The sequence below is a fragment of the Ursus arctos genome, unplaced genomic scaffold (assembly GCF_023065955.2).
Source record: "Ursus arctos isolate Adak ecotype North America unplaced genomic scaffold, UrsArc2.0 scaffold_2, whole genome shotgun sequence".
Taxonomy (NCBI): Eukaryota; Metazoa; Chordata; class Mammalia; order Carnivora; family Ursidae; genus Ursus; species Ursus arctos.
This window is the reverse complement of record NW_026622874.1, coordinates 33890443-34024074: the sequence shown is the minus strand read 5'-3', so window position 1 is coordinate 34024074 and position 133632 is coordinate 33890443. Positions and strand designations below refer to the sequence as shown.

At 47.8% G+C, this 133632-nt stretch overlaps 2 protein-coding genes and 1 long non-coding RNA gene across 3 annotated transcripts in view; 2 read left to right on the top strand and 1 right to left on the bottom strand.

Moving 5' to 3' along the window:
- LOC130544220 (uncharacterized) overlaps positions 1–3994 on the top strand; it is a 9793-nt gene extending 5799 nt beyond the window's left edge. The window contains exons 2-3 of the long non-coding RNA XR_008960337.1: positions 515–668; positions 3114–3994. This is a non-coding gene — a long non-coding RNA (uncharacterized LOC130544220). The remainder of the gene's footprint in view (positions 1–514; positions 669–3113) is intronic.
- An 8783-nt stretch (positions 3995–12777) lies between these two features.
- Positions 12778–57321, top strand: MAPKAPK2 (MAPK activated protein kinase 2). Its single transcript, XM_026480729.4, has 10 exons — positions 12778–13252; positions 51994–52133; positions 52319–52383; positions 52606–52685; positions 53126–53252; positions 53826–53901; positions 54307–54431; positions 54727–54812; positions 54933–55013; positions 55608–57321. The coding sequence occupies exons 1-10, from the start codon at positions 12971–12973 to the stop codon at positions 55749–55751; spliced, it is 1206 nt and encodes a 401-aa protein (XP_026336514.1). The 5' UTR covers positions 12778–12970; the 3' UTR covers positions 55752–57321.
- Positions 57322–86135: 28814 nt separating this feature from the next.
- On the bottom strand, positions 86136–90736 carry IL10 (interleukin 10). The gene is made up of 5 exons (XM_026480730.4): positions 90370–90736; positions 89489–89548; positions 89078–89230; positions 87986–88051; positions 86136–86917 (listed from the first exon to the last, which is right to left on the bottom strand). The coding sequence occupies exons 1-5, from the start codon at positions 90532–90534 to the stop codon at positions 86825–86827; spliced, it is 537 nt and encodes a 178-aa protein (XP_026336515.2). The 5' UTR covers positions 90535–90736; the 3' UTR covers positions 86136–86824.
- Positions 90737–133632: the final 42896 nt, after the last annotated feature.

The window sequence follows — 133632 nt, the reverse complement described above, 5'->3', positions numbered from 1 at the left end:
AGAGAGAGAGTGTGTGTGTTTGCGCGCAACCAGTGGGGGTGGGGGTAGGGGGAAAGACAGAGCGGGGGTGGGGGAGGGGGGAAGAGGGAGAAGCAGACTCCCTGCTGATCATGGAGCCCAACTCAAGGCTCCACCCCAGGACCCTGAGATCCTGACCTGAGCCAAAGTCGGACTAAACCACCTGGGCCCCAGGAGGACATTTTTTTTTTTTCTTAAAGATTTTATTTATTTATTTGAGAGAGAGAAAGCATGAGCTGGGGAAGAGGCAAACTCCTCGATAAGCAGGGAACCGGACGCAGGGCTTGATCCTAGGACCCTGGGATCATGACCTGAGCCAAAGGCAGACGCTAAACCAACTGAGCCACCCAGGTGCCATCCAGGTGGTGATTTTTAAGTAATAATTAATTAATTAATTAGGGGTTCTCTTGTTCTTTTTCCCTTTCCCTGCCTTTTTTGTTGATACAAAAATGACTCTTGAACCACTTGCTTCTCACCTCCTTCCCTTTCTCCTCAGATCCCCAAGGGGAGAGCAGGATCTGAAGAAAGACTATGTCATTGTTGTCATCAAGATAATGGCTGCCTCCTGCACTTCCCTCCACTCCCATCTGAGTCCTGAGAGCCTGTAAAGTGTTCAAACTTTGTCCTTAGAGTACAGCCCTTTACTGGAGGTAAAAAATTAAAACACTGGCCCAACACCTCTATTCCATGGATGGTTTTCCTGACCAATGTCTGAAAGCTGTTCTTCCTACCCCTCCTAATCTTAGATGTTCCCAAGGCATCCTCAGGAAGAGGGCACTCTCTCTTACTGTCTTAGGGTTTCAAGCCTTCAGGGACTGCACATTTTTTTCCTTAGCTGAAATAGTTGTGGTTTTTCCTACAACTTTGCGAGTTCCCTGTAGAGCTGGAAATTCCCTTCTTGATTACAGCTCTTAATGGATGCAGAAAAGCCTGGCCTGGTCCTATCTTTCCTGCTGACCTGCTTGCTTTGTGACTCTGGGAGGTCAACTTAAACTCTCTGGGCCTCAGTTCACAAGGATTTCCTTAACTGGGGCACATTGGAGAATGGAAAGGATTTATTTTTGGAGGACCTTGGGAGAAGAGATTTATAAATGTCTCTATGGTGAGAATAGCCATTTGGGGAGCTACCAACCCACTTAGATTCCTCTTTCTGGAAAAAAAAATGAGTTTAATAATTTCCATTGCTAATTACTATCCCCCACCCTCACCCCCATGCCTGCCTCCACTGCCAGCTGTTGATTGATGAAGCAGATAAGCTGTACTCTCCCTCTCCCACTTAAACACACACTTCTGGCAGGCCCTAGATAAATAGGAGGCAGAGGCAAGTCTGCAGAATTATTATTATCATTATGATGATTATTATGCTTTCAGTATGAGAAACAGGAAGTGAAACTGACTAAAATGTCCAGTGAGAAATGCCTAGCCCCATCTCCTCAGCCAGACCTAAAGGCAGAGAAGAAGCCAGCCAAAGAAAACTGTGGGCCTGCCCCAGCCTCTGTCAGCCTCCTGCATGTGTGTGTGTGTGTGTGTGTGTGTGTGTGTGTGTGTGTGTTACAAGGATTGTCTCTAAATAACTAGTTTTCAGGACTTGTGATCTTTCAACTTTATTCTAATGCCCAAGCTTCCTCCTTCCTGTTGATACCCTCAGGGACCTTTCTTACCACCTCCTTCCTCATTTCCTAGAGAGAGCTTCCCATGGCTGTCAGAACATGTTAAAGGACAACTCCAGCGATTAATTGGTGCCTCCGTATACACCTTGCCTGCTGAGGCCAGGTCGGAGCCCTCCACCTTTCCCTGCAGCCTGTTTCGTCCCCACGGCAGAGACCCTCTCTGAGCCAGAGGACTTTCTTCCCTTTCACCCTTCAGGGGAGCCCAGTTTTCTCTTCTGGCCTGGCCACCTGACACTCCATCTGCTTGGCTGATTATTCACATCCTTTGTCTTTTTCAGTAATCGATTGTGGATAAAGGGGAGTCAGAAAAGAGGGCATCAGGGCTAATGTAATTATCCCACGTTGACATTTCCATTTGCAGCACCATGGCCTCTGGAAACTCTGAAAAATAGTGAAAATGACCTGATTTTCCTGCTACCTTGTTAGCTCAACTTCCCAGGGAGAAAAGAGCAGACTGCTATGTGGGGAGGAAATGAACCAAGCTGGTGTTTCAGAAATACCTTCTCATTTGGACAATGTTCCGAAAAAGGCAGAGGGAACAGATGAGGAAAATGCATCCAGACGAGGTAGCAAAAACAGAGACAGAACAAGCAGGATGCTGGGCTCTTGTGCTAGTCCCGGGGCCCATGTCTTTTTATGGCTTTTGTATCAAGATCTTAAGCCAAATGAATAGATCATTGGAATTTGGGTTTGGGAAAACTATTAACCATCTTAGTCTCATTAAGATTTAATAAGGAGCCAGTGGAGCCCACCCAGGGGTTGGGATGGCAACGAGGTCACAGCAGGATAATTGATAGAAGAAGAAAGCTTGAGGATAGAGCTCTGTACCCCAAGCTGTGACAGTTGTCTGTCTCTGGGTGGTCCCTTTCCAACTGGCCCTGCTCCCTGTTGGAGACTGTGGGACCTAAGAAGACAGTGTTGGGTCCTAGCTTCCTGTGTTCAAATCCCCATTCCAGTCCTTCTTTTAAGTCACTAAAATTCACTGGGCCTCAGTTTCCTTGTCCAGGCCCCTGGAGGGATCTTGTAATACCCACCTTGCTGGCTTGTTCTGGTAATTGATTGAATTAACACACTGAAAGCACTCACAGCCCCACCAAGAACATACTAAGCACTCAATAAATGGGAGCCTTTATCGTGATTTTGTCTTTGTGTGCCATCTGCCACCCTCCATTCCATCCATCCAGCAAGAGTATCAATGTCATATTCTGTGACAGGCATTGGGCAAGTCACTAGGGATGGAAGGTTTTCAGAACCTAAACCTCCGAGGCTTCACTCCCTCCCAGGATTCTGTTATTTCTTAACACCGTGTGGAGCACAGAGAAGGCGGTGTCACGTTGACTCCAACTCTTCCTGGGTCCTTGACCCTGCTCCTTGCCTGTTAGCCTTCATTTACTTCTTCTGTTCCTCTGCTCTTTCTTTTCCCAGCTTTGTAGAAGATAGGTCCCAGACATCTCAGCCAAGGAAGGCCCCCAGAGTCCTGCCAGGCTCTTCTCTGACTCGTCCTGGTGAGGGAGCCCTGGGAGGGGCCGCGCCACAGGAAGTCTGCCGGTCCTTCTGTTCAGCAGTTCTCCCTTCCCAGGCCCTGGGCTCCTCCACACACTCTCTGGGGAAGCTGGAGGAGGGCCACTAGGCTCTGTAATAACCACACTTCTTCATGGTAAACAAGAACCAGATTCCTGGGGAGTGACGTGGGCGGGAGCGCTGTGGCCCAGTAAGGCAGCTGTATCACTTGAAGAAACACCTCTGCATGGCCCCGACCTGTCTGGGGAGGGCCCAGGGGAAGGCGGCTCCCACGCCCCTCTTAGCAGGCCTACTCTGAGTTACAGGGGCCTTCGGACCAAATGGCTCTACACACTCAGGTTCTGGTGTCCTGGCTCACACTCGCATCCAGAGAGCACCTGTGCCTGTCCCTCCTTTGTCAGGCTCTGTCCCCTCCTCTTCCCTACTCCTGTACCCAGCTCCTGCCCTGGGCAGGAATTGTCCTCGTCCCTTACTGATGCCAGGAGAAGCGTCACACTCCCGGGAGAACGGCTTGATCCCAGGAACCCGAGAACGAACGTTGCCGTGGACACCAGGCTGGCCCATATGCTGCCCCGGGCCCTCTGGCTTCAGGTGCACAGCTGGGCCAGTGCTCTCCTCTGACAGTGTGACTTTGGACTTCAGGATCTGCTGCGCCAGGAATGAGGCCAAACACAGTCCCTGCTAGCTCCTAGGTAGAAGGTTGGACTGGCTTCAATAGCTCCAGAAGGCCGCACAAGAAACTGGGACAGACAACTAGGGTAGCTGAGGCCTTAGGACAGGAGGGAGCAGTTTACTATATGTCTTTTTGGGCTTTTGATTTTGTTCCATGTGAATGTATTAAAGGTTCCAAAATTTAAAATAAAAATCTGTTTGTTTGTTCATCTCTTGTATGTCAAGTTATAGAGAAGAGTCCCTTGATCCTCTCCTCATGGCAGAAGGGATGGTAGGGATGGTGAGACAGACAACCACAACAGGGAGACCTGATCTGGATCCGACTTTCAGGCTTAGATAGGGCTGTCAGAGGCAGGTGGCCGCTCAGGTCTGAGATTTTCCAGGTGTCTGAATGACTTGGAATGTTGCACTGGAAGGAGAGGCATTGCCGAGTGCACTGGCCCCAGAGGAAGAAGGATGTCCCTGCTGCCCTCCTGTGATCCCTCCAGGTCTGGAAGGCCACAACTCTCCCATCTAAGGACAGCAGGTGCCCCCCACCACCTGGGGAGGTCAACAGGGCAGGCCATTTATCCTGCTCTGTTACCTTGGTACCTGGGAGATGGGGAGGGGATAGGCCAGAGCCAGCACCCTGGGGACCCAGGGTCTTCTCTGGCAGATGCCAGAAGCCACTTCCATTTTCCAGCTATTGTGTATTAGTCTTAGTACATTTGTTTCTTTAAAAACATTTCTCTCCTTTTTGTTCTCAATCCTTACATTCATATAATATGATGAAATTTGCATAATACTTTCACATACATTAGCAATGGCTCCCTATTGCCTCAAGTCCAAGCCTTAGTGGAATTCCTAGCCTTTGTATCTGCCTCCCACCTCACATCTTGACCGTTTCCTGTACACATGTTATATTCCAGCCCATGCAGCTGCCGCTTTTCTTATATTTTCTTTTTTTAAAGTAGACTCCATACTGGGTTTGAACTCACAACCCTGAGATCAAGACCTGAGCTGAGATCAAGAGGCAGACGCTTAACAGACTAAGCTACTCAGGCACCCCAACCACCTGCTGCTTCTAAATGGGTCATGCGATTTCTTGTTTCTTTCCATTCTGTCATTCAGTGGTCCCTCTTCCTCCTATGTGGTTTTCCTCCTCTGCCCAGAGGTTTCTTGCCCATCTTTAGATACCTAAGTCAAATATCATATCTTCAGTGTGGATTTCTGGATGAATCTGTCCTGTTCATGAGCTCAGGAGCACCATGCTTAACCCCTCTCAAGGGTACACCTGTTAGGATGGCTATTACCGACACCAAAATGAAACCCACGAACCCTTGAAAGTAACGAGCGTCAGTTACATGGAGAGAGGCATTGCTGGTGGGGATGTGGAGGGATGCGGCTGCCATGGAAACAGTGCAAGAGGCAGTTCTTAAAAAAAAGTTCAAACAGAATCATCGTATGATCCAGCAATTCTGCTTCTGGGACTAGACCCCGGAGAATGGAAAGCAGAGGCTCCAACAGATACCAGAACACACAAGTTCACAGCAGCGTTACCCATAATGGCCAATGTGTGGAAGCCAACAAGCGTCCAGCGAGGGAAGAATGGAGACACAGAAGGTGGTAAGTGCATTCAGTGGTATATACATACACCACAGCCTTAAACAAAGAAGGAAATTCTCCCCCAGTCTACCATGTGGATGAACCTCGAAGACGGTATGCTTGGAAATAAGCCAGTCACAAAAGAACAAAGGCTGTATGATTTCACTTGTATGAGTTTCCTAGAATAGTCAAGTTTACAAAGACAAAAAGTAGAATGGTGGTTGCCAGGGGCTCAGAGGAGGGTGGGAGTTGGGAATTATTGTCTAATGGGTGTAGAGTGTCAGTTTGGGAAGACGCAACGTTCGGGAGATGGGTGGTGATGATGGCTGCATAAGGTGCTTAATGCCACTGAACTGCACACTTAAAAATGGTTAAAATTATACATTTTATGTTATAGGAATACATAGCAATTACCATATTTGTATATATATAAAATTTCTCAAGGCACTCAAGGCCTGTCAGGGGTGTCTGGGCATTCCCATGCCCAGCACAGTACTTAGCACTCATTGGTGCCCAGTCCATGTTTATTGATAGGAGAGGGGGACACAAAGTTGATGGTGGGGGGGACACCTGCAGGCAGGTCTCAGGATGGCCCACATGCCAGCTCATCTCTTGCAGCATATCAAGTTTCCCCGGCACCTCTTGCTCCACTGGAGGGGGCCTCTGGCTGTCTATCTGGTGTCTTGGGGAGATCCCTTGGCCAGCATCACTGAGTGAGACTCCAGGAATGACAGGGACCTGCCTGCAGCATGGGCTATATGGGTCACGCAAAAGGAAAAACTTACTCGCAGTGTTAGAATGAGGCACCGGAAGTTTTGAGAGTGTAAAGTTTTTAGGGTCACACACCCACCTGCCTCTATGATGCTATAGTTGTGGTCTTTGGAGGAAGGAGCCAAATTAGGTGATTGCCATAGGTCCTTTTCATCTCTACAGTATTACAGCTTCCACAGCCTGATAAGATATGTGGGGAAAAAAATGAGCTCCTACTTCTGCCATGAAATGAGCAAAACCAAAACAAAACATAGTATCAATACTACACATACTTCATATATTTAGGTCCTTCCTCAAACGCTTATACCTGCTAGAATCCCAAACTCGTTCATGCTTCAGTGATTTTATTCATTGCCTTTACCTCGCTTAGAGGGTGAGTCTCTGGGAATAAGAGTACATTGCAGGTTGCAGAGTGTTTCTTTCTCCTGAGCTGTGAACACAGGCTGGGATGGCTTCCCAAGTGACCTGGCAGGTGTCAGGTAGCTGGACCACTTACAAGAGCGTTTAAGAACACAGACTCGGACATATGAGGGAACAGCATGAGTCTGAGGTCTGGCTCTTCACACGAGAGTGGGTGAACCGAACTCCGGCTGGTTATTTAACCTTCTGAGCATCAGTTGTTTCCAGTGATCAAAATAGCAGAAATTATACTACTTACAGCCTTGTTGAGGGGATTGAAGGAGATAATTGGCAGGAGAATATTTATTGCAGTATCACAACTCACATTTATAGAGGCCAATTCCCATGTGCCAGTAACAGTTCAAAATGCTGTCTATGTGTTTAACTTGGGGAATTATCACCCCCTTCCTTATAGAACGTGAGTGCTGAGGTGTACTTAAAATGGTAAGTGGGAAGTGGTGGAGGTGGGATTTGAACTCTGAATTTGATTCCACTAAGCTCTGCTGCCTGAAAATTATGTTCTCATGTGAAGCTAGGATTGTTATGCCCTTAGGAAATCACTACCCATTCCACATGCACACACATGCTCTCACACTTCTTCTTCACCTTTCCTGTTCTCCCACTTCCATTTACTTATCTTAAGGGAGGGAGGGAAAAAAATCCGAGGGGCACAAGATTACCAGGCAAAGATGAAATGACTTTTGGGTTGACACACTCTGGTTGTGTTCCTGGATGGCAAATCCCCTTTTCCTTTCTCCCTTCCCCAATTTAGTCTCTGGGCTGAATGAGCCTCTGAGTTGCAAGTGACATGCCCAATACAGGTTAGACTGGAGGGGCAAAGTTTTTAATACAGGGACAACAGCCTTGGGCTGTCTTGAATGTGGTAGAATATTTACTTCTTTTCCCTCCATTTCCTATCATACTAAGCTGCAGAATTATAATTAAGTATCTTATAGTTCTAATTAGCCCCATTTGTAGTCCCTTTGGACCATATTGTGTCTGTTGATGAGCAGAGGCTAAGTTTCCATTCCCCTTTGGATACTTCCTTCTTTCTCTCTCCATTCCCATTCTTTCTCTCCACTGTAGCTGCTCCCTGCTGTAGCATTAAACTGTCAAAGGTTGGGGTACAGACAAGGGCACTGGGGGGAAGGGGAGCAGAGCATTTCTTCCCCTCTGGGAAGCCCTCAATAGGGCGTTGTTGGCATCCCTTGCTTTGGGTAGAATTTCTTTCTGTGGATCAGCTCTTAGCACTTTCAGAGATTTCAGAAATTTTGGTGACTTATTATTCTTATGTATATGTCGTCCTCACGTTGAAGACTCTCTCATTTTATCCAAGAATTACTAGCCTATGACATGAAGACTGCTTATCTCTCCCTAGGCCCCAAGTTGTTTTTCTTCCCAAGGGCGAGTTTTCAGTGGACAGATCTTCTCCTGTGAATCATGCTCCCTTCTGCGATATTCTACTTTTTGCGATACTAGCATTAGATACAAAGTCTAGTTTATTTGTGTGCATATGCATATCCAGCTTCCTATGGATGATTCTATCTCATCAAGAGCAGGCTATCTGAACATTTCCAAGAAATCCACCTCCATAGATTCCTATCCTCTGTCATCCATTCATAATGTCACATCATAGTAAAATAGGAGACGTTTACTCCCTGATGGTGTGAAGACAGGGTAGGGGAAGATCGGAGAAGAGAAGTTGCCATGGAGTCATGGTTTATCCCATAATATAACACAGCTATGCAAATTAACACAGACCTATACTAGAAGGTTGAAGGAAATGAGATGTGGGAGATTTAAAGTTTATCTAAATGGAAAGTATAGCCATAGCTCTTTGGGGGCATTCCTGCCCAGAAATGACAGATACTATATTTCTGAAAACAAGAAGAATGTGTGGGTATATATTTGCTTACGGTTTAGACTGGGGGACGTGACCATGGACTTCAGATCAGAAAGACCTGGGTTCTGTCCTTTGCGAACTCTGTGACCCTAGGTAAGTTATTTAATTTCTCTAGGACTCAGTTTCCTGTCTTATAAAACAAATGAGAATAACAGTACATACCTCACAGGGCTGTATAATAGTCGGGATAACTAATAGTTAAGGTTGGTTGTGAATGATAGAAAACCTAGTATATCAGTTGCTATAACAAGGACATTCCTACTCTTTTATATAAAAGTCTGGTCTGGGTAAGTGGTTTAGGGTTGATATGACAGATGCATGCTCACCAGGACATAGGCTGCTTTTATCCTTTTGTTCTGTTATCCTCAACCTATGACCTCTACTTCATGATCCAAGATGGCTCCTCAAGCTCTAGCCATTAAATTTTCATTCCAGGCATCGGGGAAGAGACAAGAGGAGGGGAAGGAAGAGAACCTACCACTTTCCTTTGACCTCTTCCATTTATAAGTCATTGGCTAGAACTTAATCTCGAGAACACAACCAGCTATAATGGAGCCTGGGAAATGTAATTTTTACTCAGGGAAGTCATGTGCTTAGCTAAATATTGGAAGTTCTTTACTACCAAAGAAGGGGAAATGGGTATTGACCCAAATAACTAGCCATCTGCCACAGATCTTTATGAGAGTTAAATGAGATGATGCAGATGGAGGGCTGAGCACAGACTAAGCACCCAATCACCACCACCACCACCACCACCATCATCATCCCCATGAGAATGTAGGGGATGCTTTGAAACCATCACCAGATGTTTCTTTATTTTAACCTCATCTTGTTAATAATGTCACTCTTATCCACCTCCTTTCTAAGACACTATCAGCTTTATCTTTTATGAAGGTCAGACACCTATACCTTATGCAATTAAACTATATGGAAGGAAAGCAAGGGAACAGTGAACACAGGATTCAAGATAATCGTTATCTTTGGCTGGGGAAACAGAAGTAGATTGGGGTGGGGAGAGAGGAACCACCGAGTTCTTCCACTGTCAAAGCCCTGGTGTTTATTTTGGGTAAGGGATTCACAGGTGCCTCTTGCATTATTAAAAATAACTGATCACCAAATAAAAGTAGAGATACCTGGACCAATGATGAGGCTGTGTCCTGAATAGAGGATTAAAATTAATCTGACTCTATGCACGTGAGGTCTTTTAATTGTCTTCATGAGCACAGTATCGTGTGGCTTATGTGTCTGTATGTCGATAATAGACAAAAATGGTACTTTCTATCTGCATAGACTTTTAACTTTCAAAGTGCTTCTACACATCCATAAAAAGTGCTTAAGACGTTTATTACACATCATTGAGAGCGTGGCATTGTACAAATAGGACTATGGACTTCTGTGTCCTAAGGGAAAAGGATTTGTTTTATTCTTACAGTAGCTCTATGAGGTGGGCAGGGCCAATGTGTTATCGTTTTTCACAGATGAGAAAGAAGGAACTGAGAGGGCAAGGGACTCCAGTGAGGTTATGACTAGTTGGTCTGCAAGGGAACTTAAGACTGGATCTCTTGCCCAGTGCATCTCCCTTTTCCCCAGCTCACTCACTCCCAGTTTTTATGCATCCCTTAGGTATGTGTTCTGTGCTAGACGCCTGCACGTTGTGCTGATGTTTGTGTTCATGTAGGTGTGCATTTTCTGGAGACTGTGTGCAGTTTATGTAACTTCTATGCACAAGCACACGAACATGCCCTTGGAGTCCTTGTGTGCCCCGAGGCCTACAAGGCCCATGTAACTCAGAGAGGAATCCCCAGCTGGGGTTTCAGTTGTCTTGTTATGCCTAGGTCACGGGGCTTCAGCATCTCCCCAGAGCCCCAGCTAGTTAGAAAGATAGTTTTGATATCAGGGACAGATCCCCAGGCAGGGGGCATGGAGCAGAAGAACCAGCCAGCCATGCTTCAATAATAATAATAATAATAATAATAATTATTATTATTATTCCTGATAATTTATAGTTTATGAAGAGTTCTCATAAATGCGATCTCATTAAATTCTCACTCAGCCCTGAAAGTCAATGTTATTATTTTTCTCATTTGCTCAGATACAAAGAGAGGATAAATGGCTTGCTCACAGTAACCCAACTTGAGGATGGACTTGAACTCAGGTCATTTGTCTCTAAACTCTGTTCTCCTTCCACTGTGCCTTCCTATCTCTGAAAAGGCAAAAAGAGCTTATCTTCTTTCTAGCCATGTGGAGAGAAGCAGGTGAAAGCTCAATGCCAAGCACTAGGAAGCCCCCAGCGACACTCTCTGTGGTCAGGAAAAGACCTGCTCAGAGCCGGGAGCAGCCCCAGACCAGGGAGCTGCAATCAGCGGAGAAAGAGCCTGAGCTTGGAGCTTTCTACCTCCCCACCCCTGCATCCGTCCTTCTCTCCCTCCCTGGGCATCTCCCGTGTGTGCCCACGCGAGGTGACAGCAATACTACAGAACCAGAGAGGGGAAGGCGGTTCCAATCTCTGTGGCCTGAGGCGGTCCCTGTGTCTTTGAAGAGTCAGGGGGTGGGGGGAGCTCTCTAACCACATCCACCCTCAGCTACTGCAGCCGGAGGTGAATCCCTCCACCTCCACCTCCAGCTCCCGGACCCGTGTCTGCGCGCTTTCGCCATGCTGTTCTGTTGTCCCTGTGTTCTTCCCCACAAGTGAACACCGTTTACCACTGGGAGGCCGAGCATGGCGGCTTGTACGCACTTAAGTTGTACACTAAATGACCTCCGCTTCCAAAGAGCCAAGTTTGTGCGAGGGGAACTGTTTCCTTCCCGGCCCCGTGGAACGAACTCTGCGCCCCCCCCCCCCCCGCCCCCTCCGGGAAGAACTGTTTCGGAAGGGTGACTCCTGCCTTTGGCTCCACCTCTCGTTCCTTCTGGAGTGTTGGGGGGATCCATTAAGGGCCATATGTGGCCATAGCTCAAGCCCCATTTTAAATTTTGCGCTATCAGTAATCAAGCTGAGGTTTTGTCTTCACCTGTCTGGTTCCTTTGTCTTATTTTTCAACTGTTACACTAGTCAGAGCCTGGAAGAGGTCGGCAGGGATGTATTTGATGACCATCCCCCACGCCCATCAGAACGTGTCTGGAGGCCCTGAAGCGGCTTATACTTAGGGCCTCCCCAGTCAGCTCCCCCGACTGGGGCTACTACAGGCCCAGCTGGATCCTTGGCATCTTCCTCAGAGGTATGGGGCTCATGTGGACTAGAACTCGACTTCTTAGAAATACCCACTTCTCCTGATGGTGCAAGTTCAGGGACTAACTCCTCCACGCTGGAGATCAGAACCTAGTTCCCAAACCTTCCTTTTTGTTACACCGTCTTATCTAATTCTCTCCACACCCCTGTGGAAAGGTACTGCTACTCTTCCCACTGAGGGACTGAGAGGAGGAGCCACGACTTGCTCAGGATCGCACAGAAGTCTGAAGGTCAGTCTATCCTTTTCCCACCCAGTTTCCTTTTTTTTTTTAAGCTCATTTCTATGAAAAAAAGTTCAAAGTTATAATTTCTACATTCTTCACAGTTAATACAATGATAAATCTTTAACTGAAAAACAAATTTATGAGAAAAGAAGTGCAAAACTCAGAGGAAAACGGCCTAGAAAATATTTAATATTTGCCTCACACCTATTTCGAGGACGAAGGACCTCTGTAATTCTCTGTAATTCCTGCTCACCCGAGGTCTCCTGCAGCTAATACTTACTAGTCAGCCACCTCTCGCCTTCAAAATACACCCCTTCTCCCAATTGGCTGCTGCGGTCTAAAAGAGACAGACAACTGGAGGAAAGTGGCTCTTCTACGTGAATTATACAGCTACTTTCATACGGCTCCCTCTTGCCTTTGCGTGGCTCCGATCAGTTACGAACCAGGATTTCTCAGCCCCATTCCCTGTCCCTCACCCCCCAGCCCCAGCCGGCAGCCCCGGCCCGCCACACTCTGGGTGCCTCGCGTCCTCCCCTTTAAGGCCAGCCCCTCCCCACGCCCACGCCTCCCCGGCCCCGCCCCGCCTCCCCAAGCCCGGCCCCTCCGACCCTCCCCTTTAAGGACCGGCCCCGGACGCAGACGAGGCTGTGACGCGGCCGCCGGCCCCCGGGCTGGGTACATTGTCGCGCGGCCGCTTCCCCCCCGGGCCGGGCCCCCGCCGTCCCGCGGTCCCCCGAGCGCCAGGCCCCCGGGGGGAGGGTGGGAGGGAGGGAGCAGGGCTGGTGGGCGCCAGCGGCGCACGGCGGGACCCACGGAGCCCTGCGACCCGCCGAGCCTGGAGCCGGGCCGGGGCGGGGAAGCCGGCTCCAGCCCGGAGCAAACTTCGCAGCCGGGCGGGGGGTGGCGGGGACCCCGTCCGGAGCCGGAGGAGGGGGCGGCCGCGGGCCCTCCCGCCTCTGCTTCCGCGTCTCCGGGCACCATGCTGTCTAACTCCCAAGGCCAGACCCCGCCGGTGCTGTTCCCCAACCCGCCGCCGCCGCCGCCGCAGCCCCCCGCCCCGGCCCAGCCTCACCCCCCGGCCCAGCCGCCGCCGCAGCCCCCGCAGCAGTTTCCCCAGTTCCATGTCAAGTCGAGCCTGCAGATCAAGAAGAACGCCATCATCGACGACTACAAGGTCACCACCCAGGTCCTGGGACTGGGCATCAACGGGAAAGTTTTACAGATCTTCAATAAGAGGACCCAGGAGAAATTCGCCCTAAAAGTAAGTTCGGGGGCCGGGGGAGGGGAGGACGGGCATAGGGGGGCCCCCGGGGACGACCCCCGCCCCGCGCTTCAGAGCGGCCGAAGCGCACAGTCGCCGGGCGCTATCGCGCGGACCCTTCCCGGACCCGGTGTCAGTCCGACTGGGCCGTGGAGGAGTGGCCGCGGCGGGGCTGTGGGTCCCGGGCTCCCGAGGGTAGCCAAGTGCGCGGCAGGGGGCGGGCGGGCCACAGGGAAGGTCAGGTCCGCGCGGACCACGCCGCCAGACCGAGTTTCCGGTCACCTCCGGGTGTGAGTGGCGGGACCCGAGAGGACTCGTGAGGACTCTGCCATTTTGGGCTTTGAGCGGGATCCAGCCAAGGCGCAACGGTTGGCTTCGGGACCACTTCTGCTAATTTCACCCCGGCTCAAGGAAGTGATTTTCGGGGGTTGTGGTTCCCCATCCTCTCCTCCCTCCTTTCTTTCTTTCTGCGGGCACAAAAGACCCATTACTCATTGAGCTGGTTGGTCGGTTAGTTTGGAGAAGTCGGATAGCAGAGGTTTATTTAGCCTCGCTCCTTATTTGGGAGCCGGAATGTGTGATTTCACTTCCCTGGGCCTCCCGAGCGCGGCCGTGCCGCCTTGGGGCGCGCCGGCCCGGGAGGTGCCAGGCTGGAGATTCCGCGGGGACACCGCCCCCCGGGCGCGGGGGAGGGACTGTTTTGATCCGAGAGCAGCCCCCCCCCTCCTACCTTCAGTGCCTGTGAGGCTCCAGATGGGAGGCCAGCAGGCTCTGGCGCGATGTCTGCTGTTTCCATAGCTCCATTGATCATTGTGAACCCGGTCTCTAAACCACGGCTTGGCCCGGTGCTGATTCCGCAAATCGGAGATGGCCACTTAAGCTCTGGACGTAGGCGATTGGTGGACAGTAGGAGGGAGCGTTATCCTTGAGCTGGGGAAACCCAACCTCGTTGTGTGTGTGTGTGTGTTTTTTTTTAAGGGGGTGTGGTGGTTGGGGGTGGGGAGGGGATGAGGATTTAAGTGAGAATACCTATTTCAGAAGTTAAACAGAATGGACTTGGAGGTCTGATGAGATGGGTGGGTCCCTAGTGCAGTGTGAGCCAGTGTTCAGGGTCACTAAAAAGGTTTTCCCCTCAGACAGGTTTCAGATCAAACCACATCTCTAAAGGTGACACATCAGGCCTGTTTCCCCTGGGGCATCTTAATGATTGGAGGAGAAGAAAAATACTTCCTGTGTTATATTTTTCTCTTCCCCCTGGCTGCCCCCCCCCCCCCCCCAGCTAGCTGTATTTCAGCTGTTAATACAAAACTCAGATAGGTGTGATGGGTGGAACTGTTGGAATATATAATTAGATGTAACAGAACTCTGGTTGGTACTTTGCAGTTGCAGAGGGCAAGCAGGTCCAATTTCCAGATTTTAAGGCCTCTAAAATTATTTCCTTGCTGCTTGCATCCTCCTTTTGGGGGTGGGGGGTGGGGAGCTTTCAGCTAGCCCCAACACTGTCAGATTCTTTGGTTTTTACTGTAAGCTGTTGCTGTGGGCTTTTTGGTTGCTGTGCCTTAGACCACTTTTTCCATACTCGTAAGTGGGGACAGGGAGGAGGTGTGGTGGTTTAACTGTGGCTCTGACCTTGGGGAGTGGAGTTGAGTGAAGACTATTTGACCACAGTTAACCTGTGCCGGTGAGGAAGTGACAGACGTTCTTTCTGGGAGAGTTTTCTATCCCTCTGAGAGGCCATCTGCCTTCACCCATCAGCAGTTTGGGGACGATAGCTGTTCATTCCCTTAGACAGTTGGACTATTATAATAAAGACTTCAGAACAAAAGCTCTCAACTTCTTTTTATTCTATTTAATGACACAGAAAACCACACGCTAAAGTGTTGTAGGGTGGCAATTCAGATTTCTCCTGTAATTCAGATTTCTGTTATTGTAATGAATAGGAGAGAGATTTGGATGTTTCCCTTCCGTAAATAGTTTCCAAAGGAAAAATCCAGCAGCATTTTAAATAACACTCATAATTCATCCATCTCAGGTTAGAAGTGGGTGAAGATTGAAGTCAGTCTGTTTTGACAGGCAGTCGGCGCCCAGATCTTATAAGTTGACTCAACTGTTAAATTGTAGATTCCCACACATCTTTGTGTAAAAACTTAATAATAGAGGAAGAAAGAAGGTATGAGGCATTCGGAGACCGACAGCAGTGTCAACAGCTCTTCCATATCCAAATATTGGCTAAGACATAATTACAGCTTGTGGGGGGAATCCTGTTTGAGACATACACCAAAGAGATTTCTAGATCTTGAATCTTGATGAACTTAACTTTAGGTGCTGAGTAGTAAAATGATTTTCAAAACCAGGAGTGTTTTGATTATAAAACAAGAGGGATGGATGTTGTGGGCTAGGACGGATTGCCCCACTGGGAAGGTGCCTGTGGAAAAAGGGATCAGACCGTACTCTACATTGTGTGTTAGGCCATTCCTGGGGATTTGGGGCAGGAGCTGTAGGGCTGGAGCAGGGCCTCTGCTGTTTCACAGCTCTGAGAGTGGATGGGAGGTGGTGGCTACCACGTCCTGCTCCTTTTGTGGTCTGGTGACCTCTTAGCCCTCTTAAGTGAAATCAGTGCTTAAAAAAAAAAAAAAAAAAGAAGTCCAAACTCGTGCTGCTGCTTTTCTACCTCCACCTCAGAGAGCCAACATTTTAGTGCTTTTAGTGGGTGCTGTGACCTCACCTCACCATCTATCCTGGCTGCTCTTTCTATGTTCTGAGTCTTACACTTGGTCAGAGTTGGAAGGGACTCCAGAGGTCATCTCATCTAACCCCCTTGTCTTGCAGATGAGAAAGCCAAGACCCAGAGCAAAAACTCACTGGAGGTAATAGAGCCATGCACTTGGCAGAGGCAGGATTAGAACCCAGGACACCTGACTTCCCGTCTCAGGCCTCTTCCCACTTCATAACCGCAATGACGTCAGCAGGCTCAGACCTGGGGTTGGCGGCTGCTCCAGAGCCCTTCAGGCCTGAGGCACTCCTCTCTCACCCCCTTGACTGTTGGCGAGGGGGTGCCGGGTGGGTATTTATTGCCTCCCCAGCAATAACCCCTGAAGTTGAAGGGGCAGCGTCTATACAACTCAGCAGCTTCATGAGTTTTAAATCGGGTAAGAAGCTTTTCTAAAAAAAAAAAAATTATACCATCTCCGCCCCTTTTAGGGAGTGTTTGATAGACATCTTACTTATTTTTTGTATAAGAACGTAGGAATTCTGTTAACTATTTCTTTGGTAAGGACACCTAGTCTCAACCCACTTGGGTAATAATTAGTTGTATTCCCCATGGGGTTCCTCAGCTGCTTCCTGCTTCTCTGTGTCATACGGACTCTTGGGTATTAGCTGAACAAATTTAATTAAAGCTGGCACTGTTGTCCCTCTCCGCTGCATGACTCTGATTAGTTGAAGCGTATTATTGCTTTACAAAATATAGAATGTTGTCATACCTTATCTCTGTTTATCTTTCCATTGCGTGGATTAGAGAAAACAGTGTCCTGTGATGTCTTCTCCTTTCCTTTCTCCAGTGGTTCTCCCTCCCCAGGTCACTTTGTGTCACTGTGGTGTGGCTTCCTTTGGTGTTCTGAAGGGGAGATAATCGGAACCTCCCACGCTTCTTCTGGACGCAGAGGGAGACACAGGAGCTCCCCCAGCCCCACAGGACAGGCAGCGTCCTCTCCGGCACATCTCATGCTGAATACCTCCTGGGGAGCAAGATTGGTAGCATGGCAGCCTGAGGGGCGGTGTCCTGAATGCAGTTTGCTGGATGGAATCACATGGGGGGGAAAGTTTCATTGACTAAATCGGTCTCTTTTCTTGTGAAGAAAAAGAGAGCAGGAGGTGGAGGAGTGGCAGGAGAGGGGGAGAGAGAGAATCTCAAACAGGTTTTGGGCCCAGCATGGAGCCCAAGGCGGGACTTGATCTCAGGACTCAGATCACGACCTGAGCTGAAATCAAGTCAGACACTTAACTAACTGAGTCACCCAGGTGCCCCACATCAGCCTCTTTTATATCCACTGAGGTTATAGGTTGTTAACAGTTCGTTGAGCATACTAATATATGCTTGATTGTATAGAGGATACAGACATATAAAGTGCCTTAAAATTTAGGGGGTCAAGAAACCAACTTGGAGAAGGCATTAACAGATGTCGTCTGCATTGTGCAATATGGCAGCCAGTACCCATTCTTGGCTGTTTAAACTAAAGTTAATTAATCTAACTTAAATTAAAAATCAGCTAGCCACATTTCAAGTATTCAGTAGCTACACATGGCTACTGGCTGCTGAGCTGGATAGTGCGGAAGAATATACTCATGCTGGTAGAAAGTTCTGCACGGTGTTGGTCTAGAGATGAAATCGTGTGTTTGGGGGTAGAAGAGTTTTGGAAGGGAAATCTGTGAGGACCATAGGAGCCAGAGATGGCTCATTGCTGGGCCTCTGAAGTATAAGCAGATCTGTAGGAGGGGCTGGTGACACTGGCCCTGAGAGGAGAACAGGAGATCAGGTGGGCAAGGAGCCAGTACGGTTGGTGGCCCAGAATTGAACCAAACCTAGCTTTATATTAAAAGTAATTTTTACCGTATTTGAGGGGCATGAAGTAAACAGGCTGTTGTAAAGAAGGGTGGCAAATCACCGAGGTTCAGACTGGGGAGGCCTAGTTTTTGGTTTCAGAGACCCCCCTCCCTCTTGTGGGGCCTTGGCCCCTGTTTACTGCAGCCGGACTCTTGGCATCCACTGAAGCAGGATCAGAGTTGGGTCACCGCATGGTCCTTTTTCACTTGTGAATTCTGGGCTTCGATCGAGCTTGAAAATAATCTCTAGCTAAGATCTGGGATCAGTGGCTGATGGAAGGGAGGAGAAAAGGAGCCCCAGGCCTCAGGACCAGATATTGGTGGATACCTGGGAAATGAAGAGGTTCCCTTTCAGCAGGTTGAAGGTATTGGTGCCCATGATTAAGATGTTTTGACTGCTTGGGGCCAGAGGAGTTGACCCATCACCAGTTGATGAGTCTCCTTAAGCAGCAGGTGTCAGGATTCAGGGAGAAGCTTGGAGGAGTCAAGCTGCAGGACTACAGACTTAATCCCTGGCCAGATCCTGGGGTTGGAGGAGGGGCAAAAGCTCCTGTCACCCGTGAATCTCAGGGATGTGAGTGTCAGCCACAGTGGGGAAGGACCGAGCATTGACATCTGCATTGGAGTCCTTTCGTGATTCCCAAGAGGCCCTCCCATGCTCTTATTCAGGACTGTCCCTGGTGGTTTGAGGTCCTGCTTCCTCTCTTCTGATTCAGGCCCTTCCACGGGCCCTGTGGCATCTCCTTTCTTCTCTCTTCCTTGAACTGCACCCTTCCAGTGCTTCAGTGTACCAGGAGGGAGGTGGGCAGGCAGGGCAGGGTTGTTCTTTGTGTTCGAAGGGGCTGCACCTGCTCTGGGTAATGATGTAAGGCCAGGTGGTAAAGAGACCCATACCTCATTGCACCTTAGAGCTGGTGACACTTCCTGATCATCTTTCTTGACTCTTTCCATCTCACTGGAGTGGGAGGCTAGGCCAGTCACGAAAGGGTCAGCGCTATGTCCAAGGTCTTACCATGTGTCTTCGTCAGGGACACAGTTCCCTGGGACCTCCTCTTAGGCTGGGTTCCTTTGGTTTTTTTGGTTGCTAGAGAGATGATGGCCCTTGCAGTGCAAAACTGAGCTCACCTAACTGGTCACTAGGCTTTTTCTACATAGGTCACCTCATAAATGGGGACATCGGTAAAAAGAAGGGGCCATGCCACTGGGCAGCTGTGTAACCCAAATGAGATTTTGTACCTTTTCTCATCATTAGAGGGATACAGATATTTTGCATTTTAAGGTATATATGGATACAAATTTTTATCTTATTATTGGTTAAGTGCTAGAGAAGAAAGCAAAAAAAGGGGTCCAGTCTGTGTGCCCTGCTAACGGGTCATGTGACCTTGAGTAGGTCAGTTAAATTTTCCAGGCTTTGGTGCATATGTCAGAGGTCAGGCTACCAATTGCTCCTGAGCACTGGTATTGGGGGGTGGTGGAAGGCTGGGCCAGGGAAAGAGGCCAAGAGTTGTCAGGATGGCTTGCTGACCTCCATGTCTGACCATCAGCAGCACCTGGGCCAGCATGGATGCCCTTTTGATAGGCTTGATGCTAGGCTCTAGGGGAGCTGCATCCAGTTAATTACTAATCATCACTGACCACTTGCTCCTTCTCTTGTGCGAAGACTTGGAAAGTGTTCCAGCTGGTGCACCAGCAGAGAGGATGGGCTGTGTAACTTGAGGGTGGGGTTGGGGTGGGGATCCATTCTTACCTTGAAGTCAGAAGAATCTTAGTATAGTGGTGTCTCAAGGTGGAGATGAGGAATTCTTCATGTTCTCCATCTGAAACTTTGTTCCCATTTGAGGTGTGGGGCCACATGTGGCTGCTGTGACTGGTTGTTCAGGCCGTGCCCTGCACGGGACACTCAGCTGAGGGATGGAGTGAGGGCTGCAATCTAACCCACTGTCCACTAGGCAGGCTTTGTGTTGGCTTGTGGCTAGGCTTATCCAAATGGGTTTCTAATTCACCCAGAGATGTGGAATGGACTGGGAACTGTTCAGAGGTGAGAGGTGGGGACTGTTCCCAAAGCTGATGAGGAAATTAGGGTTTACATCCGGGTACCACTCACCCGCCCTCCCCAAGGCTTGTAAGATTGGATATCTGAAGTCCAAAGAAGCGAGAGGAGAAAGAAATGCCCGGAACTGTCTGTTCTCTCTCCTTTTCTTCCTGTTCACTTAATGCTAAAGCAGTAGTTTCAGCCCTGAAGCTTTGGACTATGGGGTCCTGTGTGCCAGGCCATCGTCTGTGGTTGGAGGAAGAAGACACACAGTGGAAAGGGGATGAAGTTGTATGCAGCCTCTGGCAGAGCAGGGCTGGGGGTCTTTATTCTCTGATCCAGTAAATATCTCTGTGTGCTAGCCGGCCGGTGGGAGAGGCTGGGACGCGGCCCCAAGGTCAAACCCGGTCTGTAACTCTTGTTCCCCTCCAAGACGGGCCAAGCTCTGTGTTTATTCTGCTAGGAACCTGAGCTGCCCAGAAGGTTCATATGAAAGGGCATCTTACTCTTGAGGGACGTCCCAGGCATCTCCATGGCCAGTGTCCATGGAGCACTCATCTGGAAGGTGAGGAGTGGTGGCTAAAGGCGGAAACTGGCCACCGTTCGAAGCCTTTTCTGTCTCAGAGAAGAGGAGGGAAACACAGGGGGCTTTACTGTTGATGCCTTCTCTCTGCTTTACTTGCATCCACTGAGTCTTCTGAACCGAAAGCAGAGGCGAAGGGGACCTACTGCCAAACCCCTGCCGGCTCCTCCACCTTCACACCCCTCTGGGGCACCTTGCCCCCAGCCCTCGGTGGCAGGTGATGGCGTCCATCACTTCGCTGCCATTGTGATGATCCATAGTGTCACTAGGCTCCCAGCCTACACACGGGACATTTGCAACCTGGCCTCCCGCCCAGGGCCTGGAACTGTTACTCAGCCCCTCTGTCCCAACAGCTAAAAATAAACCTGCCAGTGCTGCAGTCTCCCCTCACAGTCCAGCCCTGCCGTCTGCCCCAGGTCTTGCGGCCACACTGCGGACCTGAGTCTCTCTCTGCGCACTTGGTCTCCCCATGTGCCCCCTTCTCTTTAGCTGGGAGTGAGCCATGGCTGCTGCTGCTCCAGGTGTCATATCTCCCTCCTAGCGCTCAGGAAAGCAAGTTGCCCCCAACCACCGGCCAAGCCCTGGCTATAAGACAAGAGGGCAGCGCATACACAGGCTCCGTGGGGGTGCCTGGCTTCTTCTCCATCAGGGGAAGGGTTAGGGGGAGGGTGCGAAAGTTCATCAGAGTCCATGAGACTTTCCCCTGTGTTTCCTCCTGCTCTGGCTTCCTCCAGGCTGCACTGGCAAGCAGACCTCCCCGCCAGAAGGTGTGTGGGAATGAGTGGGAGAGCCCCGTGTGAGGCTGCCCCAGGCCCTCACCCCGACTGCCCTGTGACTGTGCAGGCTACCTGCCCTAGGACTCCTGCCCTGTTGCCAAGCTAAATTCTCCCCCTCTGCAGTGTGGGGCTTCGGGTTACCATGCTCAGAAGCGTAACCTCATCCTGTTGGCTTCCAAGGCTCACTAGGCCCTGGCTCTCGGGCCTCCTTCCTGAGTCAGGCCAGGGCCCCTCTGGCCTTTCCAGCTTCTCCACCTGCAGTGGGTCACAGAGAACATGGGTCTCTTATGTCACCTGACGGTCGGGGCAGGGTTATTGCTATCTATGTGCACTGAAGTCCATCGAGATGGTCTCTTCCCCTACTGCCTAGGGATCCTGGGCAGGTGAGGGAAAGGGGCTCAGGTAGCTGGGGTACCTGTGTAACTGATAGATACTGGGCAGAGTATTTCTTTTAGCTCGACTTTGGCATTCTCTTCTTTCTGATTTATCTAATCCTTGGACAGGTGTTGGTACTAACCATGCAAACAAAGGTTCTGCGTCTTTTTTCTGAGCTTGGGGTTTGTTTGGGAGAAGAGGTGTGTGAGGGAGAGTAATAGGAGCCGAGGTAGGTCTTGGGGGGCCCTCTGGCTTCACCTAGAGTTGCATACTGGACCATGTCTCTGTGGACTGCTTTCTCCTGTCTGTCCCCCTGGGGCCTCATTTTCTCTGCAGGGAGAGATTTATCTGCCAAGGCCTATTGGCTTCTGGAGGGAGGAGTTGGGTGTAAATTGCTAAGAGTTTATTTTTAACTCTGACAGAAGGAGCTCCTGTCCTTGGAGTAACCGTACCCTCCCTCTTCTCTGTTCCGGGCCTCCTTCTCTGACTTCTGTAATTCTTAGAGGAAGGCTTGTAGATTCTAAAGGCCAGCCTTCAGCGCAGCTGGGGAATTGAAGCCTCTCTAAGTGGAGAACCTGCAGATTGCTTGGCAGGCCTGACTTCTCCAGAGCTCAGAGGACCGTGGGGGGCAGGGAAGTGGAGAGGGAGCCCTGGACATTGGAGGCTGCACGTGTGGAACTTAGAGCATCCTAGGAATGCAGGTGGACTGGTGGGGAGGCCACAGGGGCCTTGGAACTTGGAGCACCCTGTCAACTCTCCTGTGCTGGTGACGGTAGCAGGGGTCATCTTGTGCCCTTCGCCATGCCTGTGTCCTTACAGGCACCCAGATCTCTGAAGGGTAGAAGGAAATGGGGACAGAATGAGTGTGTATAGTAGCCTGCTTTGTAAATGCTTATGTTTATACAAACACTGAAGTTTTGTTATTCCCTCTGACTGTTGGGCTCCCAAGTGTCCCATCCTTTCCACCGGAGCCTGAGGGATTCTCCGGGGCTTCATACCTTCCGTGTCCCCCTCCCTTGGCAGGGTGCTGGTCACCTGGGCTCCTAGCCTGGGGGAGGAGGGGCATGAGTGCCCCTTAGCCTTCTGATTTCATGGACTTGTTTTGGTTACCTTGCCTTAGATTTTTAAAAAGCACATAAACTGGAGTTTGAGGTATAATTAGAGAAAGAAGGAATGGAGAGCAGGGGGGTGGGGTGGGGGCCAGGAGAAACACACGGCTGCCTCTGAGAACCTCAGCTGGGGAAGGAAGGGCTTGGCCCCTCAGGGCCTTGGGGGATTACTTTGCCTAAAGCCCAGCTCTGTTCATGTAGCTTCCCAGGTTAAACCCTTCAGTGGGTTCACTTTGCCTGTAGAATATAGGAGATTTCCAGATCCTTCCCTGATCTGACCCCAGTCTGGTTTTTGTTTTTCTTTTTGTTTTTTTCTGAATACTTGCTATGTTTCAGCTTAAGTGGCTTACATTTGCTGTTTCCTGAATAGGACCCTGTCCTGTCCCCCCCACCCCCCTGCACCTTTGCCCATGCATGGTATGTATGCCATCTGTCCATCTGTATCTTCCTTGCCTCCCTGCCCCACCCCTGCCTGTATCTACCTACCCCACCCTGTACAAATGCTGCCACTTTCCTGAAAGCTTTCAAATAGAAGTGGCTCTCCCCTGCCCTGCCCTGTCAGACTTGCCAAGACACTCTTCCCTTCTATCTGTTTCTGTCTGTTTCTCCATGTTCAAGGGGCCCCTCTAGATAGTGGATTGTAAGTTCCTGAAGACTCACATCTTCATTATTTTTATATTTTCTTATTTCCAGGTGACAGTATGCCCTCATTAAAAAAAAATCATAGAGTATTTTGGCATCATGCATTGTACCTAGCTGCCTAATAAAGGTGTGGTAATTGAACAATAGTGTGCCCTACCTGCCTAAACGTAAGGTCCCGATGGTGATCCTCAGGTGGTGGGGGACAAGGGGGACGGCTCTGGGCATGGAATAACGTTGGGATAGGCTCTCTGAGACTGAGCCAGGGATATAGTAAAGGCCCCCCAAGTGTCTGTCCCTGTTTTTCCTCCTGTCTGCTAAAAAGCCATTCATAGCAGAACAGTCTTTTGGGCATTTCTTCCCTCCACACCTTCAGATGTGCTGACTCAAGCTGGCACCTTCTGTTTCTGCTAACGGATTTCTCGTTCTTGTAAGGGCCCTGACCACAGTTTCCCATTGATGCCTCTTCTCTTTCTCCTCCCTGATCCAGAGCCCCTCCTTTTCCTGTTCCACTACAGAGATGACCCTTCTGCCTTTCAGAGAATTTGAACTGAGGGAGGGACAGATGTGGAACTGGCCAGCTCTCCTCCAGCTCTTGGCATCTTCCAGTTAGCTCCAGACAAAGCAGAGACACACAGATGCAGTCCAAGGTGATCTTACGGTTGGCCTTGCTCCTGTGTGTTGCAAGAAGACCCGTGTTGAGTACCAAGTTGCCAGGTCTGAGGTCAGAGATTTGAATCTCGTGAGGCCACCTAACTCCATGCCACAGATTTGTAGGAGACCCAGATTGGGACTGGTATCCAAGAGACCTGGCTTGTGTGGTCCTCAGCAGGTCTGAGAACCTGTCTGGGCCTCACTCAGTTTCCTCCTTTGTGAATCACAGGGCTCAGGCTTGATCTCAGACTCGATCTCAGAGGACTCCTGCGTTGCATGAAGGGCTTTCTGTATTACTGTTTCTTTAACCCCACTGCTGGGAAAATAGCCCTACACTGGGAAAAAGGTGGGTAGCCCAGGTTCCAGGCAGCAGGGACTGTCCATTCCTTTCTGCCCTTACTTTGTGCACGCTGGTGTTCTGTCACCGTTCCCCGGGCTGTAGCAGTTGTATTCATTCAGCCGTTCAACCAGTGTTTATAAACATGTATTCTCTTCCATGTCTGCCTCCTGTCTTCCCTGCTGACTGGCCATCAGGAGGCCCAGATGGCAGGATTAGCCTCGAATGGGAGACTAGTCAGGGTCATCCCCTTGGGTTTAGACCCCTTTAATACCTCTGCTATATGAGATGAGAGGAATTTGGAACAATGAGGGCTGATTCTTTCTAGCAGCTTAGACTAGACTCCTGCCTTTCTAAGCAGGATTTGCCGTAGGGTGCCTTCTATCCCTCTGAGATGCGAAGCAACTTACTACTCAAGAACATTAATTAGCAGTGCTGAGGTTGACTTTTGTACTCTCCCTAAGGATAGATCAGAACAGCAGATCAAGTTTGATACATACAAGAATCTTCAGTCTTCTGCCTCATTCAGATCACTGTGGAAGGTTTAGCAACACTGTGAAGGTTTCCAAGATTAGTAACAGTCTTTATTGAGCAGATACTTTGTGTCAGGCATTGCGTTAGGTTTTTACTTCTATTCTTGTTAAGTCCTAAAATAATACTGCAAAGTAAAAGTATTTACAGAATACTTATATTTTACAGAAGGGAAGAACATGGTCAGACATGTTCAGAACAATGCATTCATTAGCAATGATTTACTGAGTACCTACTAAGTGCTATAAATTATTTTAGGTCCCAGGGATACATTACATGTATCAAAGAAACAAACAAAAAATTGTGTCTGCATGGAGCTTGCATTCTAGCTAGGGGAGACTGACAAAACGTCATCAATTAAATGGTACAGTTTGTCAGATGGTGATAGATATAGTGGCAAAAGAAAGGAGGGCAGGAGGCTGTGGAATTGCTAGAATGTGTGTGTGGCTCAGGGAAGGCTTTACTGGGAAGGTGGTGTTTGAGTGCACCTTGGAAATGCTGGGAGGGGAGAGGGGCAGCGGGCAGGAGGGGTCAGGAGGAATTGGACGTGCAAAGCCCCTGGGGCTGCTAATGATGGGAGGTTCTTACTCTAAAACCTGGGCTCCTTTAGGCTCATGATACTGCCTCTCCAATAGTTCCTCCATGAATCCATTATAATTTAGTGCTTAGTTGCTCTAGCAATTTATGTTGTATCATCAAATATTTATAGAAGGCTTATTTTGTACAAATTGCTACAATGATAAGGAGTGGGCCCTGCCTTTGGGAACTTACAGTTCAGAAGGGGAGTGAACGTGTTTGTGTGTGTGTGTGTGTGTGTGTGTGTGTGTGTGTGTGTGTGTGTAAAGGGAATGAAAACGACCGCCCCCCACAGTCAGGATTGTGCCCTTTCACACATACTCCCATTTGACAATCTCTGACAGAAGCAGGCCAAGTGGTGTGACGTGGGGGTTTCTGTACAAGAAAGAGGTTCAGGGAGGTGCTGGTGCGTGAGTGGTGGAGTCAAGGCAGTGGGGTGGCCCCAGAGGACATGGAGACATGGGATGGGCTTCTCAGGGTGAAAGGGGTGGGGGGATGGGGTCCTTTTTGCCGGCATCATACATCCTGGAATCATCCTGGTGACACAGCCAGGGGAGGGCACAGAGAAAAGTTTGGCCGGTGGGAGGGATGCTAAGGAACAACGAGAGGAATTACACTGGCTACTCCCAACCTTCTGTTTGGCTGAGGGGGAAAGAAAGGACCTCCTCCCAGGGATCTTTCTGGTAATAGGAAATGCTTGGGCCTGGGTGTTGGCTGACCATCGAATAGAGCCAGGGAGGAAAGGGTCATAAAACGAGGTGGCCAGGCTGACCCTGTGGCAGAGCCTATTTTTATCTTCCTTGGGCCTTCACAGGACTTCTCTCTTGCTCTGAAGAATCTCATCTGTCCTGTGTTCAGCCCCTCAGGTGGTAGCATGGGCAGGCAGCTGGCAGGTGATGGGGTGGCTCTCAGTCCCTAGGCTCTGGCCATCTTTGCTTCCCGCCTCTCAGGGCCTCAGAAGTCGGGGCTCAGGATGGAGCTGACCGTTAGCGCAGATGGGAAAGTGAAGCAAGGCCTGGGTTTTTTTCCTGAGCGTGTGCTGTGATGAAGGAAGTTGCAACACGATCTTCTTTTCTTTCCTTTTCCTTTCCTTTCTTCTTGTTTTTTTTTCTTTTTCTTTTTATAGAAGGGGGAAACCATCTTCCAGTAAACTTCAGAAACAGTATCTTGTGTTTGATGAACGTCATTGCCCCACCCCCCACAGTGCGTTTGCTAGCCGATCTTTCTTTCTCCCCTGTTCCTCCCCGTCAGTGTTCCTCTCCTCTGAGGGACTGGGTCTCTGCATCAGGCTAGCTACCTGGAGGGTTGCCTGGTGGCCTGTGCTTGACAGTGGGAGCTGTTTAAATAGGCCAGGTGGCTCCTGATACCCACCTGGCCGCTCCTGCTGCTGCATTGACCTGTGTTCGTTTGGTATTCCAGAAGGTTGAGGCAATACTTCTTGGCTCAGGTAATACACTTTGTGGTAGATTCAGAGCATGTGTCCAGGCAGATGCTGGGCAAAAGGGCCTGAAACGTGGGAGGCAGGAATCAAGGCTGGAAGGCCACACATGTTAATCTGGAGTTCTCGGTCAGGTTTGAATTTGGCCTTTGTACTGTACCTGGGCAGGAATCCAGTTATGTTTGAAAGTGTGCGGATGATATATTTTCCTGATGAAAAATTTTGAGGTCTGGAAAAGTAGTGGGTTTAGGGTTGTTGTTGTTTTTTTCTTTTTCTCTTTCTTCTTTTCCCTTTCTTTCTTTCTTTCTTTCTTTCTTTCTTTCTTTCTTTCTTTCTTTTCTTAGATTCATTTTCTCTCTCTTGCATTTCTGTACCCTAAAACAGCCCCAAAGTTCCCTATAAACCTTTGAGACTCCAGGTTTAGTTAACCAAGGGATGTTGTAGGTCATCCCTGGGAATGAGGTCTGCTTGCTGAGGAAGGTGGGAAATGCCCCACTGCCTGGGTGGGTGGTGGCTGCTGGTGCTTCCAGTGCTGCTGGTGTTAATTGCTTTCTGGGGCAGAGAAGGGCAAAGTCCTTAGGGGTGAGAGTTTTAGTTGGGCTCTTTGTTCTCTGTACCTGTTGTCTTTGATACAGCTGACCTAGAGCTACTCCTTTCCTGCTGTTTTCTTTGAATTTAATCTCCCTGTCTTCGGGTAGTGTGCTTCAGGCTGGAAATGAGCTCTGAGAGTGGTGGAGGGAGTTCGCTTGTTTACCTGGATCCTACAGTGAATACGTAAGCCCTCTTTCACAGGACACTGCGCTGGCCAATAGCAGAGCCCCTAGCCACATGTGGCTATTTAAATTAAATAAATACAATCAAATAAATAAAATTAAAAATTAGTTCCTCTGTAGCACCAGCCATGTTTCAAGTGCTCAGTAGTCTCATATAGCTAGTGGCCCCTATCTGGGGCAGCACAGATAGAGAACATTCTATCATCACAGAACGTTCTCTTAGACAACGCTGGGAGCTGAGGTAATCATTCTACACCCTGGTAAAGAGTTATCTGAGCTGGAAAGAGATCTGTGGAATTGCACAAGGAGAGGTTTTAAGGCCCGGGTAAGAGGGTAAAGAGAAGGTAATCATTTAAAAAGGGACCTTAAATAGTATTTAGTTCGTCTTGTTTAGGACTTCATCCCAGCAAATGGTCAGCTAGCCCAGTGGCTCCCAAGCTAAGTCAATTGTCAGAATCACCTGGGGTAAAATAGGAAAATACAGATTCCTGGGCCCCACGCTTTGTTTCTTACTGAGTCCGAGACTCTTCAAAGGTGGCATTCAGGAATGTGTGTTCCTACCTGATAATTATCTGGGCTTGGCCACCACTGATCTATTGAACCTATGCTTAAATTCCTCCAGTGATGGGGAGCTTACCTCTTTTCAAGAAAACCTGACCACTAAAAAAAAGAATTGCTGTTGTGAAAGTTCTCTGTTAATTGAGTTCAAAATTTGGCTCCCTGAGCTTGTAATATTCCTTAGTGCCAGTTGCATTTTCTGGAGCCTCACAGAATGCCTCAGTTCCATCTTGTGTACTCAGTCTCCTGCAGATATTTGAACACAGCCTGTGACCCAACGTCATGGCACATTTTCAGAGTACTCGACCTGCCAAGGGCTTGAGGGAGATGCAGAGATGAGACATCATTGCCAGGATCCTTCCAATGATCAGGCCTTGCTGAGAGATTGAGGAAAGGTCCACCTCATAGTGGACCCCGTCAGTGGAGAGTCCTGGGGGTTGTCCAGCTGGTGTGGGCCATGTGTACCCTTCACCTCTCTGCATACCACCCCATAGGAAAGAGTCCCTGTTTTTCTGCATGGCCAGCACTTGCTTTCTGAAGGCAGTGCTGTTTTCCTTCGGAGGCTTTGAGAGACTCAGCCAGCCATGGCGGTTCAGATAGGACCACAAGCATCACTTCTGTTTAGAGACCTTCAGTAGCACTCTCCCCTTGCCTCCAGCGTAACGCTCAAACTCCTAACATGGTATTCAAACAAGCTGGCTTTGACCTTCCTTCCCACCCCCACCCCTCTCATACATACACACTCACCCTTTCAGAGATGACTGCTTCCCACTCTGAGTGCATTCTTATGCTCCCAGATCTTCTGTTGGGCCTCGCATTTGTTCATCCTTTTACATCCTGGTAGAGTTCTATCTCTCTTCCTAAGCTTAGATTTTACCTGCTCCCTAACCCCAATTCCAGGTAGAATAACTCCCCTCCCTATACTAGTGGTAGTTCGTACTAGCGGTAAGTCTGCTATGAATTTGAATCACAGCCACTCTTGTGTCCTTCCCTGCTAGACTCTGAGCTTGTTGAAGACAAGGACTGTGTCTCATTTATTTGGAATCCCCCAGTGCAAAGCACAGTGCCAGGTCCTTAGCTGAGGTGTGTGTGCCCACAGAAGTGGGTTAGTTTTCTTGTCTGTGTGTCTTTTGGATTCTGATGAGTCTGCCACAGGGAGCTGGAGCCCTGTTCCCAGCGCCAGCCTTCTCTCCGTAGTGGCCTGGGGCCCCATCAGCTCCCAGAAGAGTGCTGTTAGGAGCTGATAATTAACAAGCAGGGCATGAAGCCTTGGCTGCCTCAGAGGCAAAACTGGTATTTAAACAATAAAGTTTCTCAAATCAAGAATTAAAATGTCTGTTTAGGAAGCAGCTACATCCAAACAGAAGCCTGCCCAGCTAAGATAAATGGAATAATGAGCGGAGCCAAAGGGCTCGCTCTAACCCTGAGGGGTTCCCGGGGGACGCGGCCTGGCTGGGGGCACTGGAAAGGCAATTTTCTGTTTCTGCTCTCTGCTGTGGGACTGCCTGGGGAGCAATGGGGGGCTTCTTTAGGAATGGCAGTCAATGTTCCCTTTCACTGCCAGTCTGTATAGATTAGACTCATTTTGCCCAGTGGGGCAAGAAGAGAAATTTGGAAAAACAGGGTAGGAATAACCTGGGGGCCTTCTCGAAGGTAATAAAGCACACTTTTGTCTTCAGTGATACATGGAGATGGTTCAGTCCCACCTGGCGGTGTCTCGTCTTGTTTTCTTCTGATGCTACTAGGGTTGAGAGGAGAGAGCTGACATTTGGGCCTCCTCCCTTCTTAGGTCAGAACCGGGGTGTGAGGAATTCCCCAGACTCTTGCTGCTGCCCAAATACTAACCACAATCTCCAGCTCCACTGTTCTAAGAAATATGCGTACCAGGAACAGCCCGTGGCTGCAGAACCAGGGCACCTACCTGCTCCAGCGGCAGAGGCTTCCTGTGTGTGTGTGTGTGTGTGTGTGTGTGTGTGTGTGTGTGTGTATGCATGGGGTCATTGAGAGTCCCCTGCAACCTGTCACCAGGACACCTGCCTCTTGCTCAGCTGCAGAGGTCAGCGGGAGGTGCCTTTTCAGAGTCTGCTTCACTGTGAATGAAGCAGAGAGCCCACCTCAGAAAGCCAGAGGGCCTGCTGAGGGGTCTGTTCCACAAGTTCACCGGGGTATGTGGCCAGAATTAGGGTCGCCTGATGAACATCTTTTTCAGAGAGTGGGTGGGGGGAGACTACTGTCAGATCCAAGAGACAATCCGAGATGTATACATATATATGTATATAGTTTGAATACAAAAATACTGGACTTTCTGAAATGTTAACATGACTTATGTCATGTCTGAGTGTCTGTCACTCATTGTGACCTCTCCATTGGTATCTGGCCCATGATGGGAAGAGGGTTGGGTGAGAACCCTTGCCTGCCATCCCTTTCATTTTCTCTGTTGGGATTAGTGGTGTTGGTGGCTGAGCTTACCCAGACTATGTGTGACACTTAGGGTGGTGACCTCTCACTGACCACAGGTGTGTACGTTGTGTGCAGTGACCCACTTACCCATAGAGCCAAATGCAAAACAGTTGGGGTAGTTTAGGAGGAACCTTGATAAAAGAATGAAACCCACTGGCTCACCTAGGGTTGAACTCTCGTCTTTGGTGACATAAGTATAGACGATTACAGCCAGTGTTGGCTTGGGTGTCTCTTTGATGAAGTTCTAATGGTCCTTGTAGAGACGTCACTAGTTGAACTGAATGGTGAAGATTCCATAAGCGTGTGTGCGCTCATTAATCTGTTCACCCATCTGTTCACTGGAAGTTTATTGAAGGGAAAACACGTAAGCAAAGTTTTTCTTACCTCCTCCAAGTGGTAGGAGAGCTACGTTCAGGGGTCAGGGTGAATGTGGAGGAAAGAGCCACCCATTTCTCCAAGCACTAGACAGTCCTGGAATGTGTTGGTGGAATGCCCATCCTGAGATGCTCTGTGAGGAGATAAATCTGGGAAACACTCTGCATGTACGTTAACATTTTAAAGGCTCTGAGAAGTTCTGTAGTAAAACAATCTATTTGACTTTGTAAAACCCAGTGCTTCTGACATTTCTAGGATCCCTTTCTTACTTATTACTTATTAACATCCTTATAGACTGCTGTTTGAGAAATGGCAGTCCAGTCACTCTGCTCTGGGAGACCTGCCCAATGATTCGAGAAAAATTCACCTGACTCTAGATCAACACCAGTTTGAGAGGTTTTAAAAAGGTGTGTGTGTATGTGTGTGTGTACATATGTGTGGGTGCGTGTGTGATGGGGGGTGTGGCAGAGAAGGGCCCCCGGCAGGTGGCTCCTATTGAAGCTGGCCCTGTCTGCACCCCTGCTGGCTTTGTGCTCCTGGAAGAGGCTTTTGTCCTGGCTTGAACATGCCGTACGGCAGCTACATCTGTCACGCCTGGGAGCGGCGGTTTGCAGCGTGGGGGGTGAACAAGCAGTGAACAGACACCCTGCTTGAGGCCCAGGCTGCTGAGAGTCCCCCCATATCGCAGGGAGGGGCTGGTGATCCCGAGGCAGCTGCTTGCTAATCCCGGAAGTGGAGGGGAGCAAGATTTACTCCCTTATCTCTGCATTCTCCTTGTCCGATGGGGGAGATTGTGTTGAACCTCGAGGTGGTAGCTGGGAAGAAGCAGGTGGGCAGGATATTTTCTCCCCTTCACCAACCACAAGGCATCCGGAGGGTGGACCAGGGTGGAAACGCACTTAGCTCTCCATTACCCAGTGAGGTGGAGATGAAGCCAGTTTGGTTTAAATTGAAGGAAGAATTCAGAATTATGAGGTGGATTTAGTAAAGTTTGCGGTGTTTTCAAATGTGAGCGTCCCGGCTAGAATTGCTTTTAGACCGCTGGTGACAGGAGATGGGTATGAGTGACTGCTTCCCCGATGGCTGGCTCCTTGCGAAAGGTCTGGGAGGCCTTACTGGGTTCTTCACCTGGAACAAACCCAGGTCCAGGGAATTCCCGAGGCTGGTGCAGCCCTCAGTACCCTTCCTGTACAGCTTTGCTAGGAGGAAAAGGATTTCTGAGGAAATTGGCAACTGGGAAAAAAATGGGGGTAGGAATCAGTCACTCTTCCTGGAGTTTATACGTGTCCAATGTGGGTAGACCTCTGTGTAATTAAGGCAGGCTCAGGATTTCCCTATCTGTTTGTACGGATGTATGTATTAATATATATGTATATTTTATGCTGCTTTTCCTCTTTTGACCTGCTCCCAAAGGGGGAGGAGTTCGTCTGTCCTTAGGAACTAGGGTGAGGTGTCCCTTACCTCCTGGCTTCTCTGGCCTTGTCTTGCCATCCCCTCAGTCACAGCCACAGAGGCCCAGAGTCATTTAGATGGGGGAGGAGCAAACCCAATCCCTCTGAATGTTGCCCTGGTTAGTAGAGAAAAGGCAGATGCTGTCCCTCCGTTCCCCCTGCACAGGAAGTCTGGGTGGGCCAGGCTTTGGTTTGGGAAACAGGAGCATTAGCGGCTGCTGCCAACTGGGGTTGTGTGTGCAGACTCCCAGGCTCCAGCGTCTCCGGAGGGAGCAGCAGCTCTGACCCCCATGGACTTGCTCCGGTCCCCGGGGAGGGAGCCCTTGCCAGGAACCTCTGAGCTAACTGGAGGTGGGTGTTGGGTAAGGGTGGCGGAGGACTGGGTAGTAGGAGAGGAGTAGGGGATGACTCCCTCCTTCCCCCATCAGCTGGGGATGCATCACCACTGCTGGGAATGCGTTCGGGCCACTTCTAGACAAATTGGTCATTATGGAAATTCTTTCTTACCCCAGGGCGGGGCTTTACTTGTTCAGAAGAATCTTTAGATGTCCTGGCCACGAGGGACCAAGCCATTGACCTGCTGACCCTTCAGGGCTAAAGGACAGGGCAGTGTCTGAGTCCCCATTCATGTGATTTCTCTCTGTCTCCCTCCTTGTGTCATTCTGTCTTCACCTGGTCATATGTCATGGCGGTCACCTGGTGTGTCGTGGGCATGGAGGTGGGGGAGCGGTGGCACCGTATGCCTCGCCTTCCTCTTTCCCGCAGGTCCTAGCCTTGCTGGGTCCCCACTCCTGTCATGGCCCCACTTGCAGCTGTGGCACATCTGGACCTAGACGGGGTGTCCTGTTGTCCTGCGTAATGAGGATCCCAGACTTCCCCTAGGTGATTGGCCACAGTTATTCCGAGGGAGGAGCGGGATTTCCCCCACCCCCAGGCACTCCAGAGACTTCCTCCAGGCTCCTGGCTCCCATTTCCGAGTCTCCATCTCTAAGCAGTCCGCTCTCCTGTTCCTTCCCTACCCCCACCCCCACCCCAAGGAGAAAGGCGGGAAGGAAGTCCTGCCAGAAGTTGTTTTTTGGTTTGTGAGGTAACGGTCTTTGGATTGAGAAACACACATGTACCCTCCCCTTTAAGATCTGAGGCCAGAAGCACTAGACTCTGGTTTCCAGGGAAACCAGAGGGGGCTGGTTATAAGTACTGAAATCTGGGAGGGGCCCCCAGGTCTCCTGTGCTTTTCCGGGGAATCTGCGTACCTTGTTCAGGGCCCTGGGTTGTAGCCCTCCCTCTGTGCCCAACCAGCAGGGGAACCATGGCAAATATCTCAAACCCTCTGCACCCTAGTTTCCAAGTGCCTAAACTAAGGATCACGCCGGCTCCACCTGGATTATGGATTTAAAGGTGACCTTATACACAGAAGGGCTTTGGAATATATACAAATTAAACAAATTTTAAGGTTGTGTTACTTACCTAGGAAGAGAGAATCGTGTCAAAGAATACAGAGTTACAGAAACCTTAGACCTCAGGGAGGCTAGGTGTATCTTAGATTGTACAGGAGAGGAGACAGAGGAAAAGTGACTTGTCTACAGGTGGGTACTCAGCAGTTAATTGTAGAACTGGGACTAGAACCAGGTCAGTCAGCTTTCTGGCATATCCTTCTATCCCTTGGCAAACTCCAGGATGTGTGTCCTTGGGGTAAAGAGCCACAGAGTAGAGAAAACAAGCCACAGAAAATCAGACAGTCTTGTATGCCATCAGGGGTAAATTATCCATGCCCTTGGGGGTAGGGGGAGGATAGTAGAGTAGATAATCTTAAAATTATTGAAATTGGATTTTTCCAAATACTATTGATTCTGTTTTTTTCCTCTAACAAATGTATCCCCTTAATTCTCTGGGGTTTCTACAATGTTCTGTGTCCCAGAAACCTGCTGTGTGTTGGGGGGTGGGGTGCTCCTGCTCATTGATTCCGTGTTTGCTGTGGCTAACCTACAAAGTGGATAGTCCCCATGCAGCCAGGTAAGAGCTGGTTATACCCAGTCCCTTTCTTTGGGCACATGTTGGTACGATAGCCAGCTCCCCACCTTTCGCCTGTAGGACACTGGCCAGAGCGTGCGGAAGCTACCACAGCATCTGTGTTCTTTGGCTCCCGTCTAGAAACATGGTTTGCGCAGATGCAATGAAGAGTCAGCTGTCAGGGCTGGAAAGCACATTAAGGATCCTCTAAACTGGTCCCCTTAGTGTCCAGGGGCAGGTACCAAGGCCAGCGAGGGGCAAGGACTTGTGTGGGGCCAGAGCATCAGATCGTGACGAAACTGGCCTCATGGGAACAAGGGCTCGCGACAGCAGAGGTATGAGCACCGACCTCACATGTGTTCCATCTTGGCTGTGATTGCCTGTCCCCAGGTCAGCCGGGCCTTTTGCAATTGTGCCCTTGAGAGGCCCCGGTGTTGGCCGAAACAGTTCCTCTTCTTTCCCTTGGCCCCCCCACCCCCAGCCACCTCTTTTCCCCTTGTGATCCCTACTAGCTGTTACTTCCTGTCCTCCTCCCCCACTTTTTGTTACGAAACATTTTGGATACGCAACCGACTTGAAAGAAATGTCCAGTGGACGCCTATCTCCCCAGCCACCTAGGTTCTACCATTTACATTCTATTCTGCTCGCTTTCTCATGCCTTTCCCCATCTTTCCCTCTCTCACCCATTTATCAGCCTTCTTTCGGGAGTGCATTTTATAGAAAGTTGCAGACATCAGTACATGTCACCCCCAACATTTCTACATATATAGGTATTAATTAGAGTTTGGTATTTGTTCATGCATTTCTTTTTTTGGCTGTTGGTGGTAAAATGTATGTAACGGTGAAATGCTCAAAATTTAAATATATCCTTTCACGAGTTTTGATAAATACTTCCATCTGTGAATTCCAAACCTCTGTCAAGATACAGAACAAACATGGGGCTTCTGGGCGGCTCAGTTCATTAAGTGACCAACTCTTGATTTCAGCTCATGTCCTGATCTCAGGGTCCTGAGATTGAGACCCACCCAGCGTGGAGCAAACTTAAGATTCTCTCTCCCTCTGCCCCTCCCCCACCTCTAAAAAAAACCCACAACGATCTAGAACGTACTTTTAAAAATGTTTAGTAAGCTCCCTCACGATCCTTCCTAAACAATCACATTACTTGTGTTTCTTCACCATAGATTAATTTTCCTGTTGTGGAACATCATAGAAATGAAATCATCGGTATGAACTTTTTTATGTAAGGTTCATCCACACGGTTACCTGTATGGGTAGTTTGTTTCTTTGTATACTGAGTAGTACTCCATTGTATGGATATCATATAATTTGCCTATCCATTCTCCTGTTGATGCACATTTGGAGTGTTTCCAGTCTGGGGCTATGATGAATAAAGCTTATGAACATTCTTGCACAAGTCTTTTTGTGGACATAATGTTTTTATTTCTCTTGGGTCAATACCTGGGAGTGGGATTACTGGGTCAAAGGAGACTGTTGTTACTCCTTGTTCTGAGCCCTGCCCTGCCCTCTCATTGTGTTCTGCACTCAAGATTGGGAGTAGTGGAAAGTGCCTTATTGCTCATCTCGTTTATTCTTACTCGGTGTAGGCATCCCCCGAGAGCCCCCCTGACAGCCTCTGCCTGAATGTTTCCAAGGATGGGGAGCTTATTTATTACCTTACAAGCCTCTACTCTTTTTTCTTTTTTCTCTTTTTTAAGATTCTATTTATTTATTTATTTGAGAGAGAGAGATGGAGAGAGACAGAGCACAAGCAGGGCAGAGGGAGAAGCAGACTCCTCACTGAGCAGGGAGCCTGACTTGAGGCTCGATCCCAAGACCCTGGGATCATGACCGGAGCCGAAGGCAGATACTTAACCAACTGAGCCACCCAGGTGCCCCTCAGGCCTCTACTCTTATGAGACAGCTCCTTATTGATTTCTGCCTCTTCTGTGTGACAGCCCTATAGAATTTCAGGACCCCTGTCCCATCTTGTCCCTCAGCCACTCCCTCAGGGTTTCTCTTCTTCAGGCTAATTGTCCAAGTTGATTGAACTGTTCCTCAGGGGACATGATTCTCAGACCTTTTACGTCCTGGTCATCACCCTCTGGAAGTTTAATGCTCTTTTTCAAATGGGTTGACCAGAGGTAAGCACTGGATTCTAGGTGTGGTCTGTGAGGTACAAAGTGTGGTTGGGCCAGGACTCCTGTCTTGATCTAGGTCCAGATCCACCCATGAGCTGAAGGCGATGTTCACTTCTTAGCAGCCACATGACGGCCTTGGAGCCAGATGAGTTACTGTTTGTAAAGAAACATCACAAACCTCAGGTGCTATTGAGAGAGTCCATCTGAAGTCATCTATAGCCTCTGATATTAATAGCATTCATTGTGTACTTTCTACTTGCCACCATCCCATTTACTCTCTGCCACCACCTTCTGAGAAAGGTGCCACTAAGAAGAACTTTGGTTTAAAACAGGATTTTTCAACTTTGGCATTGTTGACATTTTGGACCAGGTAGTTCTTTGTCGTGGGGTATTGTTTCATGCTTCCCAGGAATTAGCAACACCCCCAGCTTCTACCCACTTGCAATCCTGTCCATGACCACCCCCCCCAAAGCTGCAACAATTAAAAATTTCTCTGGGTATTTTCAGGTGTCCCCTGTGGGTGAAAAGCATCTCAGGCTGAGCCCATTCTTAAGGCATGGAATTTAGTCATTGACAAAAGTTTAAATAATAAAGCTCTTCCTGAAGGACCAGCGTTATTCTTGAGTATGCGTACTTCTTATTATGTCTGTGTTAGGGGGACAGTCCTTGCTTTTCGCAGCTCTGCTATGCATGGATTTCACTTAGCACAGTTTAGCTAAAGAACACCAGTCCCCCAGTACAGCGCTTGCCATAGTGTATTAACTCTAAGTAATTGCAAGAGTCCAAGCTTTGCGACGAGCTCCCCAGTCCACAGATCACTGTGTACATAACAGATGTTTTTTAAGAATCACTGACCAATCGCATCCCTTCTTTCAGAGTCTGTCACTGGTGGTCACTCACTGCCCATCTGTTGTTGGGTTCACACACAGAGAGGAAAATGTGCAGTTGGGTTGCCTCCTTGTCCCCTACAGATAAACTCATGTGACATTTTACAAACATGGATAATCAGAAGAGGGAATTGACCAACAAAGATGAAATTTTCACAAAGAATTGAAAAGTGGTAGTGCTGGAAGTGAAATTGGAGCTGAATGTAAATAGAGTTCGAGGATTAATAGCTGATTGTGGGAACGTTGACATTGCCACCGTCAAGACTCTACAGACGAAGCCAGAGGAACTCTGGAAGGCAAACTCATTGACATGAGGGATTGTGACGAAAGGAGGAAGAAGTTCCAGAGGAAGTGACACGGGGGGAAAAACCTCACATCGAAGTCATTCTTGGAGGTATTTTGCAACATTGAAAGCACAAAGTATAAAATGTTAAACCGACCCACACTTCGAGCAGAGTCCGGCTGGTTCCAGGGGCTCCCTAGAAAAGATGCTCCCTCCACAGCGTGTGTCTGACAGCGAGAAGGCAGGCGCTGTCCAACTACTCGTGATAAGTTTTTCACAATGAAATAGCACACTCATTCTCAGCATCTAATATTTTTTATCACTGTGTACTAAACACAAGTCTTACTATTTTTTCCATTTCTCTATTCATTTATAACTGACTGTAAGAGAGTTTTTAAGGTTTTGACAAAAATTCCTAAAGGTCGTGGAACAATCTTAATTTTTTCCATTGATGATTAAGATTGCTTTGCACGGTCATTTGTGTGCCTCTGTATTACTGTGCAAAGCAAGTCTGTCTATATTTAGAGAAATGTGGGTAAATACACACACATACACAACATTTCTTTTGCTTTTTCTCTTTTTTCAAAATATTTTACAAAAATAGGATCTGACTGTATGTATCAATTTATAGTTTGCTTTTTTCCTGGAAGAACAGCTTTTTTGGAGAACTTCTGATCTCAGTATATCTAGACCCACCTCATTCTTTGTGATAATTGTGTATTATTTTATGTATCAATATGGGTGTACCGTAATTTATTTGACCACTTTTCTGTTAGTGGACATTTAGTTTCTCTCTAGCTGTTTTTTTTTCTCCACGTGAAAGAATACTGAAGTAGAGTCTGCAGATACCATCACTAGCCCCATTGAATGGATGAAGATAGTGTGATTAGAAAGGAAAGAACCAGAGCACTTGGCTGGCTCATTTGAAAGAGCGTGCTACTCTATCTCGGGGTTGTGAGTTTGAGCCCCATATTGGGGGTAGAGGTTACTTAAAAATAAAATCCTAAAAGAAACCAGCAAAAAAGAAAGTGTAGTGACTGCCTAAGTTCAGGCAGCTACTAAGCTTAGAGCTGGCATTTGAACTTGGGACTGTCCAGTTCTAGGTCCTTGCTTTTAACCATAGTGCTTTACAGCTTCTCCTCTCTTTTCTTAGAAGTAGCCTTTCCCAACCATAGCAGCAACAGCACGAAGTAGTAGAGTTTACTGAACGAGGCACAGATCTAATTGTAAACGTATTGTTACTCCTCTTACCTAACCAACAACCCTACGAGGCAGATACTGTTATTATATCTGTATTACACTGAAGAAGGTTAGGAGACTCCTGGGGCCATGGCTCTTTAGTGCAGGAACTGGGGACTCCTCGGACAGCCTGGCTTCAGCCTTTTGCTCTCGCTCCTCATGGTACATGGATCTGACTGGAGAAAGGTCTGCTTTATCATGTGTTATGGTAGATGCCTTTTTTGACCATAGGACTTTGTGTTGGCCCATATTTTCACCTGCTGTAATCTTTTAGAAATGTGTTACCTAGCACACTTCCAGCTTTGGGTCACCTGCAAGTCTGATGAGCTTGCCGTCTAGTCTTTGTCTCCAGCCAGCCCGTTGATAGAATACTAGGCAAAGTCACAGAAGGCATTTCTTAATTTGTCACTGGAGGTGTTCTCTGGGTTTAGTCAACAAGCACCCAACTTGAGTACAGCCATAATGCCATGTATGGGGCTGAGGGTTTGAAATCAAAGTTAAACAAGATTTAAGGGAACATGGTGTGTCAACGATACCTCAAAAAAGAAAAGAAAAAAGAAAAGAAAAGAAAAGAAAAGAAAAGAAAAGAAAAAAGGTGACTAAGATATGGTCCCAGCCTCTAGGAGGCTCACGGTCTACACAGCAGGGGGAGGAATGGTCTTGTAAATAACACCATGAGTGTAGAAGTAGGAGTTTAACAAGAGTCTTGTGAGAGCAGAGAGGAAGGAGGGGCTGACTGTGCCTGGAGGTCATCAGGGAGGCTGCACAGAGGGGGGTGACACTGCATTGGTGCTTGAAGGATGTGGATGTGGAGGCATGACTTGTTTGAGGACAGTAAAGGTCAGTGGAGCTCGAGTAGAGAGAATGTGTTGGGAGGGGAGGGCAGAGGGAATGTGGGTAGGAGCCAGGAAAGACCAGGCTAAGGAATTTGGGTTTTGTTCTGTTCACCAGTGAACATGTTTAAGGAAGGCTGTGTCCTGCTCATAGTCGCCTTTCAGGGCTTGGTGCCAGATGTACTGGGACAGACGAAGGCTACCATCTAGAAAGCAGTCAGAAGGCACACAAGACAAAAGGGACCCAAGCAAGTGGCAGCAAGACTGCAAGAGGGAAGATGGATTTTTTGGAGATCTTTCCAGAGACAAAATCAGATTGGTTCTGTGGGTGAGGGTGAGAGGGGGAGGATGACTAGTTCAAGATTTACCTCTGGGGGCCTGGCTAGATGTGATGTCATTGTCATTTACTGAAGCCGAGGAGCAAGTCAGAGGGGGCGTTGAGTTCAGTTTAATGCATGTTTTGCCTGCCTCAGATCCATTAATAACACGTTCTTATTGGTCATCAATAACAGTCACAAATATAGCAGCGTGTTGTCATCTCACCCTTTCTTTCTTTGTCATGATAAAGGTCCGGCGAGGGACTGTCCTTTGACTCTGTAGAGGTCAGGGCCTCTTGCACCTGGCATTCCTTGGTCTATAATTTAGTAATTCTGCTTAAAAGGGTATTGAGCTTAGATGTGCCGTGGCTTCTCAGGGAACCCAGGTTGGGCAGTGATGGTGCAAGTCACAATCTGTTCTAAGCTTTGCCAGAGACGGATGTGAAGTTAAGCAGTCCTTCTTAATAACCATTCTGTTTACATATTGTGTCTTTCTCCTGGATCTGCTTTCTTGACTAGTCTGTCAACTCCTTAAATTCCCAAGTGTTCAGTCTGGTGCCTGGAGCATGGTGGGTGCTGGGGGCTGGATGCTGCCGAAAAGCAGGGCACTGCTGTCTCCACCTTCCCACGCCCTCTGCACGGTTCCCGACAGTGGTTCTGGAATTACGCCCACAGGTCATCTCTGCATCCTGGGATGTGAGTCCTCTACGGTTGGCGTCTTGTAACTCTGTCATCCTTGGGTGCCTATAAGTTGGTCCTGGTCCAGCTTCCTTTTGAGGTTTCCCTTCAGTGTGTGTAGATGTTTAGCTTGTTGCAATTGGAAGAACTTTCTCCTTGATAAAAAGGATGGAACATAATGGAGGTGAACATTCCCTCATTGTCTTGTCATTTCTGTAGCTTAGGGCCTCAGCCCCCATGAGGGGCCCCCGTCCTCCGTGGTTTCTCTTATGGCTTTGCATGGAGGGTGAAGACAGCCTCGAGTAGTTCGTGTGTTTCCGCAAGCCCTGCTCGCTCTGTTTTGTAAGCCCACGCCACTCTCAGCTTCTGTCCTGTCTTCAGTGTCTGAGCTCATCAGGGCTCCCTGCGCTGTGGACCTAACCATCCGTGGCTGCTTCCTCCTGCTTTCTTTTTCAGGGATTATTGTGCTTTACGTGGTCAGAATCTACTTGAGAGAGACCAGACCTCATCTTGTGGGATCTCTGCTCCTGCTGCTCCGTTGTGCCAACAGCTAAATATTGGTTTTCTGCAGGTCTAGGCTTAACAATTGTTTTTGTCCCCTGGTTTTTTTCTTCCCTCCTTTGAACTCTAAAATGACAAGGTTACTTCCTCTCAAGGTTACTTTTGCTAACTACGGGTGTTTTGTTTTTCCTACGTAATTTACTAGACTTTACTTCCTGGTTAGAACGGAGGTCAAGGAGCATTTCCCTTCCTTGCACCTCTGGCTTTGTGACAGATAAACTCTTTAGAAAGGCACGGCAAGAATTTGTCAAGCACCATGCTCTTAGCAGGAAAAAAAAAAGCCTTGCATCTCTGGCTCTGTCAGATGTCCTTGTGTTCACGTTGGGTGACGTGAGCTCTCTCTTGCGTCTGGACCATTTTTGCTAACTGTGGGGAAGGGTGGTTCATATCTTCTACCATCGATCTCTCCTAGGTGACTGCACGAATTACTTAACTTCTGGTTCTTTTACCTTTTCTCTACACTCTGCTGTCCTCCTATCTTGGGCATGGAATTGTAGAGTTGTTGTCAGGGGTGGGGTGCGTGTGTGTGTTGCCCTTATGATTTGCAGGACCCTTCTCTTTTTCCATTTTTTTCTCTCTCTCAACTCTCTCCACCTCCCGTTAGATCTGTTGATGAAGGCATACATGCCATGAATCTCATTCCACTAAATTGGAGTGGTGACAATGACATAGCATTTACCATTTCTAATTAAGAATTTGAATTTGCTTTGTCACTTGTACAGGGTCAAGTCGTTGGAGGCTGCATGGGCCAGAAGCAGTGTTGCTGACCTCCTTCCATCTTAACTTCTTTCTCTCTCTCTTTTTTTTTTTTTTTAAGATTTTTTTTTTTGTATTTATCTGAGAGAGAGAGGGACAGTGACACTGCACGAGAGAGAGAGAGAGAGAGTGAGCACCAGAGAGCGAGCACCAGCGGAGGGAGAGGCAGAGGGAGAGGGAGAAGCAGAGTCCCTACTGAGCAGGGAGCCTGACATGGGGCTTGATCCCAGGACCCAGAGATCATGACCTGAGCCGAAGGCAGATGCTTGACTGACTGAGCCACCAGGCGCCCCTCTTTTTTTTTTTTTTTTTTTTTTTAAGATTTATTCATTTATTTGAGAGAGAGTGTGTGTGTTTGTACACATGCACATGTGAGCCAGGGGAGGGGCAGAGGGAGAAAATCTCAAGCAGACTCTGCCGAGGGCAGAGCCCACCATGTGGGGCTCCATCTCACAACCCTGAGATCACTATCTGAGCTGAAGTCAAGAGTTGGACGCTCAACCAACTGAGCCATCCAGGTGCCCTGATCTTGATTTCTTTTGATAATTTGTCCATCTCGGGTTCTTTAAAGTCATACCTAGGTACTACAAAGAACATGGCATGTTTTCTTCCTGCCACTGAGATTTTGTCTTAAATCCAGCTGGGAGAGGTGAGTGTGTTTCCTCCCTTCCACTGTCTACCTTGTGTCCTCAGCAAAGATGCCGTGTACCCTGGTGTAAGCCGTGGGCTGTAGAGTGGCTCTGCTAGGCAGCCTTCCTTTCAGCCAGTAGGTGTACGTAGGTCTCTTCTCTACTAAGCTCTGTGCGGGGCCAGACAGATGCAGAGATGAACGGGGGCAGATCTGTGAACTGGGCAGGGAGGGGAGCCATGGCACCAATCAGCTAATACAAGCAGAAGAAAAGAACCTGGAACTTAGAGTGACCTGGGTCTGCCTCTTGCGCAGGCAGTGACTGGCCCTGTGCCCTTGGGCGGGTTGCTTCCCGGGCCTCGGCTGCCACACCTGTAAATGGAGTCAGCAACGGCCCCTCTTCCACGGGGCTATGAGGAGGCTTAAGTATAACGTATTTTCTAAAGAGAAAGTGCACCTGACACCTGGTTGGTGTGGTATGCATGAAAATTCCTCTTTCTCTTTCAAAGTCCTCATCATCTGCTGGAAGAAGGAGAAATATCTGTGTCCCCCAGTCTTTCAGTTTCCTACCTAAGACTCCAGAGTACTTGACGTCCCCACTGTGTGCAGCCTTCCTTTCCATAGAAGTCAGAAGTGGTTAGCACTGGTGGTTTGGGGCCCCGGCCTGCTCTTCATCGTATTTCGGTTGTATTCTCCAGGAAGATGTGAGGTCTTTCCATCAGCTGGGTAGCTCTCATACTTAGGGTCACACCAGGTCCTTCTTCCTCCTGTGGCCAGGGTGGGACCCCCTGTCTCTGTTCCCCTCCCTCGCTAGCAGGAAGGTCGGCTTGCTTTGGGACCTGTCTCAGGTCAGAGGCCAAGTAAGAACTGGGGCATCCTGCATCTTAGAATCTAAGCCCCTCGGCTTAATTTTTAAAAAGAAATAGATCCAAATAGTACAGGAAGATATCACATGGAAATGAAAAGGGGGGGGGGACAATAAAAACACAGTTTCTCTCTAGCACCTACTCCCTGGTGGTCAACACTCTTAACATTTTTGGAGGGTAAATACATCTAGAAAAGTTACAAGCATCTACAAGCCCATATACCTTCTCTCTACCTTCAGAAACAAAACCACCCAAATGGTATTGTATTTTCTATTCTGGTCAGTACTTTTTTTATTTTTCAAAATTTAAAAAACACACCAAAGAAGAAGACATTACCTATATTACCACCATTTACAGTTAACCATTAATTAACCTTTCGGTGTGTTTGCTTCTTGCCTTTATGAATATAGTTTAAAAGTTACTTAAGTAATGCCAGTGAAGGTCCGCCCAACAAACTAGGGTGGTAATGACAAAGCCAGAGTGTCATCCTGTCCTTGGTCTGCTCTCCCATGTGTGAGCGCCCTCTTCTCACCGCAGCGTGGATGCGGGGCTGCCTCTGTCCTGCACGGCCTGCACACCAAATCCCATGCCATTTCTCTGACCAGCCGTAAAGTGGTGGACATAGGTTGTTACCAGCTTGGGGCCATTAAGATGCTTCAGGAACGTATCTGTAGGGTGATTTCCTAGCTGGCAATGCCTTCGTCCAAGGTTTGAACATTTACAATTTTGAAACATAGGCCAAATTCCTCAGACAATGCACTAGTTCAGATCCCTCCCGAGCGTATGAGAGAGTGCCCTTTCCTCTCAAGTCCTGGCAGAAACCCAAGAGTTTTATTTTGTTTTGGTTTTGGTCAAACATTAAAACATTTTTGCCATTCTGGTGAAATTACTATCGTTGTTTTTATAAGCATCTCTCTCTTAATGAGTTGCATCAAGAATCGTTTGGCCATCTGTGTTCCTTTCTCTTTGAACTGCCTGTTCTTATTCTTTGGCCATTTTTATATTGGATCGTTAATCTTTTACAATTGATTTGCCAGAGTTAAGTTAGCCTTTTATCCATTATGTGCTGCAAATATATATATATTTTTAATTGTCATTTATGGTGTGGCTTTTAAGCTTCTGGCCTTTTCGTTCAGCCTTGGCCCTTGGTGGCTGCCCCGGGAAGGTCCTGGAGAGACAGGGTGGGAACCATGGGCAGGTCCAGCTCGTCTTCGGGGCAGTGTGGTGTGGTCGTCTCAAGGCTGTTAGTACCGGAGTCCCCATTGTAAGTTGTAGCCTTGTTCCTGGTGGGGATTTTTCCCTCTCGCAATAATGAAAGCCAATAACAAATAGAGAACCACTTTTACCTCCAGCCAAATACTTGAGAATGGGTGCACCAGCCAGGGGCCCTGATGCGGTCCTTCTGTGTATCTTTTACTTCAGTAACCTATAAACTCTGCTGTTAGATTTCTGCTTAGATCATTTTCTAGGGGAGGACCATCAGTAGCTCCTTACTGAGCTTTGCAGAAGTTCTAGAAGGGGGCATACTCCCCCCTTCCCCATAGATGTAGAGGTAATCGGTTCAACCAAGACTATCTGTCATCTCTTATATTCCTGAGCTGGCCTAGATGTAAGGAGACAAGTGACCATGTTTCCAGGCTGTAAGCAGCTCTCAGTAATTTGGGGGGCCGTGGGAGAGTCTCCCTTATTGCCATTGCTGATAGCTGGCAGAACCCTAGTTAGTTCCTTTACGCACAGATCACAAGTTGTAATTTAAAAATGATTTTTTAGGGGCGCCTGGGTGGCACAGCGGTTAAGCGTCTGCCTTCGGCTCAGGGTGTGATCCCGGCATTGTGGGATCGAGCCCCACATCAGGCTCTTCCACTGTGAGCCTGCTTCTTCTTCTCCCACTCCCCCTGCTTGTGTTCCCTCTCTCGCTGGCTGTCTCTATCTCTGTCGAATAAATAAATAAAATCTTTAAAAAAAAATTTTTTTTTTAATTTTTTCATTGTGTACCTCCTGGATTCATATGGAAGTTCCATGGGGCACAGGCCTTATTTGCTATGTTATCTATTCTATCCCAGCACTCTCCAAAACAGTGTGTGGCACGTACTGGGTCCTCCGATGTTTGCTGAGCGATAGCATTCTGGGAGGGTGAGCTCATGTGCTGTGTGTCTCTTCCCTGTTTCCCTCCCTGGCTCCAGATCCAGGCATGGGGGCTTTGAAGGGGCCAAAGAGAGATCAAATGTTGTAAGGACACTGTCCTGGTCCGTTGTCCTTGTGACTTCCTCACACCTCCCTTTTTCACTAGCACAGGGCCGTGGGGTCCAGTTGCCCAGCTTCAGGCTGAAAGGAGAGGTGTAGAGATGGTTGAGCTGACGCAGAGGCCCACTAGCTGGGGAGCTGGAGGGCTAAGTCAGGGCGGAGTGGAGCTGGAGAGGACAGAGGATGATGGAACGGGTTGTGCTATAGTTCTCAGTGTCTGCTCACAACCCCCACGTCCCGCCTGGCAGCAGCCTGCACCTGCTGGCATGAGCTGCCTTCCCGCTCCAGAGTCCAAGACGGCAGCCCCCTGCCATGGGCTCGGGGAGGCCGAGCTGCCTGGCAGAGAAGCCCCAGCCTCTGCTCCCTGGCCTGCTGGCCTGGGGGTGTGGGTGACAGCCTCCGATTTACATTTGGAGAGCTAAGCTGCTTTCTTTGCCTCTTTGAAAAGTGCAAATGCTAATTGTACATCACCTAGAAAATAAAGATCTAAGGAAGAAAAAATGAAGTCACTGTCATCCTGCTTTTCAGATAGAATTCCGATTAGCATTTTACTGAGTATGAATGCCATTCCTTTCACAGCCGGGCCCCCCAGGTATAAATAAATATATAGAACTGTGCTCTACATAATAAGGCGTTGTAACTTGGCTTTTCCACTTACTATCAGACACTTTCTGATGAGTCAGTGTAAGGAAACTAAGACTGGGATTTGTGCCGCAAAGAAAAAAACAGCGAGTGCCACTACTGCCCGTGACCGGCAGTGACCGAGTATCTAACACACGCGGGAATCCATTCCCCATTAAACGTTCTGTTCAAACATCACTTTCATGATTGATTGTATAGCTAAGTCTTGATTGCTATTGCTGGGCCCCCAGTTTCTGGTTGGTGTAACTGACTCGGGATTGGGATGCGCATGCCTTACGGCTCCATCTAGGAGAGTAGCTTAGGGTACAATTCTAAAAGCGGGATTTCAGGATCAAAGGGTTTGTACCTTCAGGCCTATATACGTTTTCAGCCCCCATTTTCGGCACTGATATCACAGACAGTCTTGTTAGATTCTGTGCCTCTGCCTTACCAGGGGTCTGTGGAAAGGAGCCTCCGGAGCGGTGGGGACAGGCATCAAATTGCAGCTCTGCCGCGGGCAGCTGCTGGGTATGAGGGTTCCCCGTTTGGAGTACTTAGCACCCGTTTAGCACAGAGCATACCGCAGGGCAGGGGCTCCCTTTCCCCTGCTCCCATGGATCCTGCTCTGTGCGGGGGGGTCGCTGGGACTCTGCCCACATCCTCCTCCTCTTTCCCTCTACCCCACAGAACACCCAGCGCAGCCCTGACCGGTAGTTCGGGAGGGGTGCTGGTGTATGACCCTCGGGGCCTTTGCTGACCTCCTGCGGCCAGCGCCCGAGGAGGTCCGGTTTAACGACACACCACGCACCAGCAGCACACCCAGCGCCTGACTCAGGCTTTTGCATCACTCTTGGCTCCCAGTCAGCCTTGGGAAGGGATGGCTTCCTTCTCTCACGACGAGTGCACCCCGCCCCCAGCTGTCCAGTTGAGGTGGTGTCTGGAGGCAGAGGGAGAGCTCAGGGCTGGGACACCGAAGACTGCCTCCCTTCCAGCCTTCTGGCTTCCCCTCTGCCCGGTGCCTGGAGCTATTCGTAATGCCTGAAATGAGATGGTCGCTAGCGGGACTCCAGCTGCCCACCCCCGTGGGAGTCTGCAACAGCATGGGTGGGAAGTGGGGGCATAATAAGAACAGCAAATACTAATGTGCAGCTCACCACGTGCCGTGCTCTGCGCCTGGTAATCTCCGTGATGTACGTCTGTTTAATGAAGTGCCTCAGTTAATATAGGCGAGTACTGTTATTATCCTATTTTAACAGATAGGAAACTGAGGCACGGAGGGGTTAGAGACTTCCACCAGTTCACACACCTGGCAAATATTAGAGCTTGTGAAGAGGATGATCCCTTGGGGCCTAGGGCTTGTTCCTTCCCATCCAGTCCTCATTATCTTCGTTGCTGGTGAACTGTGCTTCAGGCCCTGGGCTCTGTTTCTTCCCATTTCTCTGGCTCAGCTAGGTTTAGGATGCTGACTACTCCCGAGTCTTTTCCTGTGGCCCCATGATGGAAGATTTGGTGGTGGTGGTGGGGATACTAGGGCCATAAGCAACCAGAACTGGGGGCCCCATTCCTCTTCCCTTCAGGTGCCAGCAAATTGAGGCATGGAACAGTGTTTTGGGAGAGCTCCCACGTCTTCCTCATTCTCCCTCATTGCCACTGTCATCCCAGAGGCTCTGTGGCCTGGTCCCCGGCCCTTGCCACACTTGGTAGGTGGCCTTGCCTATTGCATTGCAATTTAGCACATGCAACAATTAACCTTTTCTACAGTGCAAGAGAATTTCAGACTCTAAGTGCAGGGGGTGGAGACAAGTCACAGTATCTGTTCCATGCTTTGTGCAGGCTTAAAATATTTCATAAACCCTTCCAGGCTTTTTGTGTCTAAGGCGTGCAGCTTCTTATTCGGAAGACCCTCCCTTCCTTTCTTCCTCCCTTCCTCCCTCCCCCCTTCCTTCCTTCCTTCCTCACTCCCTCCAGTCTGGGTTCCTGAGATCTATAGTCCTGGGCCCTTTGGCCTCCGCTGTCTTTGTGCATGCCAGAGAGGTGAGCCTTTCCTACCTTTCCTAGGTGACTCTGTTGGCTTCTGGTTGAAGCTGCTGGTGGCCCCTGACAGCACCTCAGGAATCCTGTTTCATTCCCTGTCTCCTCTGGCTTGGAGCTCAGCCCCCCCCCCCCCGCCCCCCGCTGCTGTTCTTTACTTAGCTCTGTACTCCAGATTAGCACATTCTTGATAGGCTCCCTCCAGGCTTTCTGCACCCCACAGCTGTCTACGAAACTCTTTTGGCTCTTCAGGCTCTTCCCATGACATCAGCCTGCTGGCCTGCCTGACTCAGTTGAAGGTCTTGTTTTCATGGCTTGAGTTGGTCTTCATATCCATTCAGGGATTTCTGATAAACATGTACCTGGATGCCAAGCGCCAGTCTTCTTGGGACATTATGGTGTTTCTTTTAGAATTTAAAAATACTGCTCCTTCCAATTTACTGATTTCATTAAATCTAATCCCATTTCACAAATGAGGAAACTTTTCAGAAAGGAAGGTTGGCCTACCTGACCCAAGTTAGGACGTACAGAGCTGCAGTGTGAGGTGTACACGGTTCCTGAGGCCAAGTGTGATATACTGGGGCTCGTCTACCAGGTGAAGAATTGTGTGTGAGCCTGGAGGTGGGATGTGAACCCAGGCTTTCTGACTGCAAATTCTCCTTTGCCACGTGGTCTAACCTGTCTAAGGCAGAAAGAGCAGAACTTGGAGTGCGAGCTCGGAGTTCAAGAGGGACTGAGGGGCCCTTGGGTTTGGGCCTTGGTATGTCCTCATTGAGCACCGCTGTGACTAAGGTTGTGGTCACTGGGCTGCAAACATAAACCCAGCCTGTAGTCTTGCTGGTGACTTGTACCGGCTTCGTCATGGACTCCAGCCTCAACTCAGAGGTGATGGAGAGGGTCCCTGTGCTGTGGCAGTGATGCTGCTGGCTTACAGTGACGAGTGCCTGTCTGATCACAAAGCACTCTTCGGAGGTATTCTTTCATTAGATGCTTAGAATGGCTCTGTGAGGAAGGGGCCCAGGTAGGTATTACCCCTTCACGTATAGAGGCAAAACAGGCTTAGGAAGGTAATGACCTCTCCAGGGTCATTGGAGATATTGACAAGTTCCAGACCCGGGCCCAAGTCCCCCACTGATTGTAAATCCATGACCTCATGTTGCCTCTGAGTAAATCTGCCAACTGTGCTTCTTCCTCTCTGGGCCACATAGTGATCGATGTACCTGTAGGGGGCGCGAGAGAGCTTTCTTATGTGGCTGCTCTGAGAACTTTTACTTCTGAACCCTTTGAGCTTATCAGTCATATAGCACATCATCTCAGTGGCTTATAAGTATTTTCCGTGTCTACCTCCCTTAGTACCCTGACAGCCCCCGCCCCCCCACCTGAATTCTTTCAGATTGGGACTCTTTTCTATTTCGTCTTGGCATCCAGCACAGTGTGGGACCCAATAAATACCTGCTGAGTTGAATTACCTGCAAATGAAATTGGCCAGTGCCGCCTCCGGCTTTTCTTAAAGTATGGGAAAGGAAAATAAACTTTTTTCCTGGTCCATAATAAAGTTGTTGGTGGCAGAACTCCGAACCCATGCAGTGTGTCCAGATGGCCACTAGGTGGCAGTGTGACCCCACGGGGCCCTTGCCTCCTGCTTGCTCCCTGGGAGACGGAACTATGGGGACGTATTTGGGGATCGTCTCTGCAAGGTCAGCCTGCAGTTGTCTGTCTGAAACTGACAAGTCTCGGCCTCCACCCCTCTTCCTAAATCTTTGTGGTGTCATGGAAAAGGCTTGGGCTTTGGAACCTGCCAGGCTTGGATTCTAACCCTGGCTCTGCCTTTCCCTAGGAACTTAGCCCTGGGCACACTTACTATTTCTCTGAGCCTCAGTTTCCTCATCCCATAAAATGGCAGTTGCACAGTTAGAAAAGGCCTAGTATATCACGGACTGCAGCATGATGAATTCTAGTTTCATTGCTGGAAGTTCCTACGTGTGCCTTTCGCTGCCCTCCGTAATCTGGCTCCATCCTGGCCATGTGATCTTTCTGACCAAGCTTCCCGCCCTGTCCAGCAGATCTCTGAGCCTTTCCTGCTGCATCCGCCAGCTGTGCAGGGCTGTGTAGGGCTAGTCTGGAGGGCCCACAGAGGTGGTAAGTCTGTCAGGGTCTTTGTCTGAATTATTCTGACAGCTCTGCTCGTTGGGCATATGCCAGGCACATTGCTGGGCACTTTGCAGAATTGTTTCATTTAATCTTTGCAACAGATCTGTCCCCCATTTTACACAGGGTAGACCAGGATGCCTTTGGCTCCGAGCAATAAAAAACTCTACTAAAAGCAGTTTAGATAGTAAGGAAAGATGATTATCTTGCCAAAAACAAGTCCTGAGCGATGCTCGTTGGTGTCAGCAAGGACCCAGGTAGCTGCCACGTCTGCTGTTTGCCTTCCTCAGTGTGCTGATTTGTCCTTTCACACTGGTCTCCCTTATGGTGCTAAGGCGACTGCTGTGGTTCCAGGTGCCCTATGCGGGAAAGATGCTGTAGCTCCCTTGTGCTCCCTTTAAGAGGCCTCTAGTAGTTTTGTTACAAGGTTCTTCTTGGCCAGTGTTGGGTCTTAGGCTTGTTTCCAAGCTAGTCACTAGTAAAGGAATTCATGGGACTGGCTTGGATTCGTCAAGATTCAGCCCCTGAGGCTGGTGAGGGATCCAGGTTCCATTTGCCCCTGGCCCCCTGGTCCATGGAAGAAGGCACAGGAAGGAGGCTTGTGGGTTAAGGAAATTGCTCAAGGTGGCAAACCTAGTAAGAAGCAGCATTCAGACCCCGTCAGGCTGACTCCCTAGGCCGTCGGTTGGTTGAATGAAATTAATCACAGAGGTGGAGAGCACATTGTTCTGGGTTTGGTGTGCTGGACTTTGAGGGATCTTGGAAGTACCTTTTTTTTACTGATTCTGAGTCTCTCCTTTCTCTAGGCTCCTTTCTAGAATGGTATTCATTTTCCTCAGTCTGTCTTTCTCCTCAGTGCCTCCTTTACCCCCAGTCTCCCAGTGCCCGACGGCTGCTTGCCTTCTAGCCCCATAGCTAGGAAGGGCCCCCCCCAGACAGAATGGTCCAAGGGCTGATTTCAGTGTGGCTGTCAAGGTCCCGTGGGGGTCATCTCTAGGTTTCTTTTAGATGAGGGAAGGGAGCTGTAAAACTCTAAGTCAGGATTTAGGACAGGCCAGAGAAAATGCCAGGGGAGCTGGTAGAGGCCCAGCAGTAGCAAGGAGTTTATGGTCCACCAGTGGGGATGTCAGTGGGCACCTGGGCCAGGGCTTTGGGATGGACTCATGCCGGGCGCAGCCAGCTGTCCACCCGTGGAGACAGTGCAGTTATATAGGCGGCCTTTTGGCTTGCAGATGCTTCAGGATTGCCCCAAGGCCCGCCGGGAGGTGGAGCTGCACTGGCGGGCCTCGCAGTGCCCCCACATCGTGCGGATTGTGGATGTGTATGAGAACCTGTACGCGGGCCGGAAGTGCCTGCTGATCGTCATGGAGTGGTAAGCAGCCCTGCCTGTTCCCCTCCCCCAGCCTGCCCCACTGCCCACTCAGGCCCCTCACCTCTGGGGACTGCCACGTCTGCACCCCGAAGCGGGAGATGGCCACGGCTGATTTCTTTCAGTGGGGAGTGGAGAGGGCTGGAGGGATGTCGTACCCGTCAGATCTGACTGTGGCTTTGTTTCAGTTTGGATGGTGGAGAACTCTTTAGCCGCATCCAGGACCGAGGAGACCAAGCGTTCACGGAAAGAGGTAGAAAGGGTCTGTTGTGGGGATAGGCCTCGGCAGGCAGGGCTGTGGGAAGGGGGGCTCCAGGGCCCGCTGCCTGCTCCAGCTCCTTGCTTCTCCGTTTCTAGCGTGGGTGGTGCAGGTAGGGAGCCTGGGGCTGCTTGGGAGGGGACTGAGTGCGCTGGGTCATCAAACCTAACAACACATCTTGTGCCTTCCTTTCTGTCTCCCACCTCACGGCTCCAGAAGCGTCAGAAATCATGAAGAGCATCGGTGAGGCCATCCAGTATCTGCACTCAATCAACATTGCTCATCGGGATGTCAAGGTACCCGCTGTTCAAGGTGCCCCTCCCCCCCGACCGAGGTGCGGCCACGGTGACCCCACATCCTTGCTGCCTGGTTCCTGAGGGCAGAGTAGGGCAGGGTGCCATTATCGGCCCTCTCTGGGCAAACCCCCAAACCCAGTAGCGAAGCCTTCTGTGGCTACGCCCAGCCCTGCGGTCCTCCTTCGTCAGTACCACAGTCATACCTTCGGTTTCTGTGTCCCTGTGGTGTTTGTTGGTGGTTCTCTGTGTTTGTCTCTTATCTCCAAGTACTCTGTCAGCCCTCAGAAGGCGGGGACGCTCCTTACGGCGTGCCCTTCAAGGGGCACAGATGATGGTTGAAAGGATGAGGGAAGGCAGGAATCCTTCCCCGTCTGATTCTCAGGGCTCTTCACAGGCTCAGCGGAGCTGCTATCTGTCTGTCTGTCTGTCTCTCCCTGTAGCCTGAGAATCTCCTATACACCTCCAAAAGGCCCAACGCCATCCTGAAACTCACAGATTTTGGCTTTGCCAAGGAAACCACCAGCCACAACTCTTTGACCACTCCTTGTTATACGCCGTACTATGTGGGTAAGTCTGGAGGAGGCCCGGGGAGCTCGTCGTTCCCCAGAGCTGTTCTCAGGTGCTCTCTACAGCTCTCAGGGGCCACTGGGCCTGTTGTGTCCTGACCCTTTCTGGAGCTGGCGTTGATGTGACCTGCCCAGAAGTAGGGCTTGTCAGAGTTAAGCTGGGTCAGAGGCGTTACAGGAGATTATAGGCAGGATTTTGTGCACTCGTGTAATTTCCCCAAGAAGAGCTGTCATTGTCCTCACGTTCCCCATGGAGTCTGGGGCATAGATTTTGTTCTAGAGCCCTAGCTGATTGGCACAGAATAAACTCCTATGCTTGTCAAATTAAATGGACAGCATGGGCTGGAAAGGTTCAGGAATTGTTTCATCTTAAGATTCTAGCCTCAGGATTCCTCTTCGAGGAGGATTTTCTGCTTTCCCCACCCAAACCCAGCTGTTCCCCCTCGTCCCCCCAGCTACGGTACCGTCATGGTGGGCTGAAGGGTTGGAGTGGGGACCGTGATCCACAGAGAAGTTGGGGTGTATCACAGTGTTCCAATGGCCAGACCTACCCACGTTGACCTTTGGTTTACAGCTCCAGAAGTGCTGGGTCCCGAGAAGTATGACAAGTCCTGTGACATGTGGTCCTTGGGTGTCATCATGTACATCCTGTGAGTGTGCCAGAGACGGCCTGCGGGCAGGCTGGGGCTGGGCGGGGGCAGGACGGAGAAGGAGGCCTGTACCTCTCTGGGACAAGAGGAAGAAGCAAAGGTTCGCACCCCTTCTGGATGGGGGATTCCCTGGGAATCCCCTGCATGTCCCCTTCTCTCAGTGCTTATTGGATTCTGATGGCTAAGCGGTGGGATAAACTAGCTAACAGACAGGAAAATGTGTGGTTTAGCTCCTTGGCGTGTTGGATTTCTGGGCCGTGTTCTTGACTTTATATATTGTGCCTGAAATCCACGAGTTCCAGTTTCTCCATGGCCTTGACCAGAAGCCCATTTCCCACTCTGCTCCTGGTGCAAGGCCCCTAAATAAGCCCAGCACTGTCCCTCTCCCCCTGCTTCTTGGTCCAGGCTGTGTGGGTATCCCCCCTTCTATTCCAACCACGGTCTTGCCATCTCTCCGGGCATGAAGAGTCGCATCCGAATGGGCCAGTATGAGTTCCCCAACCCAGAATGGTCAGAAGTATCGGAGGAAGGTAAGGACCCCATAGCTGCACGCACACATGCGTGTGTGTGTGTGTGTGCGTGCGTGCGTGTGTGTGTACCCGTGGGTGTCCAGTCCATGTGCGTGGTCTCTACCTGTGCCCCTACCTGCTGGGTGCTTCCTGTCTATGTGAAGGGCCTGGCTCAGGGCCGGCTCCTCGGGCAGTCTGCCTCCCTGCAACCACCCGCCACCCCTACATCTGGTTTCTCCCTTAAAACTTTGGGAGGAAGCAGAAGAGAGAGAGTGTGGCCCCTGAACTGTGTCTGTCCCCTGCCCCATCCCCACAGTAAAGATGCTTATCCGGAACCTGCTGAAAACAGAGCCCACCCAGAGAATGACCATCACGGAGTTCATGAACCACCCCTGGATCATGGTAAGCCTGGTGGGCTGCAGAGACCTGGGTCCGTGGAGACTGTCCCTCAGGTCCAGGGGTCAGCCACGACTCTGCACCACCCCAGGCTTTCACGTGAACTCGTTTTCTCCCCCTCACCAGCAATCAACAAAGGTCCCTCAAACCCCACTGCACACCAGCCGGGTCCTGAAGGAGGACAAGGAGCGGTGGGAGGACGTCAAGGTGAGGGACCCACTGGCTGCAGGGGCTGGGGAGGCAGGCGGCTCAGCGAGGGTGCTCCGGGGGGAGTGGGGGTCTGCACGCACTCACCGCAGGGGTCTCTGTTACAACAAGAGCAGTGATGCTGAGCCACTTCCCTGACCAGGCTGGGCCGGGGCCTCTGTTCAGACTAAACGCAGCTGTGGTGATTCCCTACAAGCCCACAGCGCGCTGGCTCCCCAGAGGGCCCCAAGAGACTATCTGGTACCATCTCCTTATTTTGCAGAGAAGGAGACTAAGGTCTAGAGAGGGGGAGTGACCTACTCAAGATCACGCAGCTAGTGATGGGCTGGGGCAGACCAGAACCCAGGTCCCCTGACTCCCAGTCCAGTGCTCTTTGCTTCCAGCAGGGTTACTGGGGGGCTCTGGGAGAGCAGCAGCAGTGTTGTGGCCAGGCCCTGGTGACTCACGCCGGGGCCAAAGCTGCTGGCAGCCCTGGACCCACTGACCAGCCTGTCCTCTCCTGGTTCCCATCCCCTGTTGCCCTCACCCCACCCTTCCTTGTGTCTCTTGTCTCCCCTGTCTCCCCCTTGGTGGAACCCACCCTCCGCTCCCCAGGAGGAGATGACCAGTGCCTTGGCCACAATGCGTGTCGACTATGAACAGATCAAGATAAAGAAGATTGAAGATGCATCCAATCCTCTCCTTCTGAAGAGGCGTAAGAAAGCTCGGGCCCTGGAGGCCGCGGCCCTTGCTCACTGAGCCTCTGAGCCCGTCCCGCTCCACTGGAGGACAAGCAATAACTCTCGAGCTGAATATATTTTTTAAACGAAGAGACACAGAACTGTCCACTTCCACCTCGCCTCCTCCTTGGCGGCATGGAGCCCAGAACCCCATCAGAGGCTGCAACCTGCCCTTGGTTCCCGCCACCTCCGAGAGGGAGAGGCTGGGAGGCTGGGAGGCGAGGGGCCGTGTGGAGAGAAGGGGGCAAGATGCTCTTGAACCCGTGCTCATGTTGCAATTTTATCCATAATTTGACTTAGAATTTTTATGAAACTTCTTTTATTGTTTTTTCCCCCACTCTGCCTCCTCTTACCCAGACCCCTTCCTCTCTGGATGTGCAAGGGTTTGGGGTTGGTTCAAGGGTGTGTTGTGGAAACTGTTATAGGGACTGTCCCTGTGTTGTCCCACATGCCCTGTCTTTCCCCACGACAGCCTGAGGCCCCTGCTGGCCAAGGCATTCTCGGAGCTCAAGGCCCTGCGGGGGGGCGGGGGGGGGGCAGGCCAGGAAGCCACCCACCTCTGTTGGAGCCCTCAGATGTCACCCATGTGCCAGATGGACAGAGGCGAGTGTGATTGTGTGCGCGTGCGTATGTGTGCCCGCATCTTTGTCGGGGACTGTGCGTTTGAGGGGCCAGGGGCAGGCAGGGCTGCAGAGAGAGGGGCCCTGCTGTGGCTCGAGAACCTTACCCCTCCTTGGGCCTGCGTGCCCGTGTGGGGTCTGCCGGAGTGCCTGAGAAACCTATGCAGACTCTGAGCCAGGCCCCCTGCGGCCTGCCCGTTCGCTGCTTCTGGGAGGCGGAGGGGAGTGACTTAGGCACTGGCACAGTGATCAGGAAGACTGGACCCGCCCCCCGGCCCCCTACCCCCATTCAGTGCCGGTCCTAGTTCTCTGAGGCGCTCATCTACCAGGTGGCCTCTCTCCTCCTTCCTGCCGTTAGTAACCGGTTCTTGTTGATCTTTCCTACATTTTTAGCCACTTCTTACCAGGCCTCCTCTTTGCTCATGGCGGGGAGCCCAGGCAGTTTAGAAGTGACACAGAGCTTCTGCATTTCGCCGTCTCTCCTGGGCTCCGGAGGCATTGGCCAGCTACCCCTTGTGGGCAAAGGCGACACCACTTGTGTGGTCCTGCAAATTTCCACTGTGGCCTAGTGGGTGGGTGGGGGAGTCTTCACACCAAAGATGTCCCGACTCTGCCCCTTCCCCATTAGCCACTTCACCTCCACCCCAAACAACTCAGCTTTGTGCGTCCAGGCCAGTGAGGGGGAGGCCGGGAGGGCCCTCCCCCGCTATCAGTGAGCAACATGGGGAGAAGTCCTCCATGCTAAGGTCTTTTTGGGGCAGGGGTGGCACTAACGCTTCAGCTCTCATCTCCCTTGGGAGTGAGTTGCTGGAGGAGCAGTCCGGATCTTCTCTGCGCGTGGGGGAAGGGCTCCGAGTGCCCACAGTGCCTCCCTGTCTCTGATGGTGTGTCCAGCACTCAGATTGTTGTAAACTGTTGTTGTTTTGTATGAGCGAAATTGTCTTTACTAAACAGATTTAATAGTTGAAAGGTTTTCTTGCTCTTCCTTCATGGGACTCAGCCTTTCCACCCCGCGCTCCCCATGAATCCTCTTCGCACCCGTGGAGAGTGGGTTTGTATGTTGGGAGGGCAGAATCTGGGTGTCCTGGGAGGGGAGAAGTTGGAAGGGCCTCCTAGGTGAGGGAGCACCTGTCCTGTGTGGGGTCTGGCCAGGACAGGTCTGCAGTAGGGGCATGAATGCTGTTCTCCTTTAGAGCAGGGTGGGGTGGCAACATGGGTTGCGGAGCCCATGCTCTTTTGTCAATACTGAATTAGGAGCCAGCGGCTTCTCAGCACATGATTCTTTGACCTGTGTAGCCACAGCCAGGTGCTGGCCTCCTCAGCCTGAGGGGACCTGCTGGCGTGGGTTTCTGGATTCAAATCCTGGGAGAGACCAAGAGAGCAGGGTGGTGTAGTTCCTGAAAGTTCCAGGAGGGGGCGATAGGGGTTAGGCTTAAAGGGAAATATTCTGCATTGACCAGGAAGAACCCTCAGTCAGTGTTCATGTGACCCATTCCCCTCCATTCACAGATGAAAAGAGCAAGGCCCAGAGGTGATATGTTTGGGATCGCACAATGGATTGGTTTGCAGTAGGGCCTAAGGTACTACTGACCCCACTTCCTCCTTCCAGTCAGATAGACAAATAGTGCACCCTGGGCATGTTCACATTTTCTCCCATGGTCCTCAGAGCTGACTGGGGAGAAAGGCAAGGCAGGGTGGTTACCCCTGCTTCATGAGGGAGGGAGCCGACTGAGGGCAGAGGAACGTACTGAAGGTCGCACAGCTAATTGGTTGGGACTAGAACCTAGGATCCAAAGGCCTGGGATGTTCTCCCTCCTCACACCCGGCCTTCTGCCTGGAGGAGAGGGCTGCTCATCCCCTTCGTCGTTCGCAGGATCATGGCTCCATTGCTCAGGCTCGTGGGCACAGGCAGGGAGGCCCCTGGTGGCCCCCGACCTCCCTTTATAACTCCTGAATGGATTGTTGAGGTTGGGTCGCAGCTCGAGACTCCGCTCAGCCATGTAGAAACCCCTGCTCAGAGAAACCGGCCGGAGGTTTTGCTCTCAGGGAGATCCAGCTGCAGTGTCTGCACTAACACAGGTGTGAGAAGTGACGAGAACTTGGAGCGCTCTGCGTCTTGGGAGGCCGTATTTCTGTTGCTGCCCTAATACCCATGGCTTACAACAGCATAAATGCAATACGGTCCCATCTGTCAGAGGTCTGATAGGGCCTCACCGGCCTGGACTCAAGGTCTCAGCGGAGCTGCGTCTGCATCCCTTTCTGGAGGCTCTAGAAGATTTCATTGTCTTGCATTTTTCCAGCTTCAGAAGCCTTTTGCCTTCCTTGGCCTGTGGCCATCTTCCTCCATCTTCGAAGCCAGCAGCATCGCGCCCCTCTGACACTCCTGGGGTCCTCTGTCCTGACCTTGCCAGGAGCTATGTCTTCACTTTTAAGGACTTGGGTGATTCGATTGAGCCTCCGCAGATCACCCAGGGTAATCTCCCCATCACAAGGCTCTTAACCTTAATCCCATCTGCAGTTCCTTTTGCCGTGTAAGGGACCATGTGCCTAGGTCTATGGGACCAGGATGTGGGCATCTGCGGGGCACCTGCTCTGCCACAGAGCCCTGTCGCACAGCCTTCTCATCCTCTTGCCCCGCACGCTGGTGTTCGGGGCCTCTTCGGCCTGGGTCAGCCTGGCTCAGGACCCCTGTGGCCTGGGACGATCTGCCCTGGAGTTGGTGTTCAGGGAGGATGGCTGGGGTGAAGGGCCAGGAGGGGCCCAGCTTGGCGCAGGGGTCTTGCCATACCTTTGCCCTCCTGCCCGTCCCCCTGACCCCCGCATGGGTGGCTCTGTAGTTCCCTGTCACTTAACCTCCTTCTGCTAATTTCCCAAGCCCCCAGGTGGGAAAGGGAACTTGGACCTAAAGGCAAATGCTGGCTTTCATGGGTGCAGGAGGCAGTGGTGGGGGGGTGATTCCTGAATGCCCTGGTGTAAGATGTGAAGCGGGCTTCAGGACTAGTCTCCAGTTTACCTACGAGGAAACACAGCCTCACGGAGGTAAAATGACTCTCCCAAGGTCTCACAACTAAGCAGAAGTGAATCTCACTTGGAGTTCCAGCTTCCAAGTTTAGAGTTCCTTGAAAAAAACAAACCAAACACAAACAAACAAAAATGCCAAAGTCTTCTTGGTAAGGAAGGGGGAGGGGGGCCAAGAGTGAGACAGATTGGATTCCCCTCCACCGAGTGGAGTTGTTTCCTTTTCTGTGGAATGTGGGGCGAGGGGGTGCATTCCTGCACCCTGTGGCTATTGTGAAGAATTCAATGAGAGGATGGATGTCAATGCTTTCTGAGGTGCCCGGTGGTCTTCATGAGCCCCCGCCCCCCCCAGAGGGCACAGGGCACCCTAGGTTCGGAGTGGGACCGGTGGTCTAGGCTGCGTCAGGCCTGCCCTCACTTTGAGGGCCTGTCTCTGTGCTTTGGGTGGAGGATGCAGCTGGTTTGGTAAATAATAACAGTAAATTGGGGGTTTTCCTTTGACTTGGTTGGAGACAGGAAGTGGCTGTAGAGGGCTGTGAATGACGAGTGGGCAGAGTGGGTGGAGCCTGCCCAGGGTGTGAAGGAAATTCAGTTACTCGGGGGAGGAGGATGGCATTGGTGAGGCGGGGAAAGTGGCCGTCCTACCCACCCCGCCCGGTAAATGTAAACAGACCTGCTGGCTGGCTGGCCACTCCCCAGGTGGGCCAGAGCGGGGAATGGGAGCAGCCCTGGGGGGCAGCCTTAGAGCCCTAGGGCCCAGGAACACAGCCCCTCCTTGGCTTTGTCTCTTGAAGTCCACATTTAGGGGCTCAGCCGCCCCAGAGGGAGTCTGGCCAAGTTTGGAAGTAGTTCCTCTTTCGAAGGGACACGGCTCCAGCTCTGGGGGGCCTTTTGGCAAATTCACCTACCTCTCCTCGCCCTGCACTAGGACCAGTGTGAAGAGACCACCCAAAATCCTAAATCCCTAAATACCCAAGCACTGACTAGCGTGCACTATGCTTTGGGTAAAAAGAAGTGTAAGACCCAGTTCCTGCCCCGTATGCAAACTTGACAGGCCATCTTTTCCTTTCTCTGCCCCCAGAGGCCCGGATACCTACTTTGTGGTCTGAATCTCTCTGTTCACAACTGCTCCAGATGATGAGGGATGTGTCATCCGAGCCCAGGTGGCCTGGGGCAGCCTTTGAGCGCCCTAAAGTTCTGACACTGGAGGAAGGAGTGAGGTCGAAGCTGCATGCCCTGGAGCCTTGTCTTCTGGACAAAGCCCTCACCTCCGTGCCTTCCTGGAGACAATAGCAGTTCTACCCCCATTGCCGGTGTGTGAGGCTTAAATGTGGCCACGCCAGGACTTCGAGAAGTGGGGAGGGCACTCTCCCTGGGTGTATAAGGGGGTTCCTCCCCCAAGCTACAGATCACCCTTTGAAGGAGATCAGTGCTTCGGCCTCCTCGGCTAGAATGCTCTTTGAGACTCAGCCCCGTCGCAGGAGTTCAGACACCACGTTCTGATTCAGCTCCTCTTGAGCACGTGCTCCATGCCACGCCTGGTGCTCAGGACTCTGGGGAGACGCGGACGAGCTGGAAGTGGGTCTAGCCCCATGTCTAGGGGAGCAGACGGCCAGTAACAGAACAGAAAGCAGGGGAAATCGACACCTGAAACAGAGCAGGTGCTTGCGGTGCAGATGTTGGAGCTCTTCTGGCAGAGACCCTGGAGCGCCCCCCAGGAGCCCTGGGAGGACAGATGTGACAGGAGTCAATGAGGGAAGAGCTCCGTGGAGGTGCTCCCATCAGATGTCCACTCCCGTCTCTGCAGGAGCCACATCTTTCCTTTGAGTCTAGGTTCCCCCTTCTGTCTTTTGGTCTGAACTGCTGTCTGTTACCCCCCCCCCCCCCGCCCCCCGCCTTGCTTCAGCTTGATCTTTGACTCCCATCAATTCATCCAAGGGAAATCTGATTTACCCCCTTCAGTGGGGGGCGTCCTCGGTGCTTTTCTGCCCATTTTCTCTTTCCAGCCCCTCCAACCTGGATTCCTCTCATTCAACTGTGTTTGCTTCCCCCAGAACCAAAATTTGGGAACAGAGCCTGAGTGGGATTTCCCCTCTAATCTTCTGTTCATTAACTTTTAAAGAAGCCTTAAACTTAGATCATTTTTAGTTACGCATTTTACAAGTCATTGTGACAAAGGATAACGTTACATGTAACTGGAGGCTCCTCTTGGAAAAGTGGACTGAATGGTTGTCCAGGATTCCCTTGTCCGCCACCCCCCCCCCCAGTGTCACTGAGACGCCATAGCTCCTCGTAGGCTCTTCTCACCTCTCCGCATGGTCCTCACACCGCCCCTTGGTATCGGAAATGGGAGCCCCTGAGAGCTTCCCCGTAACAGATACACATCTTACTGTGCTTAAGCTTCCACACTTTCTATTTTTTACACACCAACATCTCAAACCTAGGGTTTCCTTGGAATGTATATCCACCCTCTGGGGGGGGGCATAACTCCTCTGGGGGGAAATTACTCCCCAGAGCCTCCGGCCAGGGCCAGGAAGTCTTGGCTGTGACTCTCTGGTGGGGAGATCTTCGGGGGGGCAAGTGGCGGCTGCTGAGGGGCCTGGAACCTGTGTGTGGTAAGTCATTTTCAGGGGCCAGAGCTGCCATGCAAATGCGTTCGTTTGCATAACTTTCTTGCTCTATGGGACAGTGAAGTTTCCTACTCCATGGGGCACTGCTGCCAGGATTTGCAAGTGAAATATTGGGACTGGCTTTCCCCCTTTGCTGTTCCCCTCTATTCATGAGACTTTATCTCCACCACCCCCCCCCCCCGCCCCCTCCGGTTTTGTTTCTGTCCCTCAGGCCCTGTGTGACCGACCAATGCTGGTCTTAACGTTTCCGATCCTAGGAGACTAGCCTTGCTGGGGCCCTGATATGCAAAGTATCTACAAAGGTTATGCAAATGAGTCCCTGGGCTCGGTGACTCTGGCCCAAGTCCAAAACCTGTGGATAGCTCAGGCCCCTGCTGTCTGAGCCCAAGGGAAACGTGACCGCCATCCCTTCGTCCCTTCACCCTCATCAGTCCAGGCGGCCGAGACATCTTGTTCCTCAACTAGCAAGAGCCTCCTGCGGCTATGAGGCCTCAAGTTTCAGAATGAGCTGAGTTCTCCCAGCCCTTACCCTCTGATTTGGAGACCTGTGGTTCCAAATTCACCAGTCAGAGGTTTACTTTTCAAAGATTAACCACGATCACATTGAAGTCTGAACCCCAGACCCTGGTTAGCTGTGCCTAGAGCCTGCGGTCCAGGGAGACCTGGTATTTGCAGTAAGACCCAGAAGGGCCTATGGTTTTCTGGCACTCAGCTGTCTCCTTTCCTGGTCAGAAACCTGTTCTAAGTAACTGCCCTCATAGTGAGACTCTGACCCTCCTCACTGCACCCACAGCCACTCACAGTGGGGACCAAGGCAGGACGGAAGGGGACAGGGGCAGGCCGTTCTCTGAGCCACTCTGCAAGGAAGAGAGAGTGAGAAATCCAGTCTGATCCACTTACTCCCAAGTTCTGAAAAGGGTAGCTGAGCCAGCATAGGTGCTCGGGATCTGTTGGGTGGATGAATACATCTAAGAACAATGAACACAACTAATTTTAGTAATTCAAACAGTGAAACAATTAGACACACATCGTCGTGTATACATTCAGAGTGAAATGTGCAAGCTCTTCTTTATAACCTCTTTCTCTCCTCACTCAACCGTGCCGGCTCCCTCTCCAGAAATAACTTTGTTTAACAGCTTGGTGTGATTCTGATTTTATCCAGCCTTACAAAAATTTCTATTTATCTACACACGTATATCCTTCTAAACACAGGTGAGAAATTTCTTTGAGGGTTATAACAAGTACAAATGGGATCGTTAGGCATATGGTTCTACAACTTGCTTTTTTAAAAAAAATTGTGCTGAAACATCCATGCCGTAAAATTTACCATCGTAACCATTCTTAAGTGTGGAGTTAAATAGTGTGAAGTATCTTCCCATTGTCGCACAACCCATCTCTAGAATTCTAGCCACATCCGTTAATCGATATGCAACTTGCTTTTTAAACTCAACATATCATAGTGGGTGTCCGTGACTGAACTCAACTATCAAAAATTTTTTCTAGTATTTTAAAGGGTTTTTGTTTTTAGTTTTTAGTAATCTCCACACCCAACGTGGGGCTCAAACTCACAACCCCGTGATCAAGGGTCACATGCTGTACTGACGGAGCCAGCCGGGTGCCCCAGAACCATCATATTCTCAACAGCTGCAGAAGATTCCACAGCATCGATGCAGCATAATTTATTTAACTATCTGCCCTTGGTGGATGCTTTGTTTCCTTTTTTTTTTTTTACTCTTAGTATGAATGTTGCAAACGGCTTGAGCCATATCTCTGTGCACATGTGTAAGGATTTCTGTAGGATGGGTTCCTAGAAGTGGCAGTTAGAGAAAGGGGTATGTACACTTTATGTTTTGGTAGGCACTCCCAAGAAGACAGTATCGATTTATGAATGAATGCATTTTGCATATTGCTTTCTGAATGACAGGCCCATGAATGGATTTACTGTCAGCAGTGGGGTAATCTGTGGGTGGAATAAGTCAGCTGAGAATAAGAGTACAGAAGCACTTCCCAAAACATAGATGCATACCCTGGGTAACATTGTGGGCAACTGGAAGAATCAGATGTGGAGGGGCAAAGGGGATTCCTTCAGCCTCTCCCCGTATCAGTGGCTCTGCTCACCCAATTACAGTTATTTGCATATATTTTGGGTGTGCAGGCAGAATGGCTTGAAGACCAATCTGAGGGTCAGCCTTGCTCAGCTTTCTGCCTGTGTTTGATCTTGGGCATGTTGCTTGATCTGGTTCCCAGACTGTGAAGCCCCTGGTGGGAACGCCAAGGAGATGACAGTGTGCAGATGACTTTGACATACGGCCCACTGGCAGGTGCTATGAGAGGCCCAGAGTGCCGTGGAAGCTTCCCAGGGGGGGGCTCCCATCTGGTTAGGGAGACCGTGACAGAAAGGCCCGTGCTGAAAGAGGTGACTCTGGCTCAGGGTTCTAGGAGTTATGGGGGACACAGGAGACTTGCAGGCATTTTTTCTTACCATACAGGAGCTCAATCACATTACCCCCAGAACCTTTACGGGACACTGATTGCGTGCCCAGCACTCTGCTGATTACAGAGTCTGCAGAACCGGGTTCGTGATGCGGTGGTCAATAGCTCGGTTGCACACTACATGGGAGAAAGCTTTGGAGTTACACTACACCGGGTTCCAAGTATGTGCAGGTGACTTCACAGAGCTTCCCTTTATCAACTAGTACCTTGGGGATAAGAAATGTGGCACTCCACAAAAATTTCTTTTAAGATTGCTTTATTTCAGAGAGAGAGACTGAGAGTGCATGCAAGCCAGGGAGGCACAGAGGGAGAGGGAGACAAGCAGACTTTGGGGAGCCCGATGTGGGGCTCGATCCCAGGACCCTGAGATCATGACCTGAGCCAAAATCAAGAGCTGGGGGCTCAACCAACTGAGCCACCCAGGCACCCTTCCAAAATTATTAACAATATTTAGAATTATAAGTATTAACTATGAGAATGTGCTTCCTAGACCTCTAATTACAGCAGCAGCAGCCTAGGGCCTCAGGAGCTCTTCTCCGAAAGCCACTGTTGCATTTGCGCTGAGGCCGTATTTCCCTCCGGCCGCCCCCAGGCGATGACTGGGCCTGGTAGGCATTCTAAGATACACCAGTTGCGGGGGGAACCAGGCCTCTAGTGATGGCTGATTTGGGTCTGAGGATTCCCTGGCAGCTCTGCAGAGGCTTCTTCAGACTGCACAGTAGTATAGGACACTTGTGCCCAGCCTTCTCTCCTTTCTCCTCAGTAGGGTCAGGGCTCTCTCAGCTTGACCAGCCTCCCCCGCTCTTTTCTCTCATAAAGACATTTCCCCTAACTAAACCCCTGGCCTGTCCAATCCGGTTTTGTCCTCTGCTTCTCAGAGGACCCGGATTAACAATGATATTGCTACGGGGCGCCTGGGTGGCGCAGTGGTTAAGCGTCTGCCTTCGGCTCAGGGCGTGATCCCGGCGTTATGGGATCGAGCCCCACATCAGGCTCCTCCGCTATGAGCCTGCTTCTTCCTCTCCCACTCACCCTCCTTGTGTTCCCGCTCTCGCTGGCTGTCTCTATCCTGTCAAATAAATAAATAAAATCTTTAAAAAAAAGACAAAAAAAACCGATATTGCTTCCCTCATAGGGCTGTTGCCAGGAACAAAGGAGAAAGGTACAAGCTTGAGCACGACGCCTGCACATGGTTAGCACTCATTATTGTCCTCTATCGCAGGTAGGAGTCCTGTTATCGTATCAGTGTGAGCAGATGGATTTCAGTAAAAAGGAGAGTAAAGGTGATTCACGCCGCATGGCTTTGGTTGAGAGAGAAGGCCACTGCGTGTCTGGTGCGGGGGTGTTCCGGCCACTGGGTTTGTGGCTCCGTAGCCCAGCGGAGAGGACCCCCACTCACGCTGGGGCGTGGAATAGCTGGGTACCGCATGGGGGCGGGGGGCGGCGGGGCGTCAGTGCCCGGCAGAGTTGGGGGGCCAGGGGAGAATGATGGGAAGACAGCGTGCCTTCAAGTAAAACAGGGGCTATGGGAAGCTGGGGTGAGTCACAGGGTTTCTCTTAAAACCCCTGAACCCATGGCATCTTGAATGTGCTGAGTGTGGGGCCCGCCAGCCCAGCCTCGCCTTGGTTCTAAGAATGTATCCCTTCCCTCCCCTCCCACAGTTGTCAAAATTAATCAGGCCCCTGATTTCAGCAACATTTCTCTCTTCTCTTATAAGAATTTGGCAAAGAAAACTGGGTTATATCCCCGCACAGGAGGCCGCAGAGATCGGGGCTGATTGGGAGGAAACGTGAGAACAAGCTAGTTCTCTAGCTTGGGTTTCAGAATGTGCTTCTCCCTGCTCCTCCCTGCGGAGAAAATCCGGCTCAGGTGATGTGGGTCAGGCGCGGGGTGCCGCGTAGACTGGAGCCCTGGACTCTGGCAGGTCCACACCACGTTCTGTCTCTTGCACGTGCCGGCTGGAGGCCTCCAACTTCTGTAAGCCTCCATCTCCTGTTAGTAAGTGGAGACAGGAGAGCATCTTCCTCGTTGTGTTTTGGGGAGAATTAAACAGCTAATCAGTGTAAAGCCTCCACCCAGTTCCTGGCACCCGGTGACTGGAAGCCCGGTGAAGACACTGCCCAGCCCTGTTCAGAGACCCCTGGTCCCCTTTGTGACCATCCCTCCTCTTTTCTTTTGAATTCTGACCTCCAACAACCCTATAAGGTAGAGGTATTTTTATCCCCATTTTATAGATATGTAAACTGAGGCTCAGTTTACATCACTCTTGTGGTATAGGACACTGATTTAGCCTGTTGGAACACTTCCCAGAGGCAAAGAGGAGGCAGTGAAAGCAACTGAGGCCACATTTAGAGGCCAACAGCGTTCACGGACCTGAAGGGCTGGAAGGGCACAGCATCACCATTTCCCCCCCACCCCCCGCCCCCAGGCCCCCAAGGTGGAACATTCCTCCTTCAGATATGGGCAAAATTCATTTCCTCTTTGTTCCTGCGTCACGTTTTCAATGATGACTACCCTTACTGCTCTGTTTAAAACTGCAACCTTCCCTCCTCCTACCCCCAACTCCTCGCTCTGGGCACTCTCTACTCCCCTCCAAGGCTTTATTTTTAAAAATCGTTTTTATTGAAATATAATGTAGATCCCCAAAGCTACCCTCCTTCGTGTTTTCCCCAAAGATCTGATCACCTTGTAAAACTCTGTGTAACTTACTTATCATGAGTGGAGTCTTGCCACAGGGCAGGGATTTGTGTCTGCTTTGGTCACTGACCCACCTGCAGTGCCTGGTGCGCGGGCGCCTGGCAGCATCCCGTGTGCTGCTCACAGAGGATGGAGATGCACGAGACCGAGCCACCGCCTCCCTGCCTCGAGGGTTTTGTGCAGAGCAGCAGCAAGCGATGGATGAGTAAGAACCAGAGGGCGGGGCAGGCAGGGCAGCACGGGCTCCGGGACAGGAGCCGTCCCCGGGAGCCTGAGAGCCAGGGAAGGCCTCCTGGAGGACCTGGATGGACATCTCGATGCGTGGAACTCTCCTGTCACCTGAGACAGCTCCTCCTTCCCGGATAGAGGGGAAGCCTTCCCTCGGTTAAACCCCGATCCCTCCTGTTGCTGTTTCAGCCCATTTCCTCTTGTTCTGCCCTCAGTGGGTCCTGTGGCAGTAACCGCACTAACCATTCCAACCCATCTCATTCCTCAGCCCAGGGTCCCAGCAGGCTGAGCAGGGCCTGCCACAGACAAATTGCCCACAGCCCTGTGCAGCCTGGAGGGCCAAGCTGGCGACACGGTGCCCTTGGAGTAGGGGGAGCACAAGGAGGCCCCGTCCCCAGCGCGGACACACAGGGGATCTTCAGGAAGTATGGCGGGGTGGTGGATGGACCTGAGGACTCCAAGATCCCCTGAGAAGTCCTTCTAAGGACCCAGCTTCTGTCTAGACTTGGCGATGCCATCATTTAAACAGATTTTTGTTATTTCACTTTCTTATTTATTTCTGTTTAGTATTTTGTTTGTAGCCACTTTTCCCCAAATAGAAGCTTCCGAAATTGTTTTCAATGTGGTAAAACAGAGCTGAATAAAAATAATGAGAAAATCAAAAAGAAGAAAAGAAAAATGAGAAAGTAAGGAGAGGAGTGCAGGCCCCCAAGAGCTCCTACGTGGTGGAGCTGAGTAGAGCTGAAACCCAGACTTGCAAAGCCCTGCCGCTGTTGTCTGTACGCACTTGTGTGACCGTGCCTGCAGGGAGCCATTCAGAGTGCAGCGCTGGGTCCTGCCCGGTCTTATCATGGTCATGGGGGGCATGTCCCTTGCTCCTGGGGCCTCTAGGGGAAGTGGCATGTCATGATTTTTATGGGGTCCCAGCTCTTCTCTGGTTTATATCCCATGCCCTCACCCAGGCAAGGCTGAGTGAGGGACGCCTGGGGCGGAGTGGGGGGCATCTCGGAATCAGAATCTCTAGGCTGGAGGCCTGCAAAGGGATACTGCTGTTTCTCAAACTTGCTGAATCATGGAACACCGAATCATATTTTTCATGCTTCGCCCCTATCAATCTTTTGCTTAAAAACTATGCCTGCCCCAGGGGCGCCTGGGTGGCTCAGTCAGTTGTGTGTCTGATTCTTGATTTTAGCTCAGCTCATGGTCTTAGTGTTGTGAGATTGACCCCACATCGGACTCTGTGCTTAGGATCTTCTCTCTCTCTCCCCCTCTGCCCCTCCCCCTGCGCATGCTCTCCCTCTCTCATAAGTAAATACATCTTAAAAAAAAAAAAAAAAAAGGAATCCCTGCCCCAAACCACCGAATACCACACATAGAGCAAAACCCAAGGGGATGAAATTTCTTCAGGTACTGTAGTCACAAAGAGGTAAGGTTTTATCTGTTTTCACTAACAGCAAATTCATAACATTATTCTCTTCCCTGGTTCTCATGGCACATTGGGATTGTTTTCACAGGCTCTGGACCGGAGTTCTCTGAACTCTGTGGCTGGAGTCACCAGTGAGGGGCGTACTCCCTCCCAGGAAGGAGTTCTGGAACTGTGTAACACTGCGACCGCAGCCCTAGGCCAGAAACCACGCCCCTTCCTTTTGCTCGTCCAGAGGACCCGAGAGTGGCCAGTGAAGGCCTCCCTGCGATTGCGCCAGAATGACTTGCAGGGAGAGAACTTTACCTAGTGAAGCTGGTGAGGCTTCAGCTTCTGAGTCCTGACTTGCATGAGCCACTTTTCTACTTCGGGATCTGTAAGCTCCAATTTATTTTTTTCTGAAAGCCTCTAAATTATTCAAGCTTTGGGCCCCACAAACCTAGATCCATTACTGCTTGTGTTCCACTGTGGCAGAAAAGGCAAGCCATACACTAAAGGTTCTTTCACTTTCCATCGCTGTTGCTGGGAAGTGGCCATCCAGCCAGGGACTAGACTTCTAGCTCCTCCGTGCCTTGGTTCTAATCAATGGAATGTGGCCAAAGGGATATGCCCGCCATTCCCTGGTCTGACCTATTAAACCCTTTTAAACCTATTAAAACCTATAAAAATCTGTTAAAACCTACAATCCTTTTCCCCTTCCCTTGTCTTCTGGCTGCATCCAAGACAGTGTCAAGGGCAGAAAGTGTAATTAAGAGTTTGACTCCATTTTTTTTTTTAAGATTATTTATTTATTTATTTGACAGAGAGACAGCCAGCGAGAGAGGGAACACAGCAGGGGGAGTGGGAGAGGAAGAAGCAGGCTCCCAGCGGAGGAGCCCTATGTGGGACTCGATCCCGCAACGCCGGGATCACGCCCTGAGCCGAAGGCGGACGCTTAACCGCTGTGCCACCCAGGCGCCCCTTGACTCCATTTTTGATGTTTACGTACAGCCTTCAAGCCCACTACTCCCCTTTCCCTTTCTGCCCCCCAAAATGGACACGAAAGCTTGAGTGCTCCCTCCTGTGGCTGTGGCGGGAAGTTCAAACCATGCAAGTCTCAGCCTGTGCCTGGGAATCCTTACCCACACTCCATCACCCAACTATCATGAACCCCAAGCCCGTAGCCCCTCTCTGCTTTCTCTCAAGCCGTTTTTGGAACCAGCCCTCCTCCTTCCAAGAAAGTCTCGGTATGTGAGTAATAAACCTTTCCATGCCTTCTTGGTGTGTGTGTGTGTTCACGTGGCACCATCAGTCTTGACGTCCAAACCACATGTTGTTATGAGGGGAATCCATCCTGTCTCAGCAGTGACGATAACAGAGAATCTCCATCAGCACGAATGACTGTGGGACAAACTTCTTGCCTGTCGTAGCTCACGGCTGCCCCTCCATACACATTCTTTCCATGAGTGAGAAATCAACTTCTGTTAAGTCACTGAGATTTTAGGGTTTATCTGTTACAACAACTAGTGTTATCTTAACTAATATACCCAATGATAAAGCTGTCTAGTTCTAATAATTTTAATTAATTCCAATATCCTAAGTAGATTTGGGGAAATCTAAAAAAAAAAAAAAGGAAAAAGAAAAAAGACTGATTTGGGGTCATGATCTCAGGGTCGTGAGATTGAGCCTTTATCAGGCTCCATGCTGGGTGTGGAGCCTGCTTAAGATTCTCTCTCCTTCTGCCCCTCCCCCTGCCCCCTCTCCCTCTCTTAAAAAAAAAGAGAGAGAGAGAGAGAGAGAAAAGGGTGGTTATTTTCCTTTCTGGCTGAAGAGAAGATGCCAACTCTTTATCTAGCAAAGAGATTGTGGCTAGGATAGCAAGACCATTTGATTCAGAATACAGGACTAAAGATGTTGTGATTCTAGAATGATGGATTGCGTATTTGTTTTGTAATATTAATATGACTTTATTCATTCTTAGTAATTTTCCACGGGAAAAAAGAGGGGAGGGAGGAGAGTGTTATCATGTGTTATGAAACAAAAGGAGAAGGGGAGGAAAGAAAGAACCTAATACAGCAAAATCAGCCATCAAATAAACATATTCCAGTCATGGGGTCACCAAAGTCCAAGGGAGATGTAGGTCAGGAACTTCCCCACCCTTCCTCCTTTCTAGGCATTCAAGATTTCACCAAACCAAAGCTTTGGTTTCTGGCAATAAACATGGAGTTGCATTTGTCCTGTCTCCTACTTACCAAGCTTCAGCCCTGTGACACATGCTGACCCTGAAATGTGTGCATTTTTCTTTTCTCAGTTTTTTTTCTCACTCTCAGTTTCTCTGTGAAAGGCTCCCCACTACTCCTTTTTACTTTAGGAGTGGAAAGAATGGCAGATTATGAAACCTATGATGTGTGAGCAAGTAGAAAAGAAAGCAATAGTTGCTAAGATCCAGTAAAGATTCGCTGTTCAGGTCCCACCTTCAAAGCTCTGGAAGCCACTTGTCAGGACTGTTTAAGGAGACACCTGCGTCAGGAAGAGTCTGTCAATGGGGATGCAGAGTCAGATTTTAGAAGACTCTCAAAGTCACGCTTGGGAGACAAAGTGCCTTGAATCTGAAGGCAGACGCAAGAACAGAACAAGTAGCATAGTCAACAAGTCAGATTGCCTATGGTAGAGAAATTGAAGTTCACTCAATGAAATTAACTGAAGTTTTTGCACATGCCTGTCTTGAGTGGAGAGGTCATTCCAATCTAAACAAGCTACCTGTTTTGTACAGTTGCTGCACTGGTGGGTTCGGACATCTTGTAGACTTGGTGTGCCTGGATTTCATTGAGGCATCTGACAAAGTCTCATGTGATCGATCTGTGGGTAAGATAAAACTGTCTATTATTTCTAGCTAGGAGGAGGACCTTGATTGATATCTACGGTGCTATGGTCTTGACCCACCATAGTTAATGTTCTATCACCCTGGACAAAGGTATAGAAGCCAAGTTTATCGAAAGCTAGATTAATTGCCCCAAATATCTAAGAGTAAAGCAGACAGAGGTAAGCACGAGTCATACATTTAATTTCAAAAACTTCAATGTACAACCCAGACTGAGAATGAAGTAACTTGATAATTATTATCAAAAGGACTCAGACTTTCAGCCGAGCCCTGGGTATTAGTTTCCTAGAACTGCTGTAAAAAAACCACCCCAAACTGGGAGGCTTAAAACAGTGGAAATGTATTCTTTCATGGTTCAGAGGCTAGAAATAAAAAATTAAGGTGTCAGTAGTACCATGCTCACTCCGAAGGCTTTAAGGGAAGCATCTGCTTTGCTTCTTCAAGTTTCTTGGTTGTCAGCCATCTGTGGTATTTGTTGGTTTGCGGCAACATAGCTATAATTCTGCCTCTGTCTTCACACGGCCATCTTCCCTGGGTGTCTGTGCCCTTGTATCCAAATTTCCCTTTTGTTAGAAGGACACCTGTCAACTGGATTAAGGCCTACCCTACTCCAGTAGAACATTACCTTAACGTGACTACATTTGCCAAGACTCCCTTTCCCAATAGGATCACATTCACAGATACTAGAGGGTTAGGACTTAGACATATCTTTTTAGGAAATGCACTTCATCGTGTAGCACCCAGTATGGCCAACAGTGTGGTACAGCTGCGGTGAGGCTGCATCATGATGAACGATCCTGGGCAAGGTGCGTGAGTAGTACTAACCCGTCCAGGGAGGCACATCTAGTGGACTCGCAGCAGTACCTGGCTCCTCCTAGCTCCCCTTACCTTCCGTGCACCACACTCCATTTTCCCTTTTTATTTTTCTGGCAGCTTCTCCTTGCTCTCCATTGCAGAAACCTCTTCCTCAACTCACTCATTAAATGACTGTATTGCTTGGTCCTTTAAACCTTCTTTTCTCCTCCATATTTTTTTCTGAGTGTGTTGGTGTCCTTTCTCCTGACTTCAGTTACCATTTATAGACTGATGACTCTGGAATCTGGTGGAGGCATCTCCTGAAATCTAATTAGACATCTCCACTTAGATAGCTCCAAGTATCTCAACTGAAGACGTCCAACATTGGGCTCTTCATCTTCCTCCTTTGCTAAAATCTGGGCCTCGTCCAGGGTCCAGTCTCAGTCCATATACCAACGTCTTCCCACTTGTCTATTATCCTTAATTTGTCCCTTGCCTTACTTCCTATGTCCAGGTGGCCATCAAATCTAATTGACACTACGTGTGAACTACTGCACAAATATGTCTCTATAATTTTATTTTTATTTCCACTGCTGCTACCTTTGTGCAAGCCACTGTCAGATTTTTATTTTATTTTATTTTATTTTATTTTATTTTATTTTATTTTATTTTATTTATTTTATTTTATTTTATTTTACTATATTTTATCTTTGGCTAGATGACTGTAACAGGTTTGAATTGGTCTTCCAGTCTTTGATCTTCCGCTAATCCACTTTCCACACAGCAGCCAGAATGCAAATATGATCATGTTATTTCCCTGCTTAAAACCCCTCGATGAGGGGGTGGGGGGATGGGGTGGCTGGGTGATGGACATTGGGAAGGGTATGGGTTGTGGTGAGCGCTGTGTGTTGTGTAAGACCGATGACTCACAGACCTGTATCCCTGAAACAAATAATACATTCTATGTTAATAAAAATAAAAAAAAAGAAACCTTTGATGGATTCCCACCCTCTTTAGGATATGAGTCAACCTCCCTAACATGGCCTGATAGAAACTGGGTGGCCTGACCTCTGCTTACTTCTCACGTCACACTGTCTATTCCCTCTTCTTACTCTCATACCTTCCCCCTTCTCCTCCACATCTTTATGCTTGCTGTTCCCTCAGCCCAGCACACTGTTCCTTTCTCTCTTTGCCTACTTTATGGATATTCATGTTTTAGGTCTCAGTTTAAATGTTCTTTTCTTCTAGGGAGGCCTCTCCGAGCCTAGTGTGCTTGCCCCCATCAGTTACCAGTTTACCACATTGCACAACTCCAAGGGGTGACATTTGTAACATATTGAGTTTGAATAATGCCCCTGAAATTGTGCAATGCAGTGACCAGGCACCCTTTGGTTCCTCACTGTCATTGATTCAATTGTCTTCCTTTCTGGGACTGCAAGCTCCACATCTGATTCTCTGCTGTACACCTGGCACACAGTGAGAACTCAATCGATATTGAGTTAATAAGTGAAGTTTAAGAGAGAAATGACTCTCTTAATGAGTGCATATAAGGAAAAAAATGCAGGAATGTAGAAGATTCTGGAAACCATACTTTTTTTTATTTTTTAAAAGATTTTATTTATTTATTTGTCAGAGAGAGAAGAGAGAGAGAGAGCAGAAGCAGGGGGAGCAGCAGGCAGAGGGGGCTCCATCCCCAGACTCTGGGATCATGGCCTGAGCCGAAGGCAGCGCCTAACGGACTGAGCCACCCTGGAAACCATACATTTTAAATGATAATTTAGGTAACTGAAGGTAGCTGGCTTGAAGAAATTAAGACTTAGAATAGATATAATAGCTGTCTTCAATATTTGAAGGGCTATCTGTATGAAAATGGAATATATTTTTTCTATTTTATCCCAGAAAGTGTAACTCAAATAACTGAAGGCAAGTTAGAGCAAAGCAAATTCGGGCCTGATAAGAAAATCAGAAGAACTTTCCAATCATGAGAACTGTCCAGAAATGAAGCAGGTGGCACACTGTGTAATGAGTTCTGTTTCACTACAAATATTGAAGTGTAAGCATCACTGTTCTCGTCCATCTGCTGAATGATTGTGGATGGGAGTTGGATAAGAGAGCCTTTGAGTGTCGAACTCAAAATGTCTGAGATTTTATAACTATAAGGAAAGTTCTCTTTGTAATCGAACTCAAGCATTTATATAATGCCTTCTCTGTACTTGATGCTATTAGGGATATAGGACGGCAAGACTCCTCCCTGCACTCAGAGGAACAGTCAGGTCTGAGGGACAATGTCGAGCTCATAGGAAATGATTAGAAGGTAGAACCTTCCAGAATATCATCCATTGTCTAAATGGCCCAGTGGTTTGGTCACTGAGTGGAGATAACTGTCTCTCTGGTCTCTCACAGTGGTGGAAGGCTTCATAGGAGAGGAGGCATTTGAAAAAGGAAGTATAAGCAAGTGTTCCTCACATGCCTCACTCAGCGCAGCAGTGTGCACGCAGCTCTGCCGGGCTCTGGTTTCCTTAGATGAAACCAAGGAGGAAGACGGCATGGGGGCTGGCCTGAGAATTGGCCGAAACTCAGGAGTCATGTCCTGTGGTGAAGGGATTTGATCTCCTTGACTATCCTGAGCTCCCTCAAATATTTGGGGTTCAGAGGATGAGTCAGAGGTGACTCAGCCACTCAGAAGAAGGAAGGGAGTAGGGGAAGCCCCAGGATTGAAGTTTTTGACTGTTTATGGCCCAGGGGCTCAAGCATATTTTTGGTACATACTTTTGGCTGCAAGTAACCTGAAACCCAATGAATAGTGACTTAGTCAAAAGGAAAATTATTATCTTATCTATTGGAAATTCTCAAATAGTTCTCATCTACGATTGGTTAACTCATGGGTTTGACAAAGTTATCAAGGACTTCTTCTTTCTATTATTCTGCTTGTTATTTTCCATTTGTTGATTTATCCTCTCAGGCTGAGTCCCCTCCTGGTCTCAAGAAGGCTTCAGTAATGCTGGGCTTCAAATGTGGAGAACAGCCAGAGGCAGAAAAAAAGCCCAGTTTCCTAGCTTTTAAGAATAAGAAGAATATTTCCAGGTAGCCCGTCAGCCAAACTCTCCTCAGTCTCATTGGCCAGGTTATATCACAAACCAATTCCTGAGTCAATCTCTGGAGAAGGGAAACCGAATTACCTTGGGAGGGGCCCAGCTCCCCGGAGGAGCATGGATGTGGGATATCTGAAGAAAATCAGGGTTCTTTCTTATGAGAGAAGGGAAGAATGGCAGCCAAGAGTGGCTGCAATATTTCCTTCCTGGGGAGGACCCTAAATTCTTTAGGCATGATGGAGACAGCAGAGAGATGACCTGGCCCATCCCACCTGCCTTGCCTGAGCTGGGGTCCTTGTCAGGACGTATTGCCTGTGCTAGGGTACCTGTGGTTGGGTCATCAGTGGGGCCTGAGATTCTTATTGGAACAGTAGGTTGTGGGTTCAACCAGATGATCTTTAACACAACTCACAGTCCTCATTATGGGCCTGGGATTGTGCTGGGCCCGTAGCATAGTATCTCCTGTAATTCTCATCTCAAATCTGCCGCTCCAGGACTATGATCTCTACCTTCATATGAGGAAATGAAATTAAGTAACTTACCCAAGGTCGACAGTAAGTGGTGGAGTGGGGATTTGAAATCAGGTAAGTCTAAGACTACGTGTTTCTATCAATGGTATCTCACTACCTCTTTCTTCCAGCTTAGAGTTTCCATTTGTCTGGGAATAAAACCTGGGAGTGTGATTTAAACCTGTTTCTCAAACTATCTTTGGTGAAGAACCAGATTTTAAAAAAAAGGATTCCAATCCATTGTGGGTCAACATTTTCATAAAATATAATAAAAATAATTACTAGGGAAATAAAATGAAAAAAAGTAAAAATATACAGAATACAAGCCCTTGTTTTCACTGATTTGATCTAACAAAAAAATACTCTATCAAATTGCTATAAAGTTGGTTTTTTTTTTAAGATTTTATTTATTTATTTGACAGAGAGATAGAGAGACAGCCAGAGAGAGGGAATACAAGCAGGGGGAATGGGAGAGGAATAAACAGACTCCCAGTGGAGGAGCCCGATGTGGGGCTCAATCCCACAACGCCAGGATCATGCCCTGAGCCAAAGGCAGATGCTTAACGATTGAGCCACCCAGGAGCCCCTGCTATAAAGTTTTTAAAACTTCGTTTCTGTGCTGCTCTTGCCACAGACTGGGAACATGCAGTTTGTGGACCAGCGCTGGTCTTTAGGCCACACTGATCGGCACTGATTTAAATGATTTTTCTGCCCCCATCCTCCTCAGTAGACTACACCTCAGGATACTTGATGCTTGGATGCCTCAGCTGAGAGGAGTGTGAGAGAATTATTCATTATAATTATTGAGGCAGCTATCACAGGAAAAGGTTAAGTGGCACTGCTGTTTCCCTGGGGACCCCTCTGTCACCAACAGATGTCTATTATACTTGGGGTAACACTTTCTTGATGGTGATTTTCTATCCTGCGTTGTAACAAAGAGATTGAGGACAGCATAATGCAGTAGTCCCCTCTTATCTACGGGGCTTACGTTCCAAGACTCCTAGTGAGTGCCTGAGACTGTGGGTAGTACCGAGCCCTATATAGAGTATGTTTTTTCCTATTCATATACATACCTATGAAAAAGTGTATTTTTTAAAAAGATTTATTTATTTATTTGAGAGAAAGAGAGAGCATGAGCAGGGGAAGCGGCAGAGAGAGGTAGAGGATCCTCAAGCAGACTCCCTGCTGAGTGTGGAGCCCGGTGTGGGGCTTGATCCCAGAACACTGAGACCATGACCTGAACTGAAATCAAGAGTCAGACCCTTAACTGACTGAGCCACCCAGGCGCCCTGAGAAATGCGATTTATTAATTAGACACAGTAAAAGATTAACAACAATAACTAATTAATAAAATAGAACAATTATAACAATATACTGTCATAAAAGTTATGTGAATGTGGTCTCTCTCAAAATATCTTATTGTACCATTCTTCTTGTGATGATGTGAGATGATAAAATGCCAACGTGATGGGATCAAGTGAGGGGAATGACATGGGCCTTGTGATATGCACTCGGCTGCTACTGACCTTCTGATAATATGTCAGAAGGAAGATCATCTGCTCTGGTACCATGGCTGACCATTAGTAACTGAAATTGTGGAAAGCACAATAGTAGATAAGTGGGAATTGCTGTATGTGGAATAGAAGAGACTCAGGGGATAAAGGACCTGCATATCATAGGGAAGATCTGTTTGGAAATTTGCTGGAGGTTGCCAGTTGGATGTGTCATTGGATGATGATTCATCTTGGCAAAAATTATAAACTTCTTGATTTGAGTGACCCTAGGGTTGCGTGTGGTTAATGCTTGAACATTTGTTGTTTTCCTGACGTAAAAATGACTTCAATCTTTTAAGATATATTTACAACCGTATAGGTCCTTTCATTTATTATGAAATTCCAAGCAGTCTATCTTAGGGAAACTTCCAAGAAATCTAGATCTGCACTCCTCTAAGATTTAAGAAATTTCAAATGATAATTTGTCAAGTGTACGAAACTTTGAGAACTCTACATATTTGGGATCCACCGGAAGCTCCAGGATGCTCAAACATCTACCTCTCCCCTTCATTCACAAATTCTTTGAGCACCTACCTCAAACTCTCTTACACTGCATTCCACTGGCCTACCTTCTACTGCCACAAGCCTGGTGGACTTCATTGCTCTTGTGGGTGACTTCTCCAAAATGCGGTTTACAATTCCAGGACCTCCACATTGCTGATGACTTTTCCCTCTGCCTTTACTCAGCCATCTGCTCCAATGGTTATAGCCTGGAATTCATTGTCCCTCAAAACTTCTCACCTCCAAAATCTCTTCATTCAGTCTTTTCCCTGTCTGGTCACCACCTCTTCTCCTTGGTGATTCAGCTCTTACCACCACAACTGTTCCTTGACTACATCAGAACCTCCAGTGCATTGGCTTATTGACAGTATCCCTTTTCATCAGCTCCCTCTTGTCTGCACTTCCTTCATTATTCAACATTGAATCCTGTGTCCATCTTTCTAGTCAGGCTCTTAATTATACTCTCAACTTCCTCTCCCCCTTGTCCCTATATTCATGGGGCAAAAGCAATTCTGCCTACTACGTGTTCACTACAGGCTCCAGGAGAATCCTGAGAAAAAGGGTGCAATCTGGCAGACTTCAATTCATGATTTCCTACCTCAACTGGGCTCAACACTGCCTGGAAGTCTGCCACATTTCTTTGGAGTCATTTGCTTTCCAAATTCTGCAAGTATCATTTCAAATCTTTGTTTCTCTCCTCAAACCTTCTTGCATTCTCTCTTTCTTATCCACTCTTTTCAGAGAAAATAGAAACCATCTGATGAAACGACCTCAACTTCCTGCCAACAAATCTTCAAACCAACTTGCTTTTGTACCCACTGTCCCTACTTCCTTCCTGTTATTATTCAATGAAGGTGTTCCTCCTCATTCCAAAGGTCATCCTTTCCTCTACCTGCATCCTACTCCCACCTGCCTTCTGAGGAAACTGTCTTCATCAGTTCTATCTCATTCATCTCAGTTCTCTTCACCTTTTTTTTCTCCTCTGTTGGCCCAATGTCCTGTCTTCCACTTTTTTACTTCCCATTTACTGTGCGATCCCACCAATCTCCCATCCCCTGCCACTCCATTGCACTCTTCTCCCCACCCCCGCAATCTTCTTGATAAAGTCAGCAGTACCCCCACTTGTTACATCTCACGGAAGCTCTTTTGTCATGATTTTATTTGACCTCCCAATAGTGTTTGATTTAGTTGACCATTCCCTCTTTCCTGAAATGGTTGCTTTCCTTGTTCTCAGGGAACACCACTCTCTCCTGGTATTTCTTTCTATCACTCAGGCCATTCTTTACGAGTTCCTTTTTCAGGTTCTCTTGCTCAGACTTATAAATATCTGGGTTCTCCAGGGCTTGGTTCTGGGATCTTTTCTCATTGAACACTCTTACCCTTGGTGATTTTCTACACGCCCACAATTTCATTCATCATCTCTGTAGCAATGACACCCACGTATTTATCTTTAGACTACAAATCTATGTCCAGCTGATCATTCTAGAAAAACTCACTCCAAGTCTCAGAGGCACCTCCAGCTCAGTGAGGCCAATATAGAATGCATCACCCTCCCTTCCAAACCTTCTTCTTCTCTACCCAGTTGTTCAGGCTAGATTAGAGGGCTCTTTGGCCCTCACCTGCTGTCACCACGCTCATCTAAGTAGTTGCTGAATATTTGAAAACTTGCACTTCTCTCAATTCCTATTTATTACCACCTTAGTCCACACTACAATTTCCTCTTATCTGAATTGAAAGCAAATGGACCCTATAGGGTCTCATTCAGAAGATGTATATTCTCCCTTAATAGCCTTCAATTACTTCTCTTTGCCCTTAAAGTCTAAATATTTTGCCTCTGCCCATTTTTTTCCAGCGCATGTTAAACCTCTCTCCCTCGTGTATAATATGCCTCACTTGTCATGTGTCATCTTTTAGTTCCTTAAACAGTTTAAGTCCCTTCCTACTTCAGATACTCAGGATACAAGAGGAGATGGAGAAGCCAGAGGGTCCTGAAGAGGGCCCAGGGTCCAGCTATGTTGAGTATCAGTACAAATCTACCCTTGCTTCAGAGACATTCCCTCCCCTCATACTTTGCCATTCTAAGAGGCATTTAAATACATGACTCTTTCTGCCTAAGGTTCTCATCATCTCCCTCTTCACTTGGCCAACTCCCACTCATCCTTCATGCCCAGCTGAATGTCACCCTCTTGTGGAAGGCCTCCCACCCCCACCCCAGAGTCTAGGTTATTTGCTCCATTAAAACCTCCCACTTCTCATTTAGTAGTTTCACAATTCTAATAATATCGTGTAGTTAAATTTGTAACGTCTTTTTTTGACCTATGGATTTAGCTGTTAAATCCATGAAGGCAGGCTCTATGTCTGCTTTATTCACTGTTTTTGCCCCAGCACCCAACATAATACCCAGAGCATAATAGGTTCTGAGTGAATAAACATGCATCTCATAAAAATTCTGATTTGGGACAGAAGATAGGGAGAAGCCAATTTGCCTCTGTTTTGATTTGAGTCTCATCCTTGTTAGATATGAATGTAGGGATTATTCTGAGAGGAGACATGATTTATGGTGCATACTTGTCGTAGTTACTAATTTGGCTCTAGTAGAGGTATGCTAGGGTTCAGCTGGGGAAATAACATTCGATTCTTCTAAATAATCCAGAAAGACGTCTTCAAATAAGCATGAGATTCTAGGTTGCATATTGGACGAACTATGGGCTCTGTTATACAACGACTTCTTGACTTTGGGAAAAAAATGTATTTTTTCTTGAATAATGGTAAGGGAAGAAGCAGTGTGGCAGACTGTCTCATTTTTTAGGTTGCTAACAGGTAAGTAACAATGATAGATAATGAGCATATATGAACAAAGCACAGTGTTGTAATCTATAAAAATTTTTCCTACATAGTTAACTTAATATTTATTTAGTGGTATGTGTAACTATTATTGCTCTGGATGATAGGCACCTCTGTTAAGCCCCTGTTCAGTGAACTAATGCAACTCTAGTGGCTATAATTCATATATATATGAATTACATAATTCATATATATATGAATTATATAATTCATAAATATATATATTCATTTCATCAAGCAAAGTATTTCTTCAGGCACTCAAAAAAAAGTCATTTCCTTTCTGTCCTTCCCAAGTGTAGGGATGGTCCATTTTCTCTTTCGATCCAGAAATGGTGGGTCAAGAGGCAGAAAATAGTATAAGGAAAGGTCCAGGTTTAGTGATGGGCACACAAAGTGTGTTCAGCTGTTTTTATGGTTCAGATCATGCCATCTGATCTCATGTGAGCATTTTTCAAATGTCTAAGGGAAGATCTGCTTTTACTAAACATTTCCTCTGTGCTTTACACGTATCCATGCCTTTATTTTTTACGACAACAACACCTTGAAGGAACAATTATTCTCTCCATGTCACAGAGGATACCGAGGAAGGTGTTATACCAAGGTCATGCAGCTTGGAGCCAAGGTTTGGCAGACTCCAGAGGCTGTGCACATCATCTATGTGCTGTAAAGTAAGAAACAAGCTGTTTTACTTTTCCTTAGGTCTTTTATCTCCTCCATATCCTCCCCAAACAGAGTGTCAAGGAGGCTTCTGGAAGCTCAGGGCTCTGTGACTACTCAACCCTGCTGAGAGACGGGAGCTGTTGATCATTCCCAACAACTGGGAATCTGTCAGGAAAATTACCAGCACAGGGATCTGTCGCAGAAGAGAGCTCAAGTGGGAATAGGCCTGACATCAGATGCTGGAATAAGGAAGTATGGGCTCAAAGGGCACTTCGAGGTCATCTAATTTAGTGGTTTTGAAGCTTTTGACCACAAAGGACTGCTGCTATTAATTTTCCCCAGAGACACTCTATTTTAAAATATTTCCGCTGGTTAAAAAAAATCAAGAAATAATTTCATTTTCTGTTCTTATTAATCAAAGATATAATAACTAGGAAACAGAGCTTCTGGCCAGCATGAGGCGACCTTTCCATACAAAGTGGCTATTACTCCAGCCGAGCACATAGAAGTGTTTTTAGTGAGCCTGCGCAGACTTAGGGGAGGTGGGGATAGCAAATGTACAATTTCGTTAGGCTTTTTCGAGTTTTGGAAATTGTTCAAAAACAGTCTCTCCATGATAAGTGCTCTCAGGAACGTGCATACATCTAGTGATCCTATTTGGAAACCATTGATCCAGACTTATTTCTTTGTTTTATTGTTGAGGCAGTTAAGGCCCAGACAGGGTAAGTAAAATTTCTAAAGTCACTGAGCAAATTAATGCGTAAAAGGAGGATTAAATAATGGAACACACATATCACCTGGACCCACTAACCACTCCCAGGTGGAGTTGACTGGTTCATTCTGTAGCCAGTTCTGCAACTTATGGAAGTTCAAAGATTTTTCTGCCATTTTAAATTCTGAGCGTTTGTTCTTATGATCCAGTTCCTATTTCCTTGGAGTGTTATGTCTGCGTCTCCCTAAATCACCCCAGGCCTAAAACTGGTCCTCATGTTCCACAATTAAATCCACTCCTATAAGCATTTTGAGGGGTCAACATGCCATAGAGTGGGTAACTTCTGCTATCAAGCCAATTCTTTTTCCTCTTTCTTTACATCTCTGATATCATCCCCTTCCATCCAGATGGATCTGTCTGATTTCCCAAACCTTTTGATCTGTCTGATTTCCATCAGTGGCTAAATAGGATAACCACATTATCATCACAGATTTTAGGAGCTTCTCTCACTGGTCCCACCCTCCTCACCTCAGCAGCTGGAACCACAGAGATTCTCATTCTTCACTGCTATCCAAATTCTAGCGTGAGGAGAAGAGGGACATGGGAGATGAGGCAGTTGATCTTCTTACAGAATAAAGGCTTGTTGCCCAAAATCAATCAATCAATCAATCAATCAATCAACCGATCCCCGTCTAAACCTCATCTCTATAGTTCCGATCCAAAACACGTATGTACCTTCACACCTGACATTCTATTTGTCCTATGTCAAGTCTGGTCTGTCAGTCAGCTCAGGCTGCCATAACAAAATAGCATAAGTTGCACGGCTTAAACAAAAGAAATTTATTTCTCATAGTTCTGGAGGCTGGAAGTCCAAGATCAAGGTACCAGTATGGTAGCTTTCATTCTGAAGCCTCTTCTCTTGGCTTGTAGCAACTGCTGTCTTTTTGTGTGTACTCAATAACATCTTTTTATTGTGCACATGTGGGAAAAGAGAGGGAGAAAGAGCTGTGTGGTGTCTCTTCTTATAAAGGCACTAATCCTATCATGATGGTCCTACCCTCATGTCTTCATCCAACCCAAATTATCTCCCAAAGGCCCCATCTCCAAATATCACCACAATGAGGGTTAGGGCTTCAACATATGAATTCTGAGGAAACACAAATATTCAGTAGGTAACACCTGTGAAAAATGTTTTTGCTTGTTTTCCAGATGAGAAACTGAGGCTCATAGAGGTAAATATATTAGAATGAGTCCACAGGAGAGAGGACTGGAGAAGGGTAGTGTCCATGATGATGGCCTCTCCATGCACCCTGATGCTTACCAGATTCATCTCCTTACCGCCACCAACCCAGGAGCCCAATGTGTCATTTGAGCACAGAGCTATTTTTTCTAAATTCTTAGAAGTAGTTTAAAAACATGTCCACAAATTCTTTGAGACTCCTCCCTTCAAAAGGTGGACTCTAATTTATCTCCCCTTCAATATGGGCTATACTTGCCAACTCACTTCTAACAAACAGAATGTGCCAGAAGTGTGGTGTGAGATTTCTGAGATTAGGTTGAAAAGATACCATGACTTCCTCCTTGCTCTCTCGCAGATCATTGGCTCTGGGGAAGACAGCCACTTTGTGGTGAAGACATTCAAAAAGCCCTACAGAAAGGCCCAGGTAGCAAGGAACCAAGGCCACCTGCCAACAGCCATGTCAGTGTGCCATCTTGGATGTGATTTGTCCAAGCCCAGCCAAGCTTCCGATTACTGCTGCTCTGGCTGCCATTTTGCCCGCAGCCTCCTCAGAGACCCTGAACCAGAACCCCTAGTTGTCACTCTCAGATTCCAGACCTACAAAAAAAGACAGAAATATGTGTTGCTTGGGTGCCTGGGCGGCCCAGTCGGCTGAGCGTCTGCCTTCAGCTCAGGTCATGATCCTAGGGTCCTGGGATCGAGTCCCACATCAGGCTCCCTGCTTCTCCCTCTACCTCTCCCCCGCCCTCTGGCTTGTGCTTTCTCCCCCCCTCTCTCTCTCTCTCAAATAAATAAATAAAATCTTTAAAAAAAATATGTGTTGCTTTAAGCTGCTGTTTTGGAAACATCAATAGATAATTAATACAAAGGGAAAGGCATTTTATACTTTTCTCAGTTCTCCATTCTCCAAAAAACCCATGTGGCCAGGGCATACCTACGTGTCTGAGCATCTGTTTCCTCTTTCAGAAGACTGAAACAATAATCCCACATGGCATGCCTGATACATACATAACTAGCACCCACTAGCTCAAAATAAGTGCTCGATAATTTGTGACTGTTGTCAACATCTCACCAGCTGTGTGGCTTCTGTAGGTGAGTTGCTGTGTCTTGGTTTCAGATGGCCACTTCCCTCACCTGAGGTGCCAACCTCAACCTTCAGTTCGTGCACGTTGCCTAGCAGAGAGCCCTAACTGCCTAAACCTCACAGCTTCTCCAGTTCAGTATAGACAGCCTTGGTGTAGGGAGCCTCACTCCTCTCTCTTGGTTTTCTGCTAGCCTCCATTCTTAACCTTAACCTTTCATCTCAGAATTTCAGCTTTGATGCTTCCCACTTCCTTCCTCTGGTTACTTTAACTGAAGTGAGTCAGGTCTTACTGAAAAACTGACCACAGCCAGTTAGCCTCCATCCTCCCCCAGACCCAAGCTGCCTGGGCAGACTGTGAGGGTGATCAGTGTTTACTCAGACCATTGTTTCCCTCTCTCTTCTCCAAGTCACGGGGCTTTGAGTAGGGCTTCCCCAGCCACCATGCCCCTCCCAACAGACCGCAGTCAGAAGCCAATCTCACGTTTGTCTGGTGGTTGAAGGAGGGAACAGAGGGACGGCAATGCCTTAAATCCTTGGGTAGTCTATCAAGTGAGCTAACGTGTTTATATTCTACTCTATTGGGTGAGAATCTGATCTCAACTCATCGAGGACTTGGTAGGTTGTGCATACCAATAACAACCAAACATGTGTATAGGGACCATCTCTTAGTGCCAAGAGCCATGCTAGCTCTCTATCTGAATTTTCACAACAACCCAGGTAGGTTAGTATTCACCCAGACCTTTGAGGCTTGGAGAAGCAAAACCGAGCAGAACAGAACAAAACGAGCAAAGAAATAAAAAACACCCAAAACAAAACAAAACCCCCTAGAAAACAAAGACAAAAAAAAACACTAAAAAATTTGTCTGCCTATCTTTCTAATTTTGGTGTCTATAGAGTCTTATCCTTAGTCTTGAAAATCAACATGATCTTTAAGAGTTTAAGGGTAATATCTTAAAGGACTGAGTTTATAGACAGACTATGGCAGTTTTTGCTATTGGCTTTTGAAGTGAAAATAGTTTTTTCCTCTGATCAGATTTGGAACTTACCTCCTCTTTGGGAGACGGTAGCTGGCTTGATTTCTCTGGAATGAAGAATTCATTTATCGACTCTCTTCTATCTTGGAAATGTTGAGGGAATTATTTTATTTTATTTTGTTATTTTATTTTATTAAAGATTTTATTTATTTATTTGTCAGAGAGAGAGAGAAAAAGCACGAGTGGGGGGAGGGGCAGAGGAAGAAGCAGGCTCCATGCTGAGCAAAGAGTCCAATGTGGAACTCAATACCTGGACCCTTGGATCATGACCTGAGCCAAAGGCAGACGCTTAACTGACGGAGCCACCCAGGCGCCCCTGAGGGAATAATTTTTAGTCAAACAGAAGTCAACTGACACCATAACATGATTTTAATGATTCATTTATTTATTAAAAATTAAAATCTGCTATGAAAACAGACAAACAATGTAACATTCCCAGAGGAATTGAATTGCTTCTAGTTAAAACTGAGTTCTATTAGAACCAACTTTAGGTTGTTATAAATAACAAGCAGGCCACAGCTTTCAAGAATGAAGTGGTTGGGGAATGAGGTCAAGGGAATTCCTCCAAGCCACTGCAATATTAATTATCAAAAGGGCTCCTTAGTTTCTCTTCCAAAGAGGTTAAGAGTCTTTATAACACTCGAGGAGCCCCAGGCCCAGGGGCAAGAGAAATTATAGGGAGGTCAGGGAAATAGCTCAACAGCTATCTAGTATGGTCAGGATTGGAACTGAAGCTTCAGTAGTCTCCCCAAGTAACATTTTTTTCCTTATATAACTTATAATTTCTCTTAAAATACTCAAATGCCATAGGGTATCACCCTATGAAAACAGCTTACACACAGGTGAAAAAAATAAATATTGAAAAAGATTATAATATTGGGCTTCTTTCTAAATATTTCACAGAGAAGCTCAGTAAATAAATACAAATGGGAGTTGAGGTATCAGAGGTAATAAATATTCTAAGAGAGAGGTACGACAGGGTTTTCCAAGGAGTTGTTCAGCTCTCCTCCATCCCTAGAAGGGATTTTGCAGATCTCCAATTTATGTCCTAGAGTTGAGAAGAGTCGCCAGCCTGGATGTTTTGTTCCCCAGCACGTTTCAGATTTTCATCCTCATTGTCATGTAGGTTTCTATGTAGTTGATGAAGATGTCAAATTCACTCATGGCTTTGTAGACACCTCTCTCTTGGAGCTGTGTAGGGAGATAAGAAATGTTTAGTGAAAGCCCCATCTGAGTGAGTAAATGGGTCCCTGGCTTGGATGGGTATGACTCTGGGGCCCAGGCGCCACACTTGCTCTTGTGTGTTGGGAGGTGAAGGACAGACCCTAGGAAGCTGAGGGTGTGCCCGGTGCCTTGGGAGAGGCTATGCATTGGTCTAAAGCATGGCTAGCAAGTAACAAGAGGAACATTCGCTTTATAAAGCACAGTCTACAAAATGATGCCTTAACAATTTTAAAGGTCATGTGCTCACATGATGCTTATTCAGAATTTGGAGAGAAGACATTAGAGGAACCGCTTTGAAAGCAAGTCGGTAAGAGGAGAAAAGGGAGCCCTTTCATGTTTATGCCCTCCCACCAAGGGATTGAACAGGCTCTGCCGGGCTCCTCTGACCTACTCTCAGGGGCTTTATGCCCCCCTGACACTGGAACCCTGCCTAGTGTCTGTCTGCAGCCCACAAAGAGGACATAGACCGCATGGCTTCTGGGAGGTGGAGTTGAGGAATTCACGGACAGTTGGAAGCGTGAAACCCCATTTGATCTGAGAGCTGACATTTGGAGGCACCTTGGCAGGTGTGAATGGCAGCTGGAAAGTGAGTATGGACCAACTCCAGATTAACGAGAATTCTGCTTCCTGCTCAGAGTTTTGGGGAGTTCCGGCTGAACCCCTGGGTGTGTTTGTGTGTGCGCATTCACGTGTTGGCTTCCTGCACGTGTGGCTTTAGTCTAGATTCCCAACAAGCTACTTTCTGTTTCCTTTGTCACTCTCCCAGCATCTAGCTCACTGCGTTCACAGGCTGGCTGACTGGCTCAACCCACAGGCCTGCAAAGGCGGGGAACAGTCATTTAGAAACCCCCAAAGACACTTCACAGAAAACAAATATAAGTGAGGCAGCAGCTCCTCACTGGCTGAGGAGGTCACACCATCTTTCAGGTTCCCACACCCCCTTCAAGAGAAGGACGGGGCCTGCTCAGCACCTGCCGACCTGGGGGGTAGGTAGAGGCCATGGTCCCCAAGCCCCTTCTGCCACCATCCACTTACCTTACTAAAGGCGCTCTTCACCTGCTCCACCGCCTTGCTCTTATTCTCGCAGGGCAGAAATCGATGCTGTGGAGGAAAAGAGAAAGTGTTAATGCCATTGGCTCCCAGCTCCTGTGTCCACAGCACTTGGGGGACAAGCCGGTAGCATGGAGAAGGGGCCAGACTCATCTTGGTTACCTAAGCCCCGTAGCTCCTCCAGGAGAACAGAGCCCGACCTCACCCTGGCCCACTGTACAGAAAAGAGACAGCCCAGGGAGATGAAAAGTGCTTCTCTAGGAGCCACTCTGGGACGTTTGCAAAGCTTGCGTGAAAGCCCAGGAGCTGAGGCTTGGAGCTTCCTCTTTGAACGCCGCAATGCTGACGAGTGCTGAGCCAGCCATTCTGTCCTTCCCTGCTTCCCTGTCCTGTCCCTGTTCTTCAGTTCCAGCCACAAGGACCATTTCTAAGTCCCCGAGGAGTAGAGCGGCAGTCTCGGTCATGCAGACCAAAACCTTTGCATAGTCCCGTCCTACAAATAGAGACCAACTGATTCCCCGATTATCAGTGAGAAAACAGAGGAAACCAATGGCAAGGAGATCATTTCAGTTGGAGAAATTTTTTATCCTGGGGAATTATTTAGAGACACTAGCCTGGGGGCAAGTAGCTCCCTGGCTCTTCTGAAATGCCAGGGAGAGCCCTGTCAGTCTGCTCTAAAGCCCCACTTTAGAGCTCTGATTTCAAAAGGTAGAGAGTAAGAGGTAAGTGGGGTTTCCTCTCCGAGGGACCCTGCCTTCTGGCCCGTTTTGCTGGGCCCTGGGGTCTAGGTCCAAAGGGACAAGGGAGCCTAGACTGAAGCTCTGGGCCCCTTTCATAAAGAGAGAGGAGAGTAGTTAATAACCCACAAATGACTCACAAATAACAGGAAAGCTGTTTGCAAACATGTAAATGCCTAGCAGCCTCCCCCACTCATTGCTCAGAGAGAAATGAGCAAGAGATGGAACTCGAGCGCCTTTCCGAGAGTGTTCCTGCCAGTGTGTCTGTGCGCGTCTGGGCGTGAGCGGGGTTTCAGGAAGAGTGCAAGAGCCACGCGGGAAAGAACGCGTCTGCACTCACACAGCGCCGCAGCCTCAGCCGCAGGGTCTTCAGCTTTTCCCCCAGGGAGTTCACGTGCTCCTTGATGTCTGGGTCGTGGTTCTCAGCCTGGGGCATCACCTCCTCCAAGTAAAACTGGATCATCTCCGACAAGGCTTGGCAACCCAGGTAACCCTAAGGGCAGGAGCCAAGGGGGGTGATGGTGACTGGGAGGAAGAGCTGCCGCCCTAGCTTGAGAGGACAGCTTTGTCCCCAGGGACCTTTCTTAACCAGCCACCTCCCCTCCGAAGGACAGCCCTTTGGCTGTGTGCTGAGTTAAGATCTTTCCACTTCTCCTTTTCAAAGCAAAGGAAGCAGACCCTTCTCCCGGCGGCCTCCCGTCTCTGAGTCACGCTGCACCCTCCCCTCCCACACACCCCCTCGGGCTCTCACCTTAAAGTCCTCCAGCAAGGACCCCGTCAACAATATGTTGTCCAGCTTGTCCTTCATTTGCTGCAAGAAGAATAAAGGGAGAATGAACCTGAGGTTTGAGGAAATGTCTTTCTGATGCCTTCTTAGTTATAGAGCTTCTGATTTTAAATCAGTGCAGCCTGGCTCCAAAACGGAAAGGAGATTTTCCAAACAGGACATTCAGCAGTGCTGGAACCCTTAGTTCAATCAGGTCCTTTTCCTCAGGAGCAAGTTATTTTTAAAAATTCTGCCAGGTTTTGAAGCCATGGCAGAAGCTTGACTCGGTCCCGGTCTCCTTTCTGCAGAGCCGAATCAGGTTCGAAGGGTCCGCCCGTGCCCATCTACCCTTCGGGGCTCCTTGCTTTTCTTTCTCCCCACTGCGGACATCCAGCTGCAGCTTTGAGAGCTGTCTGGAGATGGGAAGCATCTCCTAAAGCAGCTTCCCCCCTTGCTTGGCACTTTCCCCAGTCAGCGGGCTTCCAGGTTCTAGGAGCCCGCTCAGCCGAGGCCACTTACGTTTTCCTGCCACAAGGGATGGGGAACACATCTCCATCTTCAGTCAGACCCTTTGTGATTTCTCCCAGCCAATGAGCTCCGGAGGAATCTTTATCAAGTTTCTAAGCATAGGAGTCCTAGTGCCTTGACCTGTTGGGTGGCTTTTTCTGCACCTATGCTGCCTCACCTGGGCTTAGCTGACCTCACGGAACCTCTGGCTGGACCTGGGACTCTTAAAGAATTTAAGTTTGAGGGAAACGGATGCAGGGGTTGGAGGTGAACAAGAAGGAGGATTTTGAGAGCTCTAGCAGAATGCCTAGTGAGGCAGTCCCAGCAAAGAAGGAAGGACAGGAAGGCATCATACTCACAAAGAAAGTCTTCACCCTGCCGAAGGCAGCTCGGAGCTCTCGCAGCATGTGGGGCAGGCTGGCTGGGAAGTGGGTGCAGTTGTCCTCAGACAGGGCAGTGTGGTGTCGGCTGGCTCCTACCCCGGCCAGCAGGACCAGGCAACACAGCTGCGCTGGGCTGGGCATGGTGAAGTCTGCCTTCTGAGAGTCGGCCTTGTGGTTTGGTGTTGCAAGAGCAAGCCCCTGATGTGTAGACCTTCACCTACTGTGTCCCCCTTTTATATTGTGGGTGCGGTGAGGCCTCCCCATTCATAAAAAGCCACAGAGTCACAGATTTCCTGGCAAACGTTTTTTCTGATTAACGCCCCTCCCTTCCCTAGACCTCCCCAGCTTTGCATTAGTCGAACTTCTTAAAGTTGTTAATTTTTTGCCTTGTAAGCAAAAGGGATTGTCGAACAATGAACTTTTGCATTACAGCTATTTTAGGAGGAGCTACCTCTCTCTCTGTTTTAAAATAACTTTCCAGCTTTTCTTAATAAAAAAAAAGTTGATTTCCTGGGGTGAACAGCTGTTCTGTACACAGAGGCCCACGATTGTGGGTTCCATTCGCGTGTTCCTAGGTCACAGTGACGTGAACAAATTGGCCATTCCAGAATGCACTGGAATTGAGAAATAATTGGATCCCCTCCCCAACCTGGGTTGAATACCCAAGGCTTTTCCTTGCTGAATTGGGAAGTGCCTCAGTTTCCCGAAGTGAGAAGTGGGGTGAGCTAAATAGCCTCAAAGATCCCTCTGGTTCTTTCATTTTATGTTCCAAGGTGTCCCCTTGCAGAGGCCAGCTTCCCACAAGACAAGCAGGGCCATAGGCTGTGCTCCAGGCTCCTTCTCTAGCCCTGAGTTCATTTCAACTCTCGAATCCATGTCTTTATCTCCTCGGCTGTCCCAGTACTTACTCTTAGTAAGAGTAATCCACACTTACTGATAGCTCGGCACCTGCCAGTCGCTCTGACCCTTATCATCTCCATTTTATAGTGAGTAAACTGAGGCACAGAGATGTTAAGTAACCTGTACCGGTTACATGGGTGCTAAGTGAGATAGTCAGACTTTGCACCCAGGCCTACCTGACACCAAGGCCATGCTTCTTACTCTCTCTACTCTACACTGTCCCCAGTGTGTGGAGTGAGAAAGCTGGATTGAAGAGTCCTTATGGTTTCTTTTAGTTGTGAGCTTCTGTGGTTGGACAATTACGCTTGAAAGATGCAGGGGGGGTGGTGAGGGAAATAGAAATAACAAGGAAATTAAGTCAGGATTCCATGAAGGCTGGACAGCAGGCCCCTTTCTTTTCTCTTACCTGCCCCTTCCCCCCTTCCAAAGAAGTCTTAGCCATCTGTCTTGGACTTGCACACGGGATGTGTGTGTGTGTTTGAGGGTGGGCAAGTATGGGAGCCAGATGTGGTGAGGAAGGTTGCTCTACCTCCAATAAGGAAAGGACCAGGGTAGTGACATCACTTCTTCAGATATCTGGAAAATCTCTGCGGGTCCCTTGATGTGCCTGGACCTTCTCCTTCTACAGGGGCTTTTCCCACCTCCCCAGTGAAGACAATAACTAGGAAGAGCACTGACCTGGTCTCTGTCCTGGCTCTGTCAGTATTTAAACCCAGGGAAAGTCACTTGACCTCCCTGTGTCTGTATTCCACCTGTCCCAAGAGGGCAACAGTATGTGCCCTCCTGCCTGCTGGGGGCCTTTGGGCTTCACATGGGAGGGGCTTGGGGAAGTAACAAGTAGACCCAGATATAGGATTATCTCCAGTGTTTCTGTTATTTCTTTGCCCTCCTGCATCAGCGCTGGGACACCTCAGATGGCACTGTGTCCCGAACCTGCCCCATTGGAGAAGGTCACTATGCCAGAGCAAATGGGGCAGCCATACTGGGGCCAGGCCAGTCTGGAGTGAGTCTGGGGTGGAGGGAGATGACAGGGTCCAGCCCCAACCTGTGGATGTACCTTGTGGGTCAGGATCAGGGGGCTGTGGACTCCCATTCCAATACTTTGGGGAGTGTCGATGCAAAAACCTAAAAATCGTGAAGGGAGAAAAGAACCTTTTAGAAACAAGAGTGGAGCTAAGGCAGAAATTTTTGCTCCTGCTGCTTTACACTGGGCTTAGGAGTACTGAATTTTGCTGTCAGGAGGCAGAGAAAAGAGGTGAGGAGCTGAGCTTTCACGCCTTGCATGCTTTTCCTTCTCTCTGGTCTCCTGGGTTTCCTGGGCTAAGACTGCGTTAGCTCATAGAGCTGACCACCTGTCCGAGTTGGGTGTTCTGGGTGCAGACTACGCATGGAAGAGTCAGGCCAAGTAAAGCTCTGAGGCTCTTCTCTGTAACCCAGGCAGCACAGACCCCTCCTATCTTTCTCTGCCACCATTCCCTGTACTTGCCTCCACCACTAAACCCACAATCCGACAGTGTTGTCATCTATGTGCACACCTTGCCTCCCCCAGTCAGCTGTAAGCCCCCTGAAGTAGGATGTTATTTTATTATCCTTTGTGTACCTGATGCCAAGCACAGGGTCTGGTCCATGGAAAAAGGTGCCAGCTATCCAGCTTTCCCTTTTCTACGTTGGGATGGGCATAGCAGAGTACGTGATGAGCGTGTACCAGGGCCGGAGGAAGTGCTCCGGGCACAGGCAGGCACTCAGAAGGCTAGGGAAGCAACTGAGGGAGGCAGGCCAGCATCTTTTACACTTTCTTCTTATAATTCGAGATATATGTGTAAATGCACACATACACATATACACATGGGCAAGATGGCAGAGGGAAGGGAGGTGGGCAAAAGCCATTTCTTTCTTTAATCCATAAGCCATTAGGTAGGGTGAGGTATGGGCTCTGACTTCTTTGTTTTGGAACATGGAGCCAATTACCTCAAGCCATTTGTTGAATAATTGATCTTTCCCCCACTGATTTGAAATCACTCTCCTCTCTCATCTCAAAATTTCAGAATCTAAATGATCAAAGATAACCATAACAAATTTTCTGATGCAGCTCCTTAAGTAAAAAATGGAGATGCCAGTATCTTTCCTATCAACATACAGGATTGATGTCAAGCTGATAGAAGAAAATAGGGATGACCATTTTGGGAAAAGGTGAGAGCCTCTGCTTTTATATTGACAAAACAACAAGAATAAGAAAAATAGGCATCATTCTATTTCTCAAGTTCATTTGAAAATTCATTATGATCCACTGGGAAGTCTCAAACTCATAGTCACATCTGAGACATAAATGTCAATAGTCTGCATGTTATAGGAAGTTTGAGTTTGGGTTTTAGTACAAGGGAAGAGCCGTTCTAGGGGAGGAAGTGGAAGAGTGGGCATCTGTGGATGATGGAGTGTCAGTCTGGGCGCCTGGTTCTGTGGATTTCAAGACAACTCAAATGTCATGATCCCTGTGAGCTCCATGAGGTCGAATGGCCTGAGTCCAATCTTCCCTCAAGTCCAGATGCATAGCAGGGTCTAAGAAATGATCATTAAATTGAATCCAAATGACTTTTACCAGGGAGGATTCTCTGGGGAATCAGAGGAAGGTTGTGGGAGAGGAAATACCTCCCCCTTTCCACCCTGTTCCAGAATATTCCCGAATTTCTATATTCAGCTGCAAATGAAAGAAAACCTGATTAATCATGGCTTAAAAAAGAAAAAGATATTATCTTTTGGGCTCACTTAACATGAAGTCAGAGGCAGGCAGCCTGAAGCTCCTGTCGTGTGCAGCCCTCATGTCTTCTAGAACCCACTTTTTCTTGCCTTCCTGCTCTCCCCTCTATTGTTGCAAGATGTCAGGGAGAAGGGATGTGGGTAAAGTCCAAAGGCATGTCAACCCAGGAGATCCTAACAATCTTTCCAGAACGCTCTCTCAGTGAGTTTCACTACTTTAGCTGCAGAGGGGTCCAGGCAGATAAGCACAGCCAGTGTGTGTGTGTGTGTGTGTGTGTGTATGCACGCATGCGTGCACGTGCACACTGTGTAAATACGTTTTGAGGGTCCCATCTAAGGGCACAAGAACTCATAAGGGATCTTCTCCCAGCTATTCTTGTGCTGAGCAAAATGGCAGCCTTCCTGGTGTCACTGCTCTGCACCTTGCTGAAGTTCTACAGTTCAGACCCAAGAGAGGGGGGCAGCCCTGTGGGGCTACACTAGAGCCATAGATGGAAGGCTAAGGAATGGGGCCTTGCTGGACTCAGGGTTCAACTAGCTTGCCTGGAAACAAGGGCCACTCAGGAGCAAGTAGGCAGGTTGGTGTTACAGGCAGAGACGTTGGGATGGCGCCCACCTGGGACACGCGAATGATGGTCCTGATGGAGAATCCCCTTGGGGCTTGGCTTCTACTCACCCATTAGTAGTATTATTTTAGGGCTGATAATGGGAGTTTCATTTCTTCTTACTTGGGACATCTAGTATGTACAATGGTTTCCCCAGCCTGACATTTCTAGTATTCCCTTGAATAACCTTCCTTAGCATCCTGGATGGGAGCTTCCTCAGCCACTATGCTGCAACAGGCCTGGTCAACAGCACAGAGGCTGATAGCACAACTCCAAGTGTGGCTGGGCGGGGGCTTTGGGGCACAAGGCTCTGTGGCCCTGTCCTCCTCTGGGCTTCTTTGACTTTGGCCTTGTGGCTGGACTGCTTCAGAGTATGGGCCAGGTGGATCAGAAGTTTCAAAGGGCCCAAGTAGGGGCCACCCCTAGGGCAAATCAAGCAAGGGTTATGCAAACTGGATTGGGCGCCTGTCCTAGGATCGTGGCCGGCAGACACTGCAAACCACAGCGGAAGGGCTGATCTTTGGACAGCCAACGTGGAATTCCCCTTTGTGCAACTGGGGCGCCAAATCAAGCAACTTGGATTTTCCTTAGGGGACAGACACTGTGATCTGTGACTTCTCACATGAGAAATTTGGCATGCAGGGCCCAGGACACCAGGTGTTGGAGCCTTTGCCACCCAGAGGACACAGCTGTTTCTGCTCTGTCTGCATGACTACCTAGAATAAGAGTGTAGTTAAGAGAGTACTAGTGTAGTTATCATCAGTACTAGTGTGGAATCGCTGTGCAGTCGCACAGGGTCCCATACTTAGAAGGGCTCTCGCTCAGCTCTTCCTGCTTTGAGATTCTTAGTAATTGTTGAACAAGTGGCCCCGCATTTTCATTTTGCACTGGGCCCCAAATTTATGTAGTTGGTTCTGTAGAAGAGGCTGAAGTCATCTCCATTCTCTGGTCTCACCTTCACCTAGCGTTCCCTAATGCAGTAAATGACGTGACCATCTAACCCAACATACAAGGCAGAAACCTAAAAATAGCCTGCTGGCTCTGCCCTCTCCCTTGCCAACTGTGACCCATCTATTACCAGGTGCTCCCAGTTTTTCTTTCTTCTTCTTCTTCTTTTTTTTAAGATTGTATTTATTTGAGAGAGTGAGTAAGAAAGAACACGAGCGCAGGGCAGAGGGGAGAAGCAGAGGGAGAAACAGACTCCCCACTGAGCAGGGAGCCCAACACGGGGCTTGATCCCAGGCTTGATCCCAGGACTCCGGGATCATGACCTGAGTCGAAGGCAGACGCTTAACCGACTGAGCCACCCAGATGTCTCCCAGGTGCTCTCGATTTTTCTTCACAAAACATCTTCCTAATCTGCTTACTTTTCTCCCATTCCAGCAGCAGCAGCAACAACTGTGTGATTCAAATTACCATCTTCTCTCCCCTGGGCTCTAAAATAAAGGCTTAATTGGTACTCTAATATCCATTTTCCAAACTGTTTCCACTTCGCAGGCAGAGCGACTGTTCGCAAACAACAATCTGATCATTACTCTCCTGTTTAAACCCTTCAGTGGCTTCCCACTTTCTCTTTCTTGGTAAAATAAAGGCCCATCTTCTTCACACTGTCTGCAACTCCTTTATCATCTGACCCTTCTTCTGCCTCTACTTTCAGCACTCCCCACTTCCCTCTGCCCTCTAACCTCATTGGCTTTCCTCTTTTTTTTTTTTTTTTTTCAAATAATCCACGCTTTCTCTCCTACTACAGGGCCTTTGCATGTGTGGTTCCCCCTTTCTGGATCATTCTTCCCCTTCTCTTCATCCTTTAGTTCTCAGCTAGATGATACTTCCTCCGATGAGTTTTTCCTCACTCCCGGTTGGATCTTCCGGGTATATCTTCTCACAACACCTTGCTCCTTTCCTCTATAGTACTGATGCCGGATTACATGTGGCTTTCTGGCCATTTGGGCTCCAGCCTTGCCATTAGACTGTCCTCCACAGGGCAGGGCCCTCTCTGATTTTGATCATCACTGTTTGCCTAGTACTTGGCACAATTCTGGGTGCATCCAAGGTCCTTGCTAAATATTTGTTGACTGAGTGACTGAGTATGTGCTTCCTCAACTTTGTGTAGCTATAACTGGCTGCATTTGTCTTCCATTCCATAGAAAGTAGAGGATGAATTCACTTGGGGGAAGAGCTACCCTCACAAATTATACGCTTGTTCCCATTTAGCTTTTCCGTTGTTAAAAAAAATCAATCTTACTACCAATCAACAGTCTCCCAGGTAAGTGTGAACCGAATCCCCCATGGTTCTTGGAGTGTTTAAAACATCCTCTGTCATAAGGTGTCAGAAGAAGAAGGAACTTAACCATTATGTAATCCATACCCCTCATTTTACAGATGGGCAAACTGAGGCCCAGAGGAGAACGTGATTTTCCCAGGCACAAGAAATAGTTAATGGTAAAGGTAGAATCTGACCTTAATTCTCTTTGCGTTATTCTTCTCAAATCAGCACCTGATGCTTTGACTCAGGTTAGTATTAAATCACTCCGAATTCTCTTGGCCGGCAACAACAACTAGAGGGCGCTAAGATGTGAGCAGCGTGTGGCGTTGCAACAGTGAGAAGTTGAAAGTTGTGGAAGTTTCCATTTATAAAACAATTATGAATCTATTACGTGCTTGTAGGGTTTGTAGCTCTGTGCTTGGGAAGTAGAGATGGGGGTAAGGGTTGCTTAGATATTTTTGTCCTAGGGAAATACTGGAAGCTTGAGAATATTTGCAGAAAGAAGAGGGTTTCTACTGTATTTTATCTCTGAGACATGACTGCAGTGGTGTTAAAAGGCATAGTTCGGCATGCCCTCCCACCAAGGAACCCCTCAAGCACCTTCTCTCTCCAGAAACCTTATTCAAGAGAGCGGAGAATTAAGTTATTTCCTTTCATCTTGCCTATTCTGATTTTTATCTCTAGAACGTGCCCCGACTCTAAAGCCTCAAACATACTCCACATATTTGGATGTATGCCTTAGAAGCACATCTGTATCACATGTGTGAGGAGCCAAACGCTTCCTGCATCCTGGTTTCATGCCACTTCTGCTGTGACTATGTCATTTACATGAAGCCTTAATTCATAAACTCTTTTGGGAAGGGAGCAGAAGGGTGCCACCGTGTCCAGTGCGGTCTAGGTTCCCTAAGTCAGCTGTTCTCATGCTGTTTGGATTCAGGACCCCTTTACATTCTTCAAAATTGTTGAAGATCCCAAAGAGCTTTTACTTAGGTGGATTCTATCTATCAGTCTTTATCGTAACTGAAACTGAGATATTAAAAAGTTCTATGTATGACTTTTAAAGTAATAATAAAAATTATATGTTAACATAAATAACACATTTTTGTGAGAAATAACTCTATTTTCCAAATCAGAACACATTTGGTGAGCACAGTGGCCTTGCTTGACATTTGTTCCAAATCTTTTCAAATATCTGGTTTACTAGAAGAGCTCGTATTCTTACATCTGGTTCTACATTGGATCTGTTGCAATCTGTTGCTCAGTGTGAAGTGTATGAGGAAGTCCAGCCTCACATAGATATGTAGTTGTAAAGAGGAGGACCCCTCAGGGGTCCTTGGAGCACCTTTGAGAACCACTGGCTTGAGTGTTTAACAAAAATCTCTAGATGAGGATGAGTGGGAGGAAGGTGGTCAAAGTTTGGCCTCAGAGGGAGGCGTGGGGGAGATACCCACAGGACAATGGACCTGGATGGAGAGGGGAGAAGCCCACTGCTTCACGGCTGTCTTTGTTATTCAGAGTTTCCAAATAGCCAGTGTGTGGTCCTTTCGCGCAGCTGCTCCTGTGAGCATCAACGTATGTCATGGAAGCTGAAGGGCCTCGCACGCAGTGTTTGTGGTTTCAAGTCAGAACCCATGGGAGTTTTGGGGCTGATATGCAGTGCCCTACCGATGACTGTGAATCCCCTTCTCCAAGGGGCCTCAGGCCTAGGACCAGGTCGTAGGGGCTGGGTGCAGTCAGGGGGCACAGGGCTAGTAGAGGGACTCCACTGCAGGCTTACGTGGGGTTCTACTTTCCATTTCCACTTTTAGTTCTTTTCTCTCTTTCTTGCTCTCTCTGCTTTCTCTTTGGTTAGTTTGTGTTTTCTCAGTTTTCAGAACGAACTGAAAATAACATCAGATATTTTCCAGTCCAATGGCCAGGATTTATCCAATCAAAACAACCCAAGTCACTTTCCACTGTCGTCTCACTCTCTGCAAGGTTGAGTGGCACACACGGTCACTGGGCTCTTACTGATCAGCCTAATTTAGCAATCACTTTGGCAAGGTGGGCACCCTTTTAGGAAGTGGGTCAGACGTGGTGGGTTCAAATTAAAGCTTGATCCCTAGCCGCCCTGACTGTGGGAGACTCTTTATAGAAGGAGCGGAAGCAGAATTTCTTCTTTTATGGAGCTAGATGAAGAACCCCCAAGGCCCCAAGGTGCTTCAACCTTCAACAATAGTGCTAAATAACATATCGCCAAACTATAAAATGTATTTAAGGAAGTCCCACTTCCTTAAAGGTTCTGATACTTTTGATGTATCAATGCTTTTGCAAATTATATCAGTACTTGTAAAAAAAAAATACTGTTCTTTCAAAAAATTAAAGAGAATCTGTGCCTTGGCTTTGGGGTGATCTCGGACTGTTCCGAGGAGTAAGGTCAGGAGTCTCAAGCAGGAGATTGGCTATAAATTGGGATCCAGTAGTAAACTGATAGCTTTCCAGATTCCCTGCTTGGCTGGGGATTGCACACTCACACCTCTCTTACACGGTATATGCTGTCATATGCGTTCTCAGACAGCAAAGCCTGGATCTTTGGCAGCAAAACTCCCCACTTTGTCATGCCCCACACCCGTGGGTCCAAGTGGTCGGTTGCTGGAAATCACACGATGGGCCCTGCCTCTGGGCTGGTCTTTGCAGTAGAGTGTGGTCAGGTAAGTGTGTGGGTCCTAGAGTCAGACTAAATTTGCCACGCAGCACTACCCCTTACTGTCCGTGTGACCTCAGGCAGGTCGCTAGGCTTTCCTGCGCTGCAGTGCCCACGGCTGGCGACGGAAGCCGGGAAGCCGGCACTGCAGGGGTGTCGTGAGGACTGAACGGAACGGTGTATGTGCACAAGGGCTTCCGGGGTGCCTGGCACATGGCAAACATCCGGTGCCTCCGCGTCGTGGTTGTTGATGCTTTTCCAAGGGCATGCTTGGCTGCTAGAGCCAGGTGTATCTTTCTGTGGACCTGACGCCTCGGAACAGGACAGGTCCTCTACCCCAGTATTCTGAGGACGGTACAGAAATGTCAATCCCAGTAGAAAGAGCTCTGGCTCCGGTGTCCAGGAAGAATAGCTTCCAGCCCTGGCCCTCCACCGTGAGATCCTGGACCCATCGCTTTCCATCCCTTGCATCTATGAGTGGGGGGGCTTGTTTCCCAAAGGTGCTTTCCAAATATAAAGTCCTAGACTTCTGTGGTACTCCTCTCTCCCCTCCAAGCCCTGCCTGGCAGGAGCTCGTGGGCAACATGTGCTCCTGACGCCTGTCTGCCAAGTCCCCACTAGGTCAGCTCGATGCCAGGCCCCTTCGTCCGGTTCACGGCTTCCACCCAGCCCTGGAAGCACACCGGTCTGTAAAGGAAACAAAACCTTTTCCTCGGGCAGCTTTTGCGTGTGTTCACCTGTATTTCCTTCTCGCAATCCTGGCCCCCAGCGTTCTTGAGGTTGCAGTTTCATTGTGAGTCAGGTCTGCTGAGAGCAGTGGAAAGCAGAGGGGCCTCGGCTTGGCGGGGAGGACGTGATGCTGCCTTTTCCTCAAGAGCGTGGCCTGGGGGGGCAGCGGGGGCGTGGGAGGGAGGTGATCACCTTCAGGAAGTGGATTTTCACATTGACTGTCTCTGGGAGGAAAGAATATTACTGGAAAGCCCTAGAGATCGCTTCACATCTCTTTCAGGAGGGCCTTCACATTCTCAAGAAGTTATTTGCCCCTTGCAGTAAAATGTCTGTGTCATTCTGGTATCTGTTGCGAAAGGCAGGCCAGTGCTGGGGAGGAAGTGTTCTTGGTGTCGTTGGCTCGCGCCATGAGTCTCAGGTAACAGATCTTCCTGGTGGAGGTGAGCATGCATTGCCGGATGCCAGTGGCAGAGCACAGTGAAGCCTGTCAGGGGGCTGCTTCAGTCCCTGGGGGTGGGGGAGGGGGTGCCGGCTGCCACAGGCTTTGAAACAACGAGTGGAGTCCTTCAACCTCTCAGTGGTATCCCACAGGGAAGAGGAGAACAGGCAGGGAATGGATCAGATTTAGAGAAGCAGGGAAGAAGCTATTTAAAAAAAAAAAAAAAAGCAAGAACCCCTTAGGTGTGCTGACCCCAGAGGCTGAGTTCTGTGTAGGACTGGGGGGTGATCTGGCACAGGAAGGAAGGTGAACAGGTCATCTGGGAGCTCTTGGTCAAGCAGTCCAGAAGGCAGGGGTTTCAATAGAGGGGCTTATATTTGGGGTGTCAAGTGAGGGTCCCCTCAGAGGGGAAAGTAGGCAGATACCTCCCAGAGAGAGGTCCTAGGGAGAGGGAGTACAGTGTGATATAAGGTGACCTGAGATCATTTTGTCTATTTTGAATGTTGCCGAAGGCTGGTCAAAGGTAAGAGAACGAAATCCTCCTTTCATGGAAAGGGAGCACATGAAAAGATGCTCCCCGTCACCCCCCATCAAGGAAGTGCAAATCAAAATCACCATGAGCTCGCACCTCACACCTGCCAAAAAGTATCAAAGTATCAAAAAGACAAGAAATAATAAGTGTTGGCAAGGATGCGGAGAAAAAGAAACAACCCTGCCTGTCGGGAGGGAATGCAAAGTGGTGCAGCCACTCCGGAGAACAGTATGGAGGTTCCTCAAAAAACTAAAAATAAGACTAGCATATGATCCAGCAATTCTGTTTCTGGGTGTTTGTCTGAAGAAAACAGAACTAACTTGAAAAGATATCTGCGCCCCAGGGTTCACTAGGGCATTGAATAGCCAAGATATGGAAACAACCCAAGTGTCCAGTGTCCGTTGATGAATGGATGAAGAAAATGTGGTATATGTATATTATTCAGGCTTTAAAAAATGAAATCTCACCATTTGTGACAACGTGGATGGACTTTGAGGACATTATGCTAAGTGGTTGCCAATGATGGGGGTGGGGAGGCGGGTGAAATGGGTGAAGGGGGGTCAAAATGTACAAACTTCCAGTTATAAAATAGATGTCATATATACACAGAAGGCACAGCACGGGGCATGTGGTCAATAATACTGTATTAAACTTCATGGTTATTAGATTATTATTAACATGGTAATTAGATTTATTGTGGTGACCATTTCTCAGTGTATACAAATGTTGATTCCCTAGGTAGTAAGCATGAAACTAAGATACTATTGTATGTCAATTATACTTCAATTAAAAAAGAAGAAACTATCTTTTGTACATCTTGTAGACCCCAGCTCCCAAAACCCGGAGCTGAAGTTGGTGCTGTTTCTATAGAATAACCCCGTTGCGTGGTAGACTACAACGAAGCCGCCTTTATACAATGAGTTTCTACGAAGACGTGGTTCCAGGTTCCAAAAAAGTGACTCCAACATCGGCAGAGAAGCTTAAAGCTACGTGCGCTGCAGTGAACAAACGTGTACCTGATTGGGGAGCTGCAAGGTTCTCCTGTGCGGGGGGAAGGGGTGCTGCTGGGGCCCGGGCCTGGGGTGGGGAAGGAGAGGGATAACAGGACACCCTCATGGGGTGTCACCGGCCCACTGGCCTTGACATCGGGGACCCCACAGGTGCTTCCGCAAGGGAAGCCTATCATATCTTTCGAAATAATAGCCATGTCCTGGATATGAGAAGAAAATGGGACAAACGCTTGTCGTGGTGCCTGGCACATAGTGCTACTCGGTGATGCTCACCTGGCCATCCACTGCCTCCAGAACGGCGGCTCTGTCACGACGCCACCATTCTGACAACCACTATTGTCAGCACAGCTATGACTGTCGATGCCACCACAATTTCCCTTTCCTTTCGGGGCCTCCTGAAATGACTTCGAACATCCAAAGGGTGGTGCAAGGGGAGGAAGAGTTGGTCTCCTCACCCAGCCCTTCCTGCATGGGCGGGAGGGGGGCTACTGGGGACGAAAGAGGCAGGGCCCCTGGGGGAGGCAGATGATGGGGGGGGAGCAGGCCACGGGAGCTTCTGGTCACTATAACCACAGCTGGGGCTTCTGTTTCATTTCATGTAAAATCAGAGGGCTTTTGAGTAAACTGGAGGTGAGGAAGAGGGCCTGGGTTGCACACAGGAGGCCACATACAGCCAGAGGCTGCTCCTGCAGAGGCCACAGCGGCAGGAAAGCTGGGGTCGAGGCGCCGGGGCAATGCAGCCGAGGTCTGGGTTTGCAGAAATGGTGTGAGGGATGCTGAGCGCTTCACATCGACTCCACCCTTGGTCCCCTGTACTTCCCCTCCAGCCAAGCTAAAGGCCAAGAGAAGGTTTACTGGCATTACCATTCTAGAAACAACCGAGTTAACTCTTTACATGCATCGTTCCCTGCAACCCCGGCCCACCAGAGAACCGAATGCATTCCTTAAGTCGTTTTGGATTTCTCCAGACCATACACCCATCTTCCTAATGCACCCATGTCATCACCAGACTCCTGTTTGTACGAACGCTCAGAACGGAATCCAGCCATTTGAGCTTGGGATTCACAGTCCTGAATGTCTTTGCAGCCTTCTGGCCAGGAGATTTTCTGCCCAAGGTCTCGGGCCCAAGCAAGAGGGCTCTCAGCCTGTGGTCAGAAGACAGCCTGTTCTCTCACAGCTCCTTTGCTCCGCAGCTCATGGCTTTAGGGACCCGCAGTGGCTGGACCCACCCGCTCCCCTTCCATCCCGCAGAGCCCTTCAGTGATACCCCCTTTGGGAGCCTTTCTTTACCAATCTCATCTCACTGAGCTTTCTTGCTTTTTAAAGGTCCCTTCAGTGCCTATGACTGTGCGTGGCCATACTTGGTGCACACCACCTAGAGCCGTGAAGCATCTTTTCCTGTGTTCGTTCACGTGTGTGTATGCATGCACGTGTCTATGTGTGTATGTGTGTATTTTGTCCTCGGAACCTGGACCCATGTTCCCCGGATGCCAGTGATGGAGGAGACACAACGTAGCCTGGTGGGAATATTTTGCTCATTTTGGCAAACATGAGTTTAAGACTCTCAAATGGCAAAGACCTATCCCCCGAAAGGGAGACCTGGGGCAGTTTTGTTTTTCCTCCGTGTGGCTGTGGAAATGACTTCCAACTTTAGCGAGCCTCAGTCTCTGTCTCTGTGAAATGGGGGAGAATCCTCAGTGTTTTTCCTCCGTTGCAGAGGATCCAAGAGGCTTGTGGAGCGGTTGAAACACTCGACGGCCACAAAATAGCTAAAGACACGAACGAGTTCCCTTGTGGTCTTATCCTTGACTCAAGGAGGAAGGCCTTGGTGGCTTTTCCCAGAACCAGCAGCAGGAGGAAGCTCTAGGAATTTCTCGTGCCTCGCCATGCCACGAACCCACAAGCCACGCAGGCTTTCTCTAGGCTCGTCCTTCCCACTGCTCCACGGGTGCCGTCTGTCAGGCCTCACTTTCCTTCCTACCAACCGCATTACAGCCATGGGAACCTGAGCTTTTCAGAAAGCTTCCTTCTAAAATCCCCCTCTGCCCAGGGTTCACAGGGAGCCTGCAGACCTTCCTTCCTGTGACATGTCTGGGGAAACACACTGGTCTGCAGATCTATTATTCATCCTCTCAATCCAGAGATGGCGAGCTTAAGCAATCAGATCTGGTGAGAGCGTGAACGTGTGCTCGTGCGTGTGCATGGGTATGTGACTCTGCAGCTCTTCTATGAAGAGCTCCTGCGATCTGTCTGCTTTTACATAATGTGTGTCTACTGTGTGCCACGGACTTGACACCGCCTGACCAAGGCCAAGCCCCCCAGACTCCTGCTGATGCCCACATTTGACTGCTACCTGGCTTAGGTGGTTTACCTGGATCACTCTTTGATTTCTCTTTTTTTTTCTTTTAAGATTTTATTTATTTGAGAGAGAGAGAGAGAGAGAGAGAGAGAACATGAACAGTGAGGAGGGGCAGAGGGAGAGGGAGAGGCAGACTACCCACTGGGCAGGGAGTCCCATGCGGCACTCAATCCCAGAACCCTGAGATCACGACTTGAGCAGAAGGCAGACCCTCAACCGACTGAGCCACCAAGGCGCCCCTTTGATTTCTTATTATATGCCACATTGGGCCCCCCAAACTTAGACCTTTCAAGAAACTACGCCATATAGCTTCTTATAAGAGCAAGACTTTTCTCAAAATAGCCATCCCTGTTCACTGAACTTTCCTTCTTGGAAACTACTCAACTGCTCCTCTGTATTCCTTCTACACTTCACTCCCTCAGAATTCCACCCAGCTCCCCAATCCACTGGTTCAGAGCACGCTGCCATGCACTCACCCTCCAGAAGCACCTTCCAAGAAGCCACCCCCAGATTCTAGGAAGCCTTTAGAGATTGGAAATGGTCCAGTTAAAATCCAAAGGGCTGTCGTCCACGCAGATCATCTTCCCGGTCTAGCTCTTTCGTGGAAGACCTAAAGGACTTCCTTCTAAACTAGAAGAGAAGTCAGAGTCACCTGGTTCGAGTCCTTGCTTTCCAGACATGAGTACACAGCCTGGTGTCAAGCTTTGTCCTGAAGCCTTTCAGAAAAGGGTCCTAACGTCTAATGATCCTGGCAGTCAGAACATTTTCTTCAACAAAAACCCTGTCCTGCTTTCCTCTAAGCCTGCTGCTAGCTTCAGGGAGCACCCAGAGTTCCGGACAGTCAAAAGCTGCTTGCGTTACCATTTTTCCTGGGAAAGGGAAATTACACAAATAGTCTCCACGTACCTAGAGTGACATACTTACATGCACTGTGTTATTCAGTTCTCCCAGCTGCCCCGGAGTGGTAGGCAAGGCCCACCTCGCTGTGGTTTTGCAGATGAAGAAACTGAATGGAGAGAGGTTAGCCGACTAGCCCAAAGTCAGGTAGCCGGGATGTGTGGGGTTAAGGTGGACTCCAAGTGCTTACAGGTCTTGGAGCTGGGAGGGATTTGAGAGTTTTATTAAGGTAATTCCATATTTTTCAGGTAATTTCCATATTAACCCTCTCATTTTACCCATGAGGAGATTGAAGTCCAGAGCCTTTAAAGAACTTGCCTGAGCGGCAGAGATGGAGTTAGAACTTTGGTCTTCTGCTGATCAGTTTATTTCTTTACCCACATCGCCATACCGAGATGAACAGTGCGGCTTTGATCGTTTTTAAAATGTTAACAGTTGGCATTATGCCTGAAGCTAATGTAATGTTATGCGTCAAATACATCTCAATAAAAAAAGACACCGCAAAGGTGTGGTCCTCCCCCCATCCTCTCAGTATCCCAGAAGAAAACCCGCGGCCCCTGAGATCCCATCATTGCTGACCCTGAGTCCCTTTTCCTGTCTGTAGTCTTCCCAAGGGCATGCAATGAGAGAAAAATACCCACCACTCCCCAGATAGAAAAAGAGGAGAAACCCCCACCCTCCAAGGTTGGCAACCATAGAAAATAAACAACATTGAGTCTCAATATGTTTCGTTGGCAGAATTTTCCCCAGAGCCAACGGCCTGTGTCAGAGCTATATTTTCCACTCTGGCTACTATGATTTGGTTGTGGCACACTTGCTTTCTTTCCTTTTGATAGTGCAGACTCTGACGCAGGTTTAGGGCTCTGGCAGGTGTCTGGGGGTTTACGAGCCCATCCCTGGCCTCTGACACCTCATCTCCTCACTCCCCCTCCCTTCCCTTCCCGACATGACCAGACCAGCTGGGGCAGAAGCAGGTGCAGATAGGGACTTAGGGTTTTGCCTTCCCCAGAATCCCCTTGACCACGTGCCGATAGCCTGAAGGGAAAGCAAGGCAGGACACGAGGCAAGACCTTGGATTTTATAGGGGTTTTTCTTAGAACAAATTCCAGAAAGTTTAGGGTGACTTGATACATGACATTTGGTATCTTCCTTCATTCCTTCTTGTTAAGTTGTTCTCTACCGTGCAGCTCACAAATGTGTGATACATTTGTGGAGAGTAGGGCTTTCCCAGGGCTGGTCAGATTTACCGTCTCATCTGCTGATCCTCCGATGCCTGTCACACCCACTAATAATCACATTCCAATCAGAGGGCCAGAGTAACCTCTTCTACTTCCTCTTTGGGAAGGACATCGTTTCCAGGGATGGCTGTAGGACTGGATAGAGAGAACTAGTCAGTGAACACAATTGGTTCATTATGAGGGCAAGGCTGGGAAAATTCCCAGAGGCTTTGCTCCTGGCTGAGTCCAGGGGGTCCCCAGGATTTGAGTTGGGCTCTCTGCATACCGTGCCCAGCCCTATCTCTTCCTGTCCCCCATGGTCAGCCCTCCGGGGCCCTGTCATCAGCTGTTTGGCTTCTAAAGCCTCAGAGTGGTTTCCTTCACCGACAGCTTCACCCTTACCAGGTGCTCTTGTCCCCACCCCCTGGGAAACACCATTTTCTTAAAGGTAACTGGCCAACTGAACACTAAAAAGTAGGTCATAACTGCAATTTCCCATCCTCTCAAGAAAACTTCTCTAGTTTTCACTGTAGTGTTGCAGACAGGGTGTCTAGGTAAACCGGAGCATTACCGCCTCCCCTCCCGTGGGCGTGCGCATGCGTGCGTTCGAGGGCAGGGTGGGGCAGGCCCTGGGCCTTCCCAGGCCGGTTGGATTGATATCTCACTTGGCCTTCCCAAGCTGAAAGATGAGTAGTGCCAGTCACGGGCAGATGTCCACTTCTCTGGAATTACCCCATCCTGGCAATATCTGTGACTTCAAAGTGCTGAGTTTGAGATGTCTTCTCTTTGTCCTAAAGCTACCGAGGAGCCCGGGGAGGAGCAGAAAAAGTCCACCCTGAAAATAATATATAAGCATGTCAACCGCCTACCCACTTCCTGAATAAACGTGGTCGGGTATTCCTGCGCCTGGGGGCAGGTCTAATTTCCTCATGCCATCTTCTTCCCCAATCCCAACCTGGGCCTGGCCTCCACCCCCTCCCCATCACATTAAGAGCCGCGTTTAATGAGTCGTGGCTTGTGCTCTCAGGCATGGTCACCTGAGGAAAAACTGAGTAATGACAAAACGTGATTGCCCTGGTTGCCCCTTTGGAGTTCAGCACATTCGTGTTCCTTCCCTTTTTAAGAGCTGCTTTCAGGACAGAGCCTGATATAAGTATCATGTATTCTTTAAATAATAGAAACAGAACAAGGGCTAACCGTTGGAATGTACCAAGCACTGTTCTAAATGGTATGCACGTATTACCTCCTTTAATATTGACAACAACCCTACTGGAGATCTGTGTAATTGATGCCAGTACCCCCATCGGCCCACCATACCGGTGGGGGGGGAACTGAGTGTCAGAGAGGTGATGTGCCCAAGCCAACCTCACACGCTAGTAGGTGGTCAGAAGCAGGATTTGAACCCGAGCAGTGTGCCTGCAGGGGCCGCCCACCCCGTCGTCCCTTCACAGAGGTAGGCAGCAGCCAGCAGCATATTAGGAAAACCACAGGCTTTGGAAGCAAAGACGTTTCAGTCCTGATTCCAGCTCTGCCAACTAATGCTGAGTGGCCTTGGGCAAACGGGAGCCACGGATCCTCTTTCCAATCGAGGCGTCGTAAGTATCCATTTCACAGGGCTGTGTGAAGATGAGCTGGAATGAAGTGTTGAAAGGTCCCCCGATGGTGCCTGGCACATAGAAAGTACCCAGCAAGTGTTAGTTCCCTTGTCCCTTTTCCTGTCCCTCCCTAGGGAATGGTTTGCGTTTTATCAACAGTGGAATGAATGGCGTTCGGGATCAATCCCCTAGTAGATTGGAAGCGTTTGTGGGTAGTGTTTATAGGATACTGGGCAGGTCGCTGACAGTCAGCGGGAGGTCCTGGGGTGGCCTCGGGCAGATGACGTTTATAGTTGCTGGTGCTTCAGTGTCTCTGAGTCAGGTGGAGTTTGCTGTCTGAGGAATTTGGGGGTGGGGGCTATTTTTAAAATAATGTGAGGCAGCTGGTGATGGCTCCGCTTCAGGGGCAGCACGTGAGCCAAGTTCCAGGAGGGGAAAGCCATGAATCAGGAGTCATGTAGCAAGACAGGGTTTTCCTTCAGGCCGGATTTGGTCAGCACGGGTCCACGGTTCCCTTGAGGGATTCCCCGACTGTATGCCTGGGCGGCCACGCTCGGGTACAATGCTTCTGATTCCCCCATCTGGCCTGACTCACCCAGCCCCCAGATTGCTCAGTGACGCTGACCTTCATCAAGGTGCTGCTTGGAGAGTCAAATAGGACCCCGGCAGGCATTCCCCTCACCCACCACAGCCCGGGTGGGAGGCTGAACAAAATGGCGTGTCTTTTCAGTTCTGGGAAAGGTTGGGTCTTCCTTTCACTCTCCAGCTCGCACCTGGCACCTCAAAAATCGGAAAAACATGAAGACTGGAAAAAATAATTATAATAATTATCAATGCTTTCTGAATCTCTGACACTAGTCAGTTAGTCATAGCCGCAGTTTGGTGGCTGTGATGATAACACCTCGTTGGCCTCATTAACAGTTAGTGATGATTAATTACCTCATCCAATTGCGGGGCCAGGGAGGAGTGTGCTTGTTGATAAGACGGAGAAGCTGAGCACCAGGGGAAGGAGAGTGGGACACAGCTGACACCAGGTGCTTGGGGCAGGGGCTAATTTTAGTGCACCTGAGTCATGAGGGTGAATCCCCAGCTCTGAGATCATCACTCAATGCCCCAAAGCCATCTAGAGGGCTTCAGGGTCATGTCTCTTCTTGACCCTTCAAGTGACAGACAGACAATGTTTTCCAGTGCCCTGGGGACCACGGCCAAGCTGGTCTTACTCTGTCATCATTACCATCAAGCTATTTCCCAGTTTGGCCACTGGCAGGGACTTCTCATGGACCACCAGGTCAAGTCTAAATTCCTATAAGTGCCTCAGTTTCCACATCTGCAAAATGGAAATAAAGACACTACCACTTCTGTTGGGAAGATAAAATGAGATAACAGATGGAAAGTGCCTGGCACAGCCAGTGGTATACAGCAGGCACTCAACAAATGATGGTTTATTTCACTCCAGTTTCTCTGTATAGTCTGTCCCCTCAAATGGGTCAATGTTCTGTTCCCTGCTCCCTAAACCACACCTCCTGCCTTCCTGTCTCCCATATATTCACCAATTGCCATGTCATTGTGCCCTCTATGTGCTGCCCCCCTCCCCGGAAGCATCCTCTCACTGCTTCAGTTCTCATGGACACACCCTTCTCTGAGCTGTTGTATTTTGGTTTGCCCCTTGATCACTGTATACCCTCTTGGATCCTGCCTACTTGGGACATGGGTGTAAGTTTTATCTTCCCATGTAGACTGTAGTTTCTCAAGTTCAGGAACTGGGCTCATTGCTTCGTTTGATTCCCATACCCAACAGGTCACTAAGTGAGCAACAGGTTTTTTTAGAAGAGACCTGGGGGTGCGGGTGGTGTGTGGCAATGGAAAGTTACCCAAAGTGATGGGGAAACCAGCTGGGGCACTTCTGTTTGGGGATTTCCCTGGACCATGACCTGTACCAAGCCCCTTGCTTTGTAATCCTGCCACACCCTTTGTTTTCAATACCTATTTCTTCCCTTGGCACCGAATTGGCGAAGGTGCTGTGGGATGCAGAATGTTGGGGATCTCAAGGCATAGGCCAGTGAGTACATCCTTCAGGGCGGGATGAGGGTCCCTAAGCCTTGTGCTCTACAGATCACTCAAGGCCTACCAAACCCCACACCTGTGTCCTCGAGGTCCTGCTCTAGACTAGGCCTCTCTCTTGCGTGGGGCAGGAATGTGGGGAATAAGTCTCTTTTCTCTCTGCAAACAGCTCAGGCATAGGGGCCAGTCTAGATTCATACACATGGGCTAGCTGAGGAATTTGTGAATGGCTGGGACCGTTCAGCCAGCAAGTGGTCTGTTGTTAGAGGGAATGGGTAAGTCATCCCAAAGTTTTAGAACCTTTCTAGACCCAGTCACATTTTCTTTTTTTTCCTTTTTTACACATTCATTTAAGCCAGAGAGAGAGCATGAGCAAGGGAGGCAGAGGCAGAGGGAGAGGGAGAAGCAAACTGCCTGTTGAGCAGGGAGTCCGACTCGGGGGTTGATCCCAGGATGCTGGGATCCTGCCCTGAGCCGAAGGCAGACGCTCGACCATCTGAGCCACCCAGGTGCCCCCCCAGCCCCATTTTCTTGACACATTTTACTCTCTTTTCATCCATCTGGGTTTATCCTGTCACTTACACAGCTTGCCTTTGCTCTGGGGCTGCTTTACAAGAACCAGTCCTGGATGATGCTTGGTCAGGGGTAGGCTTTGAGTTCGCTCGGCCCAAGCTGGTATACCTGCAGTAAGCTCAGATCAGATGCCCCAACAGCCTGGCCTATCCCTTCCTACTTACCACCTGTTTTCCACTCTACCCAAGCCAACTCACTCTTAGACTCTTCCCTATACTTCAGGATTGTAAAGTGTAGAATGCTAGAGCTGGAAGGAGCCGTAGGGACTACCTAGTTTACCTTGTTTCTCTCTCTGTGAAGGGGGAGATAGACCCAGGGTTGGGAGTAACTTTCTGTGTGCTCATATAGCCTCTGCACATGAATAGCTCTGTGCTTGCCTACCCTGGGATCAGAGCCTACTCTCAGATTATTCCCCATGACCCACTCTTAGATTCACTGTGTCTGAATCAGTGACTCCCTTCCTTCTACTACCAGTCTTAAAAATCACTTTCTCCCTGAAGCCTTCCTTGATTAATTCCACTTGCTGTTTATCTTTTATTAGTGGGTGGTTTGGGCTATGTTAATTTTCACTTAGTAGTTTTTTTTCCTCCATAAGTTCCTGTAGGATTATTTCAATATGTTCATTGTCATCTCCATTAGTCTGGCAGCTCCTGGGGGTGGAGTCCATTCTAGGAGTACTTGAAGGCCATCATCTTTTTCTTCTGGATCATCACACTTTGTCCACCGGGGCTATAAACTCAAGGATGCTTAGTGCAGGAGGTGGGTAGCACTGCCTGACGACCTAGGTCACAAGGTCTTTTTGTGGCGAGGATGTGGCTGGGATAAGACTTCGAGGAAGAAGAATCTTTCATGACTCCTATGTTGGGATCAGTCTCTAAGGGTCAGGGCTTACCCCTTGCAGCACAGAAGCATTGTTGCTGGACAGGATGTGAACATCCTTGGTTTTTGCATGGTCAAATTAAGTAACTTGTCTGGGGTCACACTGTGACACATTCATTGCCAAACCTGTTCCTTTTGCCAAGTCAGTCCTCCTATGTGCTTTCTTGCTCAACCCATGCAGAATTCTAGAATTTTCAGGCAGGGAGGGAATCCACAGTAGTGGGTAGGTGGGATGGGGGTCATGTGATACATTCTCCTAAGCAGAACACATGGAAGTCAGAGACACCAAAGGGTTTGTGCATTTACCTGTGGTCACCCATTTCAGCATTCCGTACCTCAGGCAGTTCAGCTATTCTTGCAAATGTCTAAATTTCTGCCCCTGTAATTTGATTCTGAGCCCCTTACCCCATTTTCCCTGCCCATATGGGAATGGACAGGTGTCTATGCTCATTTGTCTAAAACAAATATTACTTGAAAAATTACTCTCCAAATTGAAGCACCATGGTTTCTTGATTTTTTTTTCCTTGCTCAAGGCCCAGCCAAGCTTCCTGCTGCCACCTCCAGACCCATCTAATCCTATCACTCACAAACTCTAGTGGTTCCACAGTCAAAGGATGTTAGCGGCTGGCCATTTTGGGCCATGGGCCTTCAGGGACCAGGGCTTTCTGGGACATGATGGAAACCCAGGATGTAGTGTTTTGTAGGAAGTGCAACATTCTGGGATATTGGCTCTGGCTCTTTTATCCAAGTGACCTTGAGATAAAGCAATTTCTGAGGAGGTTTAAAATAAGCACCAAGGTAAGAACCTTGGATGTCATTATGGCCTATCTCTGATTTTAGAAACAAAAGAGCTAGCTGGTGGCAGAACTAAGGACTGATCAGGGCCATAGACCTCTTGACTGCTCAGGGAACCCAGAACTTTCTACGTTTGTTGGGCTGAGTTGGAATTCAAGGAGGAAGCAGTACACAGCTGCTGTAAATTGTGGGGACAGGTGACTTCCCCTGGACCACTTGCTACTTATTCCTTCCTCCCCAACAGGGTTCCAGGCAGAGTCAAAACTTCCCTAGGCACAGTCCTACTCTGTTTCCCAATCCAGAGTCTTGTGTTAAGGTACCATGGGGCTTTGGTTTCACTTGTAGATATACCTTTGCTTTTTCTGAAGCTTTGGCCCTGCTCTTCCCAGCTCTGGGTCTTACTTTGATCAGCTATAAAATGAGGAGAATCATCCCAAGTTCCTTGTCTACTGCTCCAAGGCAGTACATCTGAGAAATGCTTTGAGTTCCTCAGGGGGGTGGGGTGGGGGAAGAGACTACTTCTACAAGGGTCATGAGTCTTATGAAGGGAGGGAGACCAGAGTGTTAAAGTCCAACAGTTGGATTGCAGTGCTAGTCAGTTAGACTGCAAAGGAGTCAACCTTACGAGCATTTACTGTGTCAGAGATTTCTCTTGAATTATTTACACAATAACCTATGAGGTGGGGTCTAATTTTATCTCAGTTTTATTGGGAAGAAACTGGAAGTCAGAAAGCTGAAATAACTTGCCCAATGTCACTTAGCTAAGAACTGGCAGAACTGGGCTTTAAGCCCAGGCAAGATCACTTCAAGCTCACGTTCTTAGCTACATTGCTTCCCTAGAGCCCAGCCTGAAATGACATCACAAGATGAATGGTGAGTCTTCCCAGTTCCCCAAAGGAAGGGATTGGGTGACCTGGAGGTTGAGAGAGAGGGAGGATCTGTGAGAGGTAGAAGTAAAGGGATCGAGATGAAAGAGTTTAGGAGCTGCTGGACAAGAGGGGCGGCAACTGCTTATTTCTCTCCCTCTTGAGCTGCCCAGTTTCTGTTCTTCACCTGGCCAGGTGTTTCATCCAGGTTTGGCCTCTCTAGCCTGCAGGAGACTTGTACAAGCCCACATGAGAGACCTGGCATCACCTCTGTCAGCAGGGTGGCACTCTTGTGGAACTACAGTCCTCTAGGGACTTCCATTTGCATGGAAATGACAAGGACAGAAGAAAGGAAAATGAAATTTGAGTACAAGCTCCCATTGTCCCACTCCTGAGTCAATTTCCTACAAAGCTAATAAAACTAAAGCTTCAGAATCTGTCACTTACCCCAGCCTTTCCCAAAGCCCTGGACCTAGTACACATTTTACATTAGTAAAATTACACACACACACATTTTTTTTTTCTTAGAGAGCACTCCTAATTGTATATGACTCAGGGCTCCATCAAACCTCACTGTGCCCCTCCCCCACTTGATCAGCTAAATGTCAGAATCCCACAACCCCCTGAGAAACACCAACGATGCCCCTCTCCTCCCGGAGCCCTCCCACACAGTATGAGCCTTGATTGAGGGTGTGATTCAGCTCAGAGTAGCTGGGTTAAGTTTTTGTAAAGAGGTTGCCGTGTGTGCACTTTAGTAGACCTCAAAGCCACCAGAGGTGGGAGCTTAGTGTACTTTCTTTGTAATGATGACTCTCTATGATTTTTCTCCATAGATAGAAACAAGTATGCACTGATATGATTCCACAAAGATAAAGAGAGGGATCATTTACATATGAATCCATGTGTTCCTCACTATCCATGTGTGTGGATGTATGTAAGCATGCATGTGTGTAAACACTTCTTAGATTTGTTCTATTGAGTTCTATTGAGTGAATCACTTTTGCTACAGGGACCCTGGAGGTAGAGGCATTTCCTGGGAACAAGATACCCAGTTTATTCCAGGGGTCTCTAAGACACCTGCGAATAGCCAGGACAGTGTTAGCCTGAGCCATGTAGGTCCTTCTCTACTAGGTTACAGGGCAGGTTTAGAGATGGAAGGGCCTCTGGACTGAGATTCTGAAGGGGAATGAAGAAATGTGAAATGGAAATGAAGACCCATAAACTAGACCTTCTTACCTCTTCCCCACTAGCCCCCATCCTGGATGTGGCCCATTTCTTCACACCTACCCAGGCTTCCCAAGGTTTGCTGGTTGTGGTGGTATAGTCCAGCTAGCTGAAGCAGAAAGGGGGATGTACTGCAAGGATCTTGGAGTATTCTAGAATATCCATGGACTGAGATGCTGCAGGTCACTGAGGGGCTGGAACTAGGAATGGGAGTCATCAGAAAGCCAGGCCTCAGTCTCACACTCACTGAGGCCATATGGCCACTCTTTTCTGCTTTCCTGGGTGCCCCTGCATTCTGCTATCTCCCCAGGCCTGATTTTTCTGCATCTATGAGCAGTTTATAAAAGGCTGCAACTACACAGCTCCAGAGGCTGCTTGTCTTTAATTCAAAGGACCAGCAAAAATTGATTAGTGCTCTAAAGTCTCTAATCCCAGTTCCTGGGAGAGAGACTAATGACTCAGCCCAGCTCAGGTGTCCACCTCCAATCAGCCACATCCAGTGGACTAGGGTCACGCTGGAAAAACATCACATAAGGTGCCCCAAGTCAAGGGACTTGTCCTCCAAGAAGATCCCCAACTAATCCTATGGGAGAAGTGCCCTCTCCCCTGAGTTCCCATAGCACTTAATCTGCCCCTCTTCCATGGTACTCATTGCTTCTTACTGTGCGTTAATAGCACTGTTATAAAGATCTTATCCACCATCCCACATATCCACAAGTTTCTTTTTCATTTATCTTCATATCTCTTATAGCTTGCGTGAATAAAAAATTGGACATGTGCTCAATAAATATTTGAAATCATGATAATCTCCAAATTAGTTAATTTTCAGGAAATTTAACTTGGTCAAGTCTTTCATTTCATCTCACTGTCTTGAGTTGATTAAATACAATTAATTCAACCAATTAATTAATTGAACCAATTTAATTGAGTGCATTCTACACACCAGGCACTGTCCTGGCTGTGCAGAAGCTACACTACACAAGACAAAGGTAGTCCTTACTCCACTAAGGTTAGTGGTGGAGACCATCAACAAACAGTTTACTATGAACTAGACTTCATGCTGGGTGCTAGGCTGGAGATGTATAGTCCCCAGCACCTGCCCTGAGGGAGCCCAGTTTCCCTGGAAATCACAGAGAAATCATCAGATATGTTACTGCACAACAGGGCAGGAGAGGGTTGTAAGAGATCCAAGAGAGAGTGATTTACCATTAGGGGAGAACGGGGTGGCTGAGGGAGGTTTCACTGAGATCAGTGACACATGACTGAACTTGAAGGGTGAGCATGAGTTTGTTAGAGAGAATGTGAATTAGGTATGTGGTGAGTATATTTGGGGGTTTGGGGGCAGGGGAAGTTGCTGGGAGTGAGTTGATGAGAGCCTTTCAGATAGGCACAGGCGAAGCAAATTTCTAGCACTATGAAAGGGCTACTGTGTCTGGAGCATGGTGAGGGATTCAGTGTGTCTGGAGCATAAAGAATGTGGGGGAAAAGAATGGTAAAGTTGGCCAGGGACCTTGCCTGGCCTTGTGTGCTAAGCCCAGGAGGTGATAAGTTAAGTATGAACAGCCAGCATCTAGAGGGCAATGATTTCTGCTTCAGGCATGGTGCCAGGCAGAGCCTGGAGACCAACACAAATAAAAATTAAGCCATGAACGAAAGTTCGACTAAGCTATGTTGATTAAAGGCCAAAAACATACTCTAGAAAGCCCTAGGATAAAGCATTGCACCAGTGCTGCGGTCATTGACCTCTGGCTCATTGAGAAGGTTGGATGGTGAGATGAAATTTTCACTCCCGAATTGCAATTTTCTTCAGAAAGCACCGAATCTTCCAACTTTCACTCCCTCGTGAGTAGAGTGGGATTTTCTAAATTTTGCAATTGAATTTAAGAAATCAAAAGAAAATCCATTTGTAGCTAAAAAGAAAAAAAAAAAGCCAGCAGAAAGAGGCCTCTATATATCCACATGTCTTTTGAGTTACAGTCTTATTCCCCATGGCCTCTTAGCCAATGATATGATGAGCGTTAGAGATTAAGTGATTTCCAGGGACTGCTCCTGTCCTGGGTTGCTGCTTCTCATGGGACTGCTGGTCTATCCTCTGCTGTCCTGATATGCCAAGCAGCGATGGAAGAGAGCCAACTTCTTGGGAGCTTTCCCAGGTCAAAGTCAACACTGTTTATATCCTGGTCCCATCCTAATTCCCTAGCTCTGTGCCCATCCTCTCCTGACTCTAGAAAAGCCTCCAGCCATGCTGGCCCTCCTGACTCTCTCAGATGTTCAGGTGTGCAGGATAGTCTTAGAAAACATTTTCCCCTCTTCTGTGCCTGTCAAACATCACTCATTCTCAAGGTCAAACCCAAAAGTCCTGTCTCGGTGAAGGCATCCCCAATCCATTTGATGCAAGAGCCTGCTCTTCTGTATTCTCCCAGCACCTTAACTTCTGTCACTACTTTCACCCCATAATATTACAATTATTTGTTCTTATGTTAAGTCAATTGAATTTGCTGAGTTCAGGGACTAGACCTCAATCATCTCTGCACCCCTAGGAACTTGCAACAGTGCCTGACCTATAATAGATTTTCAGCGAGTACTCTATTTGATAATACAGAATGTTTTATCTGGGCATCTTGTTTGTTGGGATTGGGTAGTATGAAGATGGCTTTGGGAAGAATTCCAACAAGCAGAAAATGGGGAAAGGGCATTCCAGGTGGAAGAAGTAGTATGAGCAAAGACACTGAGGTAGAGAGCATGGACCAATATGGGAGTCTGGAGGGAAGGAGAAGGAAGGAAGGATGGAGCACACTAAGTGCCAACCGTGGAGCTGGGCTCCTTATATGCACTGTTGCACTGGCCTTTACAGAAACTTGGTGAGGTGGCTTCTATTCCTACAAAGGTCATAGAGCTCGAGTTGGTAATGGAGACAGGATTAGACCAATTCTGTTAGGCTCTAAAGCCCACAGCTTATCAGGGTTTTAGAGAATAGTGAGTAATTCAAGTTGGAGCCTAGAGTAAGTGGAAGGAAATAAGGGGAGAGAAGGGCAGAAAGACGCATATTACAGAGTTATATTATTGATAATATCTAGGCCTTTTTCACTGCCTATCATGGACCCAAACCTGTGCTAGGCACTTTAAATATATCACCTCACTAAAATGAATGGCATCCTTATAGGTGATCATCCCCATTTTACAGATAAGTGAACTAAATCTCAGAGAAGTTCAATAATTTGCCCAAGGTCACCTAGCCAATACATGATGGAGCCATGACGTTTTTGACTTTTGATTTTCCACAACCAAGGCTCATTGGGAAAGAACTTAAAGGATGAATCATCACTTAATAATTTGATTCTAAATGACATAACAGGGGTATAGATTTCTTCTTTCTTTCTTTCTTCCTTCTTTCTTCTTCTCCTTCTTCTTCTTCTTCTTCTTCTTCTTCTTCTTCTTCTTCTTCTTCTTCTTCTTCTTCTTCTTCTTCCCCTCCCCGCTCCTCCTCTTCCTTCTTCTTCTCCTCCTCCTTCCCCTCCTACTCCTCCTTTTTTTTTTTTTTTTTTTTTTTTGTAACATAGGCAAGTCCCAAGCCTGGGCTTTTCTTCCAACACTGTCCTTCTCTCCCTGTATATTTCTGCCCACTGTCTTGTCTCCTTCTTCTGTCCCCTCTGCCCAAATGGATAGAACTAGACCCCATGCATAGTTAACTGTTGGCCTTAAAAAGAAAAAATGAGGGACACCTGGGTGGCTCAGTCAGTTAAGCGACTGCCTTCAGCTCAGGTCATGATCTCAGGGTCCTGGGATCGAGTCCCCCATCAGGCTCCTTGCTCAGTGAGGAGCTTGTTCTCCCTCTGCCTGCCTTTCTCCCTGCTTGTGCTCTCTCACTCTCTGACAAATAAATAAATAAAATCTTTTAAAAAATTATAAAAATAAAAAAATTTTTTAAAAAGATGAATCTTCTGATAGATAAGAACTTTTCCTAAGAAAGAGAATGGATAGGAAGATGAGGGGAATGTCTGGCCAAGGTCTCAAGACGTAATGGAGCAACGGCCCTAGGAGGGCAGGGAAGAAGTCGTTCCCTTTTTCTGTATACTTTTCCTTTTTCCTTTTTCCTTCATTCATCCTGATTGGGTGAAGTTCAAAATCAGCCTTGTTCAGAATTACCTGGGTTTGCTTGTGCAGAAGGCGGATTTCCTGGCCTCACCCCAGATATCTAGGAGGTTTTTTGTGCGCCAGAGAGTCTGTTTTTTTCAACGAGCACCCCAGAAAGTCTACGAATTGAGAATACTGCCTTTTTACAGTTACACCCGTAGGCTTTAGCTATTAGTGCTGAGAGAACTTGAGGTGCCAGGAACTTGGGACTAGATGTCATCCAGGTGCCTGCCCCAACCAGGAGCATTGACCTGGAGGCCGTGTGTAGGAGTCCCCGTCTTTCGGAATTAGTGATGTGGTTAGAGTAGCAACGTGACTCTCTGTGGACGGAAGAAGGTAGGTCGGATGTGAGAGTCTCCCTCCATGAACGTGCGTGCGTCATCTCAGTCATCACTTGTATCTTTATTCTCAAAAACAAGTCAGTTTTGTTCCTGTCAGCATCTTGGTTGGCCCGCAACCAAGAGGGCAAGCTGAGATGGAGAAGCCCAGTCACAGGCCTCAGGTGATGCTTTGGGGCATGGCTGGGGTGGGGAGAGCAGGAAAGCATTACTCAAATTGCCTTCAGTAGTAAGAAAACAAAACAAAACATGATTTCAGAAAACACAGCCAAAGGACATAAGAGCTATCTGCTTGCACGAATTTTAGGGATTATGACATTTTTTTGTTTTTGTTTTTTATCGTCAAGAATGGGGTGATCTGGACTCTCTAAGGAAGTGAATTTCAACCTGGATGTATTTCAAAATAATCTGAAACTTAAAAAAAATAGAGATGCCTGGGCCTCACCTCCCTATCTGCTAAATCCAGGCTGTCAGTGGTTGGACCTGGGAATCTGTATAAAGCTCCTTGGGAATCTGAAGCAGCCAGTCTGGTACTGCACCAGGGATTAGCATTTGGAAGCCACTCCACTAAGGTGAGAAGAAAAATCACTCCAGCCTGAGCAGTATGATATCAAGTCATCTTTTCTCTTCACCTTCGTGTTCCCTGCCATTCCCTTTCCTTCCCACCATAACATGGCAGAAGGCTCATAAAGGTTTACCTCAGTGATCTGCTGCATCTGGCTAACGAGATGTCGGTCCTTTATCAAGTTGTGGGTGTGGTTTCTGTGACTTTGTCCTAATGGCTGGACTTTTCAAGGAGTGGGATTTTTTTACATCGCTGTACTAGTTGTTCCCCCGGGAGTGGGAAAGTCCCCTTCTGCGGCTGAGAAGTGTGTCTCTAGCGGTTGGAGTGTGTATTACAAGCCTATAGGTAAAGGGTGGGGTGGTTACAGTGGTCAGCAGGTTATTGTTATTAATGATTTTTACGGGTGGATTCCATATGATGAGATGTTAGATCTTATGAATAGGTATCCTCATTAAGTGCCCATAAGGAATGCTTCTTCTGAGTTAAATAGATTAAAAAAATAGTAGATATATTTTTATTACTTCTAATAGCCCTCCTTGTATTTGGTATTCCAATGAGCAATGCATTACAATGTTGCCTGCATTTTATCTGTGTGTTGATGAGGATTTGAGTATGGAAAATTGTTGCCAATATCCCCACAAATTATACACTGGCACATCCAAATAATAAAATTTTATTTTTCACAACAACAACAACAACAACAACAACAAAAAGAAAGGTTTACCTCTCATCTCTCTTATAGAGCAACACAGGAACTTAGCTGTGTGACATCCAGAAGGACTTTATAAATTTAAATGTATTATATATATTTATTTTCATTATATTTAAATATGAATTGCTTGCTATTTACACCTGCCCATTGGGTTTGCAAATGACAACTTCAGAACATGGGCTCCCAGACCCTGGAAGTCATGGAGATGAATTAGATGACATCTGTCCAAGTCATGGCGATAGAAAACCCCTGCACTGGGAGAATTGGGCCAATGAACTCTGAAATCCTTCCTAACACAGCCATTCCCTGGCTTCAGTGTTAGCCATTTCAACTTGTTCTTTTCTTGATTTTCATCTATGTTCTATGCCTCCTTAGAGTCCCTATCAGGTTGGTGCCTTGAATCATATAGGTAGTGAGAAGCTGAAAGTGATTAGAGATAGAAGGAATTAGGGCAGGTTTTAGTCATAACAGGAGTGCCCAGGGCAGCTATTCAGTTGTACATTGCACAATTCTAAGGGCACCCTTCAAATTGTAGTTAATGATGATAGGCACATTTATTACTACAAGTATGAATCATTTGAGTCAGAGGCTGCATCTTTACTCTCAATAAACTTTTATTGATGTCAGCATCTTTCTAGGCACAGTACAGCCCAATAAAGAGAAGATTTGGTGCCTAAAAGTGTTCCTGACCAGAGATGCCTGCCATAATGACCCAAGAATCAAAGACACAAGAGAGAAGAAACCCGCCAAACAAATCTCCCTCAGCCAGTCTCCTTGACTGCTTTCTGCACCTTCATCTAGGGGTGAAAGAGAAGAAGATGGACTGGAATTTTTCAGCCTAAAATTCTTTATTTGTTTGGGTCCTGAAATTTCATCACATTATAGGAAAAGTAGTTGTGACTTTGAAGGACTGGGTTACTGACTGCAGTGGGCAAATTGGTCCAAATCCCAGAGGAATGCTTTTTGGAAGAAAATTCCACCAGCCCCCTTCCTTTCCAGATCCTACCCCTTTTTCAAAGTTCCACTCAATCTTTGGCTTCTCCATGGACACCGTTCTGATCATTCAAACCATTAAGTGATGCCCTCTATCCACACCTGGCTCTCATTACAGAGTACACCTGTATCTGTATAATTTATTTGGCTTTTAATCATGTATGTATTTCTGATAACTCTCCATTAGTTGCCCTGGATTGTTATTTATCTTTTTGTGCTAGTTTACTTTCTCAAGGATACTATGAGCAAATTAATGCATTTACATGTCCAGCATATAGTTCTGGAGTGCCAACTTGTGCCAGGCATTGTTCTAGGTCCTGGGAGATTAGATTCTCTCTCTCTCTCCTTCTCTCTCTCCCCTCTGTCAACCATCTATCATCTATCTCAGGTGGTAGATGCAATAAAGACAAAAAAGGCTAAGGGAAGTTAAATAATAAAATAAAGGAAATCATTGATCAAGAAAATGAATGACAGTTCCATTCAATTTTTTTGTTTATTTACCAAAGAATACCATATGCTTAGATGCTAAAAAAAAAATTACACCTGTGTGACTAGAACAAGCCATTAAAAAAATGGAAACAATCCAAGTGGAAGAAAAATGTTATTAGGTTGGAAAACATAGTTGTTGAATTAAACTCTAAAATGGAAGCCACGACATGCAAATGGACACTGCAGGGAACTAAATTAGTAATAGATAAGATGAAGATAAATTTCCTAGAACACAAAAGCAAAAGACAAAGAAATGAAAATGAAAGAATAGAATAATTGTGAAAGACAGATATCAAAGAGCCAATCCACAAATAACAAGAGTTCCTAAAATAATTAACGAAGTCATTTGTAGAAGAAAGCGTAGAACATTTATTGGCTTTAAGTAAAATTCTATTTTTTAAAAGATTTTATTTATTTATTTGACAGAATGAGAGAGAGATTACAAGCAGGGGGGAGCTACAGGCAGAGGGAGCTACAGGCAGAGGGAGAAGCAGGCTCCCCACTGAGCAAGGAGCCCGATGAGGGACTGGATCCCAGGACCCCGGGATCATGACCTGAGTTGAAGGCAGTCACTTAACTGATTGAGCCACCCAGGTGCCCAAGTAAAATTCTATCTTTAAAATGAAATATGCTTATTGTATTAATCAGGAATCTTTGGGTTGTGTCAGGGTCCCAGCTTAAGCAAAAGAGGGATTGTATTGGCTCACCTAATGAAGTTTAGAGGTTCACTAGCAATTCATCGTCCCGCTCTGGCTTTCTTCTGGCTTGGCTTCATTCTTGGGTAGGTTGTTCCCATGGGATGGCACCCAGTCACTCTAGGCTGACATTCTTCCAACTTTCCATGCTCAATGGGTGGAAAGAGTTCTTCCTTTCTAATACTTGTGTGGCATTAACCTTGGTTTAATCCTCAGACTCTGATTGGCTGGGCTTGGGTCAGGTGCTCATCATTGACTCAGTTTAGGCAGCTGAGAAGGGTTGTGGTATTGGTTGCATTGACAGGACACTCTCACTCCTGGAATGATCAGTTGTCTGCTCTATCCAGTGTCCACATGGACTGCAAGTAAGGGAGTGATGGTTTCCCAGAGGATGATGGGGCCGCTGGCCCCAGAAGAAAGGGGAGTGGATGTGGCTAGGCTAAAAAATGTCACGTTGCAGAGATTAATAAAAAATCCACCCCCAGACCTATTCATGCAGAATTTTTAACTCTATAAGGTTACCGAAAGCCTATAAATAAATATGCAGCAAGAAAAAAAAGTCACATGTACCTCAGATTTCTCTTCCACAATTCTACATGCTTGGAAGGCAAATGTACAAAGTCTTTTGCGTCGTGAAGGAAAGAGGTTGTGTGACCTAAGAATTCATTACCTCGGCAAATGGTCACTCAAAATATATGCATTCAGAAAATATAGTTCCCAGGACTCTCCTTGAGCAAACTAGTAAAAAAAGTGTTCTAGAACACTAAGGATAAATTAAAAGTAGGTATAAAACAGCACCACTTCCCATGATTCTACCTCTGAGATTGGTTCCTTTCCACCATCTCTTTCGCTGTCACCATCATTGTTCATGTGGACCATTGCCACAGCCTCTTAACTTGCCTTTCCCTTCTACTCTCCACTCTTCTAAGCCGTTCTCCTCATATCATCCAATGGTCTCCTAATAAACCAAATCATGTCACTTCCTTGCTTAAAATAATTATGGCTTTGTATGGCATGTAGAATAAATTCAAGCTCCTTACCATAGCCTTTGAGACCTTGCCTGATTCAGCCTCTGTACATTATTCCCAACTACATTGTCCATTGCTCACTGTGCTGCAGTCACGTAGCGACCCTCAGTTCTGTGAGTGCGCCAAGCTTCTTCCTCTGTAGGGGCCTTCACACATGCTGTTTCCTCTACTTGGAACTGTCTTCTCTTGATTCTTTCTTTGTCTGGTTCCTTCTCTTTTATTACATCAGTTTATTTACACCGCTTCCTCAGATGGTCTCTGATCTCACAATCTAAAAATAGACTTCCTTCCAATTTTCTTGGCACCCTTATCTCAAACCACCATCACAGCTTGTAATTATATGTTTACTTGTGTTCACCTCTGTTATATCTGTCTTGCCCTGGAGTGTGAACCCCATGAAGGCAGGAACCACATCTGTTTTGTTCACCACTGAATTCCCAGGTCTAAGCTGACCTACAATGTTAAAGCAATGGAGCAGGGGGCAGATTTTGAAGTTCTAGATTAGGGGCGCCTGGGTGGCTCAGTCAGTTAAGGGTCTGCCTTTGGCTCAAGTCATGATCCCAGCATCCTGGGATCGAGCCCTGCATTGGGCTACCTGTTCAGCAGGGAGTTTGCTTCTCACTCTCCCTCTGCCTGTTGCTCCCCTTGCTTGTGCTCTCTCTATCAAATAAATAAATAAAATCTTTAAAAAAATATTAAAGTTCTAGATTAAATGCACGAATCCAGAATACAGTTTTTTCGGTTCCTGATTTAGTGCCATAAAGATTGCTATAAACTGATGTGATGTAGAATTTCTGAAAGCAGAATTAGCAATGCATGCAGAGTGATTGCGACCTTGAAGGAAGGATGCGATTCAGTGGGTCCGGGAGAGGTAAGAGGGCATTTCGTGTGTGTATGTGTGCACGTGAATGCAAGCACGTGTGTGTGTGTGTGTGTGTGTGTGTGTTTGTGTGTGTATTGGTGTTAGTGCAGGGAAAGGTTAGGAGAAGACTAATAAGAAGAGGTCTAGAATTGAGATGGATTAAGTGTATTGAGGTAAGGATGTGAGGAACACAGCAAGGCTTCCATGTACCACAGGACCCACAAGGGGTTAAAATTCAGAGGAAAACCAGAAATTGCTTCCAGGAGGCCAACGCTTTCTCCTTAGAGGGGCTCGGTGTTCTGTCTGTGTACCTGCATCAGCCCTAGGACTTTTGGTCTGTGGACAGCAAGGACACCTTGTGGCACAATAAGGAAGGGGTGAGAAATATGTAACGAGGAGGCTACAGGTTCCAGAGGGGCTGCCCACGAAAGGAAGGCAAAGGGGTGTGGGTATCATGAGTGAAGGGGTGCACGAAGGTTTGGAAGACAGAAAAGGAAGGCAAAAGGCTCTGGAAACAAACTTGCATGACTCCCCTATGAATCCAGGAGTAGGTCTTGTTTAAGGGGAGCAAGCAAAACTGCTCTCTATTCCTAGAAAACAAACTTTATGCATGTTTTTTTAAAAGTAAACTCTACCCTCAATGTGGGACTTGAACTCATGACCCCAAGATCAAGAGCTGCACAATCTTTATGCCTGTTCCTCAAGGTGGCCCCATGGGTGTTGCTGCCTGCAGACTGGGACACCTTAAGGAACAATGAAGAGAGGCAGATGTAGCATTCTCAGGTGGAAGCTCTGGGCTGGCTTACCTGTCTCTGCCATTTTGTATCTATTTAACCTCAAGCTAGCTCAATACCTTAAGACTGTTCCCAATGAAAGGAAGGGACAATGAATGATCCCCCACAACCTTATGTGTGAGCCCCACAGGCTCTGTGATTTGTAATGCCGGCTATACTTGGTCCTGGAGAATGTGGGCATAGTGGGGAGGGTGTGACCCTCTGGAAATGCTGTCTGTGGGCCTAACCTCCATTGGCTTGTCTTGCCGCATCTTCACTGTTGCTCAGCCTCAAAAAAAGACTCTTGGCCTGCTGAGTAGAACATTTCTCTGTCCAGTTCTCAGCTTTGGCAGAGACTTTAAAAGATGGTTTTATTCATTACCTTGTGTCTGAGAAGGACTGCAACATAGTCATTCCAACCTCTGGATATCTATCTAGCTTCAGGAGCATCACTAGAAAAGGTGAATCTGTGCTTTCTTTACCACCTGTTGAAAGGAGCCATGTGAGAAAATAAGGGTCCATGAACAGTGGCCACTAGATGGCATCATAGTAGTCTCGGTGCATCACAGGAGCGCTGCTTCAGACAAGAAAGACAGTAGCTGCGTGGAAGCAACACAAGTGTCCATCGATAGATGGATGGATAAAGAAGTTGCAGTATATACACAGTGAAATATTATTCAGCCATAAAAAAGGATGAGATATTGCCATTTGTGAAAATATGGTTGGAACTTGAGGGTATTATGCTAAGTAAAATAAGTCAGAAAGAGGAAGACAAATACCATATGATTCCATTTATATGTGGAATCTAAAAAAAACCCAAAACAAATGAATAAACAAGCAAAGAAAAAACAGAAACAGATCCATAAATACAGAGAACAAACTGATGGTTGTCAGAGCGGAGAGAGTTGGGGGGTTGGGTAAAATGAGTGAAGGGGAGTGGGAGGTATAGTCTTCCAGTTATGAAATAAATAAGTCACAGTGATAAAACATACACATAAGGAATAGAGTCAATGGTATTGTCATAGCACTGTATGGTGACAGATGTGCTTACTCTTTTGGTAAGCATAGCATAATGCATAGACTTGTCGAATCACTACATTGTACACTTGGAACTAATGTAACATTATGTGCCAGCTATACTTCAATAAAAAATATGTGGTAACTATAGGAGTGGGTTGGCTAAAGCATATATTTTCACTGAATGACTTGCAAGATACTTTCCTTCATTTCTAATGATATTGAAAAATCTCAGATCAATCAGTGGATGGTGGGTTCCAGCTTAGCAATCGCCAGGTATGGAATCCACCATCCCATCTATGTTTTTGAAAACATTATAGCAACTTCACCTGGGAGATTCACAGTCTTCTCAAGATCCATCACAACCACTCTTTGTTGCCACTAGATTTCCAAGTGGAGTCAAATATCAGCTTTCTTTAGGGGGAAGTAGTACAAAATCTGACTCAGAGAAAATCATTTAAATGCTAAAAGAATTGCAAGATTGTATAATACACATTGGCAAAAACCTGGGAATGGGTGTAAGACTAAGGATGGTGGAATATAGCACTGGATCAGATCAACTTACTGGGTGCATTTATTAGATATTCTGGGTTTGATGTGTTAGCTCTTGCAACTGTCAGTGGCTCTAAAACTTTCTTGGTTGGCTGACAGAACCTTGGACTCAGTAGTGCTGTGTGTTTAATAAGGTTGGTATGCTAGAACATCCCTGACAGGATATAGACGAAGGCATTCAAGATAGGGAGAAAGGAATGATAAAGTGACTTTATCACACAAAATCTGCACACCTGCCCCCCCAAATACGTCAACCAGAAGGCCCAGAGGACAAAACATTGAGAAATACATTGTTGATGAGAGCACCTGCATTTCTGAAAAACTCTGGAAAATACTGTTTTTTGTAAGCCAGATATAGTGGTGGAGACACCTGCATTGAGTTGGGCTCACTGGTGTCAATGGGAATTCCTATCATAGCTGAGGTCAAATGACAGAACACCAAAGACAAGGGGACATTCGCCATAAAAGGCAGCATGAATATAATGGTAATCAAACTGTTTTGAGACGAGGGATCTCTAGTTGGACAATTGATCATGGTGCATCTAAGAATGAAAAAAATTGATAGACTACTAGAACGTTGTTTGACCTGTATGAAAAGTCTGGTGGCCAATAAATTGGCTTGAGTGACCTCTCATTCTAGACCCAAGTCAGTTATAGACTCAGAGTCTCTTGGTTGGAGGGGGATGAAATGACCCATCTTGTGGACTTTAATTAACATCTTTCCCCAGCTATTCCAGTGCTTGTTTAATGAACCTGTATATGAAGTAGGATGGGGTTACATGTGGGCTCAATAACAGAGACTTGCCCAAATCAAAATTTTTCTGACCAGCAATGCTGCTGAATGCCTAACTTGTCAACTACACAAAGCCCCTGATATGGTAGCATTCCCTAATGGGCCCAGCCAGCCCTTGGGGCGGTTTGATTCAATTGTTCTTTTCTATTGTGGAGAAGAGCAAAATTTTTTTCCTCCTTGGAGAAAACAGGTTTTCTGAGTACATACCTGCTTTTCTGCCCAAGAATCTTCTGCTAGCATCATCTGTGATTACAAAATATGGCGTACTGTACATAACATTGCTTCTGATCAAGACAATCATTTCCAAAAAAGTGCAGCAGTGGATTCATGCCCATGGAATTAACTGGTATAGCCATATACCCCACCACCCAGGAGCAGCTGGCCTAGTAGAAAGATTTAATGGATTACTGAAGGTATGGTACCAGTTGAGAGATGACATCTTGAAAAGACAGTTCTTCCTCAAAAGATATAGATTATACTTGGAATCATAGACAAATATATCTATCTGTATTTCCCATAGTCTGTCTACATGGGCCTGGGAATCAGAGGTAGAAGTGGACTAGCTCTTCTCATTACTAAAACTCAGAGCCTGCCCACAGATGTTTTGCTTCTGATCCCTGTGACTTTGAGCTCTGCTCATTTGGAGTCATGATTTCCAAAAAAACAAAAGCTTCTTCCAGAGCATACACCAATATTGCATTGATTTGGAAGATGAGACTGCCACTGGATCATTTTGTGTTCTTCATGCTACTAAACCAACAGGCAAAGGAGAGAGTTATTCTACTGACTGGGGTGATTGATATTGATCAGCAACTCAATGAGGGTGGGGGACTATATTTGGAACCTGGGTATTCTCTGCGGTGAATTTTCATGCTGATAGTAGAAGTTAATAGAAGATGACAGTTTTCCCACCCACCCCTGCTAAAGCATATCCAGTGATGATTCAGACCCTTTAGGCAAGATGGATTACCCCACCATAAAAACAACAACAACAAAAAAAACCCAACCATCTGAGGTGCTGGATGAAGACAAAGGAAATATGAAATGGGTAGTGAAAGAAGGAAGTTGTAAACATCAATTATGGCCTCATGACCAGTTACTTGCTTATTATGTATATGTGTGTAGATATATAATTGTATATATTAATTATTTTATTATTCTCTCTCCTTCAGGTTTTATTGGAAGTTAACTTCATAATTTGTTTTTTTGGAAACATGTTCAGATGAAACTCAATTTGAGAAGTAACCAATGCCACTCAGGGACGAGTGCAATGATTGTCGAGACTCTGCAGGTCTGAGTTTGGGAAGAAGACAACACTGTCTTGGTTTCTATGCAGAAAAGTTGCATTTGGGGGAGAAAACAGAGGGTTTTGTGGTAATAGCAAAGCTCATAATTTGTAGAGTGGTGTTACAGATGCTGAACAGCCAAAGGAGTGGGCTGTATCAGTTACTGTATCAGTTACCTTAATGCCTCTGTTTCAAACTTACCATTTTTTTTGAGTGGGAAAATAACTTTACTTTGTCTGGGGGGAGGGTGGGCAGGCATCTAGTCCCAGAACTTCTGGGATGACTTCTTGGTGCTGGCGCCTTGGTGACCAAGGAGCCTAGCTAGACCTGGGACTCTGAAAGTCACGATTTTGCTTTTCCGGATGGCTCTGCCATTTGGGTCACTAGATGGAGACTATGAGGCTGGAGAAGGAACAAGAGGTTTGCTCCTTGCTATATACTTCCTGAGGGTTTTTTTTTTTTTTTGTCTGCTTGTGGTTCCTGTATTACCCCAGCAAAACTTCATCATGGCATAAGCGTTTTCGTGTTGTAGCAGCAGCTGAATCCGGTTTGTAGTTTTTCTAACCCCTGCAGAATCAGCTTCATTGTGTCTCCTTGGGAACACCAACAACAGCCAGCCACTGCCTTTCCACAGAGATCTGGGTCCCAGTCTCTTGAATCCCCTCTTCTGAACTCAGACGACTAACACTGGCTGAGCAATTGAGTTTCAGTTCCTCGTGGACTGTCTACTAAGTTTTTAAGTTGTAATAACTTCAATCTTCGTTTTGCTTCCTCAGATCTCAGCAGTTGCAACTTCCATGATATTTTATAATTCTCTTTTAACCCTTTTGTTACTGTGATGGTTAGTTTTATGTGTGAACTGGGCTAGTCCATAGTACCCAGTTATTTAATGTACACTAATCCAGGTGTTGCTGTTAGAATATGTTGTAGATGTGTCAAGTATCCACAATCAGTTCCTTTTAGATAAAGGAGATTACCTTCAATAAAGTGGGTGGTCCTCATCCACTCAGGTGAGACTGTAGGAGCAAAAACTGAGGTTTCCTGGAGGAAGAAGAAATTCTGCTTCAAGACTGCAACATTAGCTCTTGCTGGAGAATTTCCAGCCTGCTGACCTGCTCTACAGAATTCAGATCTGCTAGCCCCCACAACTGTGTGAGTCAGTACCTTGAAATTAATATATTTATGCATATTAAGAGGTTCGGGTTCTGTTTCTCTGGAGAGACCTGACTAATGCAGGTATCTAGTTAGGATCTTTATATGTATTAGCATATATTAAACTCTGTCTAATCAAATAACTGATGTGGTTTTGATTTTGTGAGTGAACCCTAACTGATTCAGTGGTAGGATCTTTTAATAAAGACTCCTATACTAAATGTGAGTTTAAAAAGCTAACGTGGGTAGAGATTGCAGCCAGTAAGTAGAACTTTGCTTAGGAAGAGAAAATATATGCCAAAGCAGAGTGTGTAGGTTAGAAGACTAGCAAGAGACGATGATTAACACACAGAGCCCATGGAGTGTAACAAGGAATCAAAGCTAAGTCCTCTAGAAGGACAGGATTATCCTGGTACAGAAGGAAAAGAGAGAAGAACACCTTGGGTAATATAAAAGATTAGAAGTTGGAAAAGAGGAAACCACAGTAGATCAGAGCAGAAGCTACTTGTCTGAGACATGGGTTTAGGAATCCAGTTCTTCAGGGAGGACATTCTGTCTATCTATCCCTATGTAACAAATCATGTAAGAACACAGACGCTTAAAACAACAAGCATTCATTTTGCTCACAAACCTGCTGTTTGGGCAGGGCTCACTGCAGACAGATCATTTCTGTTCCACGCCATACTAGCTGTAACAGCTAGACTGGGGCTGGCAGACCAACTTTTGAAATGTGTTACTCATATGGCTGGTGCTGACTCTCTGGGAGCTCAGCCAAGGTGATCCTTCTCTCCAAGTGGGCCCCTCTCCAGGCAGTTCGGGGTTACTTATGGAAGAGTGGCTGGGATCAAAGAACAAGCATCTTTTTTTTTTCTAAAGATTTTATGTATTTATTGGACAGAGAGAGACACGGCGAGAGAGGGAACACCAGCAGGGGGAGTAGGAGAGGGAGAAGCAGGCTTCCCGCCAAGCAGGGAGCCCGATGTGGGGCTCGATCCCAGGACCCTGGGATCATGACCTGAGCCTAAGGCAGACACTTAACGACTGAGCCACCCAGGCGCCCCAAGAACAAGCATCTTAAGAAAGAAAATAAACTGACAGGGTCTTCAAGAAATTGGCAGTGTTGTTTCTGCTGTGATCCACTAGTCAAGTGGCCACAGAACCCAGATTCAAGGAAAGGAGATATAGATCTCACTTCTCAGTGGGAAGACTGTCAAGGAATCTGGGGCACAGGCATGTTTTAAAACTGCCACAGAGAAATAGTAGAAAAAGCAATCAACATTTGGTTTTTGAGAATTCTTACCTGGCCACGTTAACTGGTAAAGTGCATATAGTTCTCTTTCCACTGGGTAGTTCAGTCACAGAGGTCCTTTTGAAATCTTGAGTTGAAGTATGCCCCCTTTTTTAAATAGTTATATACATGGCTTCCTTGGTTAGGTCAGTCCTACATGATTATCAGCATGATTTGGGAGATTAAACAACAAAATGGGAATAGCATAATCCTATGGAACACACAGTCTTAGCAAGAAAATGACACCAAGACAAATCATAAACATTATCTTAGAAGCAGCTGGGTAGAAAGGACACATTACGTACAGAGGAACAAAGATAAAGATGATAACAGAATCCTCCTTGGAAAGAATGCAAGTGAGAAGACAGTGGAGCATTATCTTTAAAGTACTGAAAGAAAAAAAAATGTGTCAATCTAGAGTTCTGTACTCACTGAAAATATCTTTCAAAAATGAAGGTAAAATAAAGTCTTTTTCAGACATACAATAGTTGAAAGAATTCATTGCCAGAAGACATACATTTCAAGAACTGGTAAAGTCCTTAACCAGGTGGAAATCTGAATGTACACAAAGAAATAAATGGTACTGGTTTTTGGAATGGAAATGGTACTACATAAATAAATATATCAGATTATTTCTTTTAAGAATTTCTTTAAACATTAACTGTTTAAAAATATCAGTAATGTGGGGCGCCTGGGTGGTTCAGTCAGTTAAGTGTCTGCCTTCCACTCAGGTCATGATCCTGGGGTCCTAGGATCAAGCCCCATGTCGGGCTCCCTGTTCAGCAGGGAGTCTGCTTCTCCCTCTGCCTCTGTACCTCCCTCTGCTCATGCTCTCTCTTTTTCTCTCAAATAAATAAATGAATAAAATCTTTTACAAAATAACAATAATGTATTTTGGAGTTCATAACATAAGTGCAAGTAAAATATGGCAATAATAGCATAAAGACTGGGAGAGGAGAAATGAAAATACGCTATTATAAGTTCTATACTTTACATGAAGTGGTATCTGATACCAGATAACAGATTTGAAGGAAGACTACAATGACTCAAAGATGTATACTTAAGCTCTAGGGCAACCACTAACACAACGAAACAAAGAGTTACATGTAATGAGTCAACAAAGAAGATAGAATAATAATAATAAATTATTATTCTAAAAATGGAATAATAATAATAAACTCAATGAAATCAAAAGCAGGCAGAAAAAGAAGGGGAAAAAGCATTAACAAACAGATGGGACAAATAGAAAATAAATAGCTAGAGGATAGACTTACATCTAACCATCAATAATAACATGTCACGTCAATAATCACATGAAATGTAAATCAGCCCAGTGATGAACAGAACTCATCACGTTGGATTAAAAACAACAACAACAAAAAGAGACCCAAGAATATGCTGTCCACAGGGAACACACTTCAAATACACAAACAGGTTAAATGTAAAAAAAAAAAAAATGCAGAAATGCCTACAGATACACCATGCTATCACTAGTCAAAAGTAAATTGAAGATTACACACAAACACACACACTCTTGTTTTCTGACACAGTGGAATTAAATTAGAATTCAGTAGGAAAAAGATATCTGAAGAATCCCCAAATATTTGGAAATGAAATAATGTACTTCTTTAAAAAAAAAAACCTTGGATCCTAGAATAAATCAAAAGAGAAATTAGAAAGTATTTTGAACTGAATGAATACAGAAACACCACATGTCAGACTTTGCAGAATGCTACTAACGCAATACTTAGGGTGAAATTTATAGCACCAAATGCCTATGTTAAAAAAGAATTTCCTCAATTTGCTAAGGGCATCTGTGAAAAACCTAGAGCGAACATCATACTTAATGAAAAAAGACTGGATACTTTCTCCCTAATGTTAGAAACAATACAAGGATATTCATTCTCACCACCTGTATTTATCATTGTATTTGAGATTCTAGCCACCGCAAGAAGGCAAAACCAAAAATAAATAAAATAAAAGGCATCCAGATTGGGAAGGGAGAAGTAAAACTACCTTTATTCATGGTCTACATAGACAGTTCTATAGAATCTACAAAAAGACTCCTGGAACTAATAAGTGAGTCAAGCGAGATTGTAGAATACAAGATTAACATACAAAAAATTGTGTTCTAAATGTACAAAAATCAATTGTGTTTCTGTATACCGGCAATGAACA

What these genes read in the sequence shown, in the direction of transcription:
- MAPKAPK2 (XM_026480729.4), top strand. Translation starts at nt 12,971, where the DNA reads ATGCTGTCTAACTCCCAAGGCCAGACCCCGCCGGTGCTGTTCCCCAAC. An exon ending in TTGCTCATCGGGATGTCAAG is followed by an intron (nt 52,686 to 53,125) that starts GTACCCGCTGTT and finishes CTCTCCCTGTAG; the next exon opens with CCTGAGAATCTCCTATACAC. An exon ending in TTATACGCCGTACTATGTGG is followed by an intron (nt 53,253 to 53,825) that starts GTAAGTCTGGAG and finishes TTTGGTTTACAG; the next exon opens with CTCCAGAAGTGCTGGGTCCC.
- IL10 (XM_026480730.4), bottom strand. Translation starts at nt 90,534, where the DNA reads ATGCCCAGCCCAGCGCAGCTGTGTTGCCTGGTCCTGCTGGCCGGGGTA. An exon ending in GCAGGGTGAAGACTTTCTTT is followed by an intron (nt 89,549 to 90,369) that starts GTGAGTATGATG and finishes TTCTTCTTGCAG; the next exon opens with CAAATGAAGGACAAGCTGGA. An exon ending in CCTTGCTGGAGGACTTTAAG is followed by an intron (nt 89,231 to 89,488) that starts GTGAGAGCCCGA and finishes TCCTGCCCTTAG; the next exon opens with GGTTACCTGGGTTGCCAAGC.